General features: G+C 38.8%; 2 protein-coding genes across 2 annotated transcripts; one reads left to right on the plus strand and one right to left on the minus strand.

The window, feature by feature from the left end:
- Positions 1 to 7,773: 7,773 nt before the first annotated feature.
- LOC140230059 (kin of IRRE-like protein 3) lies at positions 7,774 to 33,362 on the minus strand. The gene is made up of 11 exons (XM_072310266.1): positions 33,249 to 33,362; positions 24,001 to 24,324; positions 22,669 to 22,986; positions 16,239 to 16,373; positions 14,929 to 15,048; positions 13,910 to 14,164; positions 13,300 to 13,434; positions 12,796 to 12,963; positions 9,705 to 9,812; positions 9,152 to 9,414; positions 7,774 to 8,401 (listed from the first exon to the last, which is right to left on the minus strand). Exons 1-11 carry the CDS (start codon positions 33,331 to 33,333, stop codon positions 8,051 to 8,053), a joined length of 2,262 nt encoding a protein of 753 aa, XP_072166367.1. The 5' UTR covers positions 33,334 to 33,362; the 3' UTR covers positions 7,774 to 8,050.
- Positions 33,363 to 34,653: 1,291 nt separating this feature from the next.
- LOC140230060 (nephrin-like) lies at positions 34,654 to 106,555 on the plus strand. Its single transcript, XM_072310267.1, has 23 exons — positions 34,654 to 34,745; positions 42,603 to 42,707; positions 46,089 to 46,265; positions 50,057 to 50,194; positions 51,456 to 51,650; positions 53,029 to 53,163; positions 53,649 to 53,758; positions 55,538 to 55,718; positions 62,037 to 62,117; positions 63,517 to 63,738; positions 69,185 to 69,475; positions 88,601 to 88,744; positions 90,687 to 90,854; positions 91,645 to 91,929; positions 93,804 to 94,079; positions 94,875 to 95,183; positions 95,937 to 96,011; positions 96,447 to 96,659; positions 97,548 to 97,583; positions 98,271 to 98,399; positions 99,447 to 99,504; positions 105,682 to 105,956; positions 106,225 to 106,555. Exons 2-23 carry the CDS (start codon positions 42,638 to 42,640, stop codon positions 106,458 to 106,460), a joined length of 3,804 nt encoding a protein of 1,267 aa, XP_072166368.1. The 5' UTR covers positions 34,654 to 34,745; positions 42,603 to 42,637; the 3' UTR covers positions 106,461 to 106,555.
- The last annotated feature ends 10,826 nt before the right edge of the window (positions 106,556 to 117,381 follow it).

Raw genomic sequence — 117,381 nt, forward strand, 5'->3', positions numbered from 1 at the left:
ATCGTTATTTTGTTATCATCCTCTTCCTCCTCCTCATCATCGCAATTTGATTGTTACTTGTATTGCCATTTTTATCATTATGATGATTTATTATTGCTAGTAGTGGTATTATAAATTTGGTCTGCCTTTCATTGATCAGTTTAATCTCCACCAACCCTTGTTTCGACATAAAATAATTTTCTTCAAGTATTGTTGCAGTCTTGTATTTAAAGACCTGGCCTATCGTTGGCTGCTTTCATGGGAAAGGCGTCTTCAAATCAATTCATCAAATTTATGGTTTGTTAGCATATTTTGAGGTTAAATTTAGATCAGAGACGTGGCAACTCAGTCACCAGTCCTCTTTTGATATGCGTAGGAGTAAGGTATATTTTTGCGACCAACTGATAGGGGCCTATAGGCCTACATTGGTGAAACATGTTAGAAAAAAAAAATCATATTTCTAGCTACTTCGGTACAACGATTTTCATGAAACCAGTTATTTGATTCTGCTCATCTGACTTTCTTTTAAAAATAAATTGTTAATTCGAATTGCATTACTGTACATAGGCGCTATACATGATACTGTTGTCACGGTTTTGAAACCAAGGTCCATGCGAGACCAGACCAGTCCTCTTAGCGAAATCTGAAGCTTTTATGTTAAAACTTTTATGGCCTCGACGATGAGTTATACATCATTCAGCAATGTTGTGACGAGTTATATTTAAGTATGAAGGAGTTCTCATACTTAAATTGTAATTCCCATTCTTGATAAATCACCGTTAAACCAAAGCTGCTCCATAGTTAAACAGAAGTCAATGATTGATTTTTGTAAAAATAAAATGCGCGTATATAGGATACGATAACTTTTTTGTTTAATTTACAGGGATTGCGCAATATTACGCTTTGAAATCGGCGTGTTATAATAACACAACCTGACTATAACCAGTCTCAATCATAATCATCCCGGGTGTATGCATCATTTCCCAAGATTCCTCACTTCATTGCTATAAATCGCGATGAAAATTTTATTCAAACGGAGCAGAAGTAACACGATTTTACAGTGACATGGGCTAGGCCATTAGTTATATATTTTATATCAACACAAAGAGAAAGAGAAAACAATCATATTATCATCGCCAAGTTATAGAGTTCCGATGGTATTCTCTTTCTTAATCCATTTCTTAAAAAAAAAAAAGAAACAAAAAAACCCCGGAAAGGTATACATGATTCTACTTCCGAATAATTCTACCATATCAGATACGATGTTTGTGATTTAACCTTACTTGTATTTTTCATATCCTGCTAATCAAGGGCGCGCAAGGATGCCACAATTTTAATTCTAAATAAAAAGTACAGTGTTTAGACTTGTGATTAGTATTCAGATCTATGTGTATAGGATAGGCCTATATTTCCCTTGCTTTCTAAAAAAAAAAAGGTATGAGTCCATCATGGTTAGTGCTCGCGCTCTCTCATTATGCTCGAAAAGTGAAAATGATTTATATTTTTATATTAGCGTCATATAAACGTCACAAAATGTAGAAGCGTATGAATTCTCATCCAGCGAGGCCGCACTTAACGGTTTTCATAATTACTCTCTAAAAAAAAAACCGAGTGAAAATTTTCACTCTAAAAAGAGTGAATACAAAAAAGAGTGAATTTCACTCATTTTGGAGTGACGTCAGGGATCACTCGAAGATTTTGGAGTGATCCCTGACGTCACTCCAAAATGAGTGAAAATGAGCATTTTCACTCAAAATTCACTCCAATTTCACTCGAAATTTACTCTTTTTTGTATTCACTCTTTTTAGAGTGAAAATTTTCACTCGATTTTTTTTAGAGAGTAGGTTTCATTCTCCTTAAGTGGGATTTTGGTCCATGATATTGTTTGCTTTAACTCTGAAAGTACAAGACTGAATCTTGTATCTTCATTTTTCGATGGAATCATGGAAGAACATAATATTATTTGTGTAGACGATAGGGCCTATACTGTCAAAATGAAACAAATAATGATTTATGACATTTTTTTTAGGGCAACCAGAACCTAAAACAGCAAACGAAAACAACTGCTAACAAAATAATTTATGTATGTTAGTTGAGAAGCCAATAATTCGCACTGAAAGAAATGTGAATAACATTAAGGAAAGTAGCTCCTACCAAAAAAAGTGGTACATCGCCTAATAGTACTCTGTTCCTGTGCAAAACAGATTGCGTAAGATTTATTACACGAGTACATGTTTAAATCTATCTCAGCTATATTATCATACTGAATCCACTATATTTACTGGGTCACTTCCAACTTTATATTTGATAAATCTATGTAACAAAATAATAATATTGGATTACATTGCAATTAAACAATTAAAAAAAAATGATAGAGAGGGTATAACATTGCAGCCTGGATTTTGTTACTTCCCTGTAGGCCTAACCGGAATTTCGTTATAACCGTGTTCGTTTAACTTATAACGGGAGTGCACTGAATCAGAAATACTGGTACAATGTATAGCTACTTGTACAACATGTTGTTGTTTAATTTTTAATGTTTAGTGTTTAATGACTGGTACACATTGATTTATGTCATGTTATTCTTACTTGTGTTTTGATCTGTCTGTTTTCCCTCATTTTTCATCTTTCCTTTCGTTTTTTCCCTGTGCGCTTTAATAGAAACATTGTATTAAGCGCATTACAAATGTAATGTATTATTATCATCATTATTGAAAAGAAGGCGTGTGTCGTTCAGTTGGGAACTTAATAAAATCTATTATAACATTCATTTAACCCGTAGTAGGCCTATATATTCGATTTTGTTGCAATTAATAGTAATATCAATAGTAATAATAATAATAAGAAGAAGAAGAAGAAGAAGAAGAAGAAAAAGAAAAAGAAGAAAGACATTTTAATGGGAAAGCCCATGTTGTATTATTACCGCAATTTTGCGATCCTGAACAGACCTTATTGGCCATCGTTTTTTTTTTTTTTTTTTTTTTTTTTTTTTTTTTTTTTTAATGTATGCCTCCGCCATGAAGTGTCGCCGGAAGCATGTTTTGGGGCTGTTTATCCGCCCGATCGTTGGTCCTTCCTTCTTTCCGTAGACTAGTGTCGACGGCGTAACTTCAAAACCGTTTTGATGTTTCTAAATGAAACTTGATGGCACAATGGGCGAACTTTTGGGTGCACAACCATGCTCAAGGTCGAAGTTTAAAAGTCGAGGTCAAATTCATAGAATTTGACTATTCCTCCCATATTGAAAGGCTGAAGTTATTATTTTTTTCTTGGAAACTTGGAATATGCATGTTTTAGGCCTATTATCAGTTCGATATCAGTGAATATGGTCCTCTTGCAGTCAAGCCATGGGTAAATTCTGAATGGAATTATATTACACTTTGATTCCATCTTCTCTACTCTTAATCTTTCTGGTCTCATTTCTTATCCTTTTGCCTGCTTATACAATATTTTTCACACTTTGAATATGTGTATGATTCTGTCAAAGTTATGTGCATTTATATTCGTAAATCTTCTGTAACATTGTGTGATATTTATGTATATGCCCTGCTTATTCTGTTTATCCAGTTATGTCCTGGGCTTTTATGTTTTGTATTTATGTATTCCTTTGTTCGATTTGTATATCGATAAAGTGATGAAATTAAAAACAGAAAAGAAAAAGATGTCGACATTCATCATTCAAGTCTATCATCCTGTAGCCTGGCATAAGATGTTCTGGAATTATATCAGATTTTCACCTTAACATTCATTCTCACTGAATATACATCGTGTAATATAATCATGCACACACATTTTTACATGACAATAAAATATCTTGAATCTTGACAATCATATTTGCCTTGCTTCATTATATGCAAAATTGTGACTTTGACTTTGATTTGGGTTCAGAATAATTCCATTGCCCTGTTCAAGTTCAAGTTCGAGTTGCAGGCTAGTCTTGTGTAAGGTCTGGTGTACTTGCATGTTTCTTGAAAAGAAGTATGAACATGAAAACAGTTCGTGACTGCACAAACCAATGAATTCACACCATCAAAAGCTGAAGCTATATACTCTTGGATGAGCCCTAGATACTGTGGGAACTTGGTTAGGAAACTATATTGACACAGGTAATATAATGAAATATCTAATGTAACAAAATTCTTTTCTTCTGTTCCAGTGGGGAAAATGTTTGTTTTTGTCTTTGACAAACGATACAAGACAATACCTGACATGATATGGGGAAAAAAAATACAGTGCACTCCTGTTGTAAACCGTAACGAACACACAGTTATAACGAAATTCTGGTTTACAGCGAAATACAGCAGGACTCAACATTATAGACTCTATATTACATATTTTGTTATTATTTCTTTGCTTGGTTATAACGAAATTTTGCCACAACGAAAGAAAACTGCCAGTTCTGAGGACTTCGTTAAAACCAGAGTCCACTGTGTGTTTCCTCTCCCGAGGGTTGTGCTCAAAACCATCACTAGAGCAGTTCCGTCTTTTTACACCTCATGATACAAACACACAAACAACATTGACACAGCAAGCTGATGAAAAGATGAGCAAGGGTTGTACCCAACCTTTATTTTCGCAATCTCATGAAAAAAATAAAACAAGCACCTGTTGTAAATACTGAAGAACAAGGTGGATATTTCTTTGGCAAGTACAGACATTCTCATTACTTGGCAAGCATGGTTACAGATATGAATGATATATAAAAAAACAGGAAGAGTAATGTAATAACTGTTTCAAAAATTCAGTAATAATGACTTTAGCCACAAGTCATAACTGTGTACTTTTTAGCAAATCACACTGTGAAAGGCAAATAATAATGGTGTGCAACCTATAGTGGGATATACAAAGTTCATTGTACAAGTACACTGTAGTATGAAATAACACCACTAATGTATACCCCAGAATTATCAAAATGCATACAAAATAGTATCTTTCATATGAATATGAAGGTCAACAAACCTTTAGTACATGAATGCATACACAAAGTCAACGGTTAGTTATCCTGATTTTCTCCATTTTTTTTCATTCATTTTTTGTTTTGTTTTGTTTTGTTTTGTTTTGTTTTGTTTTTTTTTTGCACAGGGTACTGCTATAATGAAGGTAAGATTAAGCACTTGAATAGATCCTGAATGTGAAAGTCTCAGTTCTCAATACACATTTTTCCAGCAGGTGTACTATCTTTCCATTATTCAGTGTTAGGGAAAGTCCTTTTGTACAGAGTTATTATATAATTTTAAAGCTTAGTGTCTGCTCTTTCAGAATCTGCCCTCAACTAAAAATCTGTGCCTGGCCATTCTTTGGTAGTTTTGTGAAGCAGGGACACATATGAAGAGTTTGTTCGCAAAAACTGCTAAGTCCATTTTTGAAGATTTTGAAGTATGGTCTCTGTCATAAAGTACAAAATAATACCTTTTAAATGATATATTGGTCACTACATATAAAGGTACATTTCTGAAGTTATGGTCAAAAGAAGCATAAATTTTCTTATTATTCTCTTTATTTTTCTTGACCTTTAATCGCAAATATCTCCATTTGGCAAATATGGACTTATCGGTTTTTGCGAACAAACTCTTCATATATAGGCACAGTACTCAGAAGAGTATGGGGATTATGCATGCTTCACATTAGAAACCATTTGCTTTCTTGAACAATGTATCATTCAACAAATCAAGCAGATACACTTGTATGAAACCAACAAGTCACAATGTCAGCCACAGTATCATACACCTACCATACAACACGTATCTCTGTGATGAAATCATTGGGCAAATGTTAATTAATGTGAAAAACTGGCCTGCCAGGGTAAAGACCAAATTAAGCCCTTGAGCACAAAGCACAACTGAATGAGTATTCATTCCGATAATCTCAATTATTGGAAAGGAATCAACAGAATGAAATTAATTTTCATCAGAATTTGAAAGATTCAAGAGAAGAGATGTAACTTTATTAATCTAGCCATGGAGGCTGGAAGTTCATTGTGAGTCTTGCTCAGACAATAGCCAAAATTCAGCAACACACTACATACTGTAAAAGTTGATATTTTCATGTGAGTAATTTTTCATGCTCTGCCAAGTAAAATGAATTTCCCACGTCTTTCAAGTTCAAGTTGATTTTAAGTTGATTTTATTTCATCTCCAACAAATTAATTGTGCAGTATCAAGACATTATATAGTAATGGTAGATTAAACAAGCAAAAGTATTTGCATGCTTTTATTTTTGCCCTAGTTTCTGTTAGAGCGAAATGCGTGAAAATTTCCACTTTTACAGTTCTTGCAAATAGATTACATAACTAGACACTCGAAATCTTCTATTACAATGAATTTCATGACACCAAGTTTGCAAAGAAGGACCTACCTGCGTGAGAACACAGCCTACTCTAATTCTGTCATTTCTTTAATGGATAGATATATGCACTGAATACATTACACACATCACATTTTAAACTGTAAAATATATCCAAAAGAATAGATATGTAATCAGTATGTACAAATGCACTTGGCTAAATCTAATCCTAATATAGTCAAGACTAGACAAAAAGAGTGCTCAAATGTTTCCTATTACAGCCAATCACTGAGAATAGATGCAAAAGTGAATGTACGTACAGACATGAATTGTACAGAAATGGAAAACACAATCTAAGGGATTCTACATAATACATATAAATATCAAAGGCATACTATAATAGGCCAGACGAGTTTATGCAAGTATCTAAACATAAGCATTGGATAGCATTGACGGCTAAACAGACGTCTAATACTGTCTGAATGCAGTTATGCCCTATTTTTTCCGATGACACATCAATCTTCCATTGACTGGCCAAAATAAAACGTCAATGAATAGCAATTATTTAGTTCCACTGATGTGCTACTGTACCACACTGCAAGCCCTCATGTAGGACCAAAGCACTGGCAACATATGGGTGGGATTGTCTGTAATTCTAACTGTACAGAAAAGTGTTTCTCCAGTTACTGCTAGAGTGCGGAGTATGCATACACCCTGTACTATTGTCTTGTCAGTGCACGGGGAGCTCAGTGACTGGAAGATGACGAGGCAGTAGCTAGGCTCACCCCTCAAGTCATGCTAACACGCTAGCAAACGAGCAACTGAGGAGCACCCAAATCTAGTGCGTACTCGAGTAGAAGTTCAAATACGCGCTGTAAAAAAGTTACTTCAGTACGCAAAGTCCGCCATTACTAAGTGGGTACAATGGCAGCCCCCATGAAATCACTGACACCATTGTAGAGTCCGCCCTCTAGTGGTGGAGAGGAGAAAAATCTCTTTGGTGTATTACAACTTTACTGACAGAGATCTCATTCTGACCACGAATTGGCGATCAAAACTGTGTTTTTCCTCAAAAGATGTGCCAGACTACAGCAGAAGCACAAGAAAGACAAAGAACGAGTATTCATGAGGGAATACTCTGTACCAGTAATATCCATGAAATACAGTTTAAGAACAGATTCTACCAATCTATTTTCCTATCTTGAAATACATAATACAGACAAAACAGAACAACAATATAGCATTCACAAGATTAAGATAAGGAATACATTCCTTAAAGATATTAATTCTAACCCTTTTTTTTTTTCTTAAGGTAATTTTCCAGTTGTCTTATTAAAACTGGCATATCATCTCAACTTTGGAAGCAGAGTAAATGAAGCAATGCTATACACACAAAGTAAATGCATTGATGTTCATCACCATAAATAAGAATACCAGCTGGAGAACCTCCCTACACAATGTGACCTAAAACCATGACAATTATCAAGTTATATAAACAGTTTTCTCACCTCATCAAAGTACAAATACAGAGAAATATAAACAGTTGGGACCTGCAACGGGGTTCATTATATCTGATTTAGGCATAACAAGGTTCCGAGCTGTATCAGAATTACACAATATGTCAGGTTCAGAGTGAGGTGGGTAAGCCTCATGTTCTGATATCTACACAACAAAGGTTCTAAAAAGACGCTTTAGCCACATCATCATAAGAGACGAACCATGCGCAAAGATGGTGGAATGGAATTTTACGGCGGAGGATACAAAAGGCTCAATTATCATCAGAGATGTATCATACATTAGTGGCCAGTCTTTCTTTAGAGTCGTAGGAAACCTCAGACAGCTTTTCCGAGTCACGGTCGTAACCATAGCGATCATCGTAGTCGTCGCTGCGCCTGGCTTCATAGCGGTCGTACGGGTCTATGTTGCGGAACTTGCCGGCGTCCACGTAGTCGCCGTGGTCGCTGCGTCGGCTGGCTCGGCTGGCCTGGCTGTGGATGCTGCGACCCCGATAGATGGGTTCAGGGTCGTCCATGTCGTAATTGGAGTAACGCTCCCGCTTCCGGTACGGATCGTTGTCATCCGCATCATGGTACGGCTCCTCGTGATCGCTGTATCCCGCATTCCACGGTGGAGAGGGGCGCTGCTAGATCAAAGAAAGACGGTGAGTACTACAGATTAATGATACTTCCCTACAGTGACCTTGCATAGATTTGATAACTGCAGCAGGCAGTGACTGGTCAATGACCAATCAAAAAGATGAAACTGTCAATTTCCAGTGAAAGAATGTGACAAGAAATACCATAACACTATTAAAATATATATATATCCGCAGCTCCATATACAGTAACACAATATGAGAAAATACTTGGAAGAGATACATGAATCATAAATGCAATAAAAAATAGTGAAGAGATATATTTTCCATTTATGAAAAATTGAAACAGGAAGTGACAATGCTCCTTCATCATTTACTTCCAGGTCTTGACCCATAACATACCAGGGGTTGTTTCATAAAGCTGTTTTTAAAGTTACAAACGACTTAAGAATGACTGGTGATCAGTTCTTGTGCTGAATCATTAAAATTCTGCTAAGTATAGCACATTAGAACGTGTTCCAGTCGTTCTCAAGTCATTTGTAAGCTTTATAAAAAACCGACTAGGATTAAGGACTGGATGTGACCCTGCATCACAAAACCGGCAAAAGGTCGCATGAACTGATTTTCCAGATGGCCTATAATAGCATATCAGGATTTGGTCTTTTCGGACATGGTCATCCTTCTCTATCAATGAATGTTGAAGTTTGGATCGACAAAATCAATAACAAGTAGTGCTTTTTAACTGTTTTTGTGAAATAAATTTTTTGTTCGATGTGAAATTGGTGGCAAACACACCCTATCAAAGTGATGCGGTTCCGAGTACTCATTGGCCTGTCCTCGTCGGTAGTGGGGGTCGTCCCAAGAGTTGCGCCGAACGAACTCGTGGGGCATGGCGTAGCGATGTCGGGAACTCGAGCTATGCGGAGATCCATCTGGATCATCGGCGCCACCACGAGGCGACTTCTTGCCTTTGGCGAGGGCGTCCTTCAGCGACATCACCTGGGGGATGATTTCTACCGGGATTGCCTCCTTGCTGACATTTTCGGTTTGTACTTTTTCTGGAAAGTGAAAAAAAAAGTATTTTATATCAACTTGAAAATCTCGGCAATGAAAGGAAATGCTTGGAGAGCTCACAAGATTACATGCTTCTTAATCTCAGGTCTGAAGGCTTTATATGAGGCTTGTAATAATGACAGCATCATAAACAGGTTATCATGTAAAGCATCAATTTCCTCACTGTGGTTCTATCACGGTAAGAATATAACCACTAGCCAAATTGTCTTACAATCTGCAAAATGTTGTGCGTGCAAAATATATATGAATGGAGCACACAGTATCTCAGACTCACTCTTTCTGCATCGACGCCGGCAGTACGCCAGGGTGATAATGGTCATGACGAAGACGAAGAAGGATGCAGCCACGACACCGATGATGATGTAGATGATGAGGTCAAGTCCTAGAGGTCAGAGAGATATTGATGACAACTTCACCTCTTATAACATTTTGCCTTGATGACATTGTAATCAGCATGGGATTAACATGAGTGTACAACTACAGCAAGACATTTGACTTCAGGAAAGATCGCATATCTATTACTAACAAGGAAAAGTAGAAATTACGCGGTGCGTAATATATGTCCCCGCCGGAAGTAGCATTTTGTAGCAAAATGTGCAATATAGGTAAAAAATCAAGGTCAAAGGTCAAAGAAGTCAAAGGTCAAAATTCTGTGTAAAAGTTTTGAAGCCCTCACCTAGTGCCATCACATAAAGCAAACGGAATCAAAATCGGGTTAGAAATGGCGAAGGAGTAGCATTTTATAGCCAATGTACAATACAGGTCAAAAATCAAGGTCAAAGGTCAAAGAAGGCAAAGGTCAAAATTCTGTGTAAAGTTTTGAAGCCCTCACCTAGTGCCATCACATAAAGCAAACGGAATCAAAATCGGGTTAGAAACGGCGGAGTAGCATTTTGTAGCCAATGTACAATACAGGTCAAAAATCAAGGTCAAAGGTCAAAGAAGGCAAAGGTCAAAATTCTGTGTAGAAGTTTTGAAGCCCTCACCTAGTGCCATCACATAAAGAAACGGAATCGAAATCGGGTTAGAAATGGCGAAGGAGTAGCATTTTGTAGCAAATTGTACAATATAGGTCAAAAATCAAGGTCAAAGGTCATAGAAGGCAAAGGTCAAAATTCTGTGTAGGAGTTTTGAAGCCCTCACCTAGTGCCATCACATAAAGCAAACGGAATCGAAATCGGGTTAGAAATGGCGAAGGAGTAGCATGTTGTAGCAAAATGTACAATATAGGTCAAAAATCAAGGTCAAAGGTCAAAGAAGGCAAAGGTCAAAATTCTGTGTAGAAGTTTTGAAGCCCTCACCTAGTGCCATCACATAAAGCAAACTGAATCGAAATCGGGTTAGAAATGGCGAAGGAGTAGCATTTTGTAGCAAAATGTACAATATAGGTCAAAAATCAAGGTCAAAGGTCAAAGAAGTCAAAGGTCAAAATTCTGTGTAGAAGTTTTGAAGCCCTCACCTAGTGCCATCATATAAAGCAAACGGAATCAAAATCGGGTTAGAAATGGCGAAGGAGTAGCATTTTGTAGCAAAATGTACAATATAGGTCAAAGGTCAAGGTCAAAGGTCACGACTGAAATTCTGTGTAGAAGTTTTAAAGCTCCCATGTAGTGCTATCATATAAAGCAAACAGAATCAAAATTGGCTCATAAATGACAGAGAAGTAGCAAATTGAAGATTTTGATCACACATGGACGCACACACGGACGCACGGACGGACACACGGACGGACGCACGGACGGACGGACACACGGACACACACACGTACGGAGCCCGTTTCATAGTCCCCTGCTCGAACTCGTTCGGCGGGGACAATTATCAATACATTAATTACTCCATTTCTTTCTGTATTTAATGCATCATACGATAATTGGACCTAATGAGTGGAACTGATGGTTAGAAAATTGTATTTAATAGCTGAATTTTGGTGACCTTTGATCTTGACCATTAACCTCTCACCCCTGTCATTTAAAGGTAGGGAATCCCATTTGCATGCCTTAAATGAAGAGTTGTATAAATACAGTGGTATGTTGAAGAGAGTATCATTTTAGAAACTCCCATAAAGTACTGAAAGTGGAACGTAACATTTAGTACATTTTTATTGACCGTTAGATTTTGAATTGAATTTTGGTCGGGCTCACCGTAAATTCCAGTACATTACTAGGCTACCTTTGCAGACCCATGCACTGCATGTGTGTCCATCATGTATATTTTGTGAAGAAAGTTCATCAAAACTTACAAACACTGCTATATATATTCTTGCCACATGCTCTATATGTTATTACATCAGCTCCTATACTTTAAGATTTGTGTTTATAGATGAAAAATAGAGAAGACTGCAACCAAAAGGCTTAAGTGTGCCTGACACACAGAACTACTGAGTAGTTGAGTTTTGTGCATTATTCAAATTGTAGATAACTGTTGACTTCCAAATTTCTCAGCAGTGGCCTAAACAAGTCCCCTGAGGTTCATATTTAATGTTTTGCTGCATTTTGGGAGGTTTGTAAAAGGTATCCCCTACCTTTAATACTTCTATTCCTCTTTCCAGATGAATATTATCAATCAGCATTCCTTGCTGAAGTTATAGCTAGAATATTACCTTTAATCAAATTATAGTAACCTTTGACCACTCACAATCATTATGCTCATGAATGCAAATAATTGTCAATAAATTTCTACCCTGTCTACCAAATTATATTTCTCTGGACATTATTAGCTGCAGAAAAGACAGAGATGGACCTTTTTTCCTGCACAAGTATGGTGACCTTTGAACTTGTATCCGTATTATTTCATGGAATTAATTGTTCATTCATTTTTACCTTTCCCACCAAATCATATTACAATACATAGACATTCCTAGATACAGCAATGGGTGAAATGATTTATGAAGTTGTATTTCAGTGACCATGACCTTTGATCATGAGAAATTTTGCTCAAAATACAAGCAGTATACTACATCTAAATTTCATGTCGAATACATGGCCAAAGTACCATGAAAATCCATCGAGCGGTTTTGCTTGTATCATAACAATAAGATATACCATTAGATTATCATTCATCTCTTTGGAATGGATTCCACATTTGATGAGAGACGACAACGACAACGAAGACAACAACAACAACAACAACACAAACAAAAACAAAACCCTGCTGTGTCAAGATTCTAAAATACATTGTATAATATTGTTTTTCACTTTGTGGCCCAAAATATGCAGACACATTGACATAAATCAATTCAATTCAAATGATTTTTTTTTTCTTCTAATAACACGTTTGTTATCGATACAGCTTCAAAGAAGACACATCTGTGTTTGCAGCCTGTAGTTGAGAGTGATTCTCTGGTGGGATGCCATCCCAAGCTTCACCTTGCTGCTCCAGGACGATGACCACAGACTGGCTGCCCATGCTGTTGGACATGGTGCAGTTGTACTCCCCAAAGTCCTCCTTCCGCACCTTCTCAATCCTCAGGTAGCTGGTGACGCCCCCCAGGTCGGTATCACTGAGCTCCGCCCGGTATCGCCCCTCTGAGCTCCCTGGAGCGTCACGTGCAAACAGTTGTTTCAGAAAATGCAGTTCTGAGACTATGGGAAACAGTCTGTTTGCTTTTATTTGATTATTAAGGAACTCTGTGTCATGCATTAAGAATTTTTAATTTTGAAGTTGCATACAAGCACTCTAAAAAGGTATAAGAAAAGAAAAGAAATTAACCTGCTATGGATGAGTGAATGAATTGTGAATTTCCATGACTTTTTATTTAACATGATACAATTATAATTTCTCATCTTCCATGACTTTTCCAGGCCTGGAAAAAACATTTAAAAATTCCATGACTTTTCCAGGTTTTCCATGACTGTGGGAACCCTACTAACCTGTCTCAAGTTCCATGTCCTGCCAGCTCCACACGACAGAGTCCGGGTCAGGTTTGCTGTCCGTCTGACACTCCAGTACCCCTGTGCCTCCCTTCTTGGCCAGCTGCATTGGGGCACTAGTGATCACTGGAATGGCTACAGGGGGGAACGGAGAGAATAGGAACTACAATAAAACACTTATATCTGGATAGTTCTAATGACATAAAAAGACATACACTGTATTTTCTTATGCTTTTACTCCTACATGTATATGAAGAGTTGCAATGCAAAAAAAAATGATACAATGTAAATGTCAACTGCATACAAATCAAAAGCAAGGTTATCATCAAATAGAGATAGAGAGAAAAAAAATATTTTCATTCATACCCCACTTGTTACACATAGGAAGAGATATATGAAGATATCATTAAGATTATCATATAGATTTGAATCATTTTCTTTGTCTTTAAGCAGATTTAAAGTCTCCAATATCTCAAATTGATCATAATAGATGTATCTATTATTGCATTTAAAATCTCTCCCCATGATATCGGTACAAAATGCTGCACAAATATGCTTCAGGTATGAAACTGCTGCCCTCACAGTTCAGACATGACAATGCCATACTCACAATTAAGGTCAAGTCTCCCGATCGTGGTGATAGATTCAAAGCCAGGGACGGTGATCGTGCAGATGTAGACACCTGTGTCCGACTCGCGCACGCTGTCGAACTGCAGCCGCTGCATGGTGCTGAGGGTGGCCCGCGAGCCAAATCGGGTCCACTTGGTGGTAGGAGTGGGGTTGCCGTCGCCGATGCACTGCATCTGGGCGGGCTCTCCCTCATCGACGGAGACACTAACTGGTGGTTCCACCAGCCTAGGACCATCTGTGGAACAGTTGGATTGGTTCAAGGTTTCTGTATTTGCAACCCCTTTTCAAAGTGATTCAACTATGAACAAAGTTGGCAATCCCTAGGCCCTATACGGTTAAATGGAGTCACATTGCAAAGTTTGTTACAGAATTCAAGTTTGAGTTTCGTCACTTATATTGAGAGCTTTTGATCTGCTCACAGATCTTTCTAAGTATCAAATTGCATTTGGATGATTTTAAAGGCTTTGCTTACCATCTGCAGTGAAACAAAAACCACCCTTTAGTGCTTTAAAATAGTTCTGAAGTGTGATTTAGTGATAGAAACAACCACTGTAAAAATTCAGTATAATCAATGTCAGGTATTGTTAAATACACACAACATGAACAACAGTTATAATAAAATTGTTCCTAGACTAAACCGTCTACAGTTATGGCTTCGTGAGAAAAATAGTAATATCTTCTTATATTTCAGGCTTTACTGCAAAATTTTCATTTGGTAGAATGTTTTGTAATAAAACTGACCTACACATAAGCATCAAATAAGATATCTTGGAACATTTTTAAAATCACTGACTACCCCCATTGGTAAACAGTACCTTTAACATTTGTTTGTTGTGTCCTGTGATATATTTATGGCATTTCATTGTTATGAAATAAAAGAAATAAATCAAATTCAACTCAACTAAAAGACTGCATGGTAGAATTTTTGATATATAATTTGTTCTGCTTTGTGTAATGCCTTTTTTAATAGGGGAGGGGGGAATGGAGAGAAGAACTTACAGAGGACATTGAGCTCCAAACTTCCTTCGCCAGTCCCGATGGTATTGGTGACTGAACAGGAGATAGTGGCCCCGTGGTCTTCTTTGGTAACCAGCAATTCCATATCGTTGTTAACCTCACCTGGAAAAAAAAAAAAAAGAATTTCATGTGGTACAAAATGAAGACAGAAATCCATCCAAGAGACAGTGTTAGTTTAAATGAGCTCAGCAAAAGTATAAGATACATGTCAGAGGAAATTTGAATAGAGTCAGACTTGAAGTAACTGGCCATTTTGAATATCATCATGTCATCTATTAAAGGACAAGTTCACCTTCATAAACATAAGGATTGAGAGAATGCAGCAATATGTCACAGTAGAACACATCATTGAAAGTTTGAGGAAAATTGGACAATCGATGCAAAAGTTATGAATTTTTAAAATTGTGTTGGAACCGCTAGATGAGGAGACTACTAAGGCTTGTGATGTCATATGAGTACAACAGTGTAAAGAAAATGTAAAGAAAATTCAACATATTTTCACTTTTTTCGCATAATAAAAGAGCACTTGACTTGCCTCTTTCTAAAGACAATGGGAATAATATTACCCATAACATATGTCAGTAACGAGTCAAGGGAATGTGTACTTTTTTCAAAAGATGAAATTTTGTGAAATTCTCTTTATATTTTCCTTATAATGTTGTACGCATGTGACATCATACACTGCAGTAGTCTTCTCATTCAGCAGTAACTGCACAAAAACTTCAAAAATTCATAACTTTTGAACGGATTGTCCGATTTTCCTCAAACTTTCAATGATGTGCTCTACTAATATTGCTACATTCTCTCAATCCTTATGTTAATGAAGGTGAACTTGTCCTTTAAAACACAGCATCCTCGTGGAAAATTACAGAGAAAAGAAAGAAGAATATGAATCTGTGATGGTCAATACCACCACAGCAACTCTGGCATTCAAACTGTATCTGTTCTTAAGCCAGAAGCTATCTAGCCTTTTGTCAAGACCCTGTCGCTGTATGGTGAAGAGAGCCCATGGGGGTAGCGCGAGGGCCTTTTGAGATCTGCTGTCGCATCGGCTGGGCTCGCTTCCCTCACCCATCACAGCGAGAGGGCCTTGACAAAAGGCTAGAGGATATCTGATAGTTAGGAAACATCTCGGGAGCATTTCAAAGTTCGAGAAAAAGCAAGAGGTCTGTCTATACCTGATCACTTCCAATCCTTGCCATCATATAACAAGATCCAACGAATGAAGTCTGTCTGGAATTTTTTCACTGTATGGAACTGAAAGCAAAGGCAGGAGATTCTATTTTTTATACCTGTAAGTGTTTCCCCGTTTTTGCTCCAGACATAGCTCACGCTCCTCGGGTTGGCATCCACCACGCACCGACACAGTGCCGTCGTTTCCTCCCGAATCTCTGCCGGTATGGTCTCCATGGCAACGACCGGCGCATCTGCAGGGCAAATCACATTTCTCCTGTAGTGACTACCACGTAACTCATTTAAAATCATAAACAGCCTCATTAAAGTATTGGGAATACCTCCTGACATGTCCAGTCCCTTCCAGTCATGCACTGTATATGCTGAATATTTCGCGAGATTTTTATTTTCGCGAATTTTGTGAGTCAGGTGCTATTCGCGAAATTAAAGACACGCAAAAATATTGACTCTGATCCCGATGTGAATGTGACGGATGTGTGTACACTTCTCCATTCAGTGCAGGACTCCACGACCGCGAATTCCACCACTCGCGAAATCATCGGAAATTCTGGATTCGTGAAAATTTAGACTCGCGAAATATATGGTGTATACAGTAGTTTTTTCCCTGAACTGCAAGTGACCAACCTGTCAATGACATCAGTGAACTGATTGTAAAATAGTACATACATGGGAGACTGCGCCCCCATGGGTTGCCATGCATGATAATGTGTGTATTTCATCCCCTGGTTTACATCCTCCTTGCTCTTCTCTACTCTGTACTTTAATCTCTTGAGCCAGTGTTTCCAAGGGAAGTTGAAGCCCTCTGGCTTTGCTGTCGGGTCAGGTATGGTGTTGCAGGTAACTTGAGTGGATATTACAAATGCACGCTAACCTACAGTACTAGGTTTATAGCATATGTATATATACTGCTGTGATACAGGTCTACCTGTACAGAATAATACCATGCCTTGCACAGAAAAGTGGGAACCCCGCAAAGAGTGTCTTTAACTTGTTGCTTTTCGTACAATGCAAATTCCTGTAGACCCTGTAGCTTCCTTGTCATACTTATAGGGTTATTAAACTACTGATATGTTCACATCTACTTCAGATTATATCCCCACCCGAAGAAAGAGCAGATTAAAAGAGAACAATGCACACTGGGTAGCAATGGTCCATGGTAAAACATACAGTACTGTACAATCTACTGTAAAATGAGGAATGTTCGCATGCATTTTACTTTCCCCAATTTTGCGAGAGCAAAGATTCGTGAAATTATGCATGCGAAGGCTCTTGTCTACACTATCTAACATTGCAATGAATGCCAGAGGCACTTTGCAAACATTCATGCTGTGAAAAAGGCCATCGGCTCCAATTGATGAAAATTTCATACCGCTAAAATATCATGTTTCACAGTACAATTTATCTGCCAACTTTGCATCGTTTACTCTACAAGCATCACCTTGGCACACTTTAAAATGACCAGTAAATAAACAACAAAGAGCTGAACAATGCATGATACCATAGCTACTTAGAAGTGCAATGAACTACAAATGTAGCTGTATATTAAAGCCATATTACAGTCATGTGATCACATTGTATCTTGTTGACATCCTATTGGTCAAAGTTCCTGCAATAGGATGGGGGAGCTCCTAAACTGAAGACTTGCCTTCAGAAAAAAAAAAAAATAAAAAAAATCAGCTTCAATCAAAGTACAGTGACCTTTGAGGCTTTCATCGCAACCTTCCACTGGTCACTAAGATTGTCAGCAAGTATATGTATAGGACCTACCTTTACTTCGGTTCTCCCATATACCAAATGATCTACTAGTGTACAATATATTACATTTGCATGGACTTTACAGTCATAGCTGCAAATTGACACATAAATGTAGGCATAAATTTGAAGTTTATCTACAATATATTACATACTGCATGGACTTTACAGTCATAGCTGGAAATTGACACATAAATGTCTAGCCATTTTAAGTTTAGTGACCTTTGACCTTGAGGAATTCTGTCCATAATTCATTTGAGAAATCTACATGAACATTTATGTGATGGTGTGAGATCCTCCGTGAGGAAGTGAAGCGACCCGAGACGGGGAGGGTGGGGGAGGATACGCCCCCCCCCCCCCAGGGTAGGGACTTTTTGTAAAAACAGAGTATAAAAGTTGCATTCACAGAACATTTAAAAACAATTTTCCAGGTAATTACACATACATGTAGTGAAACTATAAATGTCACTATGGTAAATGGTACAAATTGTACATTGTATGCCTCTGCCCCCTTGCCCCCTCTCCCCCCCCCCCCCCCTTGGAGTGTATCACTACCTATAAAAGCCAAGCTAATGAACAGGTTTGAAAGGGCTACTCTGCGATGTGTTGGACAAACCAAGTGCAAGTGCAACATTTTCCCAATAAACTACTATTATTCAATAAATCTGCATTGGTATTCAAAGCTCATTCTTGTTTGCACTCACATAATAATTCACTTTAATATTCCCCCCCCCCAAAAAAAAACAAAAACAAAACAAACAAACAAACAAACAAACACAAACTGTATATTAAATTATGTTTACAATCATATTTACATAGTCAAGGGCTTAACATTTTTTGGTCTAAAGAATCGCTCCACCTTTTAAATCTGGGAGACATTTTGCTGCAGAAATTGTGATTTTGTCCTATTGACACTTCTGAATATTCTCTTCATCTATGTATTCCAACTTGCATCCAAAACAGAATCTGATACATGCAAGTTGGTAAAAGTAATATAATCCGCACAACGTCTGATCTTCGAAAGTTACTGCTTGTCAAGCTACATACAATGTGTTAAATTCAGCTATAAATTCCGATAGCAATTATAGAAATGTTTGACAATTCTGCACCCAAAACATGCAAACAAACAAACAAACAAACAAAAACAAAATCACATGGATTGAGGGAATGAAGCAATCTGCTTATAAGCAGAACACATCATTGAAATTTTGGGAACATCTGACAATCCATTCAAAGTTATGACTTTTTGAAGTTTCAGTGCTGCAATCACTTTTATCACTATATGAGAAGACTACTAGTTTTTTTTTTTTTTAATGCCACATGCACAGTATGATATCAACAAAATATTTATAAAGAAAAACAATAAAAAGAAAATATCAAGAGAATTCCATGAAATTTCTTCTTCTTTTTCTATTGTACATACTATTTCATCGACTAGGTAATATCATTTCCCCACCTTCTGAAAAAGGCAAGTGCTCTTTCATTATGCGAAAAAAGTAAAAACATGTTTAATTTTCTTTGTTATATTTTCCATGCATGTGACAAAGTGTAGTAGTCTTCTCATTCAGCTATGGCAGCAGTAAAACTTTCTATTTAAACTTCATAAAATCTGAAGACTTTTTGAAGGGATTGTCTGATTTTCCTGAAATTTTCAGTGAAATGTGTAGGACTGCTATATTGTTACATTCACTGAATCCACACATACAATGTAAAACGTACATGTATACTACAAGGTGAAATTTCCCTTTTAATTAATCCCCTCTACTTCTTTGATGAAGTACATTGTAGGCCTACCAGTCCTTGTCAGTGATTTGTAATCAAGATCACATTTTTCTTTTTTTCAATTTGTCTTTGATAACTAGTGCAATTCATAATCGATATCGATATCACAATCTTTATTTGTAGTTCTCATGCTTCCGTACATTGAAATTTTTCACCCACCTTAACATTTTACCTCCTTGCCCGCTCGTCTCCATCTTGCCATATTTGTTATTCTCTATACAAGTACATATTGTACAGTGGACTCCCGTTATAACGAAGTCCTCGGGACCGGCAGTTTTCTTTCGTTATAACGAAATTTCGTTATAACCGAATGAATAAACAATAAAAATACATAGAGTTGATAATGTTGCGGCCCTAAATTTTATTTCGTTGTAACCGGAATTTCGTTATAACCGTGTTCGTTATAACGGGAGTGCACTGTATCTCCTTACCTGTTGTGCAATACTCTCACCTATCCCATTTTCTGATGCCCCGGTCTGATGTGTATTATGTCTTTTTCTTTTTCTTTTTTTTTTTACATATTTCACGCATGCTTATCCTATCACTGTCATTTTATTTCTTTTTAATGATTTTAATGTAACGCAACCGTATCAGCCTTCGAGCTGCTGGATTGTTATCTTATTCTTTTTATACTTGCACAATAAACCATATTGAATTGAATTGAATTGAATAATAAGTTGAGATAAAGTTTCGCTTTAAATGTACTTCTCATGGGGATGCACAATAAGTCCCACTGCTTTATTCCCACAGTACGTACTTTTGTTTGAACTTTTCTGAGAAGTTTCACAAGCCCTTTAACCACACCTCAACAACATCTGCCAGATGAATCAGCTAACAATCAATGGGTGACCTCAGTCAGGTGACCTTTGACCTCTCGACCTTCTTTTCCACTGACTGGCTCCCTCTAGAGTGATAAACAAGCTGCAGTCTGCCTGAGAAACACATGCCCACAGCTTTTCCATTCTCTCTCATGCACTACAATGAATCAATGCATTCAAGAGCAATTACATAGTGTATGCCACACTCGTCCAGCTTTGTCTAGGCCATGTTTGTATTACGATGGCCTTACTTAGCACAGCTGGGCATTTGTATTTTGTTTTTATTTGTTTGCTCTATTTGCGATTTACTTCCTAGCATCATGAACCAGGTGTTTCATTGGTCCTACAAGGAAAAGATTTACCCTCTTTGATGAAGAAGCAGTAGAAAAACTTGACAAGCACTCAGAGAGCACAGACCTCTGCCATGCGGTTAATTTCCACTGAAACATGCATTGCTGAAAATCGCCCAATTTCCCAATGTACAGATCATCGGCTCCCTGCTGCACAGCACCTAGCCTGAGCTGTATGCAGAGGCAGCAGAGCACGCACTTTAGAGCGCATATCATGCAAACCTTAAATACGCGTGGCTTGAAGTCCCATGTTTATTGACCTTATCTACAAAAAGATAAAAAATCTTTCCAAAAAAAAAAAATCATAACAATACCTAGAACATTACCAAAATTTAATCATCTGTTCCTTGTGTCATTATCAACTTCTCTTGTAAGTTTCATCTTGATCTGTTCACAACTCTTTGAATATATTTTGCACACAGACAAACAAACAAACAAACAAAAGCTGGCAAAAACATATGCCTAGTGAACCTTCTTGGCGGAGGTACATTTTAATAACATCAGCTCCATTTTGGTATCTCATATGAAGACATCATATGCTTCCTAAGCATTGCTGTCCGCTCAAGATTTGCTTGCAAAAAGTCACATAAAGATACTTCTAAAGAGACTTGGAGTGTTGCCATTTTTCTTTGTGCATATTTAACATACAGTATTTGTGTGTGTGTGTGGTGTGTGTGTGTGTGTGTCAGTCTGTTTGCATATCTGTCTGCTGGTCAATACCTGACTGCCTGCCTACCTGCCTCCACTGAATGAATCATCAAGGATTTATGCCAGGTAATTTACTGAAACTTTGCTCACAGAAACTGGTAGTTTTCACAGGGCTACAGCTAGACTTGTCTCAGCATTTCATGCGACAAAGTAATATTTGCAGTTTACCCTGTATGGACATTCTGATTAGAATGTATCAATGCAACTCAGAGAAATTAAACATTTTACCATCTAACATTTATTGTAACACAAAATTCTCGTATTCAAATGACCTTCAACTTTTTGCCATTTCAAGTTGATCTCTGCTGATCCCCTTGCATTCAATTTAGTCACCATTCATTTCCCACATAGGCCTATTGCAATCTTTTTCTCCCATCTGCTATCAGCCCAGATAAAGTATTGCACCTGCTGATCCACTGAGGCAGAGTTGCAAAACGAACTCTGCCTAATGGTAACATCGGCCAGCAAAATGGTCCCCGCCCAGTGACTCATTAGTGAATGACTTTTACAGGCTGGGTATGGGGAAAACAGAATTAAGGAGGGCACGAACGGAGGAATCGCTTCTCAAACTTTCACCTTGGAAGGACTGCAATAGAATAACAACTGATACCAATATGACTCATGACCCTGCACCATACCATGGACCTATAAAGCTGCTTATCTTGGTGTTTGAAGACAACTTTTCAGACACTGAAAAATATACTTTCCTAAACTGAATTCCTTTTGGTATCGCCTCAAGGAGACAAAAATCATTATGCTATGAAAGTCGTTCTCACCATTCAAAAACATCACATCTTGCAAAGGAAATAACAATGAAGAAAGCTGTCATTAATAAATCCCTGATCATTCCTCTACTCGACTAGATGAATGGATGATGTTATGGTAATAGCTACACATCCCTCAACTGCTATCGAATAGTCAAACTCTGAAAAACTATCCAAAGGTAGGATAAGATTTCAAATAAATCGTCTTTGTTATTTTGTTAATAGGTATTACGTCATGTCTAATTCAGACTAAAAAAAAAAAAAAAAAAAAAAAAAAAAAAAAAAAAAAAAAAAAAAAAATCCAAGGGGGGGGGGGGGGCATTCAGCTTTGATAGAGAAATTAAATGATCTTACGCTGGACATCAAGAGTTAGGCCAGCTGTAACAGGTTCACTGATAGCTGCATTGGAGGCTCGACATTCATACAAGATGCCGTGGTCGAGTAGAGCTGGCGTGACAGTCAAGACACTGACTGCGTCCCACAGCCGTCCTGATGGGTCGTTGATGGCGGGCTTTGACTTGTAGAGTGCACCGTCCAGGGCGACGTTGTCTCGAAACCATGTGATGCTCGCCGCCGGATTGGCACCTTTGGCGGTGCACGTCAGGTTGGCTGGAACCGATACTACAACAGAGAGTGTGGTGCCTTGTACGAGGGCAACTGAGCTTGGCGCTCCTAGAAGAAAGAGAATTCAACCAAAACTGTGACTACAGAGGAAATTAATTACATTGTTTGTCTTGACAGTGGAAGACATGACCAAACAAAAGGAGGTATTGTGTAGGTACCTACACCTGTAGAGACAAATGTCACGAGCTACATTGTACATGTAAGGCCTATGTTGTCAAGACGCGTGATAAAAAGAAAAGCAGTCACGGCAGTAGGCCTATAGATGCATTGAGGCAGTGCTCCTTTAAAATGAATGGTACCAAAATTCAGTAAAAGATACAGACAGATAACCAAGAATTTCACAGTATTCAACGAGGTGCAGTCATTTTCATGTCAACATATCTGCGCAAATGCTAAACTGCACATTTGACTGACAGGATGTGGAGTTTGCGACAGAGCTGTTGTACGGATTGCCATTTGGAGATGATGGTCCGCAAAGGAGACTCACTGCAATAGGTGCATTCATATTTACGGTGAAATATCAGGGGCTACTGAATGTTTTTCAGTGGGGGGGGGGGGGGGAGGGGCTGTGGTACTGGGGGGTGTAATGGTGGAATCTTTGGAAATTCACATTCATGGGTGTTGTGATTTTTTTTTTCGAGCTGTTTTTTTTTTTTTTTCATTTTTAAACAAACAAAAAGTGTGGGGGGATGCAGCCCCCCCCCCAGATTCTACAGCCACTGAATGCCCTAGTACAACTGCATATCACATGGTAATCCACAATGGTAATTACCGTAGAATTCCTAACATGTTTACTGTAGGGATGGTACATGTATATTGCACAAGTTTTGTGAGAGTTTTGTTTGTGTTTGAAATCACTTTTTCTTTTCAGTCCTCACTGATTGTAGGCATCTGACTGTCATGATCAGAGAAGTCTGGCTATGAGATGGCTGGACAATCATATTAGACTGTAGGCTCTATCTTAAGTGAAATGAAAATGTTTCAAAACACACATGTGGAGGCAAACAAGTCATTTTGTATTGAATCATAGCCCCTTTGGGTCTCCACATGCAAAACACTCACTTTGAACGGTAAGTCGAGCAGGGGTGGATATAAGTTGTGGCTCGTTGTTTGCGAGTGTCACCTGACACTTATATTCCCCATCGTCGTCGAGGGCAACGTTTGTGATACGCAAGTTGTATTCTCCCCGTGATGTATCGCCCACGATGGAAAAACGAGGCCGGCCCGGGATGGACGCCTGATAGTCCCAACCCAGAACGTGGTTGTTGACCGTCCAGAACAGCTCCCCAGCCTTGTCGGCCACCAGACAGTGGAGAATGACCGAGTCTGTGCCCATGTTGACCGCCGTGTCGGCTGGCTGCTGGATGAAACTCTGGGTGCCATGAACTGCAGAGGTATCAGGATTGAAGAGAGAAAATGTATGAAAGACATTATCAGCTTATTAGGACATGCTAGCTATGAAATTAACACATAAAAATGGCAACTCACTATTACATTAACGATCCTACACAAATTATGATTTACTTTGAAAATTAGTCTATTATATGCATACAGTCTACCCATACCTTTAATACAAAAAATATGTTTTGGTGAAGAAAATACAATTCCATTGGAATCATTTTGGTCAAACATACACAGATGTAATGGTATTTTTTTCCTGTTTTCCATTACTGCATGTGAATAAATGTCTTGAGCACTTGGCATGAATTAGGAGAAACAGTGACCATTCCTCAACATAAATTATTTTCTCCGATGGTGCAATGGTGGCCCTCAACAAGAATGATGCTTTTATTTATCTATTTTTAAAAATATTGATCCTAATATGAGGCTTAATATACTCAATGACTTGGTGCACTATGGGAACTTGGCACAGTGCAGTTTGTATGCATTACAGAAAAGATGCTACATGGGATGTACATCTTTTTTTAATTTTAATTTTTTTTTTTTGAATTCTGCTATTTCTTTGTCATAATGATTGACAAGTACTCAACAGATTTGTTGGAAATAAGGGGTCTGAGAATGATCATAGTCACTAGTTTTAACAAATACTGGTAGGTACTTTGTAGTTGTACATCACAACAACATGTTTATTGAAAATTACCAACACACCATGGTACTGGGCCTTCTGTATATAAATGCCATGGTTTATGAAACCTCCTAGATATTTGGAGTGTTTTGGGTGTGTTAGGAACCATTTAAATTGCTTTTGATGAATTGTTTACAGCTGAAAGTTGGCATTCCTTCCACAACCTGTGCCCATTCATACATTATCTCCACATCCATCATTTCTGGGTCATCTCCTTCTTGACTCTCTTCTTTGTTACCATGGCAACACTGATAGCTATGGGGTACTAGTCGGTGACCTTGTTGTGACCCCAAGTCTGACAAGACAAGTCACCTGGTTACACTTTTAGGGTGGGAGAGAACTGAAATGTGTGTGTACAGGGTCATAGATGCTCTCACACACAAGAGCATGTAGGCTATAGCTGAATAGATTCATATTGGTTTTTGAATTGCATAGTAAAATCTGTTATGTTTGCCACCATACATATGTGGCCCCAAAATACAATTGAGCCACAAGCGAATGTGCTTTAAATCTTTATGCCCAAATAATTACTACTGGAGCATTGTGACTTTTTATGGCTCATGATGGCAGTCTCCTGCATTCAGGAAAATACTTAATTGTATAAACTATATCATTTGCATGTTTAGTATTGGAATATGATGTTTAGGCCTAATACACAATACTATTCCAAAAAATATGCTTAAATCTATTTGTGTAGGCCTAATGTTATCATTTTAAATCACTGCAAATGTAATTCACTGTCTTTGTGCTTTTGAAATTGGTATTCAGTTTGTATTTGATTGAATGCACAAATAAATCAAATCAAATCAAATTAGTTTTGTATTGTGACAAATGCATGATGGGAAATATAAAAAATGTAATTTTGCATGCCATTCAATAGGCCCTACACTGCCCATGGCATGCTATTATGAGGGTTACCAAACAAATCGGCATGGACCAATTTTCACTTCTATAGGGATGCAGTTCACAATCTTGAGTTGAAAGCTTTTTATGTGTCGACACATAATAGAATTAACAGTTTTTACATTGCATTGCAAAAGTCAATTTCAAACATTTGTCAAATATTTGGGTATATGAATGGGATCGATGTACAGAATAGTGAATATAACGAGCAGACATGTCTGATCAAAATGCTTTCATATCAACTTCACTCATATCATGAATTGGACCGATACGGACACTCATGATTGCGCGAGCTATTATTAATTCAAACACACTTTTTTTTTTTTGGGGGGGGGGGGGGTGATCTCAGAAAAATCCCTTCATTTCCCACTTTGTTTTGTACTTTTTGTGGATTCTTCCAAGCTTTATTTCTTATCAGGTACTTCAAGGGCGAGTATGATCAAGCTTTATGGATGCTGAGGAAAATCTTTAGCTAGGCTTATTCAGTTGTGTAAAGTATATGTAGGCCTATATAAAGGTTTTGTATGCCACTCCCATTTTTAAACAGTTCTATGCAAAGAAACAAAAACAATGTGTATGGTGTACAAACAAGTTACATCACAAAACAAAAACATATAAAGCTAAAAAACAGTCACAGTATGAAACACAAACTCTCAAGAAATTTGATCATGTTCAAATCACACTGAAATGGAATGATCCATCTGTGCTTTCAAACTTCCACAAAGCATCATCATCTACTGTAAATGTGAAAATTTTCATGCATTTCGCGTAACCAGAGACTAGCGGGAAAATAAAAGCACGCAAATATTTTTGCTTGCAATATGTTCCCGTACTTACTGTCTTGATTCCGCGGAATTAAAAACACGCAAAACTCTTTTTACCGGGCCGAGCGCGAAAAATTAGTGGCATGAAAATATCCACTTTTACAGTAGATCTTTGTTGCATCTTTTTTTTTGGGGGGGGGGGGTGGGAGGGGATTCATAGGGGTGGTTCCAAGTTCATGTACATTGACAGGGCAACATGCGTAGCTAATCCAGATCACACTGTTAACTACCTGGCCCACATATTTAAAACAAAATACATGTATTATAAATCTCAATGCTCCCCCTTCTCCTCAATCGAAACCTGCTCCCATGTAGAGGCTGTCACTTTGAGTGCTGCTTACAGTCCATGTCAATTATTTCTCGTCATGAATCAAACTCAGCAGGTTTACAAATAGGCACTTGTGCTCTCAGCAGGACTGGGAAGCAACAGACTGGAAAGGAAAGGGGGGGGGGGAAGCGAGAGAAAGGGGGGATGACAGACACACACACCATTCACAAAAGGGCAGCAGAGATAAAACAGAGAATGGAGCGGAGGAAGGAGGGGAAGTATTCATCCATAAGGATGGACAGAAGGGCCGAAAAATGAACAGGAAACTGAGATGCAGAAGAGACAGAAACATAATATTTAGGCCCTATGTTCTAATTTCCATGCTTTTCCATCCAATTGATCAGGAGTAGTGAGTAATGACTGTGGCAAGGCAAAAAAACAAAAACAAAACACAAATATATAATGCCACAAGCACAGCAATATTCAAGAACCTGGTAGGCCTATACAACTGTACAAGTATCACATTGCCACTGAATGTAAATCCAATGAATGCAGAATAACTAGTGAGGCTCTCACTGAAAACTTGAGGCATAAACATGACAGTCATTCAAAAAGGTTTTGTTTTTGTTTTTATACTTAGCTCAACTTTACACATCACCTATTCCCATATACAAAAAGACAAACAATAAACAAAAGAAAACCAAAAAAACAGAAGCAGGTATAAAATAGTAAACAAAACTGAAAAGCCTTCACGAAAGAGTATTAATTACTTTTCAGGAAATGATGCATTCATTGTCTTAAAAATTCCTTTCCTGTGACACAAGTGCCTTCACACGCCTCTATCTGGATAAAAAGACAACAACCTCATAAACGAGGAATAGAAGGGGAGAATGGGGTGAGCTGTCTCTCACCAAAACATTCAGGTCTTATCAGCACCAGGAGTGGAATGTTGGCACCTGACTCCTCCTTTGCCCCGTGTCCATGGCAACGAGGGGGCTCATGGGGGAGGGGAAAGCAGGGGTGGGGGAGACATCTGATTAGGAGCAGGTTGGGCAGGTCAAGGGGGTCAAATGTAGGGAGAGGTTGAGAAACGTGTCAACATGGCCCACCCTGTGTATTTTCCTTTCTGCTTGGCTGCATCAAGGAGCTTCAAACACAAGCTCCTGGGCTGCATCATATCAGATTCATAGGCTAGGACAAGCATCAACACATGTACTTGTGCTTGGGTGTCTATACACCAGGCTTGATAAGTTTACCTGGCGACACAATGGTTGTGTGTAAACACAGGAGAAAGTTAAACATGTGTAAAGGATACTGCAACATGGGAAATAATACCAACTTGTACCAAAGTGCAAAGATTTTCTACACAGCTCGTGCATGATACCATTTGAATCTGATGAAGATACATGTAATATGCTGAAATTTCCCATCAAAATATTTAGGCCAACTGTTTGCAGCTCCATCTGAAACCCCACTTTTTACGCATTTTATTTATGGCATTCAGTATGAAGAGATGGTCTTGACATTCAGTATCTATAAAAGAGATGTTTCTTGGCAATGGATGACAAAGAGAGAGAGAGAGAGAGAGAGAGAGAGAGAGAGAGAGGGAGAGAGAGAGAAATACATCCTTACATTTTCAGTTTTGATTTTCAGTAGTATGAAGATATTTTGCCTTCTTATCTACATGTAATCATGCTATTCAAATGTTTTGTAAATGTCTCATCCTCTGAAAGGGGTCCATAAAACAGAATTCAAATTTCAAGTTTTAAATTTCTTTTCTTTCCTTCATTGTACAGCTGCAGTTTCTCTCCTGAATATAATAGCATTTCTTCCTTTCCTTCTCTCCTTGTATACTCTCTCTTGCTCCTCTTCCAATTCCTTCTTTTTCCTCCATCAAAGTGAAATCCACCACAAAGTGATGATCCTACAGCAAAATGACATCTTTTCATCTTTCACAGTAAACTGACCACACAGGCCCTATGCTGTTATTTTATACTACACTTTTAATACACAGTGTAGGCCCACAGCAATAGTATGGAACGTAGAACGTATATTTTTATGACCAACTGGCCATGGAATGATGATGTACAAGTAGATTTGAAATACTGTACGAGCTGAAATTTTCGCGTACAGATATTTTCGCGAATTGCTACTTGGAGGACATCTTCGCGTGTAGTTAATTTCGCGGTTGCGAGGGTCTAACTGAACTTAGTTATTTGTGCGTTGTTATTTTCGCGGTTCAAAGGCGATTCGCCAAAATAAAACCACCGTAAAAATTTCAGCTCGTACAGTAGAATCACTAATTCCATTTGTCACAGCTTCATTGTACATGATTTTTTTTTTTACAGCAAGAAAACACTGCTGAAGGTAACATGACAAAAAGTGTCACTTTTGTGTTTAAAAATATAAGCAAGGCTTGCGAGCTGTCAGTTCCATCAGGGGGCTTGTTCTTTGATTAGAGATGAAGCAGATTTGTTTTTTTTTTTATTTAATGCTACACGTGTACAGGCCTTCAGTCAGTGAAAAAGACTTTAGAAAGTGAGTGGTATCGAAACTTCACCGGCAAATTGGCAGCAGCGTGGGGCTAACCACCAAAGTAAACCCAGATCAGCGGGGTGTCAAACGTGATCCCTGAGGCAGAAGTGCACAGCACTCACTATGCACAGCAGCCAATGGCAATATGGGATCATCTCAGAAGTTGAAAATACGAGACTTCTCTCGATTCCAATATATTCATCTCATCATACCCACTCCACATTCATTTATGAGTAGACATATTGATTTTCTCACTGCCTAAAAATTCTACATTTTACTTTGATACACACAAAATCCTGACTAAAAAGCAATAAACAGCATCCTTTTGGCCAATTCCATAAGTTAGCATTACAGGAGTATCTCTTTTCTCTTAGAAGTTACATACGTACCATTGATGAGTTCTGACATTTCATCTGTCAGCCATTTCCTTATTTAATGAATACTATATTACTATGCGAACTTGTAATTCCTGTTTTACTTCATTGTCAAATGAAAGCATAGGTATAAAGGTAGTTCAGTCACCTAGAACACAGAATGGATTTCCTTGCTACGAATGCATTGCCTGAAAGAAAAATAAAATGCTTTTAAAAGATACAAAATATGTTAACCCACAAAGTGTATAATACTGTATTATTGCCATTATTGGTTAAGCTGAAATTTTATACAATCTATTACCACATTCTATTCATATTTAACCAATGTTAACTTTCAAAGCAATATATCTACTATTAGGTTAGCATCCATTATTCATCCTTTCAAAAGTTATCCAAGTTGAATAGAGTAAGGAGTGTGCATACCCGGTATTGTAAAGTGTTTTAGGAAATGAAATGGGGGGTGGGGGTCCAAGACATACAAACACTGCATACACTAACAATAAAAATTGTTCTAGAAAAACTGCCAAAAAACTAATTTCCCTTTTTTTTTTGTGACACCAAATTTCAGAATCATAATTGCTCTTTGAGAAAATATAAAAGAAAAGGAAATAAAGATTGACTAGGTTGACCAGTTTTACCTATTTTGAGTCCTCAAGTAAAATCAGCATGTGCGACTTTTTGTTGGTTTTGGGATGCACAATCACATTTCTAATTCTATGTTGTATCAACTGTCAATCTTCAGTAGTACTGCAGCTGTTATCAATATCTGTACTGTACACTGCACTTGTGACTAATCAACAACATTCATTTCATCAAACTTGAGTGTAGTAACATGTTAAGACTATCAAAGCACACCTGCCAACCCTGAGACTTAATAAATCTGAACAAACAACAAAAAATTATTTAAAAATCTGAACTTACATCAATAAAATCAGAAAACTCTGAAATTAATGCTTTTTCTTTCAGTGAAAAATCTGAAAATTCATACTATAACTAAACAGTTGGCAGGTATATTAGAGTAATTCTCACATCCAATTACTGAAAAACTATCAAAACAAAAATAATTTAAACTTCATGATAGTGAGGATTATAATCATGCTGATGATGACAATGATGATGATGATAATGATGCTGATGATGACAATGATGCTGATGACAACTTTTGATGCTGATGATGACAATGATGCTGATGATGACAATGATGATGCTGATGATGATGATGATGATAATGATGATGCTGATGACAATGATGCTGATGATGACAATGATGCTGATGACAATGATGATGCTGATGATGACAATGATGTTGATGATAATGATGCTGATGACAATGATGATGACAATGATGATGATGACAATGATGCTGATGATGACAATGATGCTGATGGCAATGATGATGACAATGATGATGATGACAATGATGCTGATGATGACAATGATGCTGATGACAATGATGCTGATAATGACAATGATGCTGATGACAATGATGATGACAATGATGATGATAATGATGATGATGATGACAATGATGCTGATGATAATGATGCTGATGACAATGATGATGATGGCAATGATGATGATGACAATGATGCTGATGATGACAATGATGCTGATGACAATGATGCTGATGACAATGATGCTGATGATGACAATGATGATGATAATGATGCTGATGATGACAATGATGCTGATGATGACAATGATGCTGATGACAATGATGCTGATGATGACAATGATGCTGATGACAATGATGCTGATGATGACAATGATGCTGATGACAATGATGCTGATGATGACAATGATGCTGATGACAATGATGCTGATGATGACAATGATGCTGATGACAATGATGATGATGACAATGATGATGATGATAATGATGCTGATGATGACAATGATGCTGATGACAATGATGCTGATGACAATGATGACAATGATGCTGATGATGACAATGATGCTGATGAAAATGATGATGATGATAATGCTCAATGCTGATGATGACGATGATGATGATGATGATGATGATAATAATGATAATGAAAATAGCATCTTAGATGTTATCATCATCACCATGACAAGAGTCACACCTTGCAGAGAACAGTATCCAAAAACATAAATTGGCAGGGTCTGAATTGGTCTGATTCCTGGAAAACATTCTTCATAATACCAAGTTTGCAAGGGTAAATTTACTAGAGATTACATGTTATTAGAATATTTGGGCGCGCCTGTTCCTTGAATTAATGGATCATTTTATTCTTTAGAAGCAAAAAACAAAACAAAAACAAAAACACACACACACACAAACAAAACAAGCAAAGCAAAACAACACACAACAAAATAAAGTTCACATGAGGGCCTACCTACAGCACATTGATTAACAAGATTTACATACAAAATATACAATGCATTTGTAAATCCTTTTTAACATTACAGCTACTGACACATGAAAAAAAGAATGTAACAGTTAGATTCTAACACTTCTCATTTAATGATTTAAACAAACTCAACAATTCACACTTGCTCTTCATTTGTTTGGAGCACATTTTGTTAAATTCCAACAAAGCATCGATGAGGCTTTGCACGACCACTAGAATCTAACACTAACAGACATTTTTTACTTAAAGGGAAGATAAACCCCAAGAACAATGTGGATTGAGTGAAAGCAGTAACATTAGTAGAACACATCAGTGAAAGTTTGAAGAAAATCGGACAATCGATGCAAAAGTTATGAATTTTTAAAGTTTTGGTGTTGGAACCGCTGGATGAGGAGACTACTAGAGGTTATGACGTATGAGTGGACTACAATATCAAGAAAATATAAAGAAAATACTACAAAAATTCATTTTTCATGAAAATTACAAATTCCATCAACTTGATATTGACATATGTTAAGGGTAGCAATTATTACCCCTGTTTTCTGAAAGCGGTTGGTCCACTGCTCTTTCATAATTCTAGAAAAGTGAATTTTTGTTGAATATCCTTTATATTTTCTTTGTATTGTTGTCCACTCATACGTCATATCCTCTAGTAGTCTCCTCATCCAGCGGTTCCAACACCAAAACTTTAAAAATTCATAACTTTTGCATCGATTGTCCGATTTTTCTCAAACTTTCACTGATGTGTTCTACTAATGTTGCTGCTTTCACTCAATCCACATTGCTCTTTGGGTTTACCTTCCCTTTAAAAATCTAGCTCGCTAGCTCCACCTTTAAAAACAGGTGACTTCATAAACACACACGCAAAATAATGAGGAAAAACAATAACAAAGAGTGAAAGAAACAATCAATTTAGCAATCCCTCCATTGTGTTTGAAAATTTACCAAACATCGGCTGCGTTGAGTGTGGAGACAGCAAAGTGACAATGAACAGGAAAAACTTCACACACATCCGTAAGAAAGACATCATGCTGTTGTTGTCCGTTTTGATGGTGATGCGTGGTTACTTCTTTCAATCGGAGATCGCTTCACGAATGTCTATGAATAATGTTGAAATTTGGAGCACGACTCTGTGCCCGAAAAACTGCACATCAAGCTCTGTATCAACGTGAAATTATTGTTACATTCACAAATATGAAAGTTTTAAATTTAGCCTTTCTTTGCACTTCAGTTGATGAGGCAAGCAGTACGAGTGGTATTCCAGTATGGACTGGCTGAGTGTCGCATGGCAAACAAGAAAATTCACAAAAATGATTCTCGTCCGAATCTCCAAATCGCCACTGCTCCACTGTCTTACGATCGTATCAGTGCAGCTCACACGTTACGCTGCCCAAAAGCTATATAATTTGCGTTTATTGGAACGGAATGAGGCGAGATAATTCCGCAAAATTAATCTCATTATTCTTAGCTTAGTCTGCAGGAATCTTCAGCTGTTTCGGAGAAGAGGGTAGCCACGCCAACACAGCGGCGCAGGAGATCAGTGAGGGCCTACGGGTACGTAGCGGAGGTCCGCACACGGTGCCCGTGAAGTGTACACGTGAACGGTGGTAGTCGGTCCGCGATGCGATGCGCAAGAAAGTGGAGGATATTTCTCCAAAACCAATCACAGCGATGCGGATGATGCGAACAGCAGAGGATCGGAAGGGAAGATATGCCAGCTAGGGCACATCGATAATCACTTCCACTTTCAGTGAATGTAATCAGGGAATTGATTTCACGTTGTCAATTATCCATTTGATACTTTTGTTTGCTAAGGATGAAGAATGAAAGGAGAAAATAATATTGGTGATGGGCGGGATCACCCGGGATCGGGAATTGACATCAACCACAACTCTTTTGATTGGCGTGTAAATTTGCGATGCGCGCGCTACATACACGCAGCAAAAGCACGCAATCAGCAGCGGTGCGAGATCAAACACAATGTCATGAAGCCATATGAAAAGTAAACCAACAACAACGCGCACGTTTCACGTCGAGATCTTCTTCTCCCCAAAGGTCTCAACTCTCCTCTTCCTCACTAACGTTAATTTGCCTTGGCTCTCTCAAAAAACAATACTAGCAATGATAGTTTACATTAACGTTAGAGCGTATTTCTCCTAGCCAAACTTCTGAGCAGAAACTAGGTTTCATGGTGCACGTAATTCAGAGGTAATCAAGACGAGGTTTTATTACAGACGAGATGATCGTCGTGTGATTGGTGACCAGAGCAGAGCCAGCAGAGGTTTGTCGTTCGACCGTCACCGCCGGACTGGAGACCCACCCGCAAGGAAGGTGCACGAGCTATAGCTGAAAGCTTGAATCTCTTTCTCTAGTGTGAGCGGTCTCTTGAAGCGGTGTTTAACGTTGTTGAGGTCTTTCTCCAAAAGGCAAAACAACAAACTTGTAAGTATTCTCGTTGTCATTTCATTCTTCCCTCGTGTTGTCGGTCCCCCTTTTTTCACGAATCCCTGAATTGAACTTATTATTGGCCTTGCGTGTCGCACTTGGAAAACCGAAATATAAACGCCTTTCTCTGGCGATCCTGGGAGTCTTGACTGAGCCTGAAGGTGTGGGTGAGACACAACAACCACATCACACACTAAACATATCGTGTCTGCACAGTCAATGAGATTTTCAGAGGTTGTTCATCAAGAGCGATGGCCGACTCTTTCTCTCAAACTTTTCTCCATGTTTGTTTTGCCGTGTACAAGCGGAAAATGAATACATCCCATCCCTCCTTATTAATGCAAATTTGCCTCGTCATCTAATATGATCTAGAAAGTAGAAACCTCCAGAACATGTCTGGATTAAACTAGAGACAAACTAGAGGAGAGTCTACATTGAAATGGATTCATGTAACAATAGACAGCCAGTACAATGTAGATGAACTTGAGTAGCCTCCGAGTTGCGAGGCTAGGCTGTGTGTACTTGTGTGTAGTCAAGTGTTTACTGTCGCAATCTCTTCTGAAAACGTCACATTTGAAAGTTTGAGTGAATGAAATCCAAATGGCAAAGGCAAAGAAAATGGAGCCAGAGGCAAGATCTGTGGTATGGTGAATAATGAAGGATATTAATACCATACTAGATTTACTGAACATATGCCATTTGTATTCAATGCAAATTATCTATTTTGATGCATCCGATCCTAGACTATCTAAAGTAGAGACCTCCCATCCCATTACGAATCAAGAAAACTCTGACTCTGCATTGAATTTGATATGATTGCAAATTGTTGAAAAATTATATAAATGAATTAGTTAAACACTGATTGAAAATGCAAATATGGAGTAGAGTATCTAGATATATCATAACCTTTGAACAGTTGAGTAATGCCATGGAGGGTAGACCCTAGTGATAAATCAGATCTTTGCATATTTTGATGTATCATCCTGGTTTTCATATTGGAACTGGTATTGAATAAAATTACTCTCAGATTTTATCAAATACTGGTACTCAGAAACCTGTCGTAAATGCTACAAGAAAATTCTACTTGCACACGTCCAGTCCTCTAAATACACACACACAATCTGCAAGAATCAAATCTTCAGAATTGAAGGAGACAGATAAGAAGAAGAGGATGAACAAGAAGAAGAAGAAGAACAGCAAAAACTATGGATTCCTACTGCTGTACACTACGGTATGTAAATCAATGTGCTTAATAGAGAAGACGTACAAAAAAAAAAAAATGTATTTCGTATAAAAAAAAAGTTTGAAAATGAATTCAATTACTGCCTGTGGCATTGATATTTCTTTGCTGTTTGCAAAAAAAAAGAGAGAGAAAAAAAAGAGAGAGATATCCAGCTGTACGGTATTTGCTCCTTGAATTTGGATCTACACTAAGCAAAAAGAAGGTCTAAAAACACTTTTTCAAGTTCAAATTTTTCATCTAGAAGATTTTAATGAAAATCAGTGTACATATGTATGATATACCATATTAAAGGTAATTTAATTGGCTATCAAACTAGTATATCAATATAAAGGGAGACTTTACACATGAGTGAACATATTTGGTTTTGTCCTCCAAGGCACAAAAGTAAAAATTGCCAAAATTGACATGTTGTTTTTCCTTTGGAAATGCCCTTCAAGATAACAATTATAAGAATAGACCAGTTTAACACAATGAGAGACATGAATGAAATAACAAAAATAAGTTTTTGTTCTCTTTATCTCTTTATAACCGCAAACAAAATCAAACTTGAATAAAGGGGGAAAATAAGAATCTTCTGTCAACTCAAACTTCAAATGACATAGGGAGTGAGGGCAAGAATGAAATATAATTTGCAATTCCCCTAACTTGAGAAATCAATTCAAATTCCCACCATTTTTGTATTGCTCTCTTATTTCTGTTGAATTTGGATTTTACAAGATTCTTCATTTTCCTCCATTATTTTAGCCTTTATTGATCTTTTTGGCTTCAAAGATATCACGGAGGTCATAGAGCCTCGTTATTTTTGCCACTTAATTCATGTTTTTTATTATGTTGAAATATTCCTTTGTTCTTATTGTTACATGGAAGAGCAATTATTAAGAGCAATTTTCACTTTTGTGCCTTTGAAGAGAAAACTGAAGGTGTTCTCTTATGAATGCATAAAGTTTACCTTTTTTATTGACCTATCAGGTTGGTAGCCAATTAAATCACCTTAGTTGTATGGTAATTTCATATGGTTTATGATTTCATCATCACCCTAATTATTTATCATTATTTACTTGAAGCCAGTCTCCTCTATTTCAGAACACCAACAATTCTGATGTAACAAATGGGATGTGCAATCCAGCTTGCCATTCTTGTGTAGATCGTATAGGGGAGAGCGGGGCGAGTTGGGACGCGGGTTAAAGGCATAATTTACCATTTGCAGATGAAACAGAAACCCAGCTTTAGTGCTTTAAAATAGTTCTAAAATGTGAGTTTGGGATAGAAACAAACACTTTAAAAATTTGAATCCATATAATCAATGTTAAGTATTGTTAGATACACAAAATGTGAACAGTAGTTATAATAAGAATTCTTTCAAATTAAACCGTCTACGGTTATGGTTGAGTGAGAAAAATACTGATATCTCCTTATATTTTAGGCCTTATTGTGAGAATTTTATATGGTAGGATGTTTTGTGATACAACAGACCTACACATATGCATCAAATGTTTTATCTTGAACATCTTTAAAAACACTTCTTCCAAAGGTAAACTGGACCTTTAAGTGGGACATGTTCTCTGAATCAAAAACTGTTCAACAAATCAGCGATTGGCTTATTATCTACAATAAGCCCCTAGCTAGCAACCATACATCACACTAAGAAAGCCATGCAGTTTGGCAAATTCTAAGTAAGTATAAATTGCTATTGAAAATTTTCCCCAAAATTTAATATTCTTTTTGAAATCAGGTTAATTATTACCTGTTGTCTTTGTATTCATGATTTCAAGGGCACAATTTAAGCTGGTGGTGAGCCTTATTAATATGCAACTAATATAACTTGTTTTTGACAAATGCCTGCATGGTTACTGCGTAGTCCTACATATTTGTGTATACGTCATGTGGGGGACAGTTGGGACAACGTGTCCCATTTGTCCCTTATAATACCATTACATGTATTTGGAATTCATACTGAACAAACAGACATATTAAGATGAAAGTTGAATCAAACAGTATTTATTACCCAAATTCACAGTTGATGTACTCTGAAAAGAAAATGCAAAGACCAATAAAGATAATAAAGATCATTCTAAAGCATGTTTGACTGTTTCCATTTCCAATGTTTCATTACGCCTTCCAACTTTGGCATTTCTATAGGATGTCCCACTTTACCCCCACCGTCCCATTTCTCCCTTGCCGTTGTCCCACTTTACCCACGGATGGATCAACTTCTCCCCCAAAATAAGGTTTTTTCTTTTCATTAAAGGGAAGATAAACCCCAAGAACAATGTGGATTGATTGAAAGCAGCAACATTATTAGACCACACCAGTGAAAGTTTGAAGAAAATCGGCCAATCGATGCAAAAGTTATGAATTTTTAAAGTTTTGGTGTTGGAACCGCTGGATGAGGAGACTACTAGAGGTTATGACGTATGAGTGTACTACAATATCAAGAAAGTATAAAGAAAATACGACAAAAATCCATTTTTCATGAAAATTACATATTCCATCAACTTGATATTGACATAATGTTAAGGGTAGCAATTATTCCCCCTGCTTTCTGAAAGCGGTTGGTCCACTGCTCTTTCATAATTCTAGAAAAGTGAATTTTTGTTGAATATCCTTTATATTTTCTTTGTATTGTTGTCCACTCATACGTCTTATCCTCTAGTAGTCTCCTCATCCAGCGGTTCCGACACCAAAACTTTAAAAATTCATAACTTTTGCATCGATTGTCCGATTTTTCTCAAACTTTCACTGATGTGTTCTACTAATGTTGCTGCTTTCACTCAATCCACATTGCTCTTTGGGTTTACCTTCCCTTTAACTGCAGAAAATTGAGAACAGTGCCACCCCAGCTTATGGCTCTTTATGTAACCTACATGTACCATATGAACCTTCATGCAAGCCCGAAAGGAAATGTAAACTCTTCTATAAAAAGATATAAGGAGAAAATCGGCGAACTTGAAATAATGTCCCACTTCTCTCCGCTCTCCCCTAATTCCTACCATATGTGACCCTGCATCACAAAACCAACAAAGAGTCGCCAGACAAGGATTTTTAGTGAAGAACAGATTCTGAAAGAGCAGACTTTAACCTTTAAAATGATGTGCATTATAACTCAATTTAGATGAACTCTGTATATTGGAAAGAAACCACACACTCCGGAAAAGTGTGAACAGAGAAAAGAGGCTCTGAAGTACAGGGTCTATTCAAGAGCTTTATGAAGCCGTGCTAGCTGTGTGATGAATGGGACAAAAACAGGATGTAAACCACAGGAGCAACAACAATGAAAGGATTATCAGATTACAGTAAGCTGAAATTGAGAGTGCTCTATTAAGACATTCTGTCCATGAATGATGCCAACTTTCAAAGCAGTTAGCATCATCATTTCTAAAGTGAATTCAAAGTAAAGAGTGTGTAAAGGGTTATTAAGAAATCAAAAGGGGACTCTAATACCCCGTTTATACTGCGAGCGGGTTTTCGAGCCGCCTCGAGGAGGTTCGAAAACCTGCTACGAAAAAGCGGGCTCTCGTCTGTTTATACTGCGCGAGCGAAAGCAGGCCCGAGCGGGTCTTAGCAGGGTCACGGCTTCCGTTCCTATGGTAACCGAATTCCCCTCCGAAAACCGGCGCGCGCTTTCGTGGCATCACTTTCGCGCGGAAACGTGACTGCTGAGCGCGAATGCGTGGGTTCGCGATCCGGTGCAGTTGCTTGTTTACATCATGAACGCGCGATGACCTCCAGTGATAACTTCCGGGTCGGCAAAAAAGCGGCTTTTCGAACCCCCTAGCGTTTATACTGCTGTCGAGCCTCCTCGAGCCTGCTATAGCGGGTTCTGAACCCTCCCCCCGTAGGAGGTTTCAGAACCCGACCGGACCGGACCGACCGGATCGCCTTTTCTGAATTCTGTCTGTTTATACTGAGCTGAAAGCCTGCTCGAAGCGGCTACAGGGGGTTTCAGAACCCGCTTTTTCCTTAGTATAAACGGGGTATATATTAGATGGTACTTAATTACACCATGCTACAATGTACACAGAAAGTGTTCAAGAAAAAAAAAAGCACTGCTAAAAACACAATTTCCTGCACAGTAAGCGAAATCAAGCATAGTTTTTGCCATGCCTGTATGAGACATTTGCCCAAATGTCCAATTCTGGCACATGGAAAAAAAAATAATAATATGTGCAGGGCATATTGAAGGGATGGTTATAGTTAAATTGAGACCTAACTTCAGATTTCTAACAGTTGTTGAGATAATGAGTAACCTCTAATATGAAATGTGAAAGAGCACATAATTCCAAGAGGAATTCAACATTTATTTGATGAAAATTGGTTTGAAATGGCTGAGATATAATTCAATGTATCCAAAACAGAGCGATCCTAACAGAAGGTGGAACCCACCTTTTATTGCGATCACTTTGTTTTACTTTGTTTCTGGTTGTCTCAGCCATTCCAAAACCGATTTTCATCAACAGGCCTAAACTTTGAATTCCTCTTAGAATGGTATGCTCTGTAGGCCTACTATTTCATATTAAGTGGTTTCTTTATACCTCGCAAAAAGTGAAAATTCTCATCTCCACCAGTACTATATCATCCCTTCAATGAATTCTTCTAATGGAAATGGTGAAGAACACAAAACATAATCCATTATGCCGTGAAAAAAAAAAATCATTATAATTATTATGTCCAAGCAAAGCTGTAATAAACAGTGAAAACGAGTAGTGGAAAGGAAACTTTCTTCACTCCGAGGACTGTTGATTGATGGACATTGTCTAAGCATGTGTGCTGGCAGACCAGACCTTGCACACAGTTTATGTGGACACCAATCACATCATGGGCTTGGGTTACTGTAAACATCCCGCTCCAACCATAAACACTGCAGGGGAGAGTGGCTGGGGCATGCCTGATTGAAACATGGAGCTACTGTGTATGGAGCTAATACCCACTACATGTGTAGCTCCATGACCATGACTGAATGAAGGAAGAAAGTGTGTGTGGTGTTGTGAGTTCATGCATATTGACATCAGAGCAGTGGATTTTGTGGATTATTTGCAGATAGATGTGTGTGTATCTCATTAATTAAATGAAATGCATTTTAAAGATCACTACAAACCTCTAAATGTGATGTTCATGACTCTGTGGAACGTCTTTAGAAGCATGCTTGGCACTAAACACGTTTCAATCTAATCTAACACATCATATCTGGGCAGATGGAGAAGGAAAAAAAAACCCAAACAAAACAACAACAACAGCCCAACAATAACAACCCAACAACAATAACAAAAACAACAACAACAACAACAACAACAGAATCTCTTCATGAGGGTGCCATAATACGGCATGTTTGCTTTATATAGGGCCTACAATTGTAGCTCTAAGCTATAATACATTATACAGCTCTACTTTCTTTTGCTTGTATTTTAATACACCTGCATGCATTGTTTTGATTGATGATGTATTACAACAGGGAGATGCAAACAACTTTGATATCAGGGAGGTGGTGTAGGCCTGTAGGCCTACATTGTACATAAATTGTACCAAATGCATATATGTAGTACTGAAATGCATTCTGGTCACAGCTTCATTTAGTATCCATCATTCTTTCTTTTTAAAAACACAATTTCACACACACACACACAAAAAAAAAAAACAAAAAACAATAGCAGCCAGGAATAGGCCATAAGATGCTTGTAGCTGTAAATGTACACCCTACTTGTAAGTTTTTTTGTGTACATTGAATTTCTAGTTTTAGTACCTTGCTTGACTGGATACAGCTGTATCATACAAGTAGTTGATGCATCATTCTGCATGTACAGTTTACATTTGTTTGAAAATTGAGGGATGCAATACAATTTGCAAAGTTACAAAATGTCAGTAATGTGATTTGATAAGCTTTTCATTTTAATACACAGACTTCCTTGTTTATTTAGGAAAATCTACATGAAATAAAATTAATAATTTGTAATGGAGGATTTAAAGAAATATGTTCACTGTACATTTCAGATGTTCACTAAAACCCTTTCATTAATATCATAGCCATTCATTTTCTCTGAATTAGTTGATATTTACTATTTACTGTATGCAAACATTAATTTTTAGTACAAATAAATACATTGCCAAGACGTCTTTTTGCTGGAAAAGACTCACAAATGGTCATTATTGAAAGACTACATGTATACTGTTCTGTGAAATAAAGATGGTTTAGATTATTAATTCAAAGTGTGATTGCAAAAAAAAAAAATTGTCTGAAAGCTATTACTTCAAACAAGAAAGAGTATTGCCCAGTGTTTGATACTGAGATGATTTGATAGTTCAGATAAACCGTATTTGCATGCAGTGCCTTCTTTCATGAGAATAAAGGGGAATCAATATTATCAGATCTATGCTCTACTGAAACTCTGTTTTTTTTTTCAGAAATGGTATGGAGAAACTTTTATATTACCACTTTTGATAAAAAAACAGCAACAACACCTTCTGATGCATGATTCTTATCTGAACTGGCATGATAAAAACAGTGGAATTAACTTTGTTGAGTGGACTGCATGGATGTCATTAGAGGTTGGAGGCCCACAAGATGTACAATCTCTATTCTGCTTTTCCTCCCCTTTTTTACTTTATCTTAATACCAGGTGTTACAAAAGGAAACTTAATACATTCCCACAAGATGATTCAGAGGACTGTTTGGCTCATCTTCTTTCATCTGTTCTTCACCCTCTTGCTCCAGTTACCTTCAGGTGAGACAAAGATGTCCTGCAGATTATCCTGCTCCTTTTCTTCCACCTGCTCTTCTGTCACTCCATTCTCATCCATTCGCCTTTCCATTTTCCTTTGCCAGCATTCTTTCACCATGTTTTACTTTAAATCCTTCCATCACACATGTCCACCAGATGTGAAGATGGGAGTTCCTAGGATCTCCTTTCATTTTTCCTTCATTCGAACCACTTTCAATTATCTCTTCATCACTCCATGCCATCCTTTTTCTCATGGATGCTCTTTTTCTCTGTCCCCCCCCCATTTTCTTTCCTTTTATGTTAATTTCCTTTAAAGGTATCATTTATAAATGTGAATTGAATGAAAATGAGCAAAATAAAAAGTGATTTGAACCAACCTGAATTGGCAGGATAAAAACTGCATAAAAGTTGTGTGTAATGATTCATTGTATGTTCAGCTGAGGTGATCTAATCTTCATTGGAGACTTTTATCCTGTGAAAGAGTCATTGCTATTGACAATCCCTGTCCCAAAAGGCTGTGAAAGTTTTCTCTTCATGGTACATGCCATGTTATGCACTTCTGATAAGCAGGAATGTGATATCTGGTACAGACAGCTCCTTGAGGTACATGTTGTAGAGTGTACACACATGTGCAGCAGCAGGTGGAACAAACTTCAGGGATCATCTAAGAAAAGTGTTAGTGCTCAGTGGATGCCATGTTGGGTACTCGGTACTACTTGTGTACATGTAATTTGCTTTTCCCCATGCATGCTGCTTTTGAGTTGACTGGTTTTTGGCTTTAAACTTAGTAAGAGTTATTTATTGTCTTTTGAATACCACTAGCAGATAGCAGCTCTTTCTTTCTGATCTTAAAAAATATGCTCCATTCAAGCTTTGTGACAGTAGACTTCCATGTCAACTGGAGTAGAAATTTATAGGATTTTGTGTCAAAAAAGCCACCTTTTCTTTTATATTTGTTAAAAGGTAACATGCTTTTCAATTGCGTTAAGTAATAAGAGTCTCCAATTCATGCAACAACGTGAACATTCCCTCTGTAGACCATCTCTGCAATCGAAGCTGTAAAAGACGTGCCTGCTGGCTGTAAAAGTCTTAAGTCATGTTTTTTTTATGAGTGGTCAAAGATAATCCGTATACAGTTGAACCTCTCGTATCCGGACAAGTCGGGATCGGGGCTCATCCGGATAAGGGATTTGGCCGGATACGGGAGACTCAATGCTTTATACATACACATGTACTGATGTAGCCCATTGTAGTACCACATGTAGTAATGTGTATACTGCAACCTTTTCATTGTTACACTCAGTAACAGACCCCAAAATAGAGGTTCGTGTTTGCAAGAATGAAATCATTTTCTTTTATAAATTCTTGGGATGATTTACCTAAATAATTATTAAGAAATGTATCAAGTATATGTAATTCATGTGTGTTTGTGTAGGAGTTCTCAAGGAGTTGGGAATCCCCCTTACCTCCCGTAATTCTTAAAAAAAGATAAAAAAATCACGGCGAGATTGCGTCCGGATAATAGAGAGATCCGGATAAAGGGAGGCCGGATAATAGAGGTTCAACTGTATTTGGAAAGATATCACATGTAGAACACATGAATCATGCAGTACATTGTAGTGTCTCATAGCAGTTTATCACACTAGTAATTTTCACATTTTACACTCTCAATCTCTCTTCTCTTTTTCGTCTATCTACACACTATCTATCAATCAATCTATCTATCTGTCCATCTATCTATCTATCTATCTATCTATCTGTCTGTCTGTCTGTCTATCTATCTATGAATATATATCTATCTCTCCTTGTATCTCTCTGTCCATGGAGCTACCATGCTCTATCTAATGCTCTTGCTGTGGTTACTTTTGAAGTTTAACATAGATACCAGCATTTTCTCTAGTTCCTTTTTGAGTTAGTTTGACCTTTGCAAAAGTTTTAATGATGTGGCCCACCACATTTTCTCTTTCCATTCTTTCCACGGTCAAAAACCACTCAAAGTTTGGGTGTCATGCCCTCATTGGTATATGTGTCACAGATTCCATATTGCCAAAGTTTAGTCATTAAACATCACAGCCCCTTACATTACGATAGCTGTATTTACCATAATTTTTGTGATTCTATTTTTTTTGTTCGTATTGGGACTTTCCGACATTTTCACAAGTGGTCTAATTCGCGATCATACAATAGGTCCTACAGTATTGAAGAGTATGCATGTGCATGTCACTCTCATGTTTGGATCAGAGATGATATTTGCACTTGCTTTTAAATTTGCAATGGCACCTGACTCGCAAAATTCAGGAAAATAAAAACCTGGCAACATATTTGGTGTAGTACATAGGCCTCCACTGTAGCCTACAGTTTGGTATTCCTTGCATGCCCCCCCCCCCCCCCTTCTGTGTTCATCACATCATAATCTGGGAGTCTGATCTATTTTCATTTGGCTGTAAACTGCACCCATTTGAACTGACTTCTGCTTCCACTGGCAAAAAAAGAAAAAAATGCTGGATCCTGGTTGTTGGTGGTAGAAATCCATCTTGACTTTCCCCATTCATAGCAATCATGTAATGAAATGGGCGTACAAAGGACTGTAAATGGCTCTCACAATTCTCCATTATGTGGGTCGCCCTTCTCAGAGCACAGGGAAAATATCTGCAGGTGCTTACTGAAGGGATAATTATGTGTGCACTACCTGTTACAAATTCTCCAATTTGGACTTGTAGTCTGACCTCTCCCCACCCTAAATCTTCCAAATCTGGTGTTGGGTTCCTGCCCAGGAATTTATTAAAAACCTTGAAAATTGCCCTAGGGTCAAATCTCCGTCTCTCCTTTCATTGGCCCATCCCTCAAGGAGTTTTTTTTTTCTGGTGTTGGTGTTGAAATCTGAAGGTGCTTAACCCTCTGGCTACCACAAAAGAAGTTTATTATTCGCTTTTGTGTCAAACCTGTGTGAAGCTGGTAATGCAGTTAAAGGGATGGGTTCGCGGGAACTACCTTATGATGAGGACCACTTTGTTTTGCCTTGTTTTTTGGCTATCTTGGCCATTTCAAAAACAAGTTTCATTAGACAAACTTTTAAAAAGAATTGTATCGGACCAGTAACTTTTTCAGGAATGGATCACTAAAAAATGGAAAAACTTTGTACCTACTGGTCAGACAGACGGGTCGGACCAGTATGGGTTAGTGCCATGTGCAGCTGTGATTATTCCGATATTGTCATCACCTACAAGTACTTTTATTGTAGGTGATGACAATACCTGAAAGTATTGACTGCGCTGCCCTATTTACTGTGAGGACATAGCCTATAAGATGTGCATACTGTTGATAATGTTGACTGACACCCCATATTCATTGATGTTTTGCATCCTACATGTGTATGTCCTGCAGTAAATTGCCAGCAGAGCTTTGCCACTACACCAGTGAACACCAGTGTTGTGGCAGGCCAGGAAGTCACCCTCCAGTGTGCGGTGGACAGCCTTCAGGGCACCATCCTCTGGTCCAAAGATGACACCATGCTGGGGTCCAACAGGCAGCTACCGGGGTATGACAGGTACTCCGTCACAGGTAAAGGTAGCAGCCGTGTGTGTGTGTGTGTGTGTGTGTGTGTGTGTGTGTGTAATTTGGTTTTTGGTGTCAGGTGTTTGGTGTTTTGTGTATGTAGTAGATGTGTATATTGGTGACTTGCTACATGTACGCATGTATCTGTGTTTATAGTCCTTCAGTATGTCTGTATGTTTATGTTATAGGCCCTACATATTATTTGTATGTAGGCCCTGTTTGTTTTTGTTTTTGTCTTGTATTTGTATTAACAGTTTTATTTTGGTTATAAAAGGGAAACTTACCCCAAATATCTACACTGGATGTGGATGTAGTGAATGCCGAAATATAAGAAGAAAAACTGTATACAAGGTCTACGCGTCAATGAAATTGGACAAAAATTGGACAGTCATATTTTCATTTTTATAGTGCATAACAAAGGAGCACTTGACTCTACACCTTTTCAGAATGCAGGGCAATGATATTGCCCATAAAATAATTGTCAGGAACAAGGAAAGGGATTTGTGCTTTTCACGGTTCCATGACATTTGCTCCAGCAGCATTTGTTCCATGAACTAGATGTATCTGTACACACTAACCTAAACATAAATTCTACTCACTAACATAATACTATTAAAGGGGTAGTACAGTATTGGTGGAGATGAAAATTGGGCTTTAACTTTTTTGCGAGATTCCACGAAAACACTTATGAAATAGTACGGAGCATACCACTTTGAGAGGAATTCAAAGTTTATTTGATGAAAATCGGGTTTGGAATAGCTGAAACATCCAAAAACAAAGTAAGACAAAACGATCGTAATAAAGTGTGGGTCCCACACTTTATTTATAGGATCACTCTGTTTTGTATATCTCAGCCATTTCAAAATTAATTTTCATCAAATAAATGTTGAAATCCTCAAAGAATTACAAGCTCTTTCAAATTTCATAAGAGGTTTCTCACTATCTCACCAAAAAATGATAAAAACCTGAAATTAAGTCTCAACCAAAACTATACGATCCCTTTAAACCCTAATCCTAATCATCTCATCAAACTAAACCTAAAACCCTATCACAACCCTACCCCTAAGTCCTGGGAGAAAATAAGACTGGAGCAATTGTCACAGGAGAGAATGTTGTGTCACCACTTTTCATGGGCAGTGAGAAGTCTTGGACTTCTGTTATTTTCTCTTTAGATATCATTGCATACATGTACACTGTACTGTATGACACATCACAAAATGTTGTAGTCTTCGTATCCTGTGATGATGGCACCTATTCTGAAAAAAAAAAGAAGAAGAAAAAGAAAAAAAAAATGATGGTGCACATCTTCACATACAGTAGTTTGACAGCGTCCAAGAAAACAAACATAACAGGACTTTAATCTACAGAATGTAGGGTTCCCTCACCCAACCATTTTTTGTTTTTGTTTTTTTTTTTTTTGTTAAGGAAGCCAAAACCCAAAGAGAAATGAATTGAGTGTAAGCAGCACCATTAGTAGAACACATCAGTAAAAGTTTGAGGAAAATCAGACAATCGATGCAAAAGTTGTGAATTTTTAAAGTTTTGGTGTTGGAACCACTGGATGAGGGGACTACTACAGTAGTAGTTGTGATGTCATGTGTAGAAAACAATATAAAGAAAATAAAATTCCACCCCCCCCCCCCAAAAAAAAAAAATGATAATTTTTCATGAAAATTACACATTCCACCAACTTTAGACTGTGTTATTAAAGGGTAGTAATTGTTCTCCCTGCTTTCTGAAAGCGGTTAGTCAGGTGCTCTTTCATTTTGCTAGAAAAGTGAAAGCATGTTGGAATTTTCTTTATATTTTCCTTACAATTGGTGTCCACACATGATGCCATAAACTCAAGTAGTCTCCTTATCCAGCGGTTCCAACGCCAAAACTTTGAAAATTCATAACTTTTGCATCGATTGTCCAATTTTCCTCAAACATTCACTGATGTGTTCTACTAATGTTGCTGCTTTCACTCAATCCACATTTCTCTTTGAGTTTTGGTTTCCTTTAGATTGTTATTTCTTGGATAGGGGAATCAGAATGCAGGCAATGTTCTTGATGACATACGTGTAGTGCAGGAGGGTGTTTACCACTTCTCCATGCTTGTCTAGTGTTGAATGGAGGGTTAACTGCTCTGCCCTTCCAGCCAAGGTACAAAAATGAACCCTGAGTGAACTTGTGACATTTGACCTCCCCCATCCTTGATGCCCAAGTCTAATGGTATGTCAAGGTAGTGTGCCTCACCCACTAAGGTTTGCACACTCACACAGTTCTTCTTGTTGTTGTGGTTGTGTTTTCTTATTCTGTTTTTTATTCTTTAAAAAAAAAAGAGAAGAGGAAATGGGAGAGAGAGAGAGAGAGCTACAGATTTATGGGTTAAACTTAAAAGTATTGTTTACCATTGGGAGTAGTGATTTATGTAATATTTAAGTTATCACATTTCATGCATACATTGTATGTGTACAGGTCAGTTGTATCACAAAATATCCTGCCATATAAAAATGTTTCGCAAAAAGCCTTCTTGTACATAGGGATCACTGTTTTTCTCAGTAAACCATAACTGTAGATGATTTATTCTAGAAACAGATAGAGACCCAATTATTGTTCACATCTTGTATATTTTACAATAATTAAACATTGATTATACTGATGAACATTTTCACATAGGTTGTTTCTATCCCTAACTCACATTTTAGAACCATTTTAAAGCACTAATGCTGGTTTTTGTTTCATCAGCAAATGGTAAATTATGCCTTTAAATAGACGTTATTTTTTGAAAGAGGAACAATTTTGCAGAAAAAGTTTGTAAGGCAGAAAATTTCTCTTTTTTTCTTCATATTTGTCTATTATAAAGGTTACTGTTATTTCTTCATTTCTTTTTCTTTTTGTTTTTGTTTTGTGTCTTTTTTTGTTTGTTTGTGTTTTTTTTGTGTTTTTTTTTTGTTGCTGTTATAAAATGTACACATGCCAGAATATTTTTCTCATACATTACATTGAGCAGCACTCAGCACATAACTGGTATTATGCCACACATTCTCACTTCCTGAGCTGTAACATGAAACTCGAGCAGTCAGTTGAGAAGGAAAACAATCCCAACTAAAGCCCCACAGCTCAGTTCTTATTGGCCAGTAGGGAAATTAACTGGTTCCTCGGAGAGGTTTTTCTTGTTTGCTGGCATTCCATGAATAAAACAATTGTATGCTGTTATTCATGGAGAGGAATGGCAAAAAGGAAAACCTATGTAAAAGGATGGTATGCAGTGTAATTTTTGTTTGAGATAGGAATGCAGGTTTTAACGTTTTGCGAGATAATTAGAAACCACAAATGATCAGGACAGAGCATACAATCCTAAGAGAAATTGAAAGTTTGTAAGATGAAAGTCAGTTTTGAAATAGCTGAGATGTCAAAAAATAAAGTAAAACAAGGTGGTCCTGATAAAAGGTAGGACCCACCTTTTTTTCTTGGAATATTTTGTTGGTTTATATTAAAAAAAAAAAGCAAAATAAATGAAAATTATTTGAAAAGACTGTAGGGTTCTCTTTATCTTTTCAGAGAAGTAACTCTTGTAGTTTCTTTTCCAGGTTAGAATTAGCAACCACAATCTTTATACATTATGTAGACCTATAAACCTTGGTTTACTTTCTTTCTAAATGAAATCTTGATTCAACAAGCTACGCATTTCATGAAGCATTAAGAGTACCAATAAATAAATTTCTGTGCATCTGCATCAAACATGGCTTTAAATTTAAAGCTACTATCTGATCTGATTGTCTGGGGATGTTCCGTTCCATCCTGAACTATAGGTAACGAAAACCGAGAGGGCAATCTCCACGTGGAGCGGGCGGAGCTAAGCGACGACGCGGAGTACCGGTGTCATGTGACGGCCACCGATGCCACACACCAGAGTCTGCGATCAGACTCGGCTGCCATCATAGTCCAAAGTGAGTCACACTCAAAATGTTCACCAAATAAGATAAGTGCATTCTCTTAGGCAATATTTGGATTTAATGTTTTTTCCTGATTTTTATGGTCTCTTTTTGTCGAGCCCACCAGAGGTGAGGGGAGACTATTGGGATCGCCTGCGGTGTCTGTCCGTCCGTAACGCTACAAAAACTTGAATAACTCTCTACTGAGGGCTTCAATTTCAATCAAACTTGGAGGGAAGAGTGGTTACTAGTATGCAAAGGTACACATTTTACCAAACAAGAAGTACACTTCAAGGTCAAAGGTCACAGGCAGGGGTCAATGAACTTTAGGGCCCAATGTTAAGTTTTTACCGTGTGTTTCGATTATGGCTCATAACTTTTGATGTATACGTCTGTTTGTGACCAAACTTGGATGGTAGATGTCCCTTGGGGAGTTGAAGGTCACCACGAGGTCAAAGGTCATAGGCAGAGTCAATGAACTTCCGGGAGTAAAAAAATATTTTCTTCTACGGGAATGAGCCAGACACATTTTTGCGCTTGCCTTGTTTATTGAGAGGTTTTCCCTTAGACCATACCTTGTAGTTGCCAACATAGACCAAAGACCCTCCTTGAACATGTACAGTGTGATGATATATTAAAAGCTTTTTTCAAACACTTATGTGGCAAAGATTTCAGTGAGGAATGCCCAACGGTATAATGTATTTATTTTTAATGAGGAAGAGACAAATATTTTAATAAAATGTTAAGGGGATGGTATAGTTTTTGTTATTAAAGATGGGCTTCAGATTTTAATTTGTTTGTGTGTGTGTGTGAGATACTGAGAAACTACAGTATGAAAAAACATTCAATCATGAAAGGAAAGGACACTGTCAAAGTTTATTTGATGAAAATCAGTTATGAAAGGGTTGAGAAAACCAAAAACAAAGTTGTCCTAAAGTTGGGGTCCAACTTTTATTAGGACTATTTTGTTTTTTGATACCATAGCCATTTCAAAAGCAAATTTTCTTCAAATAAAAGCCACTTCTAAAAAATGAAAGAGTGTACAATTCTAAGAGGAATCCAAAGTTTATCTATTAAATTAAGATTGGTTTCAAAATGGCTGAGATATCCAAAAACAAAGTGGTCCTTGTAAAAGATGGGATCCGTCTTTCTTAGGGCTACTTTGTTTGATGTATTTCAGTATCAGTACCTCAGTTTCCTAGGATGTCTTTTCGTCTAGCCCTGAGCAGCAGAATGCACCTTCTCATATTTTCTGCTTTTTCTCCCCCTTTGCCAGTTCCTCCCGATGCACCCGTAATCGACCAGTACGCGGAGGGAGCGGTCATCCAGGTCCGGCCCCCTGCGACGTTGGTCTTGCCGTGTCGGGCCAATAATGGCAAGCCAGCGGCCACCATTACCTGGCTGAAGGAAGGGGAACCATTGCTGTATGTCTCACCGGCAGTCTCCACATCTCCTGCTGGGGACGCCTCTGGTAAGCTCTGTCCGATTAATTACTGTACGAGCTGAAATTTTCGCGGTGGTTTTATTTTTGCGAATTTTCGCGAATCGCCTTCGAACCGCGAAAATAACAACACGCGAAAATAACAACGCGCGATTAACTAAGTTCAGTTAGACCCTCATAACCTCGAAATTAACAACAGGCGAAAATGTCCTCCAAGTAGCAATTCGCGAAAATATCTGTACGCGAAAATTTCAGCTCGTACAGTACTGTATATCAATTCAGATGATTTCTTACTATATTTTTTCTCCCTCTCCCTTTCTTCATTCCTTCCTTCATTTATTTATTCATATATTCTTCCATTCATCTGTCTATCAATCCATTGATTCATTTATCCATCTGTCCATTGATTCATCCATCCATCCATCCATCCATCCATCCAACCAAACACTCATGGGATCAATTTTTTTACATTCATCCTTCCATTTATCAGTTCATCCCTCTATCCATCCATCCATCCATCCATCCATCCATCCATCCAGCTATCCATTCATTTATTCATTCATTCATCCTTCCATCCATCTATCAATCCATCCTTACATCTGTCCTTACATCTATCTATCCAGCCTCATATCCATCCATCCGTACATAAATCCATTCTTCAGAGACTCCAACCCAAAGCACCTTCTGATCTGGAGATTCTCCCGCCTGAAACCCCTAGCAAACGGGAGACTCCAATTTGATGTGTGCGAAGCGCGGAGTTCCTAGGGTTCTAGATGCTCTCTTGTGCTATCTAAGGCTTATTTTTTCAACATACCATAGAAATAAGTAAGAAATCCCTTCCAACAGGAGACAAAGAGCCAGGGCGGGAGAAATTAGATCTCAAACGGGAGAACAGGAGATTTTGCAAAAATGGGTTTTCGGCGGGAGATCTCCCGTCGAAAACGGGAGAGTTGGAGTCTCTGATTCTTACAGCTATCTATCCATCTTTATATCCATCCGTACATCAAACCTGTATACATCCATCCATCCATCCATTCGTCCATACATACATCCATCCTTACACCCACCACACATTCTCTTATGTGAATATGTTTATCGCATACACTGTAATTATGATCCATCGCCTACAATTGTATCTTTTTATCCTTCTCAAAATATACAAGTATGTACCAATACACCAATACGTCTTATTAATCTACCCATTCGTCAGATCAAATTCTCTGTAATTGCAGCTCATTGACAAATTGCCCTATATCGACATAAGCACCAAATTAATCATTGTTTAGTAGTATCCGCAATGAAAATCATACATCGTTCTAGGGCAATCTGTCAATCAATTGTACTAGAAACAACTGAATGCAAACATTTCATTAATTTGAATAAATTCTCTCTTCCCTACCACTGCCAGGTAAGAAGGTCAACACAGTCAGCACCTTGACCCTTAACCCCGAGAAGGAGGACAACGGACTGTCCTTCTCCTGCCAGGTCACTCACCCCGCCCTGCCGTCGGCTCTCCTCACCAACGTCACTTTGAATGTCCTCTGTAAGTCTTATTACATTGCTCTCAGACTCATTCATTCATTCATTCATTTAAGTGTATATGGCATAATGTGCCCTCATCCCTAGTATAGGTCGAATGCCATTTTCAAATGTTTTTAAGTGTAAGTCCATCACCAGATAGAGCAAAATAAAATCTTTCTAACCATACCCCACTTGTTACTTTAGAATGAGAAATATTCCTGATGTTATTACTAAAAAGCCCATATTTTCTGATAATTTTCTCTGTTATTTTTAGCAACTGTAATTGCGGACATCTCAAATTAAACAGGAATGGAGTTCACTCATTTTGTGCTCAAACTCCTCACATAAAAAGTTGGATGACATAATTCCTTGAAGCATGCGATGACTTGTTCAGCAAGGACCATGAGCATTATCACAATCGTCATGGAAAAAAAATAAGCATGAAAAACAATTGTTTGTCATGTTTTTGTCTTGTTCTCTTGTTGTCTTCTCTTGAATTTGGAGCAGTTCCCCCCTTGCCACCCCTCATCACTGGCTACTCGGCAGGTACCATTGTCAGGAAGGGGGAAATGCTGACATTGAGGTGCACGTCCAGGGGTGGAAATCCCCTGGCAGAGGTGAGAAAGATCATATGAATGCAGCCCAAAGAGGTGTAGTAGGTACTAGAGTGCGAACTCGCAAAATGCCCTGAGGTCCATTTCATAAAGTCATCACATAAAAGTCTTAACATAAATCCCAAAATGGCTGAAGTCGTTCATTTGTAGTTGTGAGAGATGTTTACAGAGAAGTTAAATCCATTTCATGATGTCTCTCATAAGTGTGTCATGTGAGCAAAAAGTCTCTCATAAGACTTTCATGAAATGGACCCCTGGACAGTAGTTTCCTGTGAGTGCACTGATTTATGCCATTACTACAGAGGGGCACAAGACTGATCGTGTCCCTCTTGCTATGGTATTAGCGGACAGTGTTCTTTCTTGCTTGCCACAAGGTTACGCAGAGCAGTGCTCTTCTTACAGTGGGCACTTGCAGTATGCCCTGTACAGTGTTTCTGTGAGTGTGCGGAACACTTGTGCACAAGGCGAGGTCTGCCATTACTAAAAGGGGTCTGTGGCTGTGTCTCCTTGTAATAATAATAATAATAATACATACAATTTCTATAGCGCCGTTCTCCACTTTGATTAAATGCTCAAGGCGCTTTACAATTGTACATCAAAGCAAACAGACTGAAGATACAAGTACATCACCGTAATAGAAGAAGATGAAGAAGCAGAAGAAAAAAAAAAAAGACACATAAATGTTACAAAGTCACATAAATGTTACATAGTCTGCCCTCTATAGGCAGTGAGTATGTAACCTCTGATGCATCCTGTCCTTTTCAATTCAATTCAATTTTTCATTTCATTTTTCAACAAGAACATTGTATATAAACATCACTTCTTTGTTTTTGGTAACAGAAAATAAGGTGCGTGAAACTACTATGTAGGATGAAAAGAATGTACAATGATTGTAGGACCTTACGATAATTCGTAAAACTCAAGTGATAAGAAGTAAGTAAACAATATGCATGATTCTTTTTTTTTTCTTTATGCTTCAGCCCATGGATGGGTTATGTTTTTTTTCAGGGCTGTCTCATTGTCTATGAGTAATAACTTCTGTCATTATGATATCTAGATGCATCTACTATAGGCATTCTAATAGCACTTGATTTGTGACTGTTACATCATGCAAAAATTTGATTGCTGGTTCGTCAGATTGCAGGTCCTGTCTCATTGGACTATTCACTGTTGTAGTTATTGCTGCAACAGTCTGAATACAGTCAAACCTGTCTATAACGACCACCTAAGGGAGACAAACAAAGTGGCCATTATAGACAGATTCGTTAACATGCTTTTTCTCTCGGAGGGAATTGTTGTTAGTGGTCATATACGGCAGGTGGCTGCTATAGACAGGTGGTCGCTAGGACAGGTTTGACTGTACTTACAAATAGCTGATTGTTTCCTGGTTGGTACCATAATGAGTGCCATTGTTGCAGCTTACAATAGTATCAAACCGTTCTATGCTGAACAATATTGTATGAACGTGATACAGTTGCTCCAAGGTGCATGTGCTGTTGTGGTATGAAGTGTCTTGACAAAAGTTAGGTACTGTAAAAGTGGAAATTTTTGCAGTGTTGAAATTTTCATGCATTTTGCACAACCAGAAACTAGCACGAAATTATTAAGCACGTGAACATTTTTGCTTGCCATATGTTTCCATAGTTGCTGTCTTGATTCTGCGCAATTGTAACACGCAAAAATCTTCTTACTCAGCAGAGCGTGAAAATATCCACTTTTACAGTAGCCTAAAAGCAGCAAGTGTAGTTGTACAAGGAGAGACTGGTGACCCTTTTCTCACAGGTTTACTGGTATCGAAATGGTGAGAAGCTGGACTATTCCTACAACACAGATGGGGTCAGTGCCTACAACATCCTCCCCCTCACGGTGGAGTACGGCGACAACAATGCCATCTACCTGTGCCGTGCAACCAGCGTTGTGCTTGAGGAACCAATGAGCACGCAGATCCAGCTCACCGTCAACTGTGAGTTGCCTAGCCACGCCCCCCATAGATTTTCTTCTATCTCTAACTCCACGTTATATACGGTAGATTTTTCTTTGTCAGGCTTGTAGATAAACCCTCGACTTCGCCAGGACCGAGATGTACACACAAGTGTGCTTAATTTTGATGCAGTCCAACAAAAGAGACTAAAAATTGTTCATTCACACTAAACTTTGCAATGTCTCAACTGGTAGATTTAAACTCTTGATCATGTTTCAGATAAAACTCCTTGAATATAATTGCTCATTTCACATTCGTTGGTAACTGTGTTATCCACTGATTTGCCTTTTATAATTTCTCTTCCTTGATTGATCAGGAGTTGTACAAGCCTCTTGCCAGCATACAAGGTTGTGATGTGATGTTTGCGTCAGAATTTCCTTCCACTTTTTGATCATGCTTTTCTACTCTACAACTCCAAACTACTTCTGTTATATATGAAGAACAGTACAGGTCACGTGTCACGCACTGACACGTCTTCAGTGTATGCTGCGCCTGCGCAGTGCGAAATAAAGACAGCTTCGGAAAGGTACTTCTTGGCGTGCACACGTGTTATTGAGTTCTCCAACTTTCCTCCTATTTCATACATAAGTATTAACGCGTACATAACAAAATTGGCGACGAGGATAAACTTCATTCGTTTGATTAGTTTGGTTATACTCTTGTCTACCAAAAATGGCAACTTTTGGTAGTATCGGCGAGTTTAACGACAAGGATGGCAGTTGGACTCAGTACGTGGAGCGCATGAGCCATTACTTTGCCGCGAACGACATCTCTGACGGGGGTAAGCAACGTTCGATACTTTTGAGTGTGTGCGGTGCGTCCATGTACAACCTCATATCAAGTCTCTGTGCACCATCAAAGCCAGGAGATTTATCGTACTCTGAGTTGGTTACCCTGGTGACAAATCATCGAGAACCGAAGCCCTCGGTGATAGTCCAGAGATTCAAATTCAACACCAGGGTGCAGAAAGAGAGGGAGTCTCTCGCAGAGTACTTGGCTGAACTGAAACGATTGGCCGATTATTGTGAGTTTGGCTCGATGCTAAAGGAGATGCTGCGAGATAGGATGGTGTGTGGTGTGCGAGATGAGCGGGTTCAAAGGAGGCTGCTGGCAGAGCCCGACCTGAATTACGACAAGGCAAAGAAACTCGCCCTCGCCATCGAAATCGCGGACAAAAACACGGCAGATTTACGTGGTTCTACCCAGTCTGGTGAGGGAACCGTAAACAAACTTGCAAACTCCCGTGGCCGATCGCAGAAACCCTTGGGTCAACGCACACCCCACCCTCATACGCAACGCCCGAAATCCACACCTCGCTGTGGGTGGTGCGGTCAAGCCGCCCATAAACAACGCAGTGACTGCCCGGCGAAGGACGTAGAATGCTTCCAGTGTGGTAAGCGGGGACACTACTCGTCTGTGTGCCGAGCGCAGCCCAAATCGCACCAACCAGGGGGGACGCGAAACCGAAAGACAAAAGCAAGGGGCTCTCGAAATTATCAGCTCGAGGACGGAGGAGAGGAAGCGTATAGAATTTTCAACAAATCTTCCAGTCCAACGAAGTCTCCTCCGATAACAACTGCAGTACTGGTCAACGGACAGCAAGTCGGGATGCAAGTTGACACTGGTTCCTCTGTCAGCCTAATTAGCGAGGGAACTTGGAAAAAAACGTGGAACGCAAGTCAGAGACCAACCTTGCGCCCCACCCCCACGGTTCTCCGTACGTATACGGGGGAAGCTCTACAGATAGCGGGGGAGTGCGATGTTCGAGTGGCTACATCACAAGACGCAGATGCGAAGTCAGCGAAGTTGCTTGTTGTCAGGGGCAACGGTCCAAGTCTGCTCGGTAGAGACTGGCTGAGCATAGTCAAACTTGATTGGCACACGGTCAACGCAGTTACGGCCGAGGGGAAGCTTGACCGCCTGCTTACGCAATACAAGCAGTTGTTCGCGCCAGAGTTAGGCAAACTGAAAGGTGTTCAAGTGGAGCTGAGTGTGGACACGAATGTACCCCCAAAGTTCGTCAAAGCACGCTCAGTCCCCTTCGCGCTGAGAGACCGGGTTGATGACGAAATCAACCGCCTCGTAGGAGAAGGAATACTGGAGCCGGTCAAGTACTCGAAGTGGGCGGCGCCCATAGTGCCTATCGTCAAAGGTGATGGATCTATCAGAATATGCGGTGACTACAAAACAACCATCAACACTGCTTTGCGATCAGACACCTACCCGATACCGCGAATCGAAGAGCTTTTCGCAAAGTTAGTCAAGGGACAGCACTTCACGAAATTAGACCTGTCGCATGCGTACCAGCAGTTAGTCTTGGATCCCGACTCTCGCGAATTTGTGACGATAAACACGCATCGGGGACTGTTTCATTACAACAGAATGCCATTCGGTATTTCTACGGCACCGTCAGTCTTCCAGAGAGCAATGGAAAATTTGCTAGCGGACATTCCAGGGGTAGCTGTTTATCTGGATGACTTGCTGATCACAGGTGAATCAATCAGTGATCACCTCGCCAACCTCGAACGCGTTCTTCACACTCTCGAGGAAGCAGGACTCCGACTCAAGCATGAGAAATGTGTCTTCCTCGCAGATGAAGTCCAATATCTGGGACACACGATCACGTCCAAAGGACTCAGCCCGACCGCCGACAAGGTCAAAGCCATCACCGATGCACCCCCACCCAGCAACATCAAAGAGCTGAGAGCGTTTCTGGGAATGCTGAATTACTACGGCAAATTCCTGCCTCACCTTCCGACCATGCTAGAGCCTCTGCACCGTCTCCTTCGTAAGGACGAAAAATGGAAATGGGAACGCGAACATATGGACGCGTTCACACGGGCAAAAGAATTGCTCAAATCGGCAAGTGTTCTCACTCATTTCGATCCAAGCTTAGAGTTGATTTTGTGCTGTGATGCAAGTCCGTACGGCGTTGGAGCTGTACTAGCGCACAAAATGTCTGACGGATCGGAAAGGCCCATTGGATTCACATCGCGTACCCTGAGCAAAGCGGAACGCGGTTATTCGCAGCTAGACAAGGAAGGACTAGCGATCGTGTTTGGCGTCAAAAGATTCCACCAATATCTCTACGGAAGGAAATTCGAAATTGCCACTGACCACAAGCCTCTCTTAGGTTTGTTTGGAGAAAACAAAGCGATACCCCACATGGCATCACCGCGAGTTGTACGTTGGGCAATCACTCTTTCAGCGTACGATTACCAGCTAACGCACAAAGCGGGGGCAGCGAATGCGAATGCTGACGCATTGAGCCGCCTTCCGCTGGCACCTACGATCGCAGCCGTACCCGTACCTGGTGACATTGCCCTCCTCATGGACGCGATGGAGAAGACGCCACTCACACCAGCGCGAATACGCGCCCTCACATCGAAAGATCGAGCGTTGTCGCGAGTTCGGCATTTTGTGACACATAGATGGCCAGATACGCGGATGCTGACGAAAGATGATGAGCTGAAGCCATACGTCAACAGACGCGATGAATTGAGCGTACAAGATGGTGTGATATTGTGTGGATCTCGTGTTGTGATACCACAACAGGGTCGTGCACAAATGCTAGATGAAATCCATGCTGCGCACCCAGGAATTGTGGCTATGAAAGGGAGAGCTCGCAGTTACGTATGGTGGCCACAAATCGACAAGGAGTTGGAGGAGCGAGTGAAATCGTGTGCTCAGTGTCAGGTACACCAACGCGATCCAGCAAAAGCGCCACGGTGTCCCTGGGAACGACCGTCACAACCTTGGTCACGCGTTCACGTCGACTACGCCGGTCCCATCGACGGCAAAATGCTCCTTGTCGTCATTGATTCCCACACAAAGTGGATGGAAGTCGCGATCACAAAGAAGTCTACCAGTGAAGCGACTATAGACAAGCTGAGAGAAATCTTCGCCACTCACGGTCTGCCACACACGCTCGTCAGCGACAACGGACCGTGTTTTGCGAGCGAGGAGTTTGCGACATTCATGAGCAAGAATGCCGTAAAGCACATCCGAGGAGCGCCATATCATCCCGCCACAAACGGGCTAGCGGAGCGCGCGGTCCAAACTGTGAAGGCGGCATTGAAAAAAATGAGCGGACTTCTTCACGTGAAATTGTCACGGTTCCTTCTCAGCTACCGAACAACTCCGCACTCAACGACGATGCAGACGCCAGCGGAGCTGCTCATGAAACGACAACTGCGAACACGACTCTCGGCAGCGGTGCCTGATGTCGATTCAGTTGTCGAGGGAAAGCGAAATTCGCAAATGCAAAGTCGCCGTTCTCCACCACTTCGCGAATTCGAAGTTCATGCGCCGGTGTACGCGCGAAACTACGGGCAGGGAGACAAATACGTGCCTGGAGTCGTCATCGAGCGTGCAGGGCCTATGCTATACACGGTGGAGGTCGTCTTCCGGGGTCAGAAATTTCGCTGGAAACGACATATCGATCAGTTGAAAGCGAGAATGACGCACTCCGTGAAGGAAGACAACAACAAAGCAGTCGAGATGGATGCGAGTGTCGCGTCTCGCGATGACAAAGCAGAGAGCGACAATGCAGTCAACAATCGTGGTGAAAATGCAGTCGACAACCATGATGAAAACGCGGTAAACGATCATCCAGTTGACGGCGAACACGATCACAACGACGATGTTGCTGTCGAGACGCGTACGGGAACCGACAACGCAGTAGTAGTCGAAGCGACGCGCAAGACGTATCCCAAACGCGAAAGACGGAAGCCAGATTACTACGGATTGTAATGAAGGGACTCGAACTGACCATGATTAAGGACTTTGATTTTCGGACTTGGTGTTTAGTGATTATTTTAATTCATTTTGGGTTATTTAAAAAAAAAATAGTAATGTATGAAAACAAAAGTGAAGAAAATAAAAGAGTAACAGTTATGCAAATATTTGGCGACATTACTTCAAATGAGAAAAATAATAGTTTTGTGGTTTGAGAAGAAATATTTTGTTTTTTGGTTTATTTGGAAGTTTATCATAAATGAGTTTTCAGCTAAGGGGGGAGAGATGTTATATATGAAGAACAGTACAGGTCACGTGTCACGCACTGACACGTCTTCAGTGTATGCTGCGCCTGCGCAGTGCGAAATAAAGACAGCTTCGGAAAGGTACTTCTTGGCGTGCACACGTGTTATTGAGTTCTCCAACTTTCCTCCTATTTCATACATAAGTATTAACGCGTACATAACAACTTCCACACACTACTATCCCATCAAACTGACATTCAAGATCCCTCCCAGCTACCTTCATGTCATATCTTAACCCTGCTATTCTGTTCCACAACCCCACTCTACTGCCACACCTCACTACCCCGTGCATCTATTTATCTTGCTACCCCCTCCCATTTCACTCCTTTACCCTGCTATTCTATTCCACAGCCCAACCCTACATCTGTACTTCCACCCGACCACCCCATCCCACTACCATGCCCCCTGCCCACTCTTCTGCCTCACTACTCCACCCCATACTAACACTACCCCTCCTGTTACACCTACCATTGCCCCGCCCCATTACTCCTAATCCTTCATCTACCATAAAACACAATGTTTTCGCTGCATTAAATTTTTGCGAATTGGAGCCAACGACCTTTATCCCGGCATTAAATTTTCGCGAAGTTGCCTCTAACATTCAGTGCATATAGTGTAAACAAGAACTTTAACAACGACCTTTATCCTGGCATTAAATTTTCGCGAGGTTGCCTCTAACATTCAGTGCATATAGTGTAAACAAGAACTTTCGCGTCTGTTTTAATTTAGCGACTCGTGGCTCTCGTGAAATTCGCAAAACTAAAATGCATGCAAACATTCCTTGTTTAACAGTTTACCGCACCTATGCCCTTCTCTGTACTACGATGCTTCTCTACACAATACCTACCCACCCTACTCTTTCTTCCCACTTTCTCCCTGCCTCCTCTTGGCTTCATTTGTTATTTCCCAACTATCAGACAGTGTGTCTTGTGCACTTTCTCTTTTTCTTTCAGTTTCTAGTAAGCAGTTGCATCGCAATAAGACACTGAAGGAGATATAATGTAGATTACTATTTCATATAATGTACAGCTGTACACATGGTGTATCATATTCCCTTTTACATTCTACCAAGTGTTCATATGATTTATTGATTGTTAGTGCAGTGCAAAAAAAAAAGTTCATAGCGCTAATAGTAAAAGATACTTTGTTTTTAAGGCATTGGCTGCATTTTCTGTAACAGAAGCATTAATGTATTGCCAGATGCGAGTTGTAGAAATGGATTTACACTCTCTCCTTCCCTGTCTTTTCCCTGGTACAGTTGCTCCGGCTTTTGTCAACATCACAGGCCATGAGAATATGGTGAGGTCTGGAGCTACGGTGACACTGACCTGCACTTCAGGTATGTTGCTGACTTGGCCATTAACCCTAAAAAGACTGGGGGGGGGGGGGGGGGGCCTAAAAGGCCCCCCCTCGACATTTCGCGCGATTACTCTGCAACGCGCAATGCTCTCGCCGTGATGCTCCATGACTTTTTTCTTTCGAGTTTCCCGCACATTTTGACGCCAAATTTGTGACGCCCGGGGGTACGGTTCTGAAGTTACATAACTTTTTGTACATGCACGTGAGACCGAAAATGGCTCAAAAATGTGATTTTGTGTACAAAGTCAATGCAAATTGAGTTTTTTCACATGGTTCATATAAATATGCTTATTTTTACTCTCAATGGCTAAAATTAATTTGTTTTAGTAGTATTATGCTTCAAAAAGTGTCTGCCACAAATTTTGTTTAAAAAAACAGCAAAAACAAAAGGTCGAAAAAACACAGAAATACATAAGAAATTCATAAAACAATAAAATAAATAAGAAATTAATTTGGATACCGATTTTTTTTTCAAGTACATTTGCGAAGAATGCCACAAAGAATAATTAGACCAAAAATGAGCACTTTTGGAGCTTTATTTACTGATTTAGATCAAAGAGTCTGATTTCTCGCATAAATTAGCATAATTAATCAAAATAAAATAAAATAAGACTATTTTGGAAAATTTAAATATACAATCTTGTAGATTACATCGCACACTACCATTGTGCAAATTTCCGCGGCGATCGCGCAATCCACGGCCGAGATCTTAAGGGGGGGCCCTTTAGGCCCCCCCCCCCCCCCCCCCAGTCTTTCGAGCTACCAAAATAGCCCAGTCTTTTTAGGGTTAAAGGGATGGTATAATTTGGTTGGGATGGGGATTCAGCTTTTAAATTTTTGCTTGACATTTATAAAACCACTTAGGAAAGAGGGAAGAGCATACAATTCTAAGAGGAGTCCAAAGTTTATTTGATCAAAGACCGTTTTAAAATGGTAGAGTATCAAAAAAAAAAAGTAAAACAAAGCAATCCTAAAAAATAAAGTAAAACAAAGCAATCCTATTAAACGTGGGTCCCACTTTTTGTCAGGATTGCTTTGTTTTGGATATCTCAGCTATTTCAAAAACCAGTATTTGTCAAATGAACTTTGAATTCCTCTTAGAACTGTATGATCTTTCATATATCATGATTACAAATTTCCTTTCTTTGCCATGGATTTTACGGTGTGTAAAAATGTGATGCTTTTTTTGTACCAATTGGCTCTAAATGAACATGAAAGTTTAAGGAAGAGTAAATTCAATATACTATTATCTTTTTAAGCATTCTCTGCTTTAGGTTAACTCAAATGCTAGCATTGTTTTTTTTTCTTTGTCATATTAAATTTTCTTTATGAACTCTTGAACTGTGTGTATGAAAAATTCTGTTCTCCTCTTGGAACAGCCAACAGCAATCCTGCAGCCTTTATCTCATGGTTTACTGGAGGCCGACTGGTCAAGACCCACGATGACGTCGTGGAGACCGCCCCCAACGGGGGCTTCATCACCTCCCAGCAGCTGACGGTTACCATGGTCGCAAACGCACGCAGCGTGGACTACATGTGCCAGGCGACCAATGAGGAACTGTATGAGACGACTGCAGAGACCGTCACCGTCAACGTCATGTGTTAGTTACCTCGGGTCTTTTTCCTCATACTTACTCTCCATCTCTCCTTCTCTCTATATTTATCTTTGTAGTTGCATTCACACATACAAAATAGCATGATCCATATCTCGATATTTTTACAAGCATTCCCACATTGACAGAAATTTTCTGCTAATTGACGGTCACGATAATTTGTCAATAAGACTGCGCATTGTGACCAAAGAGTACAGACGTGCACAAAATTTGCTTCACTGTGTAATCTTGCCCTTTAATGTTTGTGTGTACCACAACTACTGTGGTGCATGCGCTGTTGTGATGTGCGCTTTGAATGATGGAATAGAAAATCTCGAGATTATTTGCTTCAGCGTTCACACAGTCACTGTAGTGCGAATTATTGCAATTGTTCAGAAATCTTAGCGCTACACTTCTTGGGATTTGCATCACAGTACTGATTGCGATAATTAGTGGGACTTATGTGTCCACACAGGCAAAAATCTTGAGATTTCGATTGCACTGCAAATCTCAAGATTTGTATTATGCTAATCCGACTAGTTTTGAATCCCACTTTTGCATCTCTGGACACTTAATTCTCCTCCTCTTTTGTCTACTCGTCTTTCATACATTCCATCATTCTGGTCCATACTGACTCTTCTCCTCTTCTTTCGGTTCTTCTCTGTGCTTTTCATGTATATCCATTCTTCGCTGTCTGTGCACCTTTACCTTTAATCTCTCTGTCTTTCTAAGTGTTTTTACCTCAACTTTAATATGAATTCCAGTATGTTCATGCAGAGATGGTTGTGCTATTACACTAGCTTTGTCTGTCCCCTATGTCTAATCTCTTTTAGTTTGTTTTAAAATTTGTCACATGACAGTCTATATGTGACCCTGCGTCACAAAACCACAGAATATCATCAGACATGACTTTTTATGCCTCCGCCACGAAGTGGTGCCGGAGGCATTATGTTTTCGGGTTGTCCGTCCGTCCGTCCTTCCGTCCGTCCGTCCGTCCTTCCGTCCGTCCGTAATGAATTTTGTGGACAAGGTAACTATCAAAACCTGTTGAGGTATCCTAATGAAACTTGGCATGTATGTGTATTAGGGGATGAAGTTGTGCCTATCAACTTTTGGGTGCACATGCTCAAGGTCAAAGGTCAAAAGGTCAAGGTCAAATACATAAAATTTCACTATTTCCACCATATCTATTGAAAGCCTGAAGATATTTTCTTGAAACTTAGTGTATACATGTATTACCCAATTAAGATTCTCTGGTGAAAGTTTGGGTCATGAGGTCAAAGGTCAAAGGTCAAAAGGTCAGGGTCAAATACATAAAATTTCACCATTTCCACCATATCTATTGAATGCCTGAAGATATTTTCTTGAAACTTAGTGTATACATGTATTACCCAATTAAGATTCTCTGGTGAAAGTTTGGGTCATGAGGTCAAAGGTCAAAGGTCAAAAGGTCAAGTAAAAATATTAAAACTTCTTTTTTTTCTCCATACCTTGGAAAATTGTTCAAGGTATCTTCATGGAACATAGTATATACATATACTGACTAGAAGTGATTATCTAGAGAATGTAGGGTTCATGGGGTCAAAGGTCAAGTGCAACACTTCAAAATTTTACTCTTTCCCTCCTATCATGCAATGCCAGCAGGGTTATTTATTTTTTTTTTTTACACTTGGTGTATGCATACATGTGTAACCTAATCGAAATTCTCTGGAAAGTTTTTATGCCTCCGCCACGAAGTGGTGCCGGAGGCATTATGTTTTCGGGTTGTCCGTCCGTCCGTCCGTACTTCCGTCCGTCCGTCCGTCCTTCCGTCCGTCCGTCCGTCCGTCCGTCCGTCCGTCCTTCCGTCCTTCCGTCCGTCCGTAATGAATTTTGTGGACAAGGTAACTATCGAAACCTGTTGAGGTATCCTAATTAAACTTGGCATGTATGTGTATTAGGGGGTGAAGTTGTGCCTATCAACTTTTGTGTGCACATGCTCAAGGTCAAAGGTCAAAAGGTCAAGGTCAAATACATAAAATTTCACTATTTCCACCATATCTATTGAATGCCTGAAGATATTTTCTTGAAACTTAGTGTATACATGTATTACCCAATTAAGATTCTCTGGTGAAAGTTTGGGTCATGAGGTCAAAGGTCAAAGGTCAAAAGGTCAGGGTCAAATACATAAAATTTCACTATTTCCACCATATTTATTGAATGCCTGAAGATATTTTCTTGAAACTTAGTGTATACATGTATTGCCCAATTAAGATTCTCTGGTGAAAGTATGGGTCATGAGGTCAAAGGTCAAAGGTCAAAAGGTCAAGTAAAAATATTAAAACTTCTTTTTTTTCTCCGTACCTTGGAAAATTGTTCAAGGTATCTTCATGGAACATAGTATATACATGTACTGACTGGAAGTGATTATCTAGAGAATGTAGGGTTCATGGGGTCAAAGGTCAGGGGTCAAAGGTCAAGTGCAAGACTTCAAAATTTTACTACTACCCTCATATTTATGCAATGCCAGCAGGGTTATTTTTTTACACTTGGTGTATGCGTGTGTAACGTAATAGAAATTCTCTGGAAAGTTTTTTTTTTTTCTCTTTTTGCCTCAAAGGTCAAAAGGTCAGAGATCAAGTGAAAGTGCTGAACTAACTTTTTCCTCCATATCTCGGAAGTGGCTCAAGTTATCTTGAAACTTAGTACATATTATGCATGTTCTACCTGAAAGTGATTATCTTATGAATTTTAAGGTCAAGGGCCAGATGAAAATGGTAACAATTTACTATTCAATTCGGAAATTGCACTTTTTCTCCACACCTGTACCTTGAAAATTACTCAATGCCTAAATGTATGAATGGGTCAAAGTCGAGTTAAAGTCCTTAAATCCCTAGATACATGCTCTCCTATTCATCCAGTTAAACCTAGGTCAAGGAAGGTGAACATTCAACACATTGGTGACAAACTTGTCATTTCAATATTTTGCCAATTTTGGGAAAATGTAATCACACATTTCCACATGTACTATCTAGACCTATTGGGAAAATCATGCATTATGGCGGAGGCATACCAGTCGCCAAAGCAACATTTCTAGTTTATTATTTAAGGGCAGATTCTGAAGGAGCAGACTCTAAGCTTCAAAAGGATGTATAACTCAATACAAATTGAGCTTCCTAACCTTTCTGAATAATGGAAGAGAGTACACTCTATGAAAAAGTGTTCACTGAGAAAAGAGCCTTTCAAATATAGGGTCTATTCAAGCACTTAATCCTCATCAAGCCACTGCTTTGTGTAATGAATAGGACAAAAAACAGGATGTAGAACTCCATGTAACCACAATGAAGGGATTATCAGATTAAGCTGAAATTTGGGCACACTGTGTAAGTACATGCTATTCATGACTACTGTACTTCCAAATTTCAAAGCAGTACTAGCACCCTTTCAAAAGTTAGAACTAGCACCCTTTCAAAAGTTATTAGAGTTGAAAGTATAAAGTGTGTAGACATTTGAGAAATGTAAACGGGCCAGTAAAACATGCATAATAACACTACTCTATTACTATAAAGTGTTGTAGAAAAACTGCAAAATTCACAATTTCCCAGTCACTTTATAATCCCAAACTTTAAAATTATGCAGGAGAAGAATTCCTCTTTCTGAATATAAAAAACAACAACAACTAAAGATTGACCACATTGGCCAACATCACCTGTTTTGAGTCCTCATGTAAATTTACGGCGTGCAACTTTTTGTTAGTTTTGTGATGCACGGTCACATTGTCTTGTACTGTGATAGTATATTTTTTGTTGTTCTTCTCTTCTAATATGCTCTTCAGGTGGCCTGTAGTGCATGGAAGTTAGTACATCCGTTTCTATGTGCTGCTTGTGAAATCAGTAGTAAAGAGCCAAATGTCTGTATGTTGTCAAAGACCTGTGAATGATACTACAGTATGTTCATAAGAAGTTGGGAATCACACTGATGTTGAAAAGTCTTGTGGTGTGAACGTGTCTCTGCATCCCAGCAAACAGTATGTCGTCACTGGGGTGACAAGACCTTGTATTTGCAATTTTTATGCCTCCGCCAACGAAGTGGCCGGAGGCATTATGTTTTCGGGTCGTCCGTCCGTCCGTCCGTTCGTACGTCCGTCCGTACGTCCGTACGTCCGTACATCCGTCCGTCCCGTTTTGTTTTTGTCGATATCTCAAGAACCGTGTGGTGGTTTTGCATCAAACTTGGTATGAGGGTATATCCTTGGGGGATGATACTTTGTGTGGATTTTAGGGTCACGGGGTCAAAGGTCAAAGGTCACAGGTTATTTTGTGAAAAAAAAAATTGAAATTTCATGTTTTTCTCCATATCTCGCAAATGGTTCAAGGTATCTTCATGGAACTTAGTATATATGCTTGTACCGATGGGCAGTGATTATCTAGGGAAGTTGGGGGTCATGGGTCAAAGGTCAGGGGTCAAAGGTCAAGGTCAACTCCTCAAAATATAACTACTTTTATATTTTCCTTATATTTATGCAATGCCTGAAGGATTTTTTTTTTAAAACTTGATGTATGCATGTATAACCCAATATATATTCTGTGGGAAGTTTCTTGCCAAAAGGTCAAAGGTCAAAAGGTCAAAGGTCAAGTGAAAGTGCTAAATTGCACTTTTTCCTCCATATCTCAAAAATAACTCAAGGTATTGTCATGAAACTTACATATTTATGCATGTTCTACCTAACAGTGATTCTCTTTGGAACTGTGGGGTCAAAGGTCAAAGGCCAGGTTACGATAATACTATTTTACCATTTGATACTGAAATTATACTTTTTCTCAATACCTTGAAAATTACTCAATGCATAAACTTGTAAAAGGGTCAAAAGTCAAGTGAAAATCATCAGTTCCCCCAAATACCTGCACTCTGACGTTTTAATCATTCATCCAATTGAACCTAGTTCTAGGAAAGTGAACATTCAGCACATTTGTGGCAAACCTGTCATTTTAATATTTTGCCAATTGTGTGAAACTGTCATCACACATTGTCAAGACACTGTACTATAGACCTATTAGGAGAACCATGTATTATGGCGGAGGCATACACCAGTCGCCGTAGCGACATTTCTAGTTGTGAAAATGACTTTTTTTTTTTATGAATGGTCAGATAATCAGTTAAGTGATGTCCTGTCCAAATCCTAGATGTCTTACCCCAAAAATGAAGCCACCACAGCATGTCAAAGGAATGTCTATCCCATTGGATACAGTGCTTTGGCTGCCATGTTCTTTTGCTCTCCTGAACATTTGACATTTTGTAGATGCGAGGTCTTGTCGCCCCAGCGACGATGTGCTTTTGTGCAATTTGTATTTGAGTTGAGTTCTGATAGACACCAGAAGATAGTTTATTGGTACTGTTAGAAGTGAGTTTGCACAACAGGCATGAAAGATTCATAAATTCATTGAAAGACCTGTTTTGTTTATGATATAATCAATAGATCCTCCGTCGCCACCCACCATCTCCGGCAACGAGAACTCGGTGACGAGGTCGGGGGGCCTGCTGCGCCTGGTGTGCAGAGCAACAGGCGGCAACCCCCTGGCCACACTGGTCTGGTACAAGAATGGGGTGGAGCAGGAGGGGGCGCAGGCCACCACGCAGAACATCCTGTCCACCAGCGAGCTGGCAATCATCCTGGACCAGACGGACAACGGAGCGTTATACACCTGCAACGCATCCAACGAGGCCACGCCCGTACCCCTCAGTGCCAACGTGACTCTGAATGTCCTGTGTGAGTCTCCCTTCTTGTCCCCTAATTAGTTGGAAGCTACCGACCCTCTCTTTTTGTCAGCTCCTATGAGTCTACCAGAGACTGAAGCGAGGATGACATTAATGTCTCAGAATTACAGTTAGGATGGCACATGAAATGAAGTCTCTGTTTGTGAGAGATTGAGTCATTACCCCATGCACTTGAAAAGATCCCTCTTCACTCATTTATTGTAAAGAGCGGGGTGCATAACCCAGTGAAGTGGTCCGTTCCAGGTACATGTACATGCACAACTGGACCCTATAAAAGACTAGCTAGTGCAGTTGACGATTGGCTGTCTAGCCGTCTTGACAGATGGAAAATGAAACAAACAAAGTGCATTCAACCTCTTGTTGGTTGTTGATGACTGAACACTTTTACCTTTAATTCAGTAATTGCTTTACAATTACATTCACTCATGCAAGAGGCTTTTATATCACTGCCCCCCCAAGGAAAAACGCAGTATCTAACATTTTTGGCGATTTTCACTTTTTTGCATAAATATAGTCAGTGGGCAATCCTTCTTCCTATGACATATTCAGATTTTTGAAAAAATGTTTAGAAAGCCACTTTTCCGTAACTGCCAAACGCAGTATCTACACTTAACTTGCACTTTCCCCAAGGAAAAACGCAGTATCTACATGATGAATATTTCCCCAAGGAAAAACGCAGTATCTACAAAGCTAGTCTTAATTACCAGACACTGTTATTTATATATGTGAATACAGTCAGACCATTATGTTATGTTACTCCCGCACGCACTGCGCACGGGGTCGCTTCGTGCGGCTGCGTGCAGGTTCGTGCGATCTCGCACGGGAGCGTATGGCTCCGTGCGCCCCTGTACGCACCCGTGCGTAGTCGTGCACCTCCGTGCGGATCTGCACGCCCCCGTGCAGATCCGCACGCCTGCGTGCGGATCCATACTCCCTCGCACGCTGTCGCACGGACCCGTGCGGGTCTGGCGCACGGTCCCGTGCGGGTCGGGCGCACGGACCCGTGCGGCTTTTGGGTGCGATTTCGCACGGCCCCGTGCCGCCAGTGCTTGGTTCCCGCATGATCCCATCTCACCTCCCTGGTTAACGCAGTGCTTACACGGTACGTGTGTATCAGGTGTATACCGCGTGCGAGTCCATGCGCCATTCCCCGGCCGACAGTTTCAGCGCAAGCGTGAAATGAGGCGATTCCCGACAATACGAAAGGCTTGTTACTTGCGCCAAGGAGCTTCAAACCCTTGCTTGCTTATTGCCAGTCAGTCGGCAAGCCGAAAAACCCCGTCTAGAATATCCAAGTTCTCGCACGGGGGACCTCGAGTTGACCCCGCAGATCATGATCACTGAATTACGTTTTCACATGATTTTTTTTTTTAATTTGACAGGTTAAGGTTAAAACCTGAATGCAATATTGTTTAAATTTTCCAAGAGCGACATGAAAGGTCATCGACTTCGTGCATGGCTAATTCATTACCGATGTCCCGGAAATAATGGGTTCACATACTCGTCTAAAATTCCCCAAAGAGTCTTCTTTTTCATTGTAGGGCACTAACGAACGCATACCATGACTTTTGTAAAAGGAAAATTATTATCCAGCTATAAGATGATACCTAAGGTGTAACGTGATGATTTGATGGGTCAGCAGCGCGCCAGCAGAAATCATAAGGATATCATTCCTTTACTCGGCACGAAATCGCGAAAATATTGTACTGTCCCACATATAGAAATTGACGTGTTCCATGGAGGCCCTTTGTGTGTTATGAGCGACCCCAGCGTAACTGACATGGTCAATTATAAGCGTCTACTAGCTGTGATATACCTTGTTTGTGTCTGTCGGTGGGCATTATGAACAAGTAGCCTATTGCCTCTTGCTTGGCCTCTCTCTCTCTCTCTCTCTCTCTCTTCTCTCTCTCTCTCTCTCAACAAGTCATGAATTCACTTTACCCATCATGCCTAATCGAACTACGACATGATTGAGGTAACCGCGCCTTTTTATTCTCATAGTCAAAATCAAACTAATTCTTTACATAATTAAAAAAAAAAAATCTTCATATAATTTCTCAAAATACTCAAAAGATGGCCTCAGTCAAAACTTTCTACAAAGATTGCATACGCCAATCTTTACGGCCTAAACAAGTTTTTTAGAGAGCTATTAGTTCACCCTGTGACGATGACTTCGATTGCGTTTTGAACTTGTACCGAACTACTTTCAACACAACTATTACCTTTATAGTTCGATTGATGAACTAGTCTTTTGAATTGATAACCGACATTCGTAATCGTAAGCATACAGTAACAAAATACTGTCAATAACAGTTGGAAAATGCAAATGCTATAATAATAGCGCGAAATACACGAGTAACGATCATCTTCATACATTCTAATTCCCAAGTGATGTCGCTTCGAAAATGACACATGGTTTGACTACTGCTTCAAGCAAAGAAAAGTAAAAGGAATGGGATATACTTCTAATGATAATATCACGCCGTACAAGGCATTCCACTGTATTTGGTAATGTCAGTTACGTTTTTGTGCGCTTTACGTACGGAAAATAAAAGGCAGATTGATGCTATTAAATGCTAACACAACGCATTCAAATGATTTTTTGAAATAGACCGTGTACAATGTAATGTTTTAGTATTCGGTTTGAAACTTTAAATTTGCGAGTCCTTTATAAAGTCATATGGGTTATTACATTATCAATTCAAGCAAAAATTACAGTACTTTAAGGATTCGGAATTTCCTCAGAAGATTAACAATGCTATCTTTGGCAATAGTTTGCAACAGAGACAATCCGCTTCAATAGATATACAATGTAATTCTGTTTTCATAAATAGAAAGGAAAACGTAAATAAGTCAACTTTATAACTTCAATGAGCTTTCTCACCAACTGAACTTGATTTGATCTGCCGTGCATGATATCGCTGTGTGTTCTATTAATTATATGATATTGTTTAATTTGATATTGTTTAATTGGCACACGTGGTTTTTTTTTTATGCAGAATATTTCAGGTAAGTATAATTCATTGAAGCTAATAATGTTTGTACATATGACGTGTTCGTTGTTTTGTATTTTCATTTTTATAATATATCACGTGTCCATTATCTGATTATGACTACGAAAATATGACAACTGTTTAAATGCGGAGTATGTACTGGAACACTAATGTCTCCCACCAGTATAGACAAACTAATTTCTAGTCGTCTATCCCCGCTTGAAATGGAAATGAAATTACACACCAAAAAAAAAAAAAAGAAGAAGAAAGGAAACGAAGTTCAATTTTCAGTAGATTTCAACTGTTTTGTTTAGTGCCTGATACATATAATGGGCAAAATTCTTTAGCGCATAAGCAATCACACAACTTTTGGGAATAAATGTATGTCTTAATGATTGTATCTTATGGAAGAAAACTCGTCTCCTTGCCTGAATTTTAGCTTCTTCTTTTTCAAGCTTGCGGGAAAGAAATAGTTGAACATCAATCGCAATCATAAAGAGAAGCCACATCCTTAAAAACAAACACAGGAGTACTGAGACGCACTACGAAATGCTTCCTTTTGTTGGGGGGGGGGTATTGATTATTCTGAAGGTTCATAGATCACACAATTCATATGGTTCGCTATTAGCTTAGGTTCGTTAAGAAAAAAAAATAAACAGATAAATGCGTTCCTTTTCCGGTGGTTCCTTTACCCGAAAGTAATCAAGCAATCACTTATTTCAGTATAAGATTTGTGAATACAAAACGATACGACGACGGCCTTTAAAGCATTAATTCCGAATATAATTGTAAATATGACTATCGGTCTATACTCAACTTCTCAAATGCAGAAAGATTGCAACTGTAAATGTGGTGTTCTGTAAAAAAAAAAATAATAATAATAATAAACAAAAATAAAAATAGGTTTAAGCTCCAAGTTAATGGTTCTTTATATGCTATGGTATCATAAAAGTGACCGAGAATAAGAAGCACTATAATTTCAAATTAATATGATACAATCATAATTATAAAAAAAAACAACATGAAGCTGTTAGGCCTATACATCAACATTTGCTTCTGATACGTATAGTATAAATTATGTGCAGCTTTGGCAAGCGCGATAAAAGCGATAGATAATGTGGACGCAACGCCTATAAGGGAAATGTGCCTAATATGGCGGGAATTCAGAATGTTACGGCTGTATACAGCTGCAGCAGAGCAGGCACGAAAGCAGTCGTTGATGCTCTGCAACATTACACCATGTGCATTATTAGAGGGTTTTTAGTACACGCAAAGAACACGATCTGAAAAGACGACTATCGTTAATTAACTTCATTAACTATCTCTATTGATGCTGTCTTTTGTATCCCCGCCTACAATGGGTTCTCAGGTTCTATTCACTCTAGTAGTCCATGGGCCAGGCCAGATATTGGTACCATCTGAGGTGGCAATACCTCTTTGGTGTCATTTTGTTTGTCGGGCATAGATATGCCTATCAAGCTATGATAGCATTTCCAAATGAGTAGCTTAGTCATAGTAAATTAATTTTAGACCAATTTGGTCTCGTTGTTATATCCCTCTACTTCTGAATCGAGACCAACCGCTATACAAAGAAGAGTACTGTCTTCTGTATGTTCACAGGTGTTCTGTTGTAAACGCGGTGCGCTTAGTCTTTATTCAAGGCAGCGAAGGGAATATCCAAGGGTTATGATATCCACGGCGCTTAGTCTAATATTCAAGACGGCGAAGGGAATATCCAAAGCTTATAAAACAGTGTATATCCCTTTATCTAAAAACAACAACAACAACAAAGCAATTATTTATCATTTTCCGCTGAAAACGCTACGGTGAAAACGCTAATACCATGCCAATGTCGCTTTATTTCCATTCAAACAATGAAATATTATGCAAAAACAATGTACCGGTACACTACAATACATTATAATTGATAATGTTGTAAATGAACAGAGTGATTTTTGTTTATAATTGATGTATTTGTTGAGAGGGTGGTATAAAAACAGTATAGATAATCCCTTTTATTAGGAACTTTAGATATGATAACGGTACATTGTTCTAGATAAAGACTAAGCGCATAATTGCACCGCGTGACAGCTGTGGACATCATAACCCTTTGGATATTCTCTTCGCTGCCTTGAATAAAGACTAAGCGCATCGCGTTTACAACAGAACACCTGTGGACATACAGAAGGCAGTGCTCTTCTTCGTATAGCGGTTAGTTTCGATTCAGAAGTATAGGGATATAAAAACGAAACCAAATTGGTTAAAAATTCATTTATTATGACTAAGCTACTCATTTGGAAATGCTATCATAGCTTGATAAGCGTATCTATGTCCGACAAACAAAATGACACCAAAAAGGTTTTGCCACCTCGAGTGATACCAACAACCCATTTTTCGGGTCTTGGCCCATGGACTATAGGTACTTGCTAAACGTATGTCCTTTAGTTTCCACTGACAACAATATGGGAGGAGAATGGAAGCGATCAAGGCCCTCGCTAAAAGACGCTTGTTGTAATACGCATTGCGTGCCTTTCTTTCTTTCTTTCTTTCTTTCTACTGTTTCCTATTGTTTGAGAGTTACAAACTTGCGGCAACTAAGTCACCGCAGCCGACACACAACGCTTACCGACTCATTCATGCGGCGGCAGCGGCACGGACACAAACGCACTTCAGTTCACATTCGGGCTGCCGTATTGGTTAGAATAGTGAATGATAGACCTGTCCTGCGATTGGGTCATTTGCCATCTTACACATCCAAGCTATGCCGTATACGGTAGTGCGTGCGATTGAGCGTAAACGCCGTCGCTAAGCAGGACTGTTGTATTGTTTCGTCTATAGTGAAAGAAACAGGTTGTTAGCTTGAACATAGCCCGAACTTTAAGAGCGATTTTCTCCGTTATTTAGAAAATGGACTGACATCATAAGCGTAGATAATATTCGTTTCTATGATCCATAGGGATGTCCAAATGAGTTGTATTACATATCAGTGTAAAGCTTAGTGTCTGTAGAATTCACATATAGGCATAACTACGATCTCATTTTTTGCGACTTTTGACTCAATCCGACGGAGCGCATCACGTGTGTGGCGCTCCGACAAAATGAGTCATAAGTCGCACGGCGAGTTTTCCCGTAATGAGCCGCAAATGAAGGGGAAGCAGTGCTCGGGTCGAATTTTTTTTTTATGCGGATTTTGATTCCTTTATGTTTTATCTGTTTGTACAGAAAATTTCAGCGTGTAAAAATGAGTACAAGTGTCCCAAATCACAGTTTTTCTGAGACAATTTTTTCGGTTACATTTTTTTCGAACGCTCGCCTTTGCGTTGCGTTTCGCACCTATTGTTCTTGCCCGATTGAGACTCCACCTCCGTTTCTAGGGTGTATGCTAATGAGGCATTGCTCTTGACCCCATTGAAGACAAAACAAAGCATGGTGCGCGCGGCGGTCAAGCGGTGAGGGCTTTAGAATTACGCTATAATAGTGAGCTGACCAAGGCTATCGATTGCATGACCAGCGAGTTTCGTTTGATACATGCCCTCCATTTCATGAAGTGGTGATTGATGTGACGCACAAATCGCGCTGAAAAAAATAATTCCAACGAACGATCACGCAGAATTTATAATACTTTATCTATGAGCTAATACAATGATCATAATAATCGAACTTGAAACCTCTGTATGCGAGTGTGTACTTTTACAACGGTTATTAATTGGCCTCATTAATGAATTCATTCAAATAATCATAACTTTCTTTCCCTGGTATGTGCCTTGCTGTTTAAAGTTCATCTCTGGAGATATAGTAGGGCCTATAAGTTGTCAATTACATGTATTCTCGTTTTTATTAAGTCGACAATTCGTGTGATAATTCGCCAAATTTATGTAATGCATACTATTGTTTCCCTGGTTAATAAAACTTATTGCCCTATTTCTTATGATGGTTTGGGCCGCGACGGCATGGAGAGAAATCGGAAGATAAACATTATTGATGCCCAAATACAATGTAGGTCGTGTTCCCTTTTGAGGATATTCTGACTCTTGTCATCTGTGTATTTTTTTAGAGGTAGGACCTATCTGAGAAAGGGACAGAAAGCTGTGTCGCTACTCAAAAGTGTGCTTCTTCATTTTGTTTTGTTTTTTAATCAGAATGTTTGTAATGATAGCTGTTTGTCGTGTATTGCGTGTAGCTGACATGTGAGAGGTCAAGTCTGCAAAGAATTTGGCTAACAGCTTTGCGAAGTAGCAGCGCTAATTGCCCATTGAATTGCGTATTCTGAGGAATTTCAAATGAAAGAACTCGGACGACACTGTTCACGCCTTGTATCCGAGTAAACCCCGCATCAACGAGGCCTTAAACAATGAAAGGTAAACTTCCTGCTATCAAGGGGTGGATAAAGACGCAACCAGTATTCTTTCTTCGCCATTGATAGCAGAATCAGTGACTGAATGGAGCAACAGGGTTGGAGGATCAGCATTATGTCTGCTAATTTGTAAAAGAATTTTTCAGTCCCCTTTTGTCTTCAGAACCACAGTCAGGGACGCTAAGTTACTCTATCTCCTACAAGCTGTCGTTACTATCTTAAAACGTGAATTTTATGAAAGGTTAAAAGTGATCGCGGAATCAGTTCTTCTGCGTGACACATGCAGGCTTTTATAACAGCATACGCAAGCTTAAATCGTTTACCTGTATAGAAAGGGCGGGGATACACACTTATCGCAATTATCCGGATTTGAGAGTAATACACTCTACTACTTTTCTTCATCTTTCCCTCAACAAAGACCATGGTAATTCAAAACAAACAAACAAACTAACTAACTAACAAACAAGCAGTTGCATTATATCAGAACGTACACAAATTTTTGTGTTTCATGTATGTATAGGTCATCTCTTGATGTATAGTACGCATTTGTTGTCGTTTTTACAGTGTTTCCTAATAAATGCCTTTAGCGAAAACCCAACACAACTTTTATCAAGGAGGAAAGGGAACTTACATTTAAATATAACATAGTTTACAGAAATCAGACATGTAAATAAGGCAATCATATACATCCGCACGGCCGATTATAATCTCTTACTTTGATTATCAAACATGATCGCCGGCATTTACGTGCTTTTTTCTAATTTTTTGAACTTTGCCTCATTTTCTCTTTTTTTTTAAACAACTGCTCGAAACATTTAAAAATCGTAACACAGTCTGCTAACCCACAACATGATATTCCATTTGATTCGTCACTTATTGTTGGTCGGGTGACGCCAAATGTTGGAATCTCGAGCGATGATACACGGCATTTTGTTTGTTGGTTTTCGTCTCATCGCTCAAAAGAATTTTGACTACGATTACAGAGGTATCATCTACAAGACGTAACTGATAGTTTACAGTAGTGATCATCAATTCAGTAAGGATTAGTCAAGTCATGAATTCACTTTACCCATCATGTCTTTTCGAACTACGACATTGTTTGGGTAACCGCGCCTTTTTGTTCTCATAGTTCAAACTAATTCTTGACATAATCAAAACAAATAATTTTCTTTATATAATTTCTCAAAATACTCGAAAGATGGCCTCAGTCAAAACTTTCTACAAAGATTGCATACGGCAATCTTTACTAGCTTCAACAAGTTTTCTAGAGCTATCAGTTCCCCCTATGACGATGATTTCGATTTTGAATTTGCATCGAACTACTTTCAAAACAGCTATTACCTTTATATTTCGATTAATAAACCAGTCTTTTGAATTCATAACCAACATTCGTAATCGTAACCATACAGTAACATAATACTGCATGTCAATAAAAGTTGGAAAATGTAAATGCTATGTCAATAGCGCAAAATAAATGAGTACCGATTATCTTCATACATTCTAATTCCTAAATGATGTCGCTACGAAAATGATGCATGGTTTGACGACTGCTTCTAGCAAATAAAAGTAAAAAGGAATGGGATATACTTCTAATGATAGTACCACGCCGTACAATGCATTTCACTGTATTTGGTAACGTTTGGTTACGTTTCTGCGCGCTTTACGTACGGAAAATAAAAGGCAGATTGATGCTATTAACATGCTTACACACAACGCATTCAAAATGTTTTTTGAAATACACCGTGTGCAATATAATATTTTAGTATACGTTTTGAAACTTTGAATTTGCGAGTCCTTTATAAAGTTATAAGCAGGGTTATTACATTATCAAGCAGAAATTTAAGTATTTAGGGATTAGGATTTGCGCAGACGACTAACAGTGCTATATATAGCGATCGTTCGCAACAGAGACAATCCTCTTCATTAGATATACAATGTAATTCTGTCTTCATGAATTGAAAGAGAAACGAAAAGAAGTCAACTTTTTAACTTCATGTAGCTTTCTCACCAATTGAACTTGATTTGATCCGCCATGCATGATATTGCTGTGTGTTCTATTAATTCTATTAAATTATCTAATCGGCGTGCTTGTTTTTTATGCAGAATATCACAAGTAAGTTTAATTCATTGAAGTTCATAATATTTGTACATATGGCGTGTTCGTAGTTTCGTATTTTCATTTTTATAATATATCATTTGTCCATTATCTGATTCTGACCACGAAAATATGGTGACTGTTTAAATGCGGAGCATGTACTGGAAAAATGTAATGTCTCCTGTCAGTATAGACAAACAAATTTCTAGTCTATCCCCGCTTTAAATGGAAATGAAAAAAAAAAAAACAAGTTCGACTTTCAGTAGATTTCAACCGTTTTGTATAGTGCCTGATTCATGTAATGGACACAATTCTTTAGCACATAAGCAATCACACAACTTTCGGGAATAGATGTATGTCTTAATGATTGTATCTCATGGAAGAAAACTCGTCTCCTTGCCTGAATTTTAGCTTCTTCCTGTTCAAGCTTGCGTGAAAGAAATAGTTGAACATCAATCGCAATCATTAAGAGAGGCACATCCTTAAAAATAAGCACAGGAGTACTGTTTTCTGTATGTTCCGTAGAGCTGTAAAATGCAGCTCTATGGTATGTTCACAGGTATTCTGTTGTAAACGCGGTGCGCTTAGTCTTTATTCTAGACGGCGAAGGGAATATCCAAAGCTTATGATACAGTGTATATCCTTTTATCTTAAAACAACAACAACAACAACAACAACCAAAAAAAAAAAAAAAGATTCCTCTTGAATTTTACCGTATTTTGCAATTATCTATCATTTTCCGGCAAAAACGCTAGTGTGAAAACGCTAACACCACGCCGATGTCGCTTTATTTTCATCCAACAAAAAAGGATAATGCAAAAACAATGGACCGGTACACTACAATACATTATAATGAATAATATTGTAAATAAACAGAGTGATTTTTGTTTAAAATTGATTTATTTGTTTAGAGGGTAGTATAAAAATAGTATAGATAATCCCTTATATGAGGAACTTTAGATATGATAACGGTACATTGGTCCAGATGAAGACTATATAAGCGCACCGCGTGACAGCTGTGGACATCATAACCCTTTGGATATTCCCTTCGCTGCCTTGAATAAAGACTAAGCGCATCGCGTTTACAACAGAACACCTGTGGACGTACGGATGACAGTGCTCTTCTTTTTATAGCGGTTAGTTTCGATTCAGAAGTATAGGGATATAAAAACGAGACCAAATTGGTTTAAAAAAAAAAAAATTATGACTAAGCTACTCATTTGGAAATGCTATCATAGCTTGATAAGCATATCTCTGCCCGACAAACAAACTGACACCAAAAAGGTTTTGCCACCTCAGGTGGTACCAACAACCCATTTTTCGGGTCTTGGCCCATGGACTATAAATTGAAGTGTGTTCATGCTACATTTGAAGGGATAGCATATAGCGAAGGGAAAACAAACCTGAATGGCCATCTTCAGGAAGCTATTTTTTGTTGGCGATTATGAATTACTTAACTATGAAATTGAAATAAAAACATACAGAAAAACGACTGCAAAATCTTTGCATAATGTGCCATTATTTATAATCAAGTTTCCATTACTTTTCTTTTATGATACATTTCCTTCGATTAGTGCTCCTTTATTCTTTCCCATTACATTTCATCACTTTCCTTTCCGGCTATCCACTTCATTCCCGCCTACAAACGTATACAGATATTTTGCCCGTATATACAATCTCAAAAGATATTGCCATAACATAGATAGGCAAACCTGACCGGATGTAACATTACATTTCGATTGCTAAAGTGTGATCGGATTACCATCCATCAAAAAGAATTTAGAAGACCATCATATTTCTCCCCCCCCCACCCTCTTTGATCTCTCTCCCTCTCTTTCCAGTTATCCAATTCTTTGATTGAATAATATCATTAGTGAAGATCACTTCTCGATGATGCTTTGCCTGTATTATATATATATATATTTATATATATACATATATATATATATATATATATATATATATATATATATATACAACAATATCTAATATATGTACATTCATCAAACAACATTTAGAAGACCAGCCTATTTTTCTCCCTCTCTCTTTCTCTCCCTTTCAATCTTTCTTCTCATCGCTATAGATTCCAGTGTTTCGCCTGAAGACCGGAAGACCTCATAAATGTTCTATCAAATATACAAATTCCACAAAACAATAGTCTTTCCGGTTAGTGATGAGTTTTCATCATAATAATATTATAACAAATAACTTCTGTCTTATCACTATGTGAAATCTTATTTCATGTGATTCGTAATGAGCAATACTTCTTGGCAGTAGAGTTTTAAGTCAATTATAACATTGTACATACAATTGGCAGCATTTAACCCCTACTGTTGAATCACAAATGTGCTCGTTGATCTCTTTTATTAAATCCCATGGAAACCTTAAGTCATATCTGTAGGCAGACATAATGGATAATTCCAGAAAGCAAACTTCTTATACAAAAAAAAAAAAAAAAAAAGAGAAGAAACTTCTGTGTGGATGGCAGGTACCGCAATAGCATGGATTTTTTCAGATTTAGTTATCAAAAGTTGTCAAAGAAAGCAAGAAAGATGCAATGATTTATTTGAATATTGAAAATCCCATCAGGCTCTTGTCAACATTATGAAAGGGATAATTGCTGAAACAAAACCGAGAAACTAACTCAAATGAAAGATTGGTCTGCGAAACTCAACTTCGATGTTGCTTGAAGTTTTTTTTTTTTTTTTCTCTCATACCTATGAATGACAGTCTGATTATGTCATTTACAGGTCGTTCAAATAATCTACTTGGCCAACAAACCAAATAGAGGATATTCTGTATAACATTCATGCAACGCAAGAGCCGATGGTTATTGCCTTTATGGGGTCCTATATATTCATCATGGTGAAACACAGCCTAACATATGCGAATGTTTTACGCAAGAATACTTTGAATAGACCAGGTGGCCAGAGTATCAGGTTACATTGTACCTTATTGAATAGACAGGATGTTGATATAAAGACATTCCTGGACGCGCTCGTAGAAAAGTCGGGGATTATGAGCATAATAGAGAAGTTCAAAGGCCGATTACAGACGGTCTCCTTTTTTCTGCACCGGTCCATAGAATGCATTTGCCTTCGTAGAAAGCGCTCCAAATTTGTGAAGAGTGATTCAATTTTGTGAGAGATGGACCTGTGATAACCCATCGCTTCAATTGAACACTTTGTTTAGGAGCAAGGTATTTTGGGCAATAAAAGCATGAAATGTTCTTGTCTTATCTCATGTGTATCGATGAAATCAAATGTTTTCATGCTGCTATTGAAGTGGTTTATTCACTTATCGTGCCAGCGTAACATATATATATATATAAGGATATATATGCATTTAGGTAGGACTACATTTTTTCATTCCATTAGACTTCGCGCACTCATGCACATTGCAGCATTTTCATATTCATAAACGATTGCAGCAAATGCTCATTTCCTTTATACATTATGCTTATTGAATGAGATTAGTTCTTCATTTCTTTCTTGTCTTTTATCGGGGGATGACTGGTACTGTATAAACAATTAAACAAATATTGATTTACACTCATGACTTAAGAGAAGAACAATTCAGCAAAATTAGCCGTCTGTTATGAGAGATTGAAGAATGCCAGGAGAAATGTTGTTTATTTCAACAAAGATATTGCCTTTTCCTTATTTTCTCGAGTGATGTAATAATTTTAGGCCTTCAAGCCTGTGTGGCTTGTGCTTGTCATACTTCTATGATCATGTCGGCTTCTTCTACAGCTGCTGGAGTATACGCGATGGCCAGCCTTTTTTTGTTGTTGCTAAATTGAATTAACTTCTGCGTCGAATTCGGGAATGGTCACCTGCGACCCTGTTTGAAAAGACGCTCTCTCACATGGAGACGAATTTGAATTGTCTACGGGCATTCTAATTTGAATACGTTTTTTTGAAGTGATAGGATATAGTGAGAGGAAACTGAGATTGAATTATGAACATATTCATGGCGCTATCTTTTTTTTCTTTTATTTTGTCGACGAGTTTGAATTACATAACTGTAAAATTAGAAAACAAACGTACACACACACACACACACACAGAAAAAAAATGACTATGAAATCTTCGCATAATGTTAAACCATTTTGAACACTCGAATATGCCATTTTCTCTTCCTTTGTAATACATTTGCCTCGATTCGTGCTCCTTCATTTTTATCTCATTGCATCACATTACTTTCCTTTCCAGCTATCCACTATGTCTTCTTTATTCTCATCATCTTCAATTAGTCGTCTAGATTGAATATCCTCATCGATGGTGGCGATCACTTATCCAAGATACTTTGCCCGTATTATTATGTATAATCTAATAAGATATCACCGTAACACAGATTATAGGCAAACCTAGCCGTGTATAATATTTCATTTCGTTTGCAAAAGTGTGTTAAGATTACCATTCATCGAACAAAATTTAGAAGACCAGCCTATTTTATTTTTCTCTCTCTATCTCTCAATCTTTCTTCTTATCGCATAGACTCCGATGTTTCATAGGCAGACCGGAAGAGCTTATAAATGTTCCGTCAACTGACTTGAACATGTGTTTTATAAGATCATATAGTTGTAAGTGAATATATAATTATATATATATATATATATATATATATATATATATATATATATTCTCCACCCTTTCTCATGTCTCTCTCTCTCTCTCTCTCACACACACACGCACACACACACACACACACATAGACAAAACAATAATCTATCCCGTTTGCTGATGACTTTTATCATATATATCATATCACAGTACACTGTGTAAGATTTAATCTCACTTGATGTGTAGTGAACAATCTCATCCCGACATTACGGTGTATATAGGGTTGAAAGTGAATCGTGATTGCACATAAACTTTGCAACATTAAACCCGACAGGAAACCTACAAATGCGCTCGTTGATCTCCTTTATTGATCCCATGGAAACCTAAGAGATATAATTATGGTCGAAATCTGGAAGCAGTCATGATAGATAAATTCAAAAAGAAAACGTCTCTATACAAAAAAAAAAAAAAAAAAAATAGATAAATAAGTAAATAAATCGTGGATTTCACAGGTTTAGTCATCATTAGTCGTCAAAGATTGCGAGAAAGGTGCAATGATTTAATTGAATATTGAACATCCCATCAGGCTTTTGTCAACATTATAAAAATTGTTGAAACAAAACCGAGAAACCAACTCAAATGGAAGATTAGTTCGCGAAACTCAACTTCGATGTTGCTTGAAGTTGTTGTTTGTTTTTCTGTCATACTTATGAATGACAGCCTGCTTATAATATCGTTAAAAGAATCTATATACTTGACCAACGAACCAAATGGAGGATCCCTGTATAGCATTCATACAACGCAAGAGCCGATATTGCTACTACGGGGTCCTATATATTCATCATGGTGAAACACAGCCTAACATAATTACGCGCGTGTATTACGCAAGAATACTTTGAATAGACCAGGTGGCCAGAGTATCAGGTTACATTGTACCTCCATGAATAGTCAGAATGTTGATACAAAAACATCCCTGGACGCGCTCGTAGCCGCCATCTGAAAAGTCGGGGATTATGAGCATAATAGAGATGTTCAAAGGCCGATTACAGACAGCCAGTTTTTCTGCACCGGTCCATCGAATACATTATAATGAGGTGCTTCGTATGTATTATGTAACCTTTTTTACGGACCCCAATGATTTAATGGTTGTTGGGAATCGAATGTGCAAGTTCTCATGTGGTTGTTTCCAACATTTATCATAGCATTTATACTTCGACAATGACATACGCTGCAATAAAGCGAGAAACAAGACATATGGCAGAAATTTTTTGTTCTTTTCTATCTCTTTCTCTCATACGCTTAGCATTCACGGGAAATTGTATATAAAAATTACGATGTTTGATATTTTGATGCTTGCAGCATTTTCAAAGAAACCTTGGGATAACTAGACCGGTGGTGTAATGTAAAACATTTTCTTGAATAAAGAAACGATTCAATCAATATCTATATATATTTGTGTATATGTATATAATATATATATATATATATATATATATATATATATATATATATATATATATATATATATATATATTTCTTAATCTATGTATATGTATTTTGCCAAGATTACAAACCTATCGAGACGGAAACTGTTAATATACCGACCTATCCTGCAGCGACGATGTTTTTTTTTTTTTTTTTATCTCCTGCTTACGACAATGTGTAAGCTCTACATATATTTCAAAGCTTTCGGGGAATATCAGAAAGGACAAAGAATGTGTGTGTGTGTTGTTTTTTTTTTAAGAGAGGCAAAAATAGTAAAAATAATAATACACCATACTGATAATGTAACAATATGGAACATCTACAATGTACATTTATTATTACCTTTTGAGTGATCATCAACATCATCATCATCATCATCATCATCAACAAATGGTTCCCTTGATGTAATTATACAATAGCTTTTCTCTGTTGTTGTTAATTGTCATTATTACCATGATTATTTCTACACTGTTCAAGTTATCGAGTGATAAAGACACACATACAACCACACAATTTTTCTAATTTCTTTGCAAGGAGAGATACATGTACACACGGTGATGGTACTCCATATTCTTCGAAAGATTGCAAGTGATCTCTGCAATGTAGAAAATCGTCCATTTTTGGACAGGCATGAGTGTTTACATGTAATACGCAGTTGCACAGACTTGTAAGGGCTTTCATTGAACATTGTACAGTGTGTACATCGTATCGTCTTCTCGCGATCGCTTGCAGGCACACAGGCATGGGCACGGATCCACAGACATGGACACGCAGGCGCACACATAGTCATGAGCACACACTTACAAAGGGGATATTATTATTTACAATGCATGCACGCACGGCCTCCAATGGATTCGCACGCAGGATGCTAGTCCACTGCCTAGACTGCCTTCGTATACCGCCAATGAGGGCGTATGAGAGAGTGAAAAAAAGATAAGAGTCCCGTGTCGGGACTAGCAGGATGCTAGATTCGCACGGACTCGCACGGTAGCGTGCCAGCACCACGCACGGTACCGTGCCAACACCTCGCACGGTAGCGTGCCAGATGGTCCGCACTCGACGGTGGCACGCAGCCGCACGGAGGCGCACTGACTGGCACGCAGCCGCACGGAGGCGCACGAGGTCGCACGGGGTCGCACGGGGGCGTACAGAAGCGCACGCACCCGCACGAGGCCGTATGAAATGGCACGGAGCCGCACGCACCCGTGCGAAACCGCACGCAGCCGCACGAAGCAGCCCCGTGCGCAGTGCGTGCGGGAGTAACATAACTTAATGGTCTGACTGTACTTTGCCGGTTGTTCTTTAATTTGAACGTAAATTACTTTCTTTAGATATACTTGCTCAATAATAAGACATAATGTTCAAAATATATAACCGAAACAATACTGATTAGTAAATATTTTGATAAGATCGTGATCCTAATATAAAACACAGTGTGTGATTAAGACTAACCGAGTGCACATTAAACAATACAACACAACACTGACAGCAGCTTGCAGCTAGCTGCACTGATGCTGTGCAGCAGTCAGCAAAGGGCCCGGCTAGTCAGCATACAGTGGGAGTGTGTACTTGGAATAAAACAAAATGTTGTCGTGGGGAAAATTACTCGTGAGCCTAGCCCTCAAGAAAAATTTATCTGCAGATAATGAGTAAGTTATTCAAAACTATTTCAATATTGAAAGAATAAAGCTGATTGTTTGTCACACGAAGCGAAGTAAACACAGATGCATGTTTGTCACACGAAGCGAGGTAAACACAAATGCATACATTTGTGTTTACTTCGCTTTGTGTGATAAACGATCAGCTTTATTCTTTCATATTCTACCTCAATGATGAACATTATCCGTATTACATGTATTTCAATATTAACTTGTTGTGAAGTAAGTTTGTTAGGCCTAGACCCTTGTCAAAATTCCTCAGGCTCCGAATCCGAAAGTTTCGTCGAAAGGCAATAGGGTCCTAGATCTATTTGTGTTGTATCGGATAAACGTCAGGTTATGTAACATGTTACACCCTCCCTTAGATCTAACGTTAGGCCTAAGTCTAAGTCTTTTAGACTTGTCTAGACAGTAACGTTTGAGTCTTGCGTCTCTTTTCTAATGTTAGACTTAACGTTAATCAGAACTTTCAGGGTCCGTATTCCGAAAGTCTAAAGAAAGATCTAGTGTAGGACTTGAATAGGCCTACTCTAGGGCAGGCCTGTAGTAAGAAGTCTAAAACTTAACCACTTTTTAGAATCCTAAGTCTAGTAAAGTGTCAATGTTCAATTATCTACTAGATACCATACTGTCTTAAAATTACATAGGGCCTAGATCTAGTTGACAATAGATTAGGGTCCATGTGAAAAATAGGTACCCACGGTAAATGGACAAAATAGAGACAGTTAAGAATAAGTTGTATTTTAATTCTTATCGGATCTAGACAGTGTCTAGACCCTAGTGAGACTGGGTTGTGTAAAATGCATGCATGATCCCATGCTGCATGCTACATAACTTACAAGTAAAAAAAGTTAGGCCTACATTACACATTTACATGACGTTAAAACTTAAACTTAGGTTCAATCCAGAAGGAATAGGCCTAGAGAGCAGATGTCACTTCATTCTAGACCGGTTCTAGATGTATTTTTTTTTTTTTTCTAATCAAAGAGTCCTGGCTCGTGTAGGGCTTAAACCTTCTGCAGTTCTAACGTTAGGCTATTTTTTTTTTTCTAGCCTGAGGCGGTAGACTCGTGTAGCCTGCTACGTAGCCAGCCTAGAATAAACGATATAAAAACTACACCTAGTCTAGATCGATCTAGGTCCAGACATCCGATTTAGATTTATTTTGGTCTAGACAGAATGTAACCTAGACTGCACAGATCTAGATCTAGTATTCTAGATGCTAGTTAGCGGCTAGGCCATGTAGCATCACATTACAGCCCTGGCAAACTTCATATAGAGGTAAACACGTAACGTTTCTATAGGCCTACAGCAAGATCGGTCTGGGATATCGTAAGCAAAACGTTCCAAGAACGATCTGTTATTTAATAATCTTATGAAGCCTGCTCTGTAATCAGGGCATAAATGGGGGGGGGGGGGTGGAGGATGCATCCCCCAGGGCCAGAGAATACTTGAACAATGATGTATACATGCATACATAATTATGGCAGAAGATTAATCCTAGTCATTCCGCTGTAGATACTGCGTTTTTCCTTGGGGAAATTCGTACCATTGTAGATACTGCGTTTTTCCTTGGGGAAATCGGACAATTGCGTGGGGTTTCCCCAAAGTATCTACATTTTCATCAATAACTGAAAAACAAAACAAAAACATAAAATGATATTTTCCAGGAAAATTGGTAGCTAGATAGACTAAAATTCCACAATGAAGGAATTTTTCAAAAGAGTATATTTTCCAGGGGCTTTGGCAAAAGTATAAAATGGTGAATATCTCGGTTGTTTAGAAATGGAGCTGGATGTAGATACTGCGTTTTTCCTTGGGGGGGGGGGGCAGATCATAACAGCAGCTTTATTCTTGTATAGTATGCTTTTTAGAATGCCTGAAATTCTATGATCAGTTTCGTATGAGTCACATACTGCATCCTATTCATTCATTGGTTGGTCAATTTGCATTTTTCATATGCCCAGTTCCTCCGAGCCATGTGACAGTGACTGTAGAGCCAGACAAAGCCAAGGAGGGGGACAGAGTGACCATAACTTGCCAGACAGCCAGCAGCAATCCGGAGTACAGGATCTCCTGGTGGCGCAATGGCATTGCCATCGAAGGTAATCGTCTAATCTTCTCTCAAGTCTGCATTGCATTAAAATGGTATTTTAACGATATACAGTTGTAATCACTTTGTTAATTACCAAATGAAAATGTCAGACTCTTTTCTATGATAGTAAGAATCTTCATGGAATAATAGATATGTTACCAACATATCAAATTGTAGGAGAAGAAGAGAGAGAACAGATTACACTCCATGGCAGTCTTCACGACTTTTTGCTTTTTTACAGCATGAAATTGCATGCCTGTTATTACGGATTTTCAGTTAGCCTTTGTATAGGATATTTTATAAAGTCTATGGCAGCCTGGATTTTTTTTCTTTTGTACAATAATTTTTTTTGCTTTCCTCACTGTGAAAAGTATGCTTTCCATTGACTTGTTAGCAACATTTGCTATAAAAGGTAGTATTACTCCCCTTTTTGAAAGAGTTGAGTCAAGTGCTCTTCATTGTGCTAGGAAGGAGAAAAATGTATTGAATCACACAAATACACATGACACATGCATGTTTTACACAACATGCCATGCAAAATACAAAGACAGAGTAGGGCTAGGGACACAGAACAAAGGAAACAAAAGGGATAAGTTAGAAGTCATGGGTAAGGAGCCCAACAACTAAGGGGGGAGGGGGATTAACCCTATTCTAACTGGGCTATTTGAGACCAAGTTTTTACTGGAGGGGGGGGGGTCAATTTGACCCCCCCTTCAGATCTCGGCCGCCGATCGCGCAATCGCCGCAAAATTTTGCCTGAACATAGAGCCGGATGTCAACTACAAGATTACATGGTCATACAATAGAAAAATTTTGATTTCATATTTTTTAATAAATTAATTATGCAAATTAACGCATGAAATCATATTTTCACCTACAACTCCATCAAAAAGACTGAAGGATTATTAAATTTTTGTGTCAGAGTTCCTCAAGACACATCAAACAATTTTCTAGTAAAAAAATAGCGCAATCAAAATCATTTTCTTTTGTTTTTTATTGTTTTGTTAATTTCTTATGTATTTTATTGTTTTTTCGATCTTTTGTTTTCCATTGTTTTTTTGCCAAAATTTGTTGGAGGCACTTTTTCAAGCTTATCTACATTAGAATTGATTTATTTCAATGGTTAAAAGTTGAAATAATCTAATTTATATCAATTAAACAAAAAAACACAGTTTGCATTGGATTTGCACACGAAATCATGAATTCGAGCGTTTTTCGGGTTGACATGCATATGCAAAACATTGCATAACTTCAGAACGGTGTACCCGGACGTCGCAAATTTGGTCTCAAAATATGCGGGAGACTCGAATGAAAAAAGTCACGAAACGACGCGGCAAAATCTTTGCGCGTTGCGGAATCATGGCGCGAAACGTCGAGGGGGGGGTCAATTTGACCCCCCCCCCCAGTTAGAATAGGGTTAAAGCAGGAGGGTGGACAGACAAAAGGCAGAGGAGGGTCAGTGATGATCACAAGAATCATAGGGGCAACCTGTGAAGGATAAGGATGAATAGGGAGCCAACATCAAACATGATAAAGAACCACAGAAGAATAAAGAATAGGAATAGAGTAAACTAGCAACAGCATGAGTGGGGGGGGGGGGGGGGAATGGGGGTGGGATGTCGATGGGTTCTGAACAAGCAGCGAACCCTTACCTGGTGTACCAAGAAGAGGCAACAAAATGAAAGTGAGAGTCAACCGACAAATGCAAGTTACCAAATACGTCAAAGTAAATATAAAGTAGTAACAATGATGATGATAATGATATTATTAGTATTTTCTCGAATTTGTACATTTCTTCATCCAGTACTCCACGATGGTAAATTTAACCATTCCCGAAACTGTCTCGAAGTCCAGACTCAAGATAATGAGACTCACTGTTATATATGGCATAAACAGTACTTTGTCGACATAGTCTGTGTAGTGCTATCTGACGTGTGTGTGTTTGTTATGCCTTTCAGGAGGCGAACAAGTCGTGACGGACGCCGAGAACGGGGGGACCTCCACCAGGAGTCAGCTGGTGCTGCCCTCAGTCTCCTCGGCCAACAACGGGGGCGTCTACCTCTGCCGCGCCGAGAGCGACACATTGGACGAGAGCGTCAACGACGGCATCACGCTGGACATCCGCTGTGAGTTTGCGACGGTCTGCGAAGACCTTGAATCCATGTTTAAATTCTAAGTGCACTTGATCCTTTTGGTTGAATCATAACTTGTACACACAACAAAGTGCTAACAGGCATGATATTCTGTAGATTTAAATCTGATTTCAGATTTTTCTTTTTCCCAAGTCTGTACACATTTTGCTTTTTCCATGTATCAAAATCACCTGAAAATTTTGATTTCTGATTGTTTCAACAAACCTCAATATCATCCCTGTGCTAATCTTCTGGTGTACTTGCCTGTTTTGTTTCCCTTTACTGCTGTCCATTTTGTGCCTACAAATGTGCATTTTGCAAGGATCAAGTGATTTCTCAACTATGCCATGGGCCTTTCGTCCATTTAAACAATTGCAGAGATTTTACTTTCAAAACAGCTACTTCAGTACATCTGATTGGCTACTTGAAAACTCGAATCCTGCCAGACTTGAAAACAAATAATACAAATGTTTGATTTCATTATGCCAAGTTATATTGAGGCTGTAATCGTAGGGCATTATTATACCCAAAGGTGCGTGAAAACCATGCTAGGTATATTTGATTTAATTCTTTGTATGAAGTATTAGAGTAGTTGTCGGAATTCTATAACAAATGTTGAGTCTTGTTATGCTAATTGTACTTGTTGTGTTATAATATCATATTTCCTTTATCGAAAAGTGAACATGTATTACATTCCTTATGATGACTTCTTGTAATGGTACATCTACGCATGTGTTCATAGGTTAAAACCCAGTTTTTCTCATCTTAAAATTCACATGCTCAGTCCCACCAAAGATTGACACGCCCACGGGAATCAGCGTCAGCTCGCACGAAGTTCCCGGCATACTCGCCCTGAACTGTTCGGCAGAGGGGAACCCAGCGGCAATCACGCACAAGTGGCACAAGAACGGCAACCTCATCAACCCGGACTCCTCTCCACGGTACTCCATCGATGACCAGGGCTCGCTGCTCATCCACAACGTCACAAGGACTGAGGCGGGAATGTACAAGTGCTTTGCAAGCAACGAGGAGGGCTCGTCCAACATCACTGCCACCGTGAATGTTATGTGTACGTATCGCAGAGTTTTAGGAGATTTTCTCCATGCCAAGCTACCCCTTCATTGTCCATCCTTAAAGGTCCTGTTTACCTTTGGGCGCATTGATGTAAAAGCTGTTCAAGATATCACATTTGATGCGTATGAATAGGTCTGTTGTATCACAAAACATCCAACCAAATCAGATTTTTGCAATAAAGCCTAAAATATGAGGAGATACATGTATCAGTATTTTTCTCAATAAACCATAAGTGTAGACGGTTTAGTCTGGAAACATTTTTATTTTTTGTTTTTAACAATACTTATCATCGATTATACGGATTCAGTTTTTTTCAGTGGTTGTACCTATGCCTACCTCGCATTTTAGAACTATTTTAAAGTACTAATGCTGTTTTTATGCCTCCGCCACGAAGTGGTGCCGGAGGCATTATGTTTTCGGGTTGTCCGTCCGTCCGTCCGTCCGTCCGTTCTTCCGTCCGTCCGTAATGAATTTTGTGGACAAGGTAACTATCAAAACCTGTTGAGGTATCCTAATGAAACTTGGCATGTATGTGTATTAGGGGGTGAAGTTGTGCCTATCAACTTTTGGGTGCACATGCTCAAGGTCAAAGGTCAAAAGGTCAAGGTCAAATACATAAAATTTCACTATTTCCACCATATCTATTGAATGCCTGAAGATATTTTCTTGAAACGTAGTGTATACATGTATTACCCAATTCAAATTCTCTGTTGAAAGTTTGCGTCATGAGGTCAAAGGTCAAAAGGTCAGGGTCAAATACATGAAATTTCACTATTTTCGCCATATCTATTGAATGCCTGAAGATATTTTCTTGAAACTTAGTGTATACTTGTATTACCCAATTAAGATTCTCTGGTGAAAGTTTGGGTCATGAGGTCAAAGGTCAAAGGTCAAAAGGTCAAGTAAAAATATCAAAACTTCTTTTTTTTCTCCGTGCCTTGGAAAATTGTTCAAAGTATCTTCATGGAACATAGTATATACATGTACTGACTGGAAGTGATTATCTAGAGAATGTAGGGTTCATGGGGTCAAAGGTCAGGGGTCAAAGGTCAAGTGCAACACTTCAAAATTTTACTATTTCCCTCATATTTATGCAATGCCAGCAGGGTTATTATTTTTTTACACTTGGTGTATGCATGTGTAACCTAATAGAAATTCTCTGGAAAGTCTTTTTTTTCTTCTTTTTTTGCCTCAAAGGTCAAAAGGTCAAAGATCAAGTGAAAGTGCTGAACTAACTTTTTCCTCCATATCTCGAAGTGGCTCAAGTTATCTTGAAACTTAGTACATATTATGCATGTTCTACCTGAAAGTTATTATCTTATGAATTTTAGGGTCAAGGGCCAGATGAAAATGGTAACAATTTACTATTCAATTCAGAAATTGCACTTTTTCTCCACACCTGTACCTTGAAAATTACTCAATGCCTAAATGTATGAATGGGTCAAAGTCAAGTTAAAGTCCTTAAATCCTTAGATACATGCTCTCCTATTCATCCAATTAAACTTAGGTCAAGGAAGGTGAACATTCAACACATTTGTGACAAACTTGTCATTTCAATATTTTGCCAATTTTGTGAAAATGTAATCACACATTGTCCACATGTACTATCTAGACCTATTGGGAAAATCATGCATTATGGCGGAGGCATACCAGTCGCCAAAGCGACATTTCTAGTTTTTGTTGTTGTTGTTTTTTTTTGAAGGTAATTTGAGCTCCACAACTTTATAGAAGGTGTTACATAAAAAAAACCAGCAAGTGCCATTATTACAGTAACAGAACTCTTACTGTTGTAAATTTGTATGGTAACTATGTTGTAATGCGTCATGGTTAGATAACTAATTACCACAATATGATATGATCAAATAACAGACTCTGCCCGGGTCACAACGGGCGAGGCCGTCACCATCACCCTCAACACGCCCGGTGAGCTGGTGTGCGAGGCGGATGCCAACCCCAAGCCGGCCAACTTCATCCGCTGGGAGCGGCCGGGCTTTGACCTCTCCGAGTTCGTGCATGAGTACGTGGACGGGCGCGGCGTGATGCGCATCGACAACGTGACGAAGGCAGTGAGCGGGATGTACACCTGCCTGGCAGACAACGGCATCCCTCCTCCTGACTCCAAAAACATCCAAGTCATCATCCAATGTAAGAGAGACCGGTCTCGAGATGTGCTAATCTTTCACCCATTGCAGATTGGCCAGGACTCCCTGATTCGCTTTATGTCCCGAAAGAAGAACATAAAACCTTTTGATTTAGCAATCGTTCCTGCCTTTAGAGATATATGAAACACAAATCTTTTCTCTGATAACTTATGAATTGTTTATTCAGTTGTACCAAATTTGAGTAGGGTAGTGGTTTTGTTTCCAAAGTGATTTTGATTATATTGATATTGTAAATTGCTTACATTCCTTTATCTTATGAATTTTCAATCATCTAGCCCTTCCTAGGTATAGAAGCTACACTTGTAATGTATGAAGCATTTCAACATTGATCTGATTCAACTCCTATTCAGAATTGCTTATTTATTGAAAGCAAATGGCATATAATGTGTGTGTGTGTGTGTGTGTCATGAATACATATATATGTTTGCGTTTTTAGAAAAGCTGTTTTCATTAATTTCTGTCTGATATTGTTTTAGGTTTGTTTATTTTATGTTATTCTTAGTTTGTGTTTTGTCAGGACCCATACCGTAAACATGGATATTTTCACACAATTAAAGTAATTCTTTATGCTTTGCCTAATGAAATAAGCTTCACCAGGTCCTGTTCTTAATTTGCGGAATCAAGACGAAGAAAAATATTTGCATGCTTTTATTTTTGCACTCATTTCTAGGCTCGCAAAATCGTGGGGAAAATTTTCACTTATACAATGATATTTTCTAATCCTCTCTTTTCATTAACTTCTCTCATACATGTCTGCCTCCCTTCTGCCCCAACTCAGACCCCCCAGAAGTGGACCACACGATGCCCAGCAAGGTAGCCAAGAGCACCGGCCAGACGGCCCTGCTACGCTGCCGGGCGGAGGGTTCCCCCTTGGTCAGGTTTGAGTGGCTGAAGGGGTCACAGGAGGTCAATCTGACCAGTGACCACTACACCCTGGACATCAGGCAGGACCTGACCTACGCCAACCGCTATGAGAGCCGCCTGATCATCAGCAAGGTCGACGAGCAGGAAGACTACGGCACGTACGTCTGCCGGGCCTTCAACGACCTCGGGGAGGCGCGTTTCCAGATACAGCTGGAGAAGACGAGTAAGATTCTCTTCTCTCAGTTTCTTGTAATTTTACCGCACACCAATGAAACTTTGGCACAACATTTGCTTCTGCGGCAATCGCTCCAGTCTTATTTTCTTCAAGGACATAGGGTTAGGGTTATGTTGGGGCTTTACAATGTAGGTTTAGTTTGATGTGAAGGTTAGGATTATGGATAAGGGTACCAGGTATGTTTGTGAATAGAATTTATGTTTGGCTTGGCTTGCAGATATTTCATGGGAGCAATTGTCGCAGGAGCAAGTGTCATAGAACCCAGTGAAACAGATAGACTTAAATTTAGTAAGAATGCAGTGATGTTGTTAAAAAAACAACAAACAAACAAACTTTTAGAAGGCCCTTGCCAATAAGGGTAGGATAACAGGGCATTATGTGGTGCAGTGTGCATGATGAGCTGAGTGAAAAAATTCCCCCAGACATCTGGGTTGGTTTATAAAAAGTATAACAAATACAGAAATGTATCAATGAATGTTTGAGTGAGGATATTCATACAATTTCATATAACGTCATGTCGTTTATTTCATTTCCAACAAACATGATCACAACATATGAATACATATAATAGCACAACAATATACTGAAACAAACAAACTTTGAACAGATATTCATTGAAGAATTGTGTTGCTGTTGTCATTTTTACTTAGCTAAATTTCATTGCAGGGATTAACATAGCCCTCCTCTATTTCCTTGTCCTGTTTCAATTCTTTTTTTTTTTACCTTTTCTTTTGATTCCAGGTCCACCTGAAGCGCCATCCAATCTACGAGTGGTCGCCCAAGTCTATGACTCCGTCACCCTCAACTGGACAGCAGGTTTGTTGGCTCTGCCCTTGTTTGAGTCTTGCACTCTGCTTCCAAACTCACGTTGGTGACAGGATGGGAAAATATTCCGTGAAAAATGCAAAGTCCATCCCTATAGGCAACACCAGACCAGAGTAGAATCAGACACATGCAGAGAGATTTTGATAATCTATAATGTAAAACCAGAAACGTTTGTGGCATAAAATTTTCGTGAATCGCCCCTGGCATTCAAAGCATTATGGAGGAAAACACTTTTGTGGGCATATTTCTTTCGCAAATTTTGGCTCCTGGCATAATACGCAAGACTTTGTGATATTTGCAAAAGGGATTTATAATGATGATAATGATGATGATGATGATGATGATTTTGTATGTCCGAAGTAGGAAATTGAAGTAAATGCGGGGATGGACCTTTAAACCCTCTCACTCTGTCTGTCTCGTCACCAGGATTTGATGGGGGGCTTCCTCAGACCTTCCAGGTGCGATTCAACCAGAAGGGGGGTAAGCAGTACCAGTTTGTCAACGTGGAGCCGCCCCTCGCCACCACCTTCACAGTCACCAATCTGAACCCCAACACGGAGTACGACTTCACCGTCAGAGGGCGCAACGCTCAGGGCGACGGTCCCTACTACCTCGGCATTGTCACGGCGAAGACTGCCGGTAAGATGACGAGAATTTGATAGTAATAAAATCATCTCTATCCAGGATAGCCTTGTCAGTGTTGCCACTGCTCTACCAGAAGAGCCCTGCTATTATTATCACCCTAGCATTGTCAGGTACCCATTTATACAGTGTACACCTGGGTCAAGAGGGACATGGTGGGTAAAAACATCTTGTCAAAGAGTGTGATAGTAGATTTGACCTCGGGACCTGCGATATTGAACATCAAGAGTCTCATTCACTATGACACAGTGTCCCCACATGAGTTTTGCTTTTTCGTTTTGTTGGTATTGTGATATACTTGTAACAGGAGCACGACTGTGCAGAGCATTGTAAATGGTATGCTCTTTATTCCCGATCCCAATGTGGTCCGTGACGTTAGATTAGCACTGAGACCTTTGCATGCATCAAACTGTAGATCACTTCAGTTTCTCAATTCTTGGACTGTGCTTAGAGTAGTTTCTGCCCTGTGATTACCAAGGCATACTATATGATTGTTGTCATGTTATCTTGCGTGTGCCCAAACCTTGCTGTGTCATTATTTACATTTAAATCATATTAAGGTCTTCCAAATTAAAAAGCATAAATTCTGGACATACTTACAGTGATGTATAATGATTGCACACTGATTTTGAAAAATAAAAAATCACTGCAGATAAAGACATTTTAGGGCAGCATGTTTTAATGATTGTTTAGATTTATCAGGGAAGATTCAACCTACTTTCTTTCTTTTTTTTTTGGCAGAATGTCACTGAGATAACATGCACAGGTTTGTAGTTGTACATTGATTGAAGTTTGAGAAGGCATAGTATATATCCCCATTTGCTTTGTAAGTCACAAACAGTGATGCATTCAAAACTAATGTTCACTCTGTTCTGTCCTCTACAGTAAAGCCAACAGAGCCTCCAGTACCGATACCAAAGCGTAAGTATACCTTCAATGTTTTGCAGTGTGAATGTTAGGTCATAGTGGATGCAATCCTACCATCATGAGTATGATAGATAATGCCTGTGATAACACTTTAGAATAGAATTACTACAATGAAGATAACACTTTGTGATGCTCCTGATGCTTGTTCCAACAAGTAATGATGATGGTGATGATGATGATGATGATGGTGATGATGTTGATGGTGGTGATAATGATGATGATGATGATTATGATGGCATCAGATGTAGAATCCTCCACATCCCCCGTATCCTCTGCCTTATGGTAGTTAAAGAGGATTTAATAATGAGGTAGTCATGGTGGCTGTATAATTGTCACCGCCATGATTGTAATAATTATCGATGCATGTGATTATTATCATTATCATTTATTATCATTTATTCGACCAGGTTAAACGTAAAAGAAACATAGGATACAAGGTTTGTACCTATCAAGTAATACAAACATCAACCAAAAAACAAGTGAATATTACAAAGGGTTGCACTGTACTTTGTAGCAAAAAAGAAAGAGAAACAAATGGTGACAACACATGATAATGCTTGAGTTACTGTGATGAGGATCACATTTCACAATGCTTCTGCTGCTGGTAGTGGTGATGATGGCATCAAGAAGTAAATAAAGATTCTCCGCATCCCCCCCCCCCAATCATTTCCTCCACCACAGACCAGCTGGTTGGGAACATCCCCCTCTACATGGTCCTCCTCTACTCCTTCCTCTGCATCCTGGGCTGTATCTGCATCAACGTCTTCCTCTGCTGCTGCCTCATCAAACCACGGAGGAAGAAGTCGACAGGTGAGGACTTCTCTACCGGCCCCGCCCTCTGGAAGAACCTAAATCGTTTTTACCTCCGCTAAGGAAGGAGGTTATGTTTTCATCAGCGTTCACTTGGTTTGTTTGTCTGTGTGCAAAATACAGTGTAACTCCAAAAGTTAAGGGCGGATTGTAATGAAACTTGCAGAAAAAGTTAAATTTTGATAGTGATCCGGGAGTTTTTATGAACTTTTGAAGGATTTTTCAGTCTTTTGGCAAAATCCGAATAGGGTCAATGAACTTGGGAGTTCAAGCTGTGCATATTTGAGGTTTGCGTACGCGCTCTAAAGTGCATGCTCTCCTCGAGGTGCCTTACTTTCCAAATTGTACCACAGAAATATTAAGATGGCCGGTCATGGCCCTGAAGAAATTCAGCTTTAAAATATACATGCAACCAAGCATGAAGGATATTAACATTGCTTACAGCCAGAATTCTTGACAAAGCAATCAAGTTTTGAATTTCTATAAGGCATTCTTAGATTATTACTATCAGACAAGAGGAAGTTGGGATATCAGATTTTCAATTTTTAGACAAAATGTCTATTTTTTTTTTCAGCCACATCTCTTCAGTATGCCTTTTCCTTGACCCATACCTCTGTAAATATAGGAGGGTGGCATGCTAGCAGTATATGAATTGACAGTTTTTGGTATCCATCAATAAATGCATGAATTGCACTCATATCGTATGCATTGGACATATCCCAACATTCATTCTATGGTCCTGAGTTGCATGATGTATTTACACAGAATACTACTTGTATAAACTGAACATGCCTGAAAACGATTTGAAACATGAAACAACAAGGACAAAAAATAAAGTTGAATAAATAAATGGAGATTTCTGCAGAGAGGTAGCTTTGAGCTTGCACAGCAAGTTGTGGTGCTTTTGTTCACCTCTTATGATATTGTCAGTGTCCAAATTTTCATTTGAGTTTATATCAGTGTGTAAAATCTTTCTTTTCATCTATGTTTACCAATCATTCTTTTTTTATTATTTATCTTCTATTATTTTCCTGTGTGTATGTCCAGGCAAGACAACCCAACCCAAGAAGAAGAAGACAGATGTCATAGAACTCGTCAAGCCAGAGTAAGTGAGATGATCATTGTGCACTACCGTAAACACTCATGTATAAGGTGCAGCTCAACTTTGACACCGGGCGGGAAGAAAACAACAAGACAAAACATGGGCACATGTTTTGAAACATGGCCATTCTCTTGAATGATACTTCACCTGAAGTACACTTATTCAAGTTTTTTGATGGAATAATAGCAAATCTATATTCAAAATTCAGAACAGTTCTGGCAATTTTGTACCACAGGAAGGGAAGATAATGGCTTGAAAATGCTTGGGACATGACTATTGAAAAAGAAAAATCCTGATTTCATTGCCATAATGTGAGTACCGGTGTGCCAATACTTCTTTAATTTAATTTCAGCAAAAGCAAGTGACCTTGAGTGAATAATTCCTAAATTATACAAGTAATAAGAAGTATAATTAGAATTCTATTAGTAATAATGAAGTATAAGTCGAAGAGGTTAGCATTTCCCAGGTGTTTAAGGCAGTGAAGTCACATAATGAAATTCAAAGTAGGTAAAATTCCAGGCAGTCTCAGTTGGCTATAAATACCCGTGTCAGTGAGCAGTAAGCATCTTTTCAAAGAGAATACGGCTTTAAATAGACAGACCAGCAACACCATGCAGTATTGGGTGCAATGCAGACAATTAGCTCACTGGTCCTTCTCATCATACAGACAAGCAATAAATAAAGCACAATCATTGCTGTTCAAAAGGCACGGAGCATTCTTATACGTATGGACATCTCAAGTCAAGCAATAAGCAGAACATCAGCATACCGTATAAGGGCCCACCAGTTTTGACTTCTGTACAGTGTTGTAAAGGGAGGGTTCAGAACTGAAGAGTATCGATCAAATGAGATGCTGGGTGGGAACCTCTTCGACTTATACTTCATTATTACTAATAGAATTCTAATTATACTTCTTATTACTTGTATAATTTAGGAATTCTATTACGTAATACTCGTATAAGTCTTCAGAGGTTAGCATGTTCAAAGTTCCGTACAGAAGTCAGTCTAGTGGCATGAGTGAGGGCAAGAGGACAAGAAGGATGATGGACAGTTTTCACAACAAGGTTGAAACTTTGGTCATGACTCCTCATGCATAGAGAATGTCTATCGATGGTGACACACATTGTCGCAAACAAGAGAAGAACTCGAGCTAAGTTTGCTTGAGAACCTACTACATGTAGTATAAGGTGCAAGGCATAGGTTTTGAGTATGATATCATTTTGATACCTTGCGTGCTTTAACTGGAGCAGGATTAAGCATGATATCGCACAGACAAATTAATCAAATACAATGGACCTCTTGTACCGATTTTCCAATCAAGACATAATCCTAATCATGTTCCTTATTCATATTCATGTACATTTGAAGGAAGAATTAGACATTAACCAGTTCATACTCGGCATAGTAATATTGCAGCAATAATTAGAGGCAAGTCCATTGCATTTTGGGTTGATATTAGAGTTTAAATTCATCAGTTTGGTGGACCGAATCTCCTAAACGAGTGGCCGAATAATGTGTCGCCATTTTCCAATGCACAACGTAACATGATTTATGGTCTTGTGTCTTATCTGACTCGTATTATGACATTGTTCTTAACTGAGATACTAAATATACAGGTATACTCATACTATCACAATTTGCACGTATCTTTCTAACTCAGCGGAACTGAGAATTGTTGAACTAATGTGGAATCAATAATTGTTAGAAGGTAGAAGGTTCAAAATGTACCAGCGTTCGTCCAGTCAGTTATGGACAAGATTTCATTATGACCTTTATACTTCATGCGCGAAAGTTTAGAAGTTGCGGCGCTTCTGTAGCTATGAGCTGAGAATGTGATACAACTTTCATATTAGCATCCGTGGATGTCTTACCAGACCAGAGTCTGGGATGAACGCGGGATGACCGTGCTCCCAAATCCTTATGTATATGAACACGAGGTACGTCCTGTGGTACCCTTTCATACTGATCTCGAAGACAAAACAAACTCGGTACATGTTCCCATAGCGACAATACATTCATACCTAATTGTATGCAGCAGTCAGTACAGTGTACAGGGATGTATATGTACAGCTATTGACAGTATATATTAGTTATATTTTAAGTGTTTATACAAGCAGCTGTGAGGGACTGGCTTTCAGCCTCCGCTCCAAGATGCTTGTCGTCACCGATTTGTTGGGGTGTTTCGGAGAAATTATGAGTTTGCTTTCTGAACTTGCTCGTTGGAGATGTTCTGTGCATTTAATATACTCATGAAGAGTTGATCGGAACACAGAGTTTAGGGTTGGAGGTAAGAGAAGGCACTTTAATTACCTGGTTAGAGATATACCTTCCATATCTCTAATGTGCAAACGTGGCATCATCTTCCGGTAATGTCATAAGAGCTAGATGTCTCAGCATTTGTGTACGTTTTGCCGAAACGAGCTAGGAAAATTGTTTTTGGCTCAAGGCACTGAAGGAATCTATAGTTCATAGGTATCTTGGAACGATAAAAGGTGATTCAAAACAATTGAAACATCCCACGTGTTGTTGTATTTAGGCTTGCGAGGGTCGGAGTTAGATACGCCCTTCATAAGTCTGACTATATATTAGGGGCTGTTTGCCTATGTCATAGCTCTCGGTTTCGGGTAGTATGGACGACCGAGCAGGTCTATGAGTAAAAAAAATCGTGGAGTGGGCTTTGTTGAAAAGCTATGCTATAGGCTTAGATGTTGACAACGTGTTCTGTAGACGGGTTAAAAAGGATCACAAGATTGTTCAGAATACAGACATTGCTACTGTCTTCAAGCACCCTCATTTGTTTTGTTTATTGGTATTGTCTCGCCATGATGATGAAAGGAGCTTTGCAATGTGCTGCGATGTGTCTGCCACTTGTCATCGCTAGCAGAGAGCACCCATGCAGGCGGCTAGTGTGAGCTGGAGGCTCGTCGGTGGGTGAGGGTGTGGGGCAAGAATTTTCTCTTGGAGTAATAGAGGTGGGGCTATTCGCATTTTGAGCGATAATGAGACCCATGGCTGCCGCCACCATTGGGGCAGTGAGGATTGCTCAGGTCACCTTGTTCAGTTGAAGCTTGTGGAGGACTGAAAACGTTCTAGGGTAAGGAAAAAGGCATCAAATTTCAGGGCAATAAAACTTGGCTTCCATTTGACATGAGGAGTGTTGCTAATCCATATGTAGAGTTTGTGGATTGTGTGGTGAAAAACATGTAAAATAGCAATTAGTTGTTCATGTCTCTGCGAGACAAGCAGAAAACTTCAGAATTATCTACATCTGTTGAATGTGAAGCTGATATCCAATTGCTAGACACCAGTTCCAATGTTGGCCGTGAATTCGTTCGGGTCAGGTATGCTACTAGCTGTAGAAATGTCTGACTGAATTATGAATATAAATAAGCACATTTTTTGTACACGAGCCACACAGGGCTTCAAGACCGTTCTGAATTGCAAGAGGTTCACACACATTGCTATGAGGGGAATTCTGTTTGGCACTCCAGACTCTCTGAGCAAAGGAATTGTCATTGTTCAGAGCTCCATACTGAGATGCAAGCATCGCTTGAAATTATCATGCTAATGAAGGTGGAAAATAATTCTTTGTCTTGCGAGACAGCCACCACCAAAGAATGTTTTGTATCGCATGAATAGATAACGACACCAAACTTCGTGTCGATGTCATCTTCTGCTTTACGCAGAGCATTAGTTGATTTATTTTTTCTAGTCCCAAGTGACGAGAATGTAAATTTCTTTGTGGAAGGCATTAAAATCCCGAAATTTGGTTTCGTTGCCATACAAGATTGAATTTCCAAAGGCAGTAACCTTGTCAATCTTGTTCTGAGGAAAAAACTGAAAATCATTTGCTGGGAATTAGTGGATGAGAACCAAGGAAGGTCTCGACGTGCTTTGGGTTGAAACTGGATTTGTCGAAATCCTTACTGAAACTCTTTAAGGGTGACAAGTTGATCATTGGCTTTGTCAAGACACTCTTCTCTGGTGTGAGAAAGAATATGGATATCATCGAAATAGGTGATTGTTCTAATGCCACTACTCACCGAGGCAAAGACAGGTTTCATAACTTTAAGGAAATTCTGTGGGGTCGAATTAAGGCCAGATGGAAGGCACTGAAGGAATGCAGTGAAAATACTACTTAGTATTTCCATTCGAAAGGCTATGCTTGATGAACAAGGTGAACGGATACGGATAAATATGCACCCTTTGGAGGGGCAAAATTAAGGCCGTAATCAAGCGAAACTGTTCCACTCTGAAGTGTTCGTATCTTACAAATTTGTTCAAGTTTTTCAAATTTATGATTGGACTTAGACCGCCAGTCTTTGGTAGCGCTAGAATAGGGTTGATACTCCATGTGAGGAATCTCTCTAATAGCTTGCTTTGCGAGAGTGTTCGGAGACAATTCTTCATGGGTTGCCTTTTCCTCCTCGGTAGAATGTACGCTTTGTAGAGGAAAAATTTATTGGTATGGGGTTGAAATGAAATTATTGGCTTCATAGCCAAATATTGTGACCAATATCCAAGGCTCGGGAATTATTTTGACCAGTCATCTTTGGAAAGCTTGAGATTTCCAGCACTGAACGGTTTTGGACAGTACTCATCCTTTTTTCTTTTTTTTTTTCTTTTTGCTGGCTTGCGTAGAGGCATTCATGACACACGATGTATGCTTATGTGACACTTGTTAATTTTTCTCAGATGTCTTTCTGAACAACTTTCTACCAAGTGGAATCGACTTGCTGCGCAAGTGTTGTTGAGAAGGGTTGAGAAGGGGTTTCAAGATACCTCGATGGTGCATCCTCAGATCATACGATAAGCAAAGCCCGGGAGTGTCAGGCCATCGATGGTGACATGAGTTGTTAAAATTCTCGTTGTGTCAATTGCATGGATGATTATCCGTGCATGATCTGTGAATTTCAGAAAGGATTTATCTATGTGGTAGAAGTCCCTTCACTACATTTTGTTGTAGAAGTTGGGAGCTCACAAGACCCAAGGCCTCGTGAAGGAGGATCGCCCAAATTTTGCTCTCGATTTTTGGTGTGAGAACTGCTTGGGCATTCGATGGCAATTGAGCATTTGCTTCGCGATTTTATAGAGCACTTACCTTCTGATATGGGCAGTGTGACTGCCTTCATTAGCAAATCAGCCATTTTTTAAATTTGGCCCAAATGAGATCAGAATTTAAGTTAAAATCAAATTTGGTACCAGGCTTTGAAAGGGTTTGACTGTAAGGACATGGCATCCGGATCAATTCGGTTGTCAAAATGACCATAACCACAAGGGCAGAGTCAAGGCCACCCATACAGGGCAACGCAATCAGTTTTGTCAGGGAGGAGGCTGACATGAGAATATCGTCGTCTGTTGAGCTGCCGATGGGGATGGCTAGCTCGCTGAAGTCTTCGATGGGCGGGGCAGCGCCCCTGTCCCCGCGGACATGGCTCGCATGTCCGGACTAATCGCCGGGAGGAGAAGCTCTCCTACACCAGCTGGCATGGCTCGCATGCCGTTTGTCATTACCACGGTGTGCCGCCGCCCTATCCATGAAGCGGGAGAGTATCTCGGTCTCTCTAGTTGAGCTTCAAGGCGGCCTTCCATGCCCTGATCTCCCCGCGGGGATGGGGGCTGAGAGGTAGCGTCGTCTTCCTGATCACTAGACATTGGAGTTTGAGATGTATAATCAGGGAGGTGTCTCACCTCCCTGGTATAATTCACTGCCGTCACACTTGAAAAAGATGCTTACTGCTCACTGACACGGGTATTTATAGCCAACTGAGACTGCCTGGAATTTTACCTACTTTGAATTTCATTATGTGACTTCACTGCCTTAAACACCTGGGAAATGCTAACCTCTGAAGACTTATACGAGTATTACGTAATAGAATTATTCATATACTGGTACACAGTACACAGCGTGTGAACAACGTGCTTGATAATACTGTACTTCACAATGGCAAATTTAACCACTCACAAAATTGCCATTAAGTCCAGATTACAAAAAAAATAAATTAATAAATCAAAAAAAAAAAAAAAATAGAATAGCGTAAATGTGGCATGTAAACTAATTCAGTTGATGAAGGTTCATTTGATGAAAGCTTCAAGTTGTGCGTGATGTACGGGTGCTTTTCTCACATGATGCAGTATAAATGCAAATTCCAACTTTTATTCGTAACCGTTGCTCTACAGAGTTGACCATGACAGTGCAGTTGGTAGCGAGACGAACACGGACAACGTCTCCCGCCGCGACCTGTCCGAGCACGAGGATGGTTACTCCTACGGCTCGGGCGGCTTTGGCCACCCCCATCGCTACAACGACTACAGCATTGGGCCGTCAGAGGAGTATGACCACTATGATGACCAGCGCCCCATCTCTCCCCCCATGGACTTCCCCCGGGGTGGACCTGGCTACTACAACTCGGGCTACAGACCACCCTCATATGCTGCTAGCTGGGATTCGTATGGTGAGCTGTAGTATTGAATTTTCTTCTTATTTTTGTCATCTATTTGCAGAGTTTAAAATAAGGAGGACAATTTGCAGAATTCACTTACATCTGTTAACCCGTTGAGGACGAGTCCTGAGTATACTCGGGCAAGTGTCTAAGGAAATGCGTGTTGTAGCAAAATCAGCCCATCCTCAATGGGTTAATGAGCTACCAACTATAGTACCTTTATTCCAAGATAAGTTTCAGAGGAGTAAAGTTTTGGATGTCCTCTTTCCTCTGATTTCAGTCCACCCTCCAAGCTCTGCACTGTCCGATTCCCAGATTGACGACGAGCAAGAGCGAGAGTACGCCGACATGCTCCGCCGCCAGCAGAAGACCCAGTTCCTGGGCCATGGGGGCGCCATCCACACCCCGACGGCCCCCAGCCCCGTGCCCAGCAGCCTGGGCAACTTTGTACCTCTTGTCAAGGGCGGGTCGGCCGCACCTAGTCAGGTCGGGAGCGAGGAGGGCTACCTTGTCTGATGTCTTGACCATTGTATCATCATTAGAGCTTTCGTCGTCACCTGTGAGTCACTTTTCGAGCCTGATGTACTGACCACTGTAGTATCATTAAAGATTTTCTCAGTCACGTGCGAGTTACTTTGCAAGCCTGATAGACTCTCTTGCTCGCTGTAAAATTGATTCATTTGGACTCACTCCTCAATGGAGTACTGTATACGCCAAATATCGTGCGATGTTTTTATTTTCGCGAATTTAGCGAGTCGGTTGCCACTCGTGGAATTCAAAATCACACGAAAATATTAACTCTGGTCCCGACATGAATGTGACGTGCACGCATTCCTTTCTGTGTTCATTACTGTCCTACGTATCGCAAATTTAACCACTCACCAAATTGTCGGTGAGTCCTGATTCGCGAAAATTTAGACTCTCTAGATATATGGCGTATATGGATGCCATTGTTGGTGCTGTCATATCCATAGATTATTAGGTACCAAGTTATTGTGATTTTCCTGTTAGGTGGGCAGGATTATCATGAATGCTTTTTGCTAATGTAATGCATTTTTTAATGTCTTAAACAGCTACTTTTTTTTTAAGTGGATGAAATCTGTTTTTACTGACCCTACGCCATTTAAAAACTGCCTCACTCAACTAGTTTTGCCAGTAATGTGCCTTTATATTATTTTTTTCTTGCATTATTTTATAAGAGAAATTGTTCTTCTCTGCAACATGATCACCTATGATCAGTCTTTCCATGTTACAGTACAAAACTGTCTATTTTGTTTCTTGTTTTGTTTTGTGTTGTTTTCACATACACCAGCAGAGGTGCTGGGTCATGTGACTTTCATTTGTTTATTTTCGTTTCATCTCCACAAAATGACATAGAGAGTGGTCAGTGTTGAAGATATGAGGACATTCCCTTGCTAGACATATACACTGACTCCAAATATTAAATGCCCTGACCGAGTTCCAAGATAGATGTATCGTACAACTTCATAACCATCCTTTAACCCCCTCCCAAACTTTAATTTTTCTGACATTTTGTATACTAGTGAGTTTTCTTATCATTCCTAACAATTACTTCTGTGGGATTTGATGAAGGGGAAAATTGTTGAAAGGGGAAAAATGTGCTCCTACACCTAGAACAACATTACCTATCTTTTTATAGAAATAGGGGAGTTCCCTTTTTAGGGGAAATTCCCCTTAGGAAAGAGGTGATATTGTCTTGAATCTTGAAGTGTGAATGAGTAATTCTTGGTAGGTAATCGTCTATAGAGTAAATGTTTGGACAGATTTATAGCTAAATTTGTGTATCAAAAGTGTGTTATACCCTTTGAATTCAGCAGATATTAACCACATGTAAAGATGTGTACATAATGTGTGTAACGTGTTGTTTTTGTTCTTTTATCGTGTTCACTATATGTAATTATATTTGATAAGAATATGCATCTATATATCCATATGTTTAATAGTACTTTAATACGTGAAAAGCAAGCCATGTATTCTTCCTTCACCTTGCCAGCTATCGTTCATCTTGCCAAACCCCTGTGCGTCTTGCCATAAATTATTCAGTACCAACTGTATAAAGTGCTTTTGATCAAGAGTGTATACTGTTGTATTCCTTTTGCCTGTCACTTCTACTTTTGAGTTGCCATGTAGTCTTCATTCATACTTTTTTCCTTTTTTTTATGTAACATACATTGTAGGGTGTTTAATATTGGGTTGTGTTTTCCCATCTGCGGCTGGAATTCACGTTTCTGACAGAAGTAAACTCACTTTATCTTTTGTGAGAGATTGAAATCAGTTGTTAAAGATCATATTTCCCAAGTATTCATGCTGCAAGTAAACCATGAGTATAAGGTGTACCCTCCATTTTTCATTTACCATATTGATCTTACCTGCATGTATTATATACCATACATGTATGATATGTAAAAGATAAAGCAATTCTTAACCCTAAACCCCCCCTTGACATTTTCCACGTCCGTCCTGCCGCGCGAAATTTTTTGACCGCGCCACTCACTTTTTACTTTCAAGTCTTACTCTTTTTATGACACCATTTTTACAAAAATTGTGTATATCATTACTACGTTGCACAACTGTTTACAAAGTGTACACATGCTTTCAAGACCGAAAATACAGCTCAAAAATGTGATTTTGTGTGCAAAATAAAATTAATGCAAATGGAGTTTTCTCACTTTATTAGAAAAGATGATTATTTCACTTTCATTGGCTGAAATCAATTCTTTTTAGCATAATTATGCTTGAAAAAGGTTCTGTGATAAATTTGGCAAAGAAAAGGTAGTACACAAAAAAAAAAAGGTCAAAAAAAGAAGGAAATACTTAAGAAATTTATGAAACAATAAAATACATAGGAAATTAATTTTGATACCAGATTTTTTTTTTTTTTTTTTCATGTACATTATTAGGAACGCTACAAAGAATACTTACACCAAATAATTAGGATTCTAGGAGCTTTAAATTTTCTGGTTTAGAGCAAAACATAATTTCACAAGAAAAAAAAAAGAAATTTGGTATCCCTACAAATTCTGTATTTCTTTTTCTTTTTTTTTTTAAATTCATTGTGCTTCTCTAACAATTGCTAAAATTGTTTTACAAAACTGTAATTACAGTACTGTTTTGATGAAAAACTTGACATACAGTATACCACAAATATGGTAGAATACATGAGGTTTGGAACATACACTGTAAGGTTCGGAACATAAGGTAGAGGAGAGTATAGTTTTTTTCTTCTTTTTTTTTCAAGAAGAAACTTTATGATGTTTTGTCAGTGTATGTTCCACAGCCATTGTATTTTCAGCCACCCACCGAGATTTGAATGTTAATTGTACGTACGCCTGCATGTTGTGTGTGGATGAATGTGCTGAAAATGAATTGTTATGGATTGAAAACATCTCTTTGAATGAACTGTTATCTGATTTGATAGTCAGTGCATTGCATTGACAGTTACACTGTATTTGTATGCATATAAAATTTTATGCATCCACGATGCACAGTACAATGTATGCATGATTTCAATGTACTGTTGATACATTTTAGTTGTAATAAGAGACCAAATTTGAAGATTGGAGACATTTAACAAAATGAACTTGAAGCAAATCCAATGTTGTCCATTATTTCAGTGTAAAGAAATTCTTTGAATTGCAAAGTGGTTGTTAGGTGCAGGGAAAGTGAATACCAAAAATATACAGCACCTTGAGTTTGTTTTGCATGGTAATGTACTTTTGTAGGTGTACAGAATTAGAGATTAAATGAAATCTACATTACTGCTAATATGAATGCCATGTGCAAGCTTCTGAATTGCAGAGATTACTGTTTACGCCGTTATTTTCGCGAGGGTTTAATTTTCGCAAATTTCGCGAATTGCAGTTGGATCGCGAATTTAACAACACATGAAATAGTCCCCATGCGCTTTGTTAATAGAGCGAAAACAACATCTCGCGAAAATGTCTATGACCTCGTCATTCGCGAAAACATCTGTATGCGAAAATAACGGCGTATACAGTATACAGATATACAGTGTTCTTGTTCCTTGTAAGTGCTCTGATGGTGTAAACTTTCATACTTGAACATCTCAAACTAGGCCTATATGAATAGACATCCAATAGGAAAGATGTGCCCTTATTTTTGGTTGGAAAGTGTGTAGTGATGTTGAATTTTCAAAGTTGGGGCAATTTTACACACCTAGATGACTCAAGGTACATTGTGGAGTACTACATACAGTAGCCCTTTCAGTATTCAGTTCAATGTCTTCTTGACCATGCAAGTGTAGTGCCGTGTGAACTTCTGTGTACGGTAATGCTTTCTTCATACGTACGTTTTGTACATGGCTGTTAGGAGGTCCTGCCAGTGTAAACAAATATAAAGCAGATTCGGTTTTTCATTTGCAGCTGGATTTAGGTGCAAGAAAAGAAAGTAAACATAGGGCAGTTTTGCATGTAGTGTTTAATTAAAAAAATGTCAGGAATTGATTCCACCAGGAGGTACAATGTACATGTACATGTACATATTGTACATGTATGTATGCACAAGCAGTCACTTGTATTAAAATAATTTTTTTTTTTTTTTTGAAAATCGATGGTATTATATAACAGAAGTATTGCTGTGTTCGTTTTGGAGTGGGACGGGGAGTACGATTTAGGGGCTATACAGTATGCAATGTACAACGTAGTTATAATTATGAAGAGGAATTAGTCAAGCAAAAGAATACACATTTGGTATGAAAGTGAACATGTTGGTTGAAGAGTACATGTATGTCATTATGAACAGTGGGGAGTAGCAGGGGTAACGAGAAATTGGTTGTCGGTTGCAATGTTTGTTTCCACGGATTTACTGTCTTCAAACACTACATGAAGACGGTTCAGTTTTAAAAATGAAAAAACCAAAAACCAAAAACACAGCATTGTAGCTCAGTTCCGTATGTGTCAAGAATTGTATTGCTGCCAAAGTAATGAATTCCATGTATATATTTCCCCCTTATTTTGATACTGGCAATAAAAGTGGTTTTCTACAAAGAATATGTGTGAAGTATCGTATGTCTCATACCTGTGCTGTTGCGTGACATCCTCAAGAGTTTGTTTTGTTTTTATAGATACAATATTTTCATATAATGTTCACTTGCTTTGTAATAACTCTGCTGCATATGAACTTTTCTCTCAACATAGCAAACTTTCCCTTCAAACAGTACACAAGTCACAAAATACAGACTCAATATGTGTGACGTATTTGCAGATGATAAAGTCTCTTTTAATTACATCTACAAATAACCGATAAAAGAATATCAAGAGCATACATGATATCGTGATGAATAACTTGACATCCGTGCAGTCATAAATAACTATCTTACTTTCAGAACACAAGAAATCTTAGCGAAGGGCAGTTTAATACTACAGTAGAAATTGATAGTTTAATAGTGATTGTGCAGTTTTGATCCATGAATATAATTTGTATGTGGGTTTCATTGTATAATGGAAAACAAACATAGCATGGCTCATCTATCAGTCAATACTGTGTCTGGATAAACTACACGGCAAATTTGTACACCTCACCGACCAGATGGTTGCCGTTTTACAAACGCAATCAATGCTTTCCTCATGAATCATTAATAAGAACAGCGTAAAATCTCACAAACTTCAGATGTCTATTTGGGAATGCCTTCAAGCATTGACAGAACATGGAATGATTAAATACTGGTATCTCAAACAGAGGACCACCTGTTTAAATGATTGCAGTCAACTATTGTACTCCCTTTAAGGAAAAAAAAAGAAGAACCAAACTCAAAATGACAGAAAGGTGAAAAGATACACTCAAAACTTGTTCGATTGCCCGACATTTGAACGATAGATAGCATATCATCATAAATGTACATATATTCAAAAATTCTTCACCACTTGATCTGTGCATTACCCAGATGAAACAAATACGTACACTTGTAACAGCATTGTGAAAACTAGAGGATATAAAGAGAAATTTGTCTATAACAAATCTATTCAGCAAGATTGTCATACAATATTTCATAAACACATTCAAAAAAGGAAAGTTTTGTCAATGGAAATGATGTAGAGTCACTTGGCATCTATTTCAGTGTATTAGAGGCACAATAACTTCCAATGTTAGGCATTTAGCTGATTTCTACCAAGCCACAGTAAATGAACTGATTAGACCACATGGCACAATTTAGAAAAAATCTCCCTGAAATGACTGTGACCACAACTTTCAGTTTGTGACCAGATTCCGTAGGCCTATAATGTACATGTGGTAACGGCCATTTTTAAAGCTACTCCAAAGTAGCGATTCTAGTCCCTACTTGACTCCTGTTTTGTTTGGCCGTCATTAAAAACGACAAATTATTGACAGTTTTTAAAGTATTCACTCATATGCAGATTTCAACAATGTTGCACCGTTTTCACTCCCAGAGTCCCATACAATATTCATGTTTCTTTATGGTCATCTAATATCTTTGTGTGTTTGGGTGTGTTGGTGAGTTTGTGTGTGTGTGTGTGTATGTAAATGACATAGTTTTTACATGCATTTCATAGATAGCACAGCATTCTCGTACAATAGACTCTTATTATAAAGAACACTGAATATAGCAGACATTAATTCACTGAATTCAGAACGAATACATCTACTCCCACAGTTGTTCCTTTGTATCCTGTTTGTGTGTGTGTGTGTGAGTGTGTGTGTGTGTTTGTGTGTTTTCACACCCCAGCATTACAAAATTGTACTACATGTATAACGAAGCAATTTCACACATCAGAAGAAGTTTGTTACAGCAGTAGTATACAAAGTGCTTCCCTTCAGTACGGCATGACAGCTTTGTCTTGATACCCAATCTGTGTTTTGTGCACATCAACTTTTGTCTCACATACATTCACGCTGATTTCCTAATTTTGCCACTTTCAGAATCCAATCGTCTTCACCCTGTTTAATAAAAAGGCACAATATTTAAACAAGTCAGATATTTTTAAAAAATGTGCAGTGACCCCATAACTACACATTACTCACTAGGCACACAGCCCTTCATTTAGTCAGTACAGTGGCTTTGCAATTGATACACAATTCCTGTTCAGGAACCCAAAACAAAAACAGATCCTTAAATGCTTGCTATTTTTATTACAAAGTGTTCTCCATTTGGTTCATGTGCAGTACAGTATATTGATCAAACTTACTCTCTCGACTGTCCCCTTTTATTCATGGACGTTACATTAATTTTTGTAAGGTAAAGTACAGTGCAGGGATGCAAACATTTCAAGTAGCAATGCAACAGTTTGGATATGAAAAGGTATATTGTTGGTGAAAGAAAAAGAAGTTTTTTTTTTTTTCATATTAAATGTAATATACATGTGTAGCAATAATGATTAAGAAATAGTATTTTCCATGAAACCTGCAGGATTTTGGCAAAAAAAAAAAAGAGTGCTCAATATTATTTTTAAAAAAAGTTGGCATTTTGAACAATGATTTACATGTACAATTGTACATTGTTTCAAATACTGCACCATGAATGGAGGAATAGCAAACAGCAAAGTTGATTTTTGGCTCCTTTTTTTGAGTCATAAGACAGTGCGACTGTGTATCCTCAAGTACTGTAAAAGTGGATATTTTCGCGCGACTAATTTTTCACGCTTGGCCGGGTTAAGAAGAGTTTCGCGTGTTTTTAATTCCGCGGACTCAAGACATCACGTACAGGAATGTATGGCAAGCAAAAATATTTGCGTGCTTTTATTTTCGTGCTAGTTTCTGGTTGCGCGAAATGTGCGAAAATTTCAACACCGTGAAAATTTCCACTTTTACAGTAACCATTTCTAACATACATACAGTGAAAGATCTAAGGTGTTGGTATTACAGATTTCTTCTTTCTTGATTAACACATTATTTCAGAGGTTACCTTTTGCCCATGCTGGGACTCCTGCAGTACATTTAAACAAGAATGAACTACTACATTTTCCCTTTTTATCCTATTTTTAATGACATTATTGCCACACTCGGCAACACACTTTATTCTGGCACTTCAAGGTCCGCACAGTGGCAAATGTAAGAAAATGTTCAAGGCGTGCACACTCGTGTGTACATGATTTCCACATATATGTGTCTCCAACATCATCACCGCTAGCTACGAGTTCACAAAAGTTTCTGCACAGTCAGTTGCCGTGGAAACACTTTCATAAAAGTTGTCAGTCTCTGACAATCACCATAGTAACAGTCAGTTACCAGAGCTTCTCGGCCAATCAAAATCAAACATTTTACTGAAATTTTCTGAAACTGACAACTTTCATGAAATACATGTAATGTCCTGTTTGCTATTCAAGGAATGCCATCCCCCCCCCCTTCCCCACCATCTTTTTTTTCCTCACATATTCTCTCCTAAGTGTTATGTACATTGTATATTGGTCCATGAAAAGTTGATATGTGTAATTAAGCTGGCCAGCCATCACAACTAGATCATTCCTGATATTAGGGAGCTTTCGATTTTCGTGACGGGGACGTGCAGAGGGAAAAAAAACCTGGTCTGAGCATGCGCAGAATCGCGTATCAAGGTCGATCTATTTATAGCTCGCACGCCCGAGTTTTCACTACGCGTTCTGTGCTATTTTTACGTCCGCTCAGTTCACGACGTAGAGAGCTACTTCATGTACCGATCATGTGGGGCGCGATTTTATTTTTCATACGTTGCGTCTCAGCATAATCTAAAGCTACTTTTCAGCACGACCCAGAGAAGAGGAGAACGTCCTCCCTATTGACTGCCAGGCAGATGTACATACTGTATATTGAAACTGGACTATCACATAGAGAAAGACATCACTGGCACATACTGTACGAGCTGAAATTTTCGCGGTTGTTTTATTTTCGCGAATTTCGCGAATCGCCTTTGAACCGCGAAAATAACAACGTGTGAATAGATAAGTGCAGTTAGACCTCGCAACCGCGAAATTAACAACACGTGACAATGTCCTCCTAGTAGCAACTCGCGAAAATATCTGTACGCAAATATTTCAGCTCGTACAGTACATCTTTTCATGCTTATGAGCATGTGACAGCTGCTGCACAAAACACACACTATACCATGCAGAGTTAAAGAGAGATTTGACAATTTTAGGAACCATGATAATTCACTATTAAAAGCTAGCAGCTGCAAACATGCATTCATATGTCTGTAATACACTGTGGTGCAGGCATGTAGGCCTACATTACTCTTTCTTTTTCTTCTCTAACTTTATGGAAGCACTGCTTACAAGGACCTACAAAATCTGAATAGCAAAAACTACATGGTTTCAGTTATTAGATAAGTAATCAGCTGTTAGAAAACTACATTGTACTAACTAGATTAGTCAGTTTGAACATTAAGTATACTGCAACTGGCTCAAAAACAAACAAACAAACAAACAAACAGACAGGACAGAACAAAACAAAAAAGAAGGCGAATTTCCCTTGTCACTTGTAGTGATGCGTTCCATGTAAAGGTAAATTCTACGCTTTGGTATCTAAACATTATAACAAGTTTGTGACCTTGACCTTGCAAGCCTTAAAACAAAAATCTATTCCAACCCCAATAAGATTCACTGTTTGTGTGTGATCAACGTTAAATAGCATAACAAGAATCAGCAAAGGAAGGAATGTGCATGTAATATCTTACCATTCTTGTAGTAGACATATAGAGCATATTTCTCATTAACCTTTCGGCCATGGGTACACATAATATGTAGATTTCAGACATAAAATTCACCTGTTTGTCCCCAAAAAATCTATACAGTGTTATCATATACACATACATGTGACTTTTATATTAATTAAGTAATTTTGATTTCAAGTACCAATGGTGCACTTCCACTGTACATGCCAACTTTACTGGTGCATTCCAGGGGCTGGTGTCGAGCTAATACCATTTCATGATGTAATTTGGGCTTTTCTCTGTGCTGAAATTCCAACTGCATTCACTTTTTATATAGCATATAATATAATATATATTCTTTTTTTCAACATGTCAGTTGTACAGAACAAAGTGATATACATTATCACTAGCAAATAATGTGCTGTACAGCATAGCATCATTACGAATATGCACATTTTACGTACATGTAGTGCTTTATCATCAGTATTATACAATGTATACATGAAAGATACACATCAAAGTAACACCAAGAGAGTAGAGATCTCTTCTTTTTTTCTTTTTCTTCTTTTTTTTTTTTTTTTTGCTTAACCCATTCTCCTACATTTAAATGTATATCTCCTTTAAAAGGACAAAAACAATAGAAAATACAGCAAAAAAAGTGACCACGACATACAAATATCCATGGCAAAAGAGCCCTGAAAATCAGATCATTCAGGGTTGGAAAGTGAACACACACATGCTTCAATACAAGACAATTGCACAAGAAGAAAACGCTTACTTAAAAATGTACTAGCAGGACTTACCATTAATATGTTTTCACCTTGATAATATAAAGCCCTAAGTCCTGTAATATGTTTTCACCTTAATGATATAAAGCCCAATCAGCAGATTTCCCAGAAAAATCGGGCTCAGTCAGTGTGCAGTTATACTTTCACTTTTCAACACATTCAGGCTATTAACATCTTTCCCTTTAATGCTACAATGAAAATTCAATAAGAAATGAGCCTTGTTATGGCAGGAACAACTTCTTGAAGTGTCAACCCCTTCAGAAGTGCTTCATATTTTTCGTCAGAGGACAAAGGTCGTAAGAACATTCCTCATTTCAGCAGAGATACGCTGGACAAGTCTTCAAAAGCATCATCTTACCTGCCCCAAGTCAAAATACCTTTGAGGGTGGTGCACTGTTTTATCTGCTAAAACCCAAACATCTTTTGTTGACAGTCTCTCTGTAAGCTAAATGCAGTCTACTTCACATCAAGACTTTGGCAAAATGTAGCAGCGAATTCCATCCTCTTCCCTCATCACTTGACCCTGCAAGAAAATCGTCTTTATCACGTAAAAAAACGCTCAGTTCTATGACATTTGCTCCTGTGGAATACGTATCTGCCAAACATAAATTCTACCCAGAGACATAACCCTAACTCTACTCCTAATCCTCACATCAAAATAAATTTAAAACTTTATCACAACCTTAACGCTAACCCTAAGTCCTTGGAGAAAATAAGACCGGAGCAATTGTCGCAAGAATGAAGATCTTGTCACCAAAAACGATCATACCTCGGCATGCCTGGTCATGACCGACACAAGTTGCTTGACTTGATACACCGCTACTACGCCCAGTGCACCACCACTAAAATTTCACAAACTGAACTCCCCTCAAACTGCACTTATGGAGTCAACCCATGGCATTGCCAGCTTAAAGGCATAATTTACCATTTGAAGATGAAACATAAATCCAACATTAGTGCTTTAAAGTAGTTCTAAAATTTGAGTAGAAATTTGAATCCATATAATCAATGTTAAGTATTCTGAAAT

This window comes from Diadema setosum, chromosome 6 (genome assembly GCF_964275005.1).
Source record: "Diadema setosum chromosome 6, eeDiaSeto1, whole genome shotgun sequence".
Taxonomy (NCBI): domain Eukaryota; kingdom Metazoa; phylum Echinodermata; class Echinoidea; order Diadematoida; family Diadematidae; genus Diadema; species Diadema setosum.

Excerpts from the sequence above, each read along its gene's own strand:
- LOC140230059 (XM_072310266.1), bottom strand. The coding sequence starts at position 33,333 with ATGATGTCTTTCTTACGGATGTGTGTGAAGTTTTTCCTGTTCATTGTC. Across the intron at positions 9,813-12,795 it reads CATCGTCCTGGAGCAGCAAG|GACTTGACCTCATCATCTAC; the intron begins GTGAAGCTTGGG and ends TCTGACCTCTAG. Across the intron at positions 8,402-9,151 it reads AACCGCATCACTTTGATAGG|CGCCCCTCTCCACCGTGGAA; the intron begins GTGTGTTTGCCA and ends TTGATCTAGCAG.
- LOC140230060 (XM_072310267.1), top strand. The coding sequence starts at position 42,638 with ATGATTCAGAGGACTGTTTGGCTCATCTTCTTTCATCTGTTCTTCACC. Across the intron at positions 62,118-63,516 it reads GACACTGACCTGCACTTCAG|CCAACAGCAATCCTGCAGCC; the intron begins GTATGTTGCTGA and ends CTCTTGGAACAG. Across the intron at positions 94,080-94,874 it reads CATCCAAGTCATCATCCAAT|ACCCCCCAGAAGTGGACCAC; the intron begins GTAAGAGAGACC and ends GCCCCAACTCAG.